This window comes from Vipera ursinii (assembly GCF_947247035.1).
Source record: "Vipera ursinii genome assembly, chromosome: 12".
Lineage (NCBI taxonomy): Eukaryota > Metazoa > Chordata > Lepidosauria > Squamata > Viperidae > Vipera > Vipera ursinii.
This window is the reverse complement of record NC_139525.1, coordinates 11,608,996-11,753,174: the sequence shown is the minus strand read 5'-3', so window position 1 is coordinate 11,753,174 and position 144,179 is coordinate 11,608,996. Positions and strand designations below refer to the sequence as shown.

The following is a 144,179-nucleotide window of genomic DNA, read 5'->3' as shown; positions in this document are numbered from 1 at the left end:
AGGACTAGAACTCCCAGTGTCCTTGTAATTGGCCCAAGTCACCTGGTTAGCTTTCATGCCTAAGGTGGGACTGTCCCTTCTGTGTCCCACCCCCCCAAAAAAAATTTTTGGAAGGTACTGGACATTTGTCTAAAAGAAGAAAACATGACTCAAGAAACAGTCTTATGAGTAAATATGGAGTAAGTTTCAAACTGCTTTGTAAGATTCCCTGGCTGGGTTCACATTGTTAGGAGGAAGATGTCTGACTTTCAGCATTGGAAAATATACCCCTGAGCATGAACAAAGAGATTAAAAATCAGTTCTACCGGTCTGGAATGCAAGATATGCCAACACCCTTAGGTTCCAGTGCTGTGTGAAAAGATTTAGTGAAGATATTACAATAAATTATAATTCAACTATAACATGCAATCAACAAACATGGCTTCCAGGCAGATTTGACGTTTGGATAGCACTTGCAATGATCGATCCCATCTGAGACGCAGATGTAATTCCTCCCAGGGTATTTTGCTTCCTGAGATGTAGCCACAAATCTGCCCAAATCCAAGTACCACAATGCCGAAACTTTTATCAACTGTCTTTGGCACCCAAAGCAATAAATCCTTATAATGCCTCTCCTTCATTATGGAAGCATATGAAATTAAATAACTGGCAACTGGTTTCTCCAAAATTGCTCAACCCCACCAGATGTGTCATTCTTAGTAAGATCACCTGTCTGAAACCATGTAGTAAGAATAAAGACCTTTGAATTGGTTTGTTTTCATATTCCTATTGCAGTCTTTGGAGCCATTGCTGTGGGTGAAATGTTGATGTACTGTAGAGCAGGGGTCTCGAAACATGGCAAACTTTAAAGTTTGTGGACTTCAACTCCCAGAATTCCTCAACCGGCCATACTGGCTGGGGAATTCTGGGAGTTAAAGTGCACACGTCTTAAAGTTGCCAAGGTTGGACACCCCTAGTGTGGAGGATCAATCACAGGGGTCTTCAAACTTGGGCCCTTTTGTGACTTGTGGACTTCAACTCCCAGAATTCTCCAACCAGTATGGGTTTGAAGACCCCTGATCTGTCATATTGCTCCTTATAGAAATCTGAGATTACACTCCTGGGTAGTCTGATATATTAGAACAGGCGCTGAAGCTAGAAGGGTTTGCGGTCATTCATTAGCAAGAATCGTAGGATTCAGGGAGCATTCAGTGTGATAACCCATCACTGGTATTTCTCCTTCCCTCGCTTTCCCCTTCCATTCCTTCTCCACGTCCATCAATACGCATCCATTGTCCATTCTCTTTCCTCCACCTTCAGGCAGTGTTTCTCAAGGTTTGCAACTTTAAGAAGCCCACACTTCAAGTCCCAGAATTCCCCAGCCACAATTCTATGCTGGCTAAGGAATTCTGGGAGTTGAAGCCCAACTTTTTAAAGTTTTCCAACTGTGAGAAACACGGCTTTAAGGGGCAGTTCTGCAGAGTGAAGCAAAGCTGGGGCTCCATCAAGCACTGACCCTTCTCCAGAGGTCCCAATACGAATTGGAGAAACGTTTTGACTAATCAGGATGAGGACAAAATTGCTTTCTAACAAAATGTGGACCAGACTGACCATGCAACTCAAGACTGGCACTCAGTAACCAACCCTGATAGCAAAAACCACAAGCAGATCATGTGAAGGGATTGGGTGTTTGCTGGAACCCTTTCCTTGAGTCTCGGGGACCGGTCATCCCTGCCTCCTCGCCCTTCAGAGAGTCTTCTTAAAACCAGGAATGCTTAAGACGAGCATATTTTGCAGGGGCAGGTCATTCTGCCCACCCATTTCTTGTTCTCAAGAGCAGCGGGCAGTTTTGTTATGACTCCGAATCTACCTCTCACATGTGGAAGAAGGAGTTGGAGAGCCACAGGAAACAACTGACGACTACAAGTGAGGCAGTTTGCTGAACCTGCTCCTTATTTTGCCCCCCCCCAACTAGTGGAAAACTGCTCTGCCAAAAATTAACCCCATTTCTACAAGTGTTTGGGGAGACAACAAAGGCAGGCGACTTTCTCTTTTTCCATTTCTCATCACAGCAACCCTATGAGGCTGGCCAGGCTGAGAAGTCTTTGGCTTATACAGGCACTTCTCAACTTAACAACTGTTCCATTTAGTGACTGTTCAAATTTATAACAGCAGTGAAAAAAGCGACTTATGGCCATTTTTCACACTTAAGACCGTTGCAGCTCTGCCATGGTCCCGTGATCAAAATTCGAATAATTGGCTACTGACTCATATTTATGACGGTCTCAGCATCCCGGGGCCATGTGATCCCCTTCTGTGACTTTCTGACCAGCCAAGACAATGGGAAACCCAGATGCACTTAACAACTGTGTTACTAACTTAACAGCTGCAGTGATTCACTTAATAACTGTGGCAAGAAAGGTTGTAAAATGGGGCAAACTCGCTTAACAAATGTCTCGCTTAACAACAAAAGTTGTGAGCCCAATTGTGGTTTTAAGTCAAGGATTATACAGTATGTATTTCTTGCTATATTTCTTCTCTTTCTCTCTCTTTATGTCTCTCTCTCTATGCCCTCCCCCTGCTCTCTCTTTCTTTCTCTCTCTCTATGCCCTCCCCCCTTCTCTCTCTCTCTCTTTCTCTCTCTTTACGTCTATCTCTCTATGCCCTGCCCCCCCTTCTCTCTCTCTCTCTCTTTCTCTCTCTTTCAGGAAATGATAGAATGACTGTGCAGGAATTTTTAAGCAGGCAGCTGGAAGCATCGTTAATAAAACAGATTAAGATACAGAATGCACTTGTTGAGCAGGGAAGAAAAAAAAATTGGGTAATCATTTCACCTTAGAGAGAATTCTTGAAATCGATCAGGCTCTGTGATTATGGCCAAACATTTTCTTTTAATCTTTCATAATTTTGTTCTTTTGATGAGTTTTGATGAGGAAAACATAAATCTGGGGGGGGAGGAAGACTGACGCCCTCTATACAGAAACTGCCCAGATATCTGCTGAGTGAGGGTGAAGAAGATTACTTTGCGTGTCACATTATGATAAACCAGGATTTTCTTAACACGTGCACCATTGAATAAGCCACAGTTCACTGACTTCTTTTATCATGCGAACCCATCATGGTATGACTTCCTTGCTTCTTCCAGCTTCTGTTATTTCCAAAATCTTCATCAGCACCATGACCATCCATTCAGGAGAAAAAAATCAGCAACTCTACCACACCTGGTGGGAACCAGATTAAAGAGGTTCATTCTTGACATGAGTTTCAATCCATGGCCTATCGTAGCTATTATTTCCCCCGTTATTTTTCTGACAAGAAAGGTACCTTTTGTGGAACAATTCGTCATTCATTTAATGACTGCAAGATTCCTTTCACAACTGCAGTGATTCACTTAATATCCGAAGCAAAAACTTCAGACACTTGGCAAATGACTCGTGTGTTCCCCTTTTGCGACCTTCTGACAAGCAAAGCCAACAGAGAAGCCAGATTGACTGAAGAACTAACTTTAACAACTGCAGTGATTCACTTAACAACTGTGGCAAGAAAAGTTGTAACATGGGACCAAGTTCATTTAACTGTCTCACTTAAGCAACAGAATTTTGGGGCGCAGTTGTGATCGTAAGTCGAGAACTGCCTGTACAGCTATGTCCACCTACAGCCCTTGCCTTCGTCAACAAAGCCTTCTGTACAGAACCCCCTTAGGCACAAAATCAGGCAGAACAATGGAAATTTTGATTCCACTTGTGGTCGTAAGCCATCTTACGACTTTCTCTCCTCTCCAAAGGACACTGCAACCGTCGTAAATATGAGTTGCCAAGGGTTTGAATTTTTTTGCAATGGATGTTATGCGAATCACTGCAGTTGTTGAACGAATCGCGCAGTCATTAAAAGAAAGACTAATTGTTGCACAAAAAGAACATCCTTTGTAAAAAAAAATATATAGAAATAATACCGTAGCAATGAACTGAAGCTCATGTGAAGAATATTAAACCTCTTTAATCTGGTTCCAACCAGGTGTGGTACAGTTGCTGATCTTTTAGAAGAAGAAGAAGAAGAAGAAGAAGAAGAAGAAGAAGAAGAAGAAGAAGAAGAAGAAGAAGAAGAAGAAGAAGAAGAAGAAGAAGAAGAAGAAGAAGAAGAAGAAGTAATTCTAGGCGACTGTAGCCTTTGCCTGCAGAAACAGATGCTCTCACTTTACAGTAAGGAGATGGAGATGGAGTCTGTAGATGGATGGATGTTTGTATAGGACAGGCACAAGTTTTCCAAGGTAAGGAGGATGAATAGCGGCATTGTTGCCCCTAGAGAAGAGATGTGCCAGCGGAAATATGTGGGAGTTGCAAGCAAGGAGACCACTGAATCCGCCCCCAGTGACAAGCTGTAGATTCCTTTCGATTCCAACCCAGCAGACTGCTAGGAGAGAACCTCTGAATGCTTCTGGGCAGGAATCTGAAGCTTGTCTGAAGCTTGAATCATTACAACTGGGCTCAGTTTTAATTTCAGAAACGTTTCACTATCCTATTCAGGCAGCTCCTTCCATCAGTACAAGCCGGTTAGGTAGAAAGATTGGAATGTTTCTACCAAGTCCTGCCACACCAACCTCAAGGGATCCTTCCCCAAAATGCATTCGTTGTCATTCTGGGCAGAAAGCTTTGGAGATGAAGGTAAGGGCTGTAGGTGGCCATAGCTGTACAGCTTGTCCTTGTCTTACCACCACAACGGAGCTCAAAGTTTCTGTTGCTACGGGAGACGGTTAAGTGAGCTGTGCCCCATTTTGCCCCTTTTCTTGCCCCAGTTGGCAAAGTGAATCACTGCAGTTGTTAAGTTAGTCACACGATTCTTAAGTCAACCTGGCTTCCCTGTTGACTTTGCTTGTCAGAAGATCGCAAAAGACACACACACCCCCAGGACACTGCAACCATCACAAATATGAGTCAGTGTCTGAATTTTGATTACGTGACCATCAGGCTGCTGCAATGGCCGTGCCTGTGAAAAATGGGTGGTAAGTCCCTTTTTGCAGGGCTGTTGTAACCAGTCACGAAATAAACTTTTGTAAGTCGAGGGCCACCTGTACGTTACTAACCCATCCTCCTTGTTGGCGGTGTTCCTCCTCTTTAGCCCAAATCTCCCTTTTCAGGGACGAAATGTTTGCCAAAGGTTCACTTCCTTGAGTCTGCTGCTAGACTTGTCTGTCAGCTTCCAAGCATCTCACACACAGTGTGCTTCTTTGTCAATCTTATATAATCTGCCATTACTGAATGAGATCTGCCTGTGAGCAAGACACAATAAAGCTTTCAAGGAAATGTGAGAGAAGTGGGAATGCCAAGCAGCATATAAATGACATTCATTCATAAATTTATCCCTATGATAAATGAAGACAGGGCAACAAGTTGGGATGCTGGAAAATTGCAAGCAATCTCTCTCTTCCTGTTCTTCCTATATCTATCTATCTATCTATCTATCTATCTATCTATCTATCTATCTATCTATCTATCTATCTATCTATCTATCTATCCATGTATGTATGTATGTTACAGCTTTTCAATATCTATGTCACAAATGATGCTGGCATTTTTATTTTAGACACTGGACTTTATTTTAAAGAGAAGTTGCTGATTGCAAATTACAGGTAGTCCTTGACTTACGGCCACAAAGGAGCACAAAATTTCTGTGGCTCAGCGAGACAATTGTTAAGTTAATTTTGTCCCATTTTGCAACCTTTCTTGCCACAGTTGTTAAGTGAATCACTGCAATTGTTAAGTTAGTTACAAAGAAGTGAAGTGAATCTGGCTTCCCCCAATGACTTTTGCTTGTCAGAAGGTTGCAAGAAGTGATCACATGACACCGGGACACTGCAACCGTCATAAATATGAATCAGTTGCCAGGGTCTGATTTCTGATCACTTGACCCTGGGGATGCTGAGACGGTCGTAAGTGTGAAAAATGGTCATTTTTTCCAGTGCCGTTCTAACTTCAAACATTCGCTAAATAGCATGAACTGTTGTAAATCAAGGATTGCATGTACTTAAATCTATTACACGTGCAACCAGCATTCATACACTTCACTTGGTGAAGTGTTAGATACACAGAAAACCAGTTTGTGTGGTGGTTAAGGCGTCCAGCTAGAAACCAGGAGATTGTGAGTTCTAGTCCTGCCTTAGGCAAATGGCCAGCTGGGCGACCTTCGACCTGTCACACTCATTCAGCCCTAGGAAGAAGGAAATGCAAAACTTTTCTGAAAAACCTTGGCAAGAAAACTACAGAGACTTGTCCGGCCAGTCACCAGGAATCAACCTGACTTGACGGTTCAGACACAAACTCCACCCTTTCCTATAAAGGTTCAATATGATGTATGCATTTTCTGGATTAACACAATATACATGAAGAATGCTAGCATGATGGAGCAATGGTCTGACTTTCTATAGGGCAAGGGTCGATGATTTCTAGGGTTTGTATAGCTTTCAAAAAATTAATAATAATAAAATAGAATAGAATAGAATTAGAGTAGAGTAGAATAGAATAGAATAGAATAGGATAGGATAGGATAGGATAGGATAGGATAGGATAGGATAGGATAGGATAGGATAGGATAGGATAGGATAGGAATGTGGAAGGGACCTTGGAGGTCTTCTAGTCCAGCCCCCTGCTCAAGCAGGAGAACTATACCATCTCAGACAAGCAGCCGCCTAACCTCTTTTTAAAAACCTCCAGTGATGTTGTGCCCACGATTTCTGGTGGCAAGCTGTTCCACTGGTTAATTGTCCCCACTGTTAGGAAGTTTCTCCTTAATTCCAGGTTGCTTCTCTCTTTGGTTAGCTAAGACATCCTTATTATAACTCATTTCCTTGCTGATGATTTGTAGGATATTGTAGCATCATTTCACCACCATCAGACTGATAGAACAGTGTTCAGGATAGGCTTCACAGTATATTGCCTCAGCTCTACAATGCCTGGCAGATGCTATCAAGACCCCATTAAGTCACCAGTGAGAAAGGACACTTTGAAAAATTTATTCCATTGGATACTCCCCCCAGCTCCTCACTAGCAGCAATCCATAGCAGACAACAGCAGAGATAGACATGAAAAAAATTACCCATCAGCAACAGTGGCATTCCTTCAGTTGTTGCCATTCATTCTGTTCAACAGAAGACCATTATTATTTCTAAAAAAAAAACCCACTTTCTATCTTTGCTTCTTTTTCATCTCTTCCCTCTTCATCCCTTTTCTCTTTGTCGTCATGACTTTTAAGTCACAAGCCTCCGGAAAAAGACCTGTTTTGTTTTGTTTTTTGCTGGAGAACTCAAGCTTCCTAAACTGATGGAGAATGAAACTGATGGAGTGACAGCCCAAAAACATTTGTAGGGACTTAGAAATCAGGCATTGTGACTAATAAACAGACGTGTTGAAGTTTGGTCCCTGCAGTGGTAGCTTAAAACAGGAATTAAAATGCTCTTCAACGGTACCGGGAGTCCTTGACTTATGACCACAATTGAGCCCAAAATTTATGTTGCTAAGCGAGAATGTGTTAAGTGAACTTTGCCCCATTTCACGGCTCCATTTTCTTGCCACAGTTTTTAAGTGACTCACTGCGGTTGTTAAATTAGTAACATGGTTGTTAAGTGAATCTGGCTTCCCCATTAACTTTGCTGGTCAGAAGGTGGAAACCCTGATCACATGACTGCGATCGTCGTAAATATGAACCCGTTGTCAAGCATCGTGGTCGTGGGGATGGTGCAACGGTCATAAGTGTGAAAAAACGTGGCTACATGCCTTATTGCAGCAGTCCTTAAGTGAATCACTACAGTCCTTAAATGAATGCACAGTGGTTTTCAGAGAAACCAGAAGAAAAGGACAGTTTTCGGTAAAACTCTCCTAAAACTGCAAACAGCCATAAATGAGGCTGTCTTGCTGATTGCCCAAAATTCAGCCCTATTGAGTCACATGACAGCCCATAGAGTCACATGACACATAGACCAGTGGTGGGATTCAAATACGTGAACAACCGGTTCTTTGTTGTGGATGCCACTTCCGGAAGTCCGTTCTGGGCCTGGGCAACAAAAAATTAGCAACCGGTTCTGCCAAAGTGGTGCGAACCGGCTGAATCCCACCACTGACATAGACCAGGTTCAGTCATGTGACCCACCCATTGCAACTTTGAAACTGGGTCATAAGTCCCCTTTTGGGGGGGGCACTCCTAACTTTGAACAGTTACTAAGTGACTTAAGTCATAAGTCAAGGACTCCTTGTATTACTCGGATATCACTGTAAAAGGCTGCATTGCTCAGAGGAAACTAGTAGGTTACCACTTTTTTTTTGTCTGTATTCTTTTCCAAGTTGACAATAGCACACTTCACCTGCTACAAAACCTAGCTATCCATTTTGCTGGGGTGGGGGGTTGGGTTCCTATAAAACCTACTTTTTGTCTGTTGGTTCAAGTAGCACTCACCTGTTTCCAGAAGGGTCTCACCAAACATTATATTTAGTTTTATTCCAAGCAGTACTTGATTGTCAGCTGCGAGAAAGATAGAGCTTGTTTGTGTCCTTAGAACTGGTAAGATAAGTCTGCACAAAAGGATCTTTATCCGTTTCCAGATTACATAGCAGTGAGCTCATAAAAGAAAAAAACATACAGAATTGGCATTTGAAATACCAATAGGTTAGGAACAAGCTGTGATACCGATTTCAGTTTAGAGTGGATACTGTCCTATGTTGCGTGTATTAAGATTAATGCACCGATATTTCCAAAAATTTGAACTTTAGACTGGACAGAGAGGTAGCTAGTCTTACAAATGTTTGGATCAATTCAAGATAGTTAAAGTTTAAGCTATAAGGACTTCCTTGTACTCAGACCCTTGAACTCTATCGTCCTCATCCTGGTACATACATCTCATTAAGCCATGGTTTATTGAATATGTTACAACTGGAATCATTTACACAACATGCAATGCACACCACCACCACTTCTCATGTCATTGGCATCTAGGCAGAAATTAGCAGGGAATTGTCAGGATTCAGGGTGAGAGGTTTCTGTTTTGTTTTTGTTTTTATTCATACCTGGGTATGTTTATTATTAATTTCATGAAACCAGACTGAAGTGAAAGCTGCGCTTTGTAGAAGCAAGCAAGGAAGTGTACGGACGCATTTGAATTTTGGTGTTGGAGAAAAAAACACTTGGACAGCCAAGAAAGCCAAACGCATCATTGAACTCAGAATTCTCACTCAAGGCATAAATAATCAGAATCAAATTATCCTTGTTTGGACACATTATGCAAAAGCCCAACCCTCTGGAGAAGGCTCTAATGCTGGGAAAGGTGGAAGGAAAGAGGAGAGAACAACCAAGGTAGATGGACTTGGCACTGAAGGCATTATTGGAAGATCTGAAGGACCAGGTTAAGGACAGATCGCCACGGAGGAAATCGATCCATGTGGTCTCTAGGAGTCAAAAATGACTTGACGTCACATCATCAATCAATCAAACTGTACGCACCCACAATTAAAAATGGATCCACAGTGGATCTCACATAGAAAAATGCAATATATATGTCTATCTTCTGCATGCAAAAAAACCTTTTCTTTCGTCCTTCTCTTGTATTCTCACTGAGGATAAAGTCAGACCACTACAGTACAGTGTATTTTTTTTTTTAAAAAGAAAGGTCAGTACTGTACCACTGATGCAATGATAAATGTTAAGCTATAACTCTGATCCCCATAGCCAAGCATCAAAGAGAAATGATTGTCATGCCCCAAGAAAGTCAAGTTGCGTAAAAGTCAAGTTGAAACCCCAGTGTACTGCGAGTAGCCTAACAGCAACTTTTGTGCATAATTCTCTGGAAGTAAAGTCCTTTGATCTCAGCCTAGGGGAACTTCTGATTGACTTTGTTTAATCTTCATCTGGTTATTGCGTTAAGCTGTTTTTTCAGCCCATGCAACATGCTGTACCCACAACTAACTAAATGGGCTGGCTTCTCAGAATGCACACAACTAGGGAGGAGGCAATTAATCAAAAGTTAAAAGGTTAATCATAACCAAGCTTTGCACATTGTGTAAATGGAACAATCACAAAGCCTTAAGCAGGGCTTTTTTGTCATAGAACACCCAGAACGGAGTTCCGGCACCTTTTTTGGATGGAACCTTGTAGGGTAGGCAAGGCGGGTTGTATGATGTGTGTGAGTTCCGGCACCTTTTTTTTTTACATAAAAAGCATTGGCCTTAAGTGACTGGGTTAAGCCTATTGGGTGAGCAAAACCATTCCATTTCAATTCCAGGCAACAATCTCCATGCAAAATTTAGTTTTGGTTTCACTATAGCAACAATATTGCAAGGAAGCCTCCAATCCTATATATACTGCTCAAAAAAAATAAAGGGAACAGTTAAACAACACAATGTACTATATTTAATAGTAGGATGTCTTATCTTGTGTTCCCTTTATTTTTTTGAGCAGTATATATTTAGCAAATTTAGTTGCTGTGTGATTATGGTCTCCATCCTTGTTCTTTATTTATCTTGCCACTTGTTCATATTGTAATTTTGTTTTGTCTGTCAGATTACAAAGCACAAAGTTGCCTGGAAGTTGAACGGCACCTAAAAACTGAATAAACAAACAAATAAATACATTCTCTAGCTTCCTCTATGAAGAACTATTCAAGAATTCAACAGGTGTATTGCTATTTAATCAGCTGCTAGTAATGCTGGCACACCAGCACATGATACTGTCAGGGCTATCCTATAGAATAACACCAACCTAACCCGAATTTTTTTGTGTGAGTGTGGTATCTTTGCTTTCTGATGAAACTATTCTCCTATTAATTAAAACACTTGAAGCCAGGATAAGAAGTGGAAGCTTATCAAAGGGAGATCTAACCTAAAATTAAGAAGAAATTTCCTGACAAAGAGAAAAACCAACCAGTGGAATGATTTGCCTACAGAAGTGGTGGGTCTTCCATCACTGGAGATTTTCAGGAAGAAACTGGACAGCCACTTGTCTGGAATGGCAAAGGACCGTGGTGGCGAACCTATGGCACAGGTGCCACAGGTGGCACTCAGAGCCCTCTCTGTGGGCACTTGCCCCATCACCCCAGTCCTAGGCCTTCAGCTGGGTTTTATAAAACCTTTTCGCTTTAGGCCTCCACTGCCGTGTGCAAAAAAAAAGTTCAATAAATCAATCAATTTCAACTTCTTGTAAAAAAAAAAAAATCTCGCAAAGTTGGAATTGATTGAACATTTTAGTCCCGCCCAGTCTGCCGTTACCATTGCAGCCACACCCACCCAATGGGCCACGCCCACCCAATTGGCCACACCCACCCAATGGGCCACATCCACCCGGCATCTGATGATACATAAGTGGGTTTTGGGTTGCAGTTTGGGCACTCCGTCTCTAAAAGGTTCGCCATCACTGGTCTAGGGTTTCCTACTGGAGGAGGTTGGACTAGAAGACCTCCAAGGTCCCTTCCAACTCTGTCATTCTGTATTCCAAAAGATAAAATCCAGAATTGTACTTCTTGATGTTTCAGAAGGAGGTGCCGTGTGCTGATCGTGTCCACTGTTATGGGACAGAAACCTGATCAAGTTCCCCATATTCAGGTAGTCTGAAATCTCCCAAAGAATAATTAAACCACCCCTTCTGACTTTATATTTCAGGGAAACTTAGAAATAAGGAGAAGTTTCCTAACAGAACAATTAATCAGCGGAATGGCTTGCCTCCAGAAGTTGTGCCTGCTCCAACACTGGAGGTTTTTAAGAAGAAATTGGACGATCATCCATCTGAAATCGTGAGCAGGGGGTTGGACTAGAAGACCTCCAAGGTCCCTTCCAACTCTATTATTCTGTTAAGTTCAGTTCCACATTTCGCAATCAGGGTGACCTGGCCTACAATAATTGTTCTCAACTAGCTTCCTGGAGTTGTGACGATCAAAAAGGAACGGGACTCCAAGGAAGAATATGGTCTTGTTGGCTTGAGCCCTGATTGGCATAAATGTGATCAATGAAATATTTTATTCTGTTATTTTTCTCCAAGCAGCATCTCCTCAGGATCTCAAGCACAGATAATCCTTGCTTTTTTTTTTTTAGGATGGAAGGCCAGGATCAAATTCCAGGCTTGATTTCACATTTTTTGTGGGTGCGATTCATGAGCTCTGTCTCACAACATCAAATGGCGTTCGGAATACTGTAAGTAGCCCATAAGCCCTTCAATAAAAAACATTTCTTCATGCTTTCATTTGTGGGACCTTTGAATTTTTCTCACCGGAGGATCCCCCGTTTTTCAAAAGCTGCCAAAGAGGGTCATTCATCAGGATGAGATAAATCCTGGAAAAACAGAGAAGAAAAGGGGAGGAGGGGAATGAGAAGAATGTCAAAAGGGGCCTTGTGTCATGATAGCTTTCAACACATTTTCTTTGTCCCTGGCTTCAAGTAAAAGGTTAGACTGTGGATATTTTAAAGCTTTTTTTCCTGTTGGGGAAAAAATGCTAATAATTCATGTGCTTGTTTGGAGGAGCTGTTATAAAAATGAATGCTGCTCTGTTGTGTATTAAGAACATGAAAATTGGAGGATGAACTTTCTTATCAATAATGGATTCTAGTCTAGTCTAGTCCAGTCCAGTCCAGTCCAGTTCAGTCTATTTATAGTCCTCAAGTTACAGTTGCAATAGGAGGAGGAGGAGGAGGAGGAGGAGGAGGAGGAGGAGGAGAAGAAGGAGAAGGAGAAGAAGAAGAAGAAGAAGAAGAAGAAGAAGAAGAAGAAGAAGAAGAAGAAGAAGAAGAAGAAGAAGAAGAAGAAGAAGAAGAAGAAGAAGAAGAAGAAGAAGACTGGAAATTGTGCAATCAGGCACCTAATGGCATCAACACTGAGAATGCATTCATTTTCTCTCTCCCCCCCTTCCCCCCCCCTCTCACACACACACCCGCAATCTGTTCCCAGGCAAAATCAGCCCTTCCAGGAGTTCTTAAAAAGAGTTCGTTTCCCTTGTTCATGTTCATCATGCGTAGGAGGATATGCTCTCGATCCGATTTATGATGATGATGATGGTGATGAAACTAAATCTGCTTTGCTACACCACATCAGAAAGTCCATTCTGAGCAGGGAGAGGATTTACTCCGATTTGACTCGGTTACATTGTGGAGTGGACGGAAGTGGCTTTCTGCCTGCCTCCCCCCTCCCTCTCCCCCCCCCATTGGCTGGTGTGGCTTCAGAAGAATCTGATATTTTAAAAGGGCACCAAATTCACAAGCCAGAAAAAAACAGCAGCAAGAAGTGGTAAATGATGTGTTCAAAAGATAAGGCTGAAATTTTTATGATGCTTATTTTCCAAGATTTAAAAAGTCAAGACCTGCCTGGAAATGCACGGCATATATATATATATTTTAAAAAAAAAACAATCCAAAGAAAAGAAAATGAAAATGTAACTCTAAATGGGAACATCAAAAGGGAACCTATCAGATAGTATTTTGTCAAGGGGACTTCTCAAACGTAGTTCTGATCTTGTGGGAGCATTTACTGTGAGATTAAAAATCAGGAGACTTGCAGCCAAGTTAAGTTTAGTGTTTCAACTTTGCCTCCTCCAAGCTGCTCAACTACAACTCCCGCCATCCTTGCGTCTTGGCCATGTTGTCTAGAACCATGGGAATCGCAATTGAAGAATAACTGGAACATTTAGTGTTATGTACGGGGATGAATGAACACAAGCAGCGGCTCACGGACACCAGCAGGTGGCACTGTACTGTGACAGGATTGGCTGGCTAGCACTTGGCGGGAAAACCAGATAAAGGGATTGGCCATGAGCGTACCTGGCCAGGTATATAAGGGGCACAGGTAACCCCTATTGTTCTGTTCAGTACTTCTTCCACTAATAAAGAGCTGCCATGCTGAATCCTTTGTCCATCGTATTGCCATGCAGTTGAGAGTACCCACTACACAATATTTAGTTTAAAAGATGATTTTGGACTCCCATTTTTATTCTCTCCTCCCCCCCTCCCATTTTAAGTTACCACAGATTTAGGGAAAACTACGTTCTGAAGGAAGAGGTTAAGGGAACCAAGTGATTAAAGCCTAAGAAGAGAAGATTTGGTTGATCTGTTATGGAACCCCTCGCATACCTTTTTGGGGTGCCTTCAAGTCAGGCTTAGACAAGCCCCCGCAATTTTCTTGGGAAAATTTCAGAAGTGGTTTGTCACTGACTTCTTCCTAGGGATGAGACAGGGGGATTGGCCCAGGGTTACCCAGCCGTTTCTGTTGAGTGTCTAAACTGGAACTAGAACTCACGGTCGCCAGGTTTCCTAGCCTAATTTTATTTTATTTTATTTTTTATTTTAATTCCATTTCTATCCCGCCCTTCTCCGAAGACTCAGGGCGGCTTACAAGCTTAGCAGTAGCCTTCATTTCTATGTATATACCTGCTTACTAGGGCTTTCACACACACCCCCAAGCGGCATTATTACAAAGTCAGCTTAATTGCCCCCAACAATCTGGGTCCTCATTTTACCTACCTCGGAAGGATGGAAGGCTGAGTCAACCTTGAGCCTGGTGGGACTCGAACCTGCACTAATTGCAGGCAGCTGGTGTTACTTAAGGAGGCATTAGCCCACTGCTCCACCAAGGCTAACTGAATTGACTCTCCCCTGGAATATTGGAAGACCATAATAACGTTTTTTTTTTCCTCCCAGAATGTAATGCCAGAGAAATGGGGGTTTTTTAAAAAAAGGATTCAGTACAGAATTTAATTGCAGATTGCATATTTTAAATCAGTTTGCAAAACCGATTCATTCTGTGCATGCTCTCGTGCCTGCTAAGATTCAAAACTGATCTCAATTATAAGGCGGGCGGGCAGGCAGGCAAGCGAGCAGAGTATGGCGACATGTTAAGCAATACTTGGTAAGTAAAAGCATTTTGACAATGAAACTAATAATTTAGGGTAATTGTGAACTCCTCCATGTCTGCTGCCTCCAAGCAGTTGGATTTGGAGTGTCCTTTTCAAAAAAATAAAAATAAAAAATAAGGGATATGTAAAAATATACTGGCTTTTCTCCCATCGGATCTCTTATTTGGTGAAGGTGAAATCTCACCGCTGTTAACCTTCAATGTATGAAATCTGACTGTCCCAGGGACCTCAAGTACCTGTGTGAAAACATCTGGCGAGACACCGATGAAAAACAGCAGCTATTTTTAACCCTCAGATCTTGAAGTAAGAAAACAAAAGCAACATTTTTGAGGGCAAAGCTGAGATTCAATTTAATTCCAGCCACAGTTATCTGGGGGAAAACAAACCGAATTCTTTTCATCTACGTTGCTGCATTTCTTTAGGAATTGGAAGCTGCCTTCCAACATTTTGGTAATTGCAGAATGGAAGGAAGCCTAATGGCTTGGTGGCTGCAGGTTATTTTTCCCCTACACAAGAGCCAAGCTGGCTGAGAAGAAAGAGAGTTATAATGCAAGGATATTTAAAGCCCATTACATGGAGAACACATCTTGGGATAGATGCTTGAAGAGCATTCCCAGTTAGAAGAATTAACATATAAGAAATGATGATGATAATGATGATGATGATGTTGGAAGGGACCTTGGAGGTCATCTAGTCCAACCCCTTGCCCAGGCAGAAAACCCTATAGCATTTCAGACAAATGGCTGTCCAGTCTCTTCTTAAAAACTTCCAGTGTTGGAGCATTTGCAGCTTCTGGAGGCAGATTGTTCCACTGGTTAATTGTTCTGACTGTCAGGAAATTCCTCCTTAGTTCTAGGTTGCTTCTCTCCTTGATTAGTTTCCATCCGTTGCTTCTTCAGCTGCTTTGGAGAATAGCTTGACTCCTTCTTCTTTGGGGCAGCCCCTGAGATATTGGAACACAGCTCTCATGTCACCTCCTCGCCCTTCTCTTCATTAGACTAGACCAGGGGTCTTCAAACTTGGCCCTTTTATGACTTGTGGACTTCAACTTCCAGAATTCCTCAGCTAGGCACGCTGGCTGAGGAATTCTGGGAGTTGAAGTCCACAAGTCATAAAAGGGCCAAGTTTGAAGACCCATGGACTAGACGTACCCAATTCTACCCCAATATGCCAAACGGGTCCTGAACAGTATCAACGGTATCAAAGGAGAAATATCCTGACTTGCCTTTTCTGGATCTGGATACAACATTAGGATAAATTCTGTATCCAATTTGAGAAGAGATGTCATTTCAGAAGAGACCCCGAGAGTGTTGGAGAGTCAGTTTGGTGCAGTGGCTAAGGCACCAAACTTAGAAGCAGACCAGAAACCACGAGGCTGACAGTCCTAGTCCCACCTTAGACATGAAGCCACCTTAGGCCTGCTACTTTCTCTCAGCCCTAGGAAGGAGCCAATGGCAAGTCACCTCCGAAATCTTTCCAAGGAAACTGCAGGGACTTGTTCAGATAGTCACCAGAAGTCAACACTGACTTGAAGACACACACACACACACACACACACACACACACACTAATGTTGACTCCTATTGGCCACATAAATAGACTTTTTCCAGAATGATTTGCTCCAACTTGGACCTTCAGATGTAGGAGACAACCAAGCTGAAGTGTAAGAGTAGGGTTAAATGTGTCATCAGTTTGGTATCTCTAAGCACCAGCCCCCACACCCCTTTGAAGTCCATTAACTCTTATCTGGTGCTGATTCATCTTGGCTCTTAGTAGCTCAGATTTTTGTGTATGGCTAGCATGAAATAAACCTGTAATATTTTTGAACACTATCCTGGTTCCTGACTTATTGCATCCGACACAAGGTCTTCTACTACTGCTGTAATCTGAGCCATCCACCTTGCAGCTATCATTCCTTTCTCTTTCTTTTTTTTTTCTTTCTCAGAATTATAGATTTCTCAAGAAGGTTAGGTCTCCACCTAACGTGTCCAAAATCATTTGTATTTTAAGTGACTACTCTGAACTGAGATATTCAAAGGTCCTTTTTTTTTGTTTCTTAGCTATCCATGTATTCTCAGGAGTCTCCTCCAACATTAAAAATTCTAAAGCTTCAATAGTCTTTCTATCCTGTTTCTTCAGTGTCCAACCTTCGCTTCCATAGAGTGTTGACTGCTATACTGTAGTGCCTTAAAAAACAGTATTATAAATGCCCCAGGCTTATATTAGAGTCTTTATGTGGTTCTTTCTCTGCAAATATGGGTGGGGGGACAAAATTCTGTAGCTGCAGTGAAGAAAGTTACAACTATTAGGACTTAGAGAGCTCATCTATAACCATGGTCTTGCTCTACTTCTTTACTCCTGCCTCATTTGAGGCAAGGTGAGGCAAGGCGAGAAGAGAAGAGAAGAGAAGAGAAGAGAAGAGAAGAGAAGAGAAGAGAAGAGAAGAGAAGAGAAGAGAAGGGAAGGGAAGGGAAGGGAAGGGAAGGGAAGGGAAGGGAAGGGAAGGGAAGGGAAGGGAAGAGAGGAGAGGAGAGGAGAGGAGAGGAGAGGAGAGGAGAGGAGAGGAGAGGAGAGGAGAGGAGAGGAGAAGGGAAGGGAAGAGAGGAGAGGAGAGGAGAAGGGAAGGGAAGAGAAGAGAAGAGAAGAGAAGAGAAGAGAAGAGAAGAGAAGAGAAGAGAAGAGAAGAGAAGAGAAGAGAAAGGAGAGGAGAGGAGAGGAGAGGAGAGGAGAGGAGAGGAGAGAAGAGAAGAGAAGAGAAGAGAAGAGAAGAGAAGAGAAGAGAAGAGAAGAGAAGAGAAGAGAAGAGAAGAGAAGAGAAGAGAAGAGAAGAGAAGAGCTTTATTTGGTCAATCCAAAAAGCATTTTGACCAAAGACATTTTTTTTATGGAACCAACCACTGTTGCAACAAAAGCCAGGGATGCCAACTTTTAAAAATAAAAATCAAAGCTATTCTCCAAGAAGCAGAAATATTTTGCAAGGGGAAGTTGAGTTTGCAGCTCCAAAAAGTTGTTCAAGATGGTATGCTTATTTCCCAGGTGTTACTTTCAGAAACTCAGCCTGAAACCAACTCAGGAGCAAGATGCAGAAAGTTTCTAAGGAAAGATGAAGTAGGGGGGTGGGGGTTGGGAGAACAAATTCTTAAATGAAAAAAATCTAGATCTATCTTATTTATATACACAAATGCAATGCTTTCCATCTCTTTAACAATTTGGGGAGGCTTGTCAAGTGCAGTAAAAATAATAATCAATATCCATTAAAAATATGAGTCACTACAAAGAATGAGCAAATATTACATTAATATAAAAACCTAATAAAAAAATAATAATTTAGGCTGTGCGGGTTTTTGCCTGTAGGGCCTGGATCATAAAACCAGGTGGTGATGATCTGCAGTAGCATTTTAAAAATCAGAATAATTTAAAATACCTGGTGGATGTTCCATTATAGTGAAATAAAACCTGCATAACTGAAGATATAGTCCAACTGATGCTAAACAAAATGTGTCTGTACGTGACACTAGTTGACATTTGAAGGAGGAAACGGAGATAAAAATCTTGTCTGCTTTCAGAAGATAGATGATTAAAATGACACAAGCATTCCTCTCGAAATTAGAACAAGAATGATCACACTGCAGAGATAAAACACTGGTATTAAAATGCTGATGTAGGAGAAGAAATGGCAGAATTGGGGGGCGGAGTCAAAAGAGAAATCAGCCTGGAGTCTCCAGATAGTCACAAGCGGTCTAAGTCCAGCCCCCTTAGAATTCCATTAGCCCTTATCTAGAACCAAAATAATGCTAAACTATTGAGTAGTTGAGTAGATTCCTGTGCATAGGCATGAGCAATGAATCAGTTTACCATAATTGGAACTTCAGCTGTGGTCCTGACAGCCTTGAAAAATAAATATATTTTGAGACTCCCCTCCTCAAAATATGGGCCAATGGCAATTTATTTCATAAATGGTCAGACTATGAAATTAAGCTTCTTATTATTACAGAAAAAAATTGCTTGGCAGGCAAATTGTACAATCAGTAAAACTATAGTTTTGATGGATTTAGTATCCTATGCTGATTTAATCTGCATTGGGGCAGAGAATGCCACAAGGGCCTCACTCTACTTTCCTAATAGTAAAAATTCAAGAATTGTATAAATCACAATATATACCATAAACCCTTCACTCTTCTTTTTTCTCTTTCTCTCTCTCTCTCTCATCTCTCATCTATCTCTCCTCTCTCTTTCTCCTCTCTTTCTCCTCTATCTATCTATCTATCTATCTATCTATCTATCTATCTATCTATCTATCTATCATTGAGCCATGGTGGCGCAATGATTAGAATGCAGTACTGCAGGCTAATTCTGCTGACTTTTGACTGCCAGCAGTTCGGCAGTTCGATTCTCACCTGCTCAAGGTTAACTCAGCCTTCCATCCTTCCGGTAAAATGAGGACACAGATTGCTGGGGGCAAGAGGCTGACTCTGTAAACTGCTTAGAGAGGGGTGTAAAGCATTGTGAAGGCATATAGAAGTCTAAGTGCTATTGTTACATCTATCTATCTATCTATCTATCTATCTATCTATCTATCTATCTATCTATCTATCTATCTATCTATCTATCTATCTCTACCAGTATCATCTATCACCTCCCTCAATCTTCTCCCTGAATTAATTGCTTCATTCTGCCAAAGGTAAATCCAGCCTTTAGAAAATCATATAATCTCTTAAAATACAGCACTGTCCAGTGCAAGGGGAATGCCACGTAGTAAATTACAAGTTGTTCAACTTGCAAAGCAGTGCCCTCTAGCTTCATGATGGAGTAGTGGACCCCTATTTTGAGGGGAATTGACAAAGCAACTAAGAAGATCCGTAGGTTGGATGTCCTTTCTCCACTTCTAAGCACTATTTACAAATAAGCACTATTTTCATGAAATAACTAAGTCCCGGGCGAGTATGGGGGAACAAAATGTGGTGATATGGGTCTTTTGTTCATTCTGGATTAGGTGCCTTAACCAATGTAGAAAGCTGTGGTCATTTTTTATTCCTGAGCACCTACTAACTGTGGGCAATGTGCAGGCAATCTTCAGAACTGGACATCTGCATGCATACTAAATTTATGAAGGATGCATGGATAGTTTTAAAGTGGGAAGAAGGAAGAAGATGGATCGAAAGAGATTGAAAGGCCATCTTTGTAAATTAGTGTTGGGTGGGAAAATTCCATCACACTTTTTTCCACCAGCCTTCCTTTAAGTGGTTGACAGAGAATTGATTTTGTAGATATATCCCAGAGAAGAAGAGAATTTAAATCAAATTCTGTTAGTAGAGTGTAGAGTGGTCCAATGATGACCAGGTGGGCAAATTAAATGCTTGCCTTTCATTGTACAATCTTCCCTCCAGCAGTTTGAAGAACTTCAGATTTCCATTCTGTCCCAAGGGAAGACATAGAGAGAGAATTTCTGTCAAGGATCTTTTCTGTTGGAAGATCCACAATGTCCTTTGGAATTGGTGCAGACAGCAGAGTGGCAGAAAAAAAAAAACACCTTACGTTTGTGATCAGTGGTGGGATTCAAAGAGGTGAACAACCGGTTCTCTGTGTGGATGCCGCTTCCGGAAGTTCATTCTGGGCCCAGGCAACAAAAAATTAGCTACTGGTTCTGCTGAAGTGGTGCGAACCAGCTGAATCCTACCACTGTTTGTGATCCTTATAATAATACTGTACGTCTCTAAGAGTCCTGGATGCCAAGTAGTGTTCTAAATGCTTTCTCCTTGCTTTCTACTTTTCAATATTATTTCCTATCATTCACTAAAGAACATTTTAATTCCTATCGAGAGTCACTACTGGATGGCCTCAATAAATCTCCCATTCTCAAAATATTTCAGTGCAGGTTCGCATCCCACCAGGCTCAAGGTTGACTCAGCCTTCCATCCTTCCGAGGTAGGTAAAATGAGGACCCAGATTGTTGGGGGCAATTAAGCTGACTTTGTAATAATGCCGCTTGGGGTGTGTGTGAAAGCCCTAATAAGCAGGCATATACATAGAATGAAGGCTACTGCTAAGCTTGTAAGCCGCCCTGAGTCTTCGGAGAAGGGCGGGATATAAATGGAATTAAAATAAAATAAAATAAATAAAAATAATCTGTTCAACAGATCCAATTCCTAGTTAGGAGCGCAGTGGAAGTTTCTCCAGATGTTTTTTTTTCTTCTTCCTACTTCCTACTTCAGTCTTAATCAGTGTGGTAATGACAAATTGTCCAAGCTGTATGCCAGAAAATCAGGAGGTTATTAGGTCACCTGTCATAAATTTTGTTATATCTTAATGAAAATATGTCCTAATCCAATTAACATTTTGCAACCACAAGAGGAAGCAAGACTGGATGAAACAGGGATGGCAGCAGGTTAATGGTATATTTTGTGAGCGGAAGATTTCTGTTTTAAAATTATTTTAGGCATGTGCTCTGGGGTGGTATCTAACTAGGTGGGTTGAAGTGGTGCAAATTGGTAATCTCTCTCTCTGTCTCTTTCTCTCCATCTCTCCCCCTCTGTCAGTGTCCTCTTCCTGGGCTTATTCTGGTGCTGACTATGTGGGCACATTCCCACTGTGCATCCCACGATCTCTTCTTTCAACAAACATCCTCATAATGGGAGACCATCACTGTACTGCTTGGAATAATTGACCTTTTATTAGGTCGCAAAAAGGCTTCCATTCTCTGTGTGAGTTAGTTCTCACAGAGCCAGTAAAAATGAAGGAGGAGGAGGAGGAGGAGGAGGAGGAGGAGGAGGAGGAGGAGGAGGAGGAGGAAAGCCAGCCAAAAATCTTTACTTACGGATTCCCAACTTTCTTTTATAATACTTCTCCGAAGTTCTTGAATATCTTATGAGCTTTCTTACTGATTCATCCCTGCTTGTCGTAGGAAATAAGATGGTGTGGACTTCCATGAGGAGAGAATAAGTTAGTCCTCTCTCGCTTGGAGTAGGGGAAAGTGAGAGGAGAGGGACAAACAGAGGAACTGTCATTGGTACAGCTTGTGGCTGAATTTTGATTCAGCCATGGATGTGTTACATTTTAAACCATTACCACCTCTATTTTAATAATAGCAGTTAATCTGTGGTTGGGAGCCTATGAAAGTGATCTGGGGGATTTCAGATTACCAAGTTCTGTTTAAAAAAGTACGAATGTTAATTTTCATCTTTTTCCCCTCTCTGTTTTGAGCTTTTATTACATTACAGGAACCTATCTCTACGAGGGCCTATCACATGACCTACTGGTCATGTTTATTCTATGTGTCTTCTCCAACGTAATGGCGTTCTCAAGAAAGAATGCAAAAAACAGATGGATGGTAGAGTTTATCATGGTCACACATTAGCCAAGTGCATTTCAGTCCTCTAATTTATTTGTCCTTTGAAGAGAGAACTTTCAATTGAGGGAGGTTTTCTTAAGATGACAGCCGCAAGAGGCCATAATATAAATATTAAAAAAATATCTTGTGAGAATGTCTCTGTAAGTCACCATCGCTGTTTGTCATGGATGCTTGTTCTCACATTGTTTATTCAGTAGTTCAGATGTTGCTGTGGGATAACTGATTGGAATTAAAAAAAACACCATAGCATTCATATACAGAAAATAAAGCCAAAAGGAGATATGGGAAAATGTCACGTATTTTCAGAATCTCTTTTCTTATTCATTTGATAACCTTTGCCGAGCACTCTGTCCTGGCTCCTTAGATTGTTTGTATCTAGAATGCCAAGGCATCAATGGTGGAGAAAATTGGTGTGAAAAGTGTATCACAATCATCAAACATGTTCTGGGAATACTGATTTGGGTCAAGTTTCTTGTCCCTGTTTCCCACACTCAAGCTTCCAACAGTGTGGTTGTGTTCGTATGCTTATCTTATCCCAGAATGTGGCAAATGTAGCCGCTGAATTAATTGTCAATAATAATTAATTAAAAATTAATATGAATATAACAGAATAACAGAGCTGGAAGGGATTTTGGAGGTCCTCTAGTCCAACCACTTGCTCAAGAAGCAGACCCTATACCAGGGATCTTCAAACTTGGCCCTTTTATGACTTGTGGACTTCAACTCCCAGAATTCCTCAGCCAGGCACGCTGGCTGAGGAATTTTGGGAGTTGAAGTCCACAAGTCATAAAAGGGCCAAGTTTGAAGACCCCTCCCCTATACCATTTCAGACAAAAGGTTGTCCAATCTCTTCTCATAAACCTCACTGCTTCTGGAGTCAAGTTGTTCCACTGATTAATTGTTCTAACTGTTATGAAATTTCCCCTTAATTCTAGGTTGCTTCTCTCCTTGATTAGTTCCCATCCATGGCAGAGATATTCACTTGGTTAGTTTGGGGGGGGACCTATTTTGTTGTGCAAACTTAGCTCTTGTAGACAATATTGCCCAACCCCCCCAAAAATGAATTATTTCAACAATTATGTGGAGTGTGTTGTGTGAGCCCAGAAAATATTACACGACTCAAGAAAAGAGGGCATAGGCCTGTAGCATCCTCAACTTACAATTGTTCATTTACTGATCGTTTGAAGTTGCAACAGCCCTGAAAAGAAGGACTTACAACTGTTTTTCAAACTTAGCGACTGTTGCAGCATCCCCATGGTCATGCGATCCAAATTCAGATGCTTGGCAACTGGTTTGCATTTATGACGGCTGCAGTGTCACGCGATCCCCTTTGGTGGCCTTCTGACAAGCCAAGTCAATGGGGAAGCCAGATGCACTTGACAACTCACTTAAAAAGTGCAAAGATTCACTTAACAACTGGGGCAGGAAAGGTTGTAAAATGGGGCAAAAATTCACTTCATAACTGTCTTGCTTAGCAATGGAAACTTTAAGCTCAGTTGTCGTTGCAAGTCGAGGACTTCCTGTACTTGTCATCTGAATAGTGAATGCCATGAATGCTGTATCATATCCTATAATCCAGGAGTTCCCAACCAGGGGTGCGAGACAATATTCCAGGGGGCGCGAAAACTTGGCTTACAAAATTATAGTGTATGTGCATAGTTTGTTGCCGTTATTTCAAACTTTTGTAAGGGGTGCGAGAATATATCAGAAGCGTTCTAGGGGTGCAGGGTATAAAAAAGGTTGGGAACCACTCCTATTATCCCCTCAGTCTACTCCCCTGCATAAAGGACGAGCTGCAGTGAGCAATACAACCGCAGTAGAAAGATGGACACCAAGCTTCTCCTTCAATAGCTATGACAGCCGTGCTTTTTTTGTAAGAAAAAAGGTGCCGGAACTCGCATTTTGTTAATCTTTTATTTACCTTTCGCACGTAGGCAATCACTGTACACACACCCACACACGTCAGTTGTGTAATGAAACGTAACGGTCGTCGCCTGTAGGAAGCACTCAGCGCACGACCACATGACCAATCACAAGCCGAGCAGGGACACGAGCTGAGCAGCTGAATGAAGTACATGTGCGTTGGATTCGACACACAAGCAGCCTGCATGCACTGTTTTAGTGATTTTGCCACCGATCTGCTACGCTCGAGAGGGAGATTCAAGTCCATCTGGAGCAAACATCAAATTTTCAAAAATTACTTTTAAAACTTGGAAAATCTGTCAAAAAAGGTGCCGGAACTCCGTTCCAGTGAGATCTATGACAAAAAGAGCACTCGCTGTGAGAATTCACCAACTTCTAAGTATGGTGTTCAACTTTTATTCATTTAGGAGATAAAGCAAAAAGAGATGAGGCTCCTGATAACTGCATTTTTGAATATTTCTTTTGGTAGAATTATAGAAGCAGATTGTCACCACCTCCTAAGATTTTGTTAAATTTCCCTGGAATGCATAGGCAAAACCATACGCCATCCGTGTATTATCTTGGCCCAACATTACTTAATTTCTGAGATCAGTTTTGATCAGCTAAATGCTGCCACCTGCAGAAGCATTTAATTTCTAAGGTCTTCCTAATCTTTAATCCAAATCTTCTTCCACTCGCTTTTATCCTGACCTCTGAGACCAACAGAAAGCAAATCTGCACCAGAAATCTGCTCCACTTCAGATATTATATCTCTTTCCAATTTTTTTCCTTATCTGGATTTTTCAACTGTTGTTCTTTATAAAATGTCAACTTCCAAACAAGGCAGGGGGAGCTAATCAATGCAACATGGGGCTGTATTTTTCCCTGCTAATCTAGAGTTGATGTATTCTTTATCGTTGCAGTAATCTGGCGAGGATAGCTATGCATATACTGTAAAGATGAAAGACTGTCCTCCACAGACATCTTGACACGATAGCACCCAACCAATATCTAAGGGGCTGCCATGAAGAAAAGAGCATCAACCTATTCTCCAAAGCAAGGGGTTGGACTAGAAGGCCTTCAAGATCCCATCCAACTCTGTTATTCTGAACAGAAGTACATTTCTCATGCCAACTTTTCACCTGGTGCAAAACACTGCTGCTAAGAGTGATTTGGAAAGATTCGAAAGACATGGATAAAGTTTAAGTGCCTGTATCTTCCACATCATCTTTGAAGGTCATTAAATGGATGACTTACACAGCCAGGTTCTCCAACTTGCTGCTCTTTGGATACAGTAACACCCAGTTACTTTCCTTGGCACTCATCATAGCCAATGGCTGTGCTGGATGGGGAAGATGGACAAGGATATCCAGCACATGTGAACAACTCGGCAATCTGTGTCTATCACAATGGCGTATTATGGGTCTCCAGACACACTGTCAGCTCTAGGCAGCATTCAATAGTGGGCAGCAATTCTACAACAAAATGCATTTTTAAATTTTTTTTTAATGCAACTCAATTTCATAACATGGCAAGAACAATAAAAAAACAAAAGCCCCACACATAGCATCATCAACATATTTATAATTTGCATTCATTTTATGGAGGGAGGGAGGGAAGAAGTGGAAGGAAGGAAGGAAGGAAGGAAGGAAGGAAGGAAGGAAGGAAGGAAGGAAGAAAGGAAGGAAGGAAGGAAGGAAGGAAGGAAGGAAATGCTACATATATTCAGCCAGTGCCATAACAAAAAAATTGGTACCGCACATAAGTGCTTACATATTACATTCAACCAAGTACATTGTGCTTATAATGAAACATTGTTTGCAACCACATGGACATTTAGGAAAAGAGAATCCCTTTGGTACAAAACATGTGACACAGCCCTTCTATTGGTCTGATCTACTAATTTTCTTAGAAGGAAGGATTGCAAGGAGCTGAGCATGGGTTAGATCTCCACAGAGCATCACAGAACGATGACTTAGCTTGTACAACTAGCAGAGCACTGGATACAAGGGTTGACTTTTTATTAGCTTCCGTGCAACTACAAAACCCATGCTCTTTGAAGATTCCGTCCACATTCTCCTCTCTCCTGCTACCTCTCTCTTGTTCGCAGAAGCTCTGCCCATTCCCACCACGGCAAATGTTTGCATTTCCCACTAGCAGGGCAATTAATAATGTCTTGAAAGTTTGCCCAAAGGCCGCCTTGCCCAGAGATTCCAAGGCTGTTGACATTAGTTCCTCAGCAGGCTACATTTTCCAATGCTGAGCCACTGTCCCCTTTGAAGGAATGTGTTGTGTGCTTTCCCACTGCTCAGATTTATTTCGGCCTGTGTTTATCTCTCCCCCCCCTTTCCTTCCCCCTGAGCCACAGTTCTTGGGATCTTGAAAAGAGGTCGATCCAGCTGCTGAAAAACCAGAAACCTCGATTGTGGGAAGCCATGGGGGTTACGGCTTTGTTTAGCTGACATGATTGGATTTTGGATGAGGGCGAAAAAAGAAAAGGCTGGCTATTTTTTAATTTTCACCCACTGCGTCCCCGCCTCTACTCTCCAAGCTACTCTACTCTCCAAGCTCTTCTCTGCCACCCTGTCAAAAACAGTTGCAGAATATCATGACCCCAAAGCTCATTTTGTCACCAAGTTGGCTGCAGGCTTACACTTGTGTGACCAGGATATTAAATCATATCCAGTTCCCAGAAGGACATCCCAGCGTTGACTGAATCACCATGGCAACTTGCCAACACACACAAACACACACGGTACAATAGAACAGTTTTGTAATTTTGCATATGGGATTTCATCGCCTCACGGGAGCCCCTAACTCTTTGGGATGGTAATGTAAAAAGGTTGAGCTTACGTTACATTTACTTGAGTTGAATTAGCCAGATCTCTCCCAGAATTAGGGTTTTGCTTGGGATGACATAAAGTCCTGCTGGCCATCCGAGTCGCTAAAACGGTTGACCATAGAATTAACTAATCCTTACATCTACCAAGATGTCCTAGACTAGAGAAACATAGGGCCTCTCTAGACACTCTTTATCTATGGGCATTTTGCTTTCACACCTCTCCTTCCCAACCTAAAATAAATATATATGTGGGATGGGATGGAAGTGGATAAGAAATGGGATGTACGCCCGTTATACCATTTCTCCAATATACAGAGCTATTTCTGCACGAAAGAAAAGATGCCCACTCATCTTTACCGTCCCTTTATTTGACTACAGTTATTGTTGCTGTAGATCATGGCCCATGTTAGCTAGATGTGGCTCTCCAATACAAGTAAATCCTCGACTTACGGCAACAAATGAGCCCAAAATTTCCGTTGCTAAGCAAGACAGTTACTAAGTGAGTTTCCCCCCATTTTATAATCTTTCTTCCCATAGCTGTTAAGTGAATCACTGCAATTGTTAGATTAGTAACCTGATGGTTAATTGCATCCGGCTTCCCCATGAACTTGGCTTGTCAGAAGGTCACAAAAGGGGATGACAAGACCCCAGGATGCTGCCACCGTCACAAATAGGAATCAATAAATATGCCAAAAAACACCTCTCCCATCTCCTAGAAATAGATTTGCTCTTCCCTCCTGTTTAATCCTTAAAACTGGAATTAGATTGTCCTCCAAACTTTAACATTCATTTACTATGACGTAGTTTAAGAAAATACAGTTTCGTCTTTTCTCCTCCTCCTGAAAGTTGAACAACAGTTTTCTTTCCATTTTTTTACCTGAAGACTAGGGTAAAAGCCAATATTTCATAACAGATTCTACTTATTTCTCCAAAATCTCTCGGTCCCACACTGTCAGTATTTTTAGCTCTCTGCCATAATTGCCTCTTCCTTTAATAGCAGATTGCGCCTCCCGGTTTAAAATAAGAAGCTCAATTTCCTTCTCCATGTCAAAAAAAGAGAGAAAAGCTTGCTTTTAGGACGAAGAGAAAACTGGCCCGTGATCCAAAAAGGATGTCCTCAAGCTGACTCAGCCCAGTGTTCCCCATTCAACATTTCTAGGCCAAAGAAAGAAAAACTCACTTTCTTATAACTGTCAAGCCTTGGTTTGACCTTAGTTTTCCCCAAATCAGTATTCTCCCTGACACACATTACACTGGAAATGACTAAAAACTCTAACCAGCACAAAGGATTCCAGAAGTTAAAAAGGCCAATTCATCAGGAGATCCCCGAGTTAGGAAAATATGGCTCTCCCCCCCATATAGTTCATCTTAGCAATCCATGCATGCTTGACCAAGGAACAATTAGGTACTACTGGAGTTGAGAATATCACAACAAGGGTAGGCAGCCATAAGATCACATTAGAAATCAATTCAGTTCTGTTCAGACTCAAGCTGGAAGGGACCTTGGAGGTCTTCTAGTCCAACCCCCTACTCGAGCAGGAGAGTCTATACCATTTCAGACAAGTGGCTGTCCAGGCTCTTCTTAAAAGCCTCCAGTGATGGAGCACCCACGACTTCTGAAGGCAAGTTGTTCCACTGGTTGATTGTTTTCATCATGAGAAAGTTTCTCCTTAGTTCCAGGTTGCTTCTCTCCTTGATGAGTTTCCATCCATTGTTTCTTGTCCTGCTTTCAAGTGCTTTGGAAAATAAGTTGCCCCCGCCTCTTCTTTGGGGCAGCCCCTCTAATGCTGGAATACTGCTATCATATCACCCGTAGTCCTTCTTTTTTTCTAGACTAGCCATACCCAAATCCTGTAACCGTTCTTCGTATGTTTTAGTCTCCAGGCCTTTAATCATCTTAGTTGCACTCTTTCCAAAGTCTCAACATCTTTTTCGTAATGTGGTGACCAAAACTACATGCGGTATTCCAGGTGTGGCCTTACTAAAGATTTATAAAGTGGTACTAACACAACCAATATATATTCAACTTGCTCTTCCATGTTTGGGCAGAAAGACTGAAGAGGTTTGTTTCTTGTAAGCTTGGGATGCAGAAAGGTCTCAAAGAAGAACAAGCAAAGCGCTATTATGAAATCAACTTTTTACAAATAAGATGTGAACGTGTCCAACACACTTCCTTCCTCCTCTTTTCCCCACAATAACAACTGTGAGGTGAGTTGGGGAGAGAGAGAGGGGGACTAACCCAAAGTCACCCAGCTGAGCTTATGCCTAAGGCGGGACTAGAATTCACCATCTCCTGGTGATTGGCCCAAAGTCACTCAGCCGACTTTCATGCCTAAGGCGGGATTAGAATTCACCATCTCCTGGTGATTGGCCCAAAGTTACCCAGATGGCTTTCATGGCTTAGACAGGACTTGAACTCATGATCTCCCACTTTCTAGCTTAGTGCCCTAACCTCTAGATCATACTGGCATCAGCTTCAAATCTACCTGGAATTTCTTTAGTTCCTTCTCTTGCCCTATTCCCCTGCTTATCACTGCCTTTTCCTGAGCAAATGGGCACAGTTCCAAACAAAGCATTGGATTGACTACATCATCGTTTTTATGTCTTATGATATTTTTAAAGTTTTATTCAGGTCCCAGAGGCAACATGTGGAAATAACAGACGAAGCAAGGAAATCTGGCTGTTGCCAAGTGAATGTCTATATACACACTTGCTTCTCTGGGCACCATGTTGAGAAACTAGGTAAACCATCGACACAATAATTGGCATCTCAGATTGGCATCTGAGAAGTTGGTATAATTGCAAGCGCATTGCCCATGCCGGCTCATATTTTCAGTTTTACAAGGTGCTAGACCTACAGTCTTCCTGTCACTTCCAAAATGCATGTTTCTGCCAAGGGACAGATGAAGAAGCCCTTTTACTAATCCTTATGTTCCACAGCGTTTCCATTCACCACTTCCTCTATCTTTGAGGACATCTTCCGGTTATGAGAACTGGAAATAGAGCCTTTTTGGAAAGTGGAAAGTCTCCTACGAAAGTTCCCTCCAGAAAAGTAATAGAGAAGTGGGTTGAAGCAACAGTTGAAGGCTGCAAGGGAGTAGGTGATGACCACAGATTTCTGCATGTAGAGACTCTTCTCACAGGAAGTGTTATCTTTCATAAAGTGGAGGTGGACAGTGCGCTGGACATGATACGGGGTGAAACTCACGAGGAAGACGATGGTCACAATGATGATCATCCAGATGGCTTTTCTACGAATTCCTTCTTTCTTATGCATGGGATTCTTCAGGAGCTTGTTTAGGATCATGGCGTAGCAGATGGTGATGGTGATGAAAGGAAAGATGAAACCAACGAACAATGAAATGTAGTGGAGAACCATCACCTTCCTCACATCCTTGTTCCTTGGTGGCTCAAAGCATTTGGTTACATTTTCATTATATAACTGAGCACTTTTCTGCAAAAATGGGGTGGTGGTCAGGGTTACAAAGAACCAAATGCTAACACATACAATGATGGCTCTCTTCCGGGAGATAAATTGGATATTCCAAATCGGGAAAACAATGGCGATGCAACGGAAGAAACTCATCGCCGTCATGAACAGGATGCTACAGTACAAGTTGACATACATGGAATAGGAGCTGATCCGGCACAAAAAGTCACCAAAGAACCAGTTGCCTTTATAGAGGTAATAGACCACTCGCAGGGGCAGAGTACATACAAAGAGAAGATCTGCAATGGCAAGGTTGAACATGTATATCTGGAACGGTGTCTTCTCCTGGTAGGTCCTGATGAGGACACATAACACAAAGCCATTTCCCATAAATCCCAGGATAGTGATTATGGAGTATGCCACGGGATACACCTGACTCCGAAACTCATCAATGGTGGCATTGCATGACATGTTTTTCATTGTGTTTGCAGGAGAAGTCATGAGATCATACTCAACTCCTAGAGGACAAAAAGGGGGGAAAGAAGATATGAGGCACTCAGAATGAGATTCAAATGTAAAGATGCTACCAACCAAGAAGCTCAAAATACAGTTTTCTTCTTAAATCATTGTGGGAGAAGGACTGATAGAACTACGGAGCAGGATGAAAAGAGGGATCCTTTTGTAGCCACAAACGAATTAGGTCCAACCCCATTTGGGTGCCATTGACCCTTATTTAATTCCAAGCAGGTGCCGTTAGTTGAGAAGAGTTAGCAATAAATCAGTTTAATTGAACCTTCATGGTGGCACGGTGGTCAGAATGCGATATGGCAGGCTAACCCACCGCTCACTGCCAGGAGTTCGATCCTCACCGGCTCGAGATTTACTCAGCCTTTCATCCTTCTGAGGTTGGTAAAATGAGGAGCCAGATTGTTGGGGCCAATATGCTGATTCTGTAAACCACTTAGAGAGGGCTGTAAAGCACTATGAAATGGTATATTAGTCTAAGTGCTATTGCTATATTGTTATTCATACGTGGATCTGGTCTTTCATGGACAATCATGTAGGAAAAAAAGTGTTGTGCCAAGAATTTCTTATTCAGTTTAATGGAGAAGAATTGGTACTTGATATTACGTTCAAAGTTTGAAGATCTTTCTCTCCTAATGCGCAAAAAAAAAAAAATCTGCTGCAAACTCTACATGGCATCAGGAAGGGCATCCACCCAGTAAACACTCAGCTCCATCCAGTCACCCCAACTCTACATGGAATAGGAACTAGAGGGTTGAAAAAAGGGAGGTTTTTTATGTTCCAAGTAGGCAAAAAAAAATCAATGAAGCTCTTGTGATATGTGTTCTTGACATAACCTTAGTGCCAAGGTCAGGGGTCTTCAAACTTGGCCCTTTTATGCCTTGTGGACTTCAACTCCCAGAATTCCTCAGCCAGGCACGCTGGCTGAGGAATTCTGAGAGTTGAAGTCCACAAGGCATAAAAGGGCCATGTTTGAAGACCCCTAGACAAAGTGGTTGATGGATGAATGAATGCAATTGTCTGACTTTCTCTGGTAGTCTGCAGCCTCCCTGGCTCATCATACAACAATCCCGATGAAAATGATCAAGGCAGCCAAGGAAGATGGAGAGTACAGGTAATTCTTGAATTGCAACCAGTTGCTTAGCAACCATTGGAAGTTACAATCTGCTTGGGAAAAATGTGAATTATGACCCAGTTCTGAAATTCTGATGGTTGCCCTTACATTTGCGGTTATAGGTCCCACTTCAGGAGCTTGACAACTTGGCTATGTTTACAGCAGCTTGCTGTGTTCCCAGAGTCACATAAATGTGTTTTATGATGGTTTTAGTTACATGTGGTTTTGAGCAAGACTGTGCCATACCATAGCAAACAGTGGGTTTGCTTAATGACCGTGGCATTCGTTTAACGTCCACGTCATTCACTCAGCAACTGCCACCAAACAGATCATAAAAATCTGGTCAGTCACATGACTGACCCAATTTACAACCATTATAATGTTTGACCACAATGGGCAGGCTCAGTTATGGTTTTATGTTGAGGACTGTCTGTAAAAAGGAAAAAATTAGTACCTTCACAGCCATCACTTGTCCATTAGCGCAGGGGTCCCCAACCCCCGGTCCGTGAACCAGTACCGGGCCAGGGCATGCCAGCAACCAGTCTGCACAAACAAAAATTTCTCTCCACGGAACCGGTCCCTGGTGACCGAAAAGTTGGGGACCTCTGCATTAGTGTGTATGAAATGAGTTCAGAACATCACCCAAAGACAATCTAAAGAAGTTCTAAAGACTATGAAGAGTTCTCTTCTAGGCTGCTTGTCAAGACAGAAGAGGAATAGCACGCATAAAAGTCTTAGCACCTTGTCCTGATTTGCGTATCTGGCAAAGAAATGAATTCAACTGTTTAGTTAGAAGTTCCCTTCGGTATCACTTCCTGCCTTACATTCTGCAGCACTGTGTCTAGTGAGACTTTTATTTATTTCCATGGAAGACAATATAATAAGATAACCAGAAGGGGGCAATCCTGGTTAAAAAGGATTAGGCTACGTGGCTAAGTAAAAGAACTCACTATGTTCTCAGTCTGGCCACAAGTGAAAAAAAAGGCAACTGGTGCAATAATAAATGGGGGGGGGGGAAATGAGAGAATTGTCCTACGGAAAAAATGGTGTGATGTGCTGGACTGGAAAGGTGTACTCTGATTAGTTAAAACCTCATGTTTGCTGTTTGGAATTAGCCTCCGTGGAATTGAAAAGACCTTATCCGGGGTACCCCTGGAATCTAAAAAGTGACGGTTAGATGCCCTGAAACACTATTGACTGATGGAAAGTTAGTTGAAAAGCCCAAGTTTTGTAGCAAGAAAATCCAGCCTCCCTTTCCTTGACATCCCCAACTAAAGGCAAAAAAGAAAAAAGAAAAAAGAAAGATTTATGTTAAAACCCAGGAGGCAGTGTAGACAATGCCGCACTGGATGAGCCAATGTTCACCACTTTCCTTCCCTCCTAAACGTGAAAGTCATAATCATAACATCTTTATTTCTTTCAAAGATAATTGGATTAAACTGTAGCTGCAGAAGAAACTGAAAACATAATGCCCCATTAGAAATAAAAGAAAAGCATTCTTCACTTTGGGAAACCTCAAAGTGTACATCCTAAATTGCTATATTACTGAGCAAGAAATCAAATCGCTTAATGAATGAGTCTCCAAACCATTTCAAGTAGCTGTATTATGCAGAAAAATTAGGAATATCAACCCTACACTTCTACATCCTCATTGCAAATCATTCATCCCAGTTAAGTGGATCTACTATTTCAGAATCCCTCAAATCCTATTACTAATTGCCAATTCATGACCCTAAACTCCATAAATTTATTAAAATTATTAAAACTCTCACTGTCGTGACCTTTAACTGGACAAAAGTGCATCATAGGGCAACACTTTTTGAATGAAACTACCTCAAATGGGCTAATGTGTCCAAACTCTGGGATCTACGACTCCAGAAAGCAAGAAGCTTGGCAAAGTTTTGCTTCAGTGCTATTGGCCGCTGCTGCAGTCATGTGATCTTCCTTTTAATGTTCCATGACAGTTTCCAAGCCAGTCTCACAATCCCTTGCTCCCTCTCTTACCCAGCAGCAGCCACTTACTTGCCTGAAGTGAAGGGAAGGGAAGGAAGATTTCTGATGCTCCTGGCCAGGATCCCCAAAGGAATCTCAATGGGGAAGCCAGCAGGAAATCAGAAGTCTCTCTTGCTCCCACAGCTTTTTTGCCCGCCGGTGGTCATTCTGTTTCTCTGTTTAAGTAAGGAAATATCTTGGACATGATTACCCAATAGGGCACGGATTGTCTCATCTCTTGAGCTAGCCATGGACAGATAAACCATGAATCACATATAGATGGCAAGGCTATAGCCTTTTGAAGAGGGGGCCACCGTTCAACATTTGTGGACATACAGCCCCTGGCAGAGGTTTTATTACCCCAACTGTGCAAAGTGCACTGATGATGTTGCCTAGTGAGGGAATGAAACGTCCGCAAGAAAACCACCAAGTTCAGAGAGCACCAAGGACCCCTCATTTCAACCCTGATGTACAAATATAGCTTTTTACTGGAGCCCTTTGTGTACTCTTTCCAAGCCAAACAATTGTTTAAGTTCTACTCACATCCTTTTGTAGATTTCCACTTCCAGAACTGAGATGAGATCGTCCAGGAAGATGTGGCAGAGCTGAGAAGTGGACCAAAGGCCTCTAGCCCTGTTGAAGAAAGCAGTCATCCAGATAGGGAAAAATACTCTGCAAAATGTAGGCTTCCTATACCTAATGCAGTACACACACACACACACACACACACACACACAGAGAGAGAGAGAGAGAGAGAGAGAGAGAGAGAGAGAGAGAGAGAGAGAGAGAGAGAGAGAGAGAGAGAGATTGAGAAGGCAATAAATCTTTTTCAGTAAGTTGGAGTCCGGGAAAGTGTTGTTTTTTTTCTAGAATTACCGCTTTGAGATGTAGTTAAGGAATAAGTGCTCCTAATCACATTTTTCTAAGTGCTTCCTGGAAGATTACCAAATTAAATTGCCAAAATTGATTCAAGCACAAACATCACACCCTTCATGTTGAAAAAAAAGCATTTCTGCAATACAGCAACAGAAAATCTTTTAAGCTTCTATGCATATGCAGTGATGGTTGATGGATCAGGGGCTGCACATGCATTCAAATACCCAACAGGTATGCACACAACCACACCAGACTCCACACATACCTGCAAGGCTATACACAAACTCAAGAGGCAAAAACATCCCAGGGAGATGTTATTACCAGCGATTTAGGCTTGAAATGCTATACTTTTGTTGCAGTTTCCAGGAGGAAACAATCATTTCATTTGGAACTGCTTAGGTGGACAGTTGTTCCCAGTGTACTTTGAGTGGCCATTTTCTAATTGCTATTATTATTATTATTATTATTATTATTATTATTATTATTATTATTATTATTATTATTATTATTATTTTCACTTGCATCCTGCTTTTATTAATACTAATTGGTTAACAACAGTTTGCATGCCTTTGGGGGGAAGAATAGATGGTCAGTACCATAACCCTTATTTTATTTTATATTACATTATATTTTATATTATTTATTATTTTATTTATTGTTTTATTTTATTTTGTTATTTTATGTATCAAAGGTATTTTATTTTATTTGTCAAAGGTATCAACTTACGACCCAGTTTTTTAATGGCCAATCAGAATCACATGGGCTTCAGAAAGGCTGTTTTCTATTTATCCGTAAAATTACTTCCAGCTATCATAAAATCTAGGGCTGCCAGTCCTCCATACACACACACACTTCCATCACACAACTACATTTTTGAGCACTTGGCAACAACTCACAGTTTACAACTGGTTGCAGCATCCCAGGCTCACATGACCACAATTTGCAACCATTTTTTGCCCGCTTCTAGCAAAAAGAGACCACCCAGGAGAAAAGGTTCGGGACTTACGACTCTACGATTCAGTGGACGACTACTGTAAAAAAAAAAAGTCATTGGTTCCAGCCACATGGGTGTCTTAATTTACGACCATCATGACTTAACAACTAAAATTCCGGTCCCAATTGTGTATGGTAAGTCAAGGAGCACCTACCTAGCTGCCTATTTGCATGCAAAATTCTCTCTCCCTTCCTTGCCATCCTATTAAAGAGGAAGTTGCAAAATGAAATAAAAGAACACCTTGACAGCATCTTCTCTTGCCGCACAATCACACTTCTAGAGCTTTTGGGTTGCTGTTGTTGGGGTTTGTTTTTTTTTTTTGGCAGGCAAAGAGGATGTCCGGACTAATTCTAAGCTAAAATGTGTCAGCCCATTTCCTCAATGTTTCTACCCCTGAGGATTCAGGGGTTAAAAATCTTTGAGGAAGTGGCATAACATATTTTAGCTTAGAATTCACTCGGACAAGATTCAAGAGCCAACTTTCCTTCCTTCATCAGAATTATTTATTTATCATTATTTTTCTGCACTTGATGCGGAAAAGAAGTTGCTTCCCCCTTGAACCCCCCCAACCCCCAACCCATCTCTCCATTTTTTTTGCTTCCCCCCCCATTCTTTTTGCTACCTAATTGGGGGGGGGGAGGGAGTTAGGGAGGCTACAGACTAAGAGAGAGGCTAAAAGAAAAAAAAATCCTTGAACCTATCTCTGAGTCACTCAGATGGGGCAGGTGTGTGTTTGTGTGTTTGTGTAGGTTCGTGTAATTTCTGTAGAAAAGCAATGTAGGGGGGGGGGAAAGATTCAACATAGTGAAAATCAGAAGCCAGCTCCTATCCAGGGATCACAGTAGCAAAGCCATCTGTGACAGGATGCTTAAAAAAAGGCTTCTGGCTTAAATGTTGATGTCTTAAATGGTAGTTGCTCAGCAGATCCACTAGCTCAATAGAATACTGCTTTCTTGACATCTTTGTGAGACCCAGTGCTTTTTTTGTAAAAAAAAAAAAAAGGTGCCGGAACGCACACACATCATACAACCCGCCTCGCCTACCCTATAAGATTCCATCCAAAAAAAGTGCTGGAACTCCGTTCTGGGCGTTCTATGACAAAAAAAGCCCTGGTGAGACCATTAAAGAAACTGGAGGAGGGGTGGATAAAGGGAAAGTATTCTGAACTGAGTACGTCCTGACTTGCAAACCCTATTTAGGTTTAAAGTCCCTTGTTTGCACTGATTGTGCAAGCTTCTTCCAATTTAAGCCATGCTGAATCATAAACTTCCCTTTTAACGTTGACCGGCAAGTCGTCTGGATCCAAGGCTGAAGGTTTTAGAGTTCATCTACAAAACCTACAACAGAACTGGCGAAACTCTGGAGAACTTAACACTGCTGATAGTACAGCTATAAAAAAAAAGAATCTGACTTCATATTTGGCCTGACTTTAGTTTCAGACTGGTCGAAGCAGTTTTATAAGAAACCTCCCCAAGGGTAGCTGACTTTTCTAAAGAACACATTATCGCATAGTTTACTTCTGCTTGTCAAGTGCAGTTCTTTCGTTATTACTAGCTGGCATTTGATTTTCCTGCTCATTCTAATTTAAGCAATATGTTGCCATGGTATACTTTAAAACAAGGCATCAGGAATTCTTCTTCAGCGAGAGTTTTCATACCAACGGCTCAACTTCAGATGGTCTCTGAACTTGCTGGGATTAATTTGATGATGATGGTGAAGGCTCCGTTCTGAAGGACTGACCCAAGAAGTCTACTTGAATAATTGTGCGGTCACCACGGAGGCATCTAAAGTCGTCTTGTTGTTCCTTGAAAGAAAGAACAAAAAACACAATGAAAAAAGAGGAAAATAATTATATTTCAAAAATCTATATTGTGTGTGTGTGTTTTGTGTGTGTGTATGTGTAAAACTCTGATCATGGATAGATAGAAAAGGAGATGTATGGTTAACTACGACACTCAGAGAATCATAGGGCTGGATGGGATGTGGGAGGTCTTCTAGCCCTTGCCCAAGACAGCGGTCCTGGGCAAATGGATATCCAATCTTTTCTTGAAAATCTCCAGTGATGGAGCATCCAAAACTCAAGGAGGCAAGCTTTTCCATTCATTAATTGCTTTCCCTTAGTAACACATCACTCTTAAGGTCAAAACTGTATCACCAAAAACACAGACAAAAAAGAGTACTGGATTGTTAAAACAGTAGCTATTAATTTACAGGTATCGGAACATGTGAAAAACAATTATTGGGATTTTGAAAGGAAACATTTATCCAGCTGAGGCTGAGAAGTGTATGACCAGATAAAGGGTGTGCTCTTTATCACGCTACCTTTTCACGGCCCTTGATCTTTTAGACAGTTTGAAGTCTGGATAGGCCTTTGCACCAAGGACATCTTCAAAAGGAAGACAGTCTCATGCAAAATTGCCCTTTATTGATATTCTTGGAATACAGTTATTGGGGAAATAAATGGATTCCCACTGTGAAATTGTCAACAGCTGAAGTTCTTTTAACTCCATCCTTTTCATCACAATACATCTTGTTAAAGAAGATTTTGTGCTTGGAAAGAATTATAATTGTTTGAAAGCTGCTGCTAAAGAGCCTGACCCCACTTTGCATGTTGCAAAGTGACTCACCCAGTTTTGCAGAGTGTACTTCGCAGTGTGACAGAGGGTCAGTATTACTACATCCATGGAGAATAATCAGATGGAGACCATTCCATTAAACTGATAGTTGATGACATTTTTAAATTTAATTTAATTTAAATTCTATTAAATCAAATTTAAGCTTTGGTCTTCCTCAAACCACTTCTTCATCCAGAATCTACATAGATACATATATACACACATGCATACATACATACGTGTAGTTCTCAACTTACAAAACCACAATTGAGCCCATGCCACTAAGCAAGAGAGTCAAGGGAATTTTGTCTCATTTTATGACCTTTCTTGCTACAGTTCTTAAGCAAATCATTGCATTTGTTAAGTTAGTAATACTGTTGTTAAGTGAATCAGACTTCAACATTGACTTTGCCTCTCATAAGTTTGGAAAAGCCACTGCAGCCGTCATAAATACACACCAGTTGCCAAGTGGCCAAATTTTGATGACGTGACCATGGGGATGCTGCAACAGTCACGTGTGTGAAAACAGTCATAAGTCATTTTTTTAAAGTGCTGTCATTAACTTCAAACAGTCCCTAAACAAATGGTTGTAATTCAAGGATTATCTGTACACACACACATACATACATTTTAATGCAGCAAAGTTTTGGATTATGAGCTTGGATTTCAGTGTAGTTTTTGCACATTTCCTGGTTTCAATTAGATCACAGACTAATCTGATTGGTTCAAAAGAGCTTTCCAGCTCCTAATTGGCTTCTTGGGATGTTGCTGATTATAGCCTAGAAACACAGCAGGGGCTTTGCTAGAAGATGTTTGGGACATGTCCTTCTGACCAGCTGAAACAACAGTGAAAACCCGGAATAGCATCTTGCAGGAACAATGTCGCCAATGTCGCCTTCCCAGTTACATTAAAAAAACACACAATTGTTTTATGGAAAGTTTAAGACGGATCCAGAAATGCTTCATGCTCGCTTTATTTGCTTAGTTTTTTAAATCTACCTGGCTTCTCAGAAATTTATCTAAACGGTACATCTGTTGGCTACGTGCATTACTATCTGCTGTTTAATTTCCCGATAACTTGATTTTGATCTCTGTTGTAAGCAACTCCGGCAGTTATTTGAATAAGAAATCCAGAAATGAGTAAAGTTTAAAAAAAAAAAACCACCAGTGCTTGATGTGAAAACAGTATGGCAATCTTAAAAAAAAAGTTAGAAACCAAACCGTTGGGAAAAAAAAGAAATAAACATAGAATAAAATTTGAAAGGGTAGACTGGGAAAATATCTATGTGACCAGAATGAATTTCATGTTGGATTCCAAATTTTCTATTACTTAGAAGAGACTCCGTTAAAATTAAAGAATAAGCTTAGGATGTATTGTATTCCTACATGCATTTAACTGGAAATCAACATTAATGCACTCAATGGGGTTCACTTCCTATGAATACAAAAAAAAACTTTTATAATAGAATAAATACAGGTAGTCCTCACTTAACGATGGTAATTGAGATTGGTAATTCTGTTGCTAAGAGACACAGGCCTAAGGCAGAATGATTTATGACATCAGCTCCTGTAATCCCAGTTGCCTTTGTTAGGTGAATCCAGCACAGCCACAGCATCCTATAATTATGTTATTGCCATTTGTGACTTCCTGCTGGCTTCCCCATTGCGAGCACTGAAGGTATGTGATAATGAATGTGAATGGTCATCACATGAATGCGGGATGCTGTGTCCGTCGTAATTGGAATTTGGTTGCCAAGCACCTGAAACATGACCGTATGTCCATGGGGATGCTGCAACGGCCACAACTTTGAAGGACGGAACATACAGACCCATTGTAACTTTGAATGGTCAGTGAACAATAGGTTGTTAAGTGAGGACTACCGTACCTGTGTACAATTAAAATAGCGGAGAAAGAAATCTGGTTGATTAAATTTTCAGCCATATCTTATACCCTCTCCTGCACAGTAAAAATGGAAGATTCTTTGCCCAGTGAAGGAAAATAGAGATGAATTTTGGAGCACTAAAGTGACCACTAAAATAAAACGAACAAACAAAAAACAATGTGACATCTGTGTAGCTGATCAACTGAGAATAAATACTGTATGAAGATATTCATGTTTTCCCCACATCTGTTCAAAATATGCCCAGTGCATGATACCCATGGCCAAACGGTAGGGATCCGACAGAGATATAGACAGGAGTATCTTATATTGGAAATGTTATTCTCCTGCTTGATTATAATTTTGCTTTAACCATGTTACGATTTATGGGGCACTTGCTGTGGGAGTTTGGAAGTCTTTTCTCACATCAGAATCTAATCTTGAAGCAAGTTTTAAAACAAGAACAGAAAGAAAAAATATTTTCAGCAAATACATCATAGAGATCAGCAAAGTTTAGCAGCTAAGTAGATCTATCCTATCAGGAGGACATGCCCCAAAATGTGCTCTCTATGCATTTATTTGCCTGGGAAGAAAGACAAAAGGGAATAACCTGTGATTAGCTATTTTATAGATAGATAAAAACAGACAGATGCAAAGTAAGTAACTATACTCCACTATACTCTACTGCAGACATGTCAAACACAAGGCCCGGGGGCCGGATCTGGCCCGCGAAGTGGTTTCATGTGGCCCGCGAAGCCATCCTGGAAACAGTGAGGGAATGGCCCCCACTGCCTTGGCCCTGGCCTAGAGACCCTCCTTCTGCCAGAGACCCTCAGATCTGTCCCACTCCTGCCCAGGCCCCCATAGGTACCCTTGATGTGAACGATGTAGAGCTGGCCACGCCCACCCAGGTGTTGTCCTCCCTGAACTGTTGAAGCCACGCAATGTTTTCATAAGTGTCAGAATGTAGAGATTACCGGTACATTCCTTATTATGAACCATTGTATTTAACTCAGTTGTGAAATATAATAGGCTTGAATGGCGGTCTGTTTGTAAGAACGAGTTATTTGTAAGTCAGACATTCTTAACCTGGAGACTGCCTGTACACTTATAAGATTGCCCATTTGAAACATATTCTCTGAATTGTTTAGAATTCTGACTATTGCATATGTCTCAAAGGTGCTTTTTCAAGAGGCAACTGGATTTTCTTGCTTCTCTTTGAAGACATTTCTCTTCTCATTTAAGAAGCTTCTTCAACTGAAAAAGCTTCTTGGATGAGAAGCGAAATGTCTTCAAGAAAAAACCAAGAAAGTCCAGTTGCCTCTTGAAAAAGCACCTTTGGGACAACGATAACCTGGGTGACTGAGAATCTTCATAGACCAGGGGTGTCAAACTCAATTTCATTGAGGGCCGCATCAGCATTGCGGTTGCCCTCAGGGGGCTGGGTGGGTGTGGCCTGGGTGGGCGTGGCCTACTGGGTGGGCGTGGCTAGAGTGCATATGGCCTACTGGGTGGGCATGGCCAGCTCTACATCGTTCGCATCAAGGGTGCCTATGGGGTCCTGGGCAGGAGTGGGACAGATCTGGGGGTCTCTGGCAGAAGGAGGGTCTCTGGACCAGGGCCAAGGCAGTGGGGGCCGTTCCCTCACTGTTTCCAGGATGGCTTCGCGGGCCACATGAAACCACTTCGCCTTGTGTTTGACATGTCTGCCATAGACATTTGACTATCTCAAATACAATTAACTTTTAATAACTTCAGTAGGGGATGTAGAATGCTTTTATTTTCCTTCTCTCCCCCACTTTTTTTTTATACAGACATATAGTTAAAATTAAATTTTGACAGCATGATTTCAAAATCAAAGAAAGTAACCTTTAGATGGAAAGACAAGAAAAGTCTCTTAAGTTTAGTACCATGAAGCACCATGACAAAGAATCAGATTTGATGCCGGTTAATTATCTACTACAGAGTTAAAGTTATAAGTGTTAACACTGATAAGTTATAAGTGTTAACATTTACAAGTGTTTTGAAGTTGTAAAAACACTCCTTATCCAATGTGAACTCTTGAACACATTTTTATTGTATTTTATATTATTGAGCAATGCTGCTTTAGAAAAGCTTAACTCTAAAAGATTGCTGAGAAATAGTCCAGATATATACCATATAAGAACCTGTATATATGAACAATTTTATTAAGATGACCTATGACCATAGTAAAGATTAATTTGACAGATGATCAATGCCTGTTTTATGTGTATTTGTGTGTGTATTATTCAGTGTATTTTTGGCAAGGGGTGAAACCATGCCACCCTTTCAGAATTACTATTTGCAGATATGAGTAGCGATAAAGTCCACTTGAAAAAATGACTAAGAGACTTTTGGGGGGAAAAAGTTGGCAAGTGCCCAGAGACTAATGCTGAGGAGATTTGCAGGGAAATAACACCGTTGAGCAACTGGAAATATTTTTTAGCAGAACCTTAGACTAAAGCCACTCATGGTTCAATCTGTGAAGGGTCACTTCCAGCGTGTGCAACTGGGACAGAGGCGGCACACGGCTCTTGAGTTCTAGAGGCTGTTTTCTAGAAAGTAGCAACTAAAATCTGCCAAAATTATCTTACTTCTAAATCTAATTGAAATTAGGTATACGGGTAGTCCTTGATTTACATTCACAATTAAGCCCAGAATTTCTGTTGCTAAGTGAGACATTTCAGTCAATTTTGCCTCGCTTTATGACCTTGCTCACACGATTGCTAAGCGAATCTGGCTTTGCTTGTCAGAAGGTCGCAAAAGGGGATCGCCTAAGCCACAGGACACTGCAACGGTTACAAATATGAGTCAGTTTGTCTAAATTTTGATCATGTGACCATGGGGACGCTGCAATGGTCACAAGTGTGAAAAACGATCATAATAAGGCAGTCTTTTCAGTGCTGTTGTAACTTCAAACAGACATTAAGTGAACTGTTGTAAGGACTACCTGCAGTTTAAAGGATTTTGCTCTAGTCCTATATTGGCTGGCTTTCTCCTGCCACATTCAAAAGGAAAATGTGGTAACAACTTTTGCAATTTCTTTAGAAGGTGCACCCACAACTTTGGAAGATTTTATAGTTTGTGGTCTCGATATCTCCTCGGGTGATGTAAATAAGAGTTTACAGAATGGGTGTGTTCCGGCAACCTACTTAAACTGGTTACTGAACTGACCTATTTTCTGGTTGCCCACATAGCATCATTAAGCTAATCAGATTTCTAGTTTCACAGCACATCTCAAGCAATAGAACAATCAGCCTAGCTGGCTACGCTGAGTAAAATAAGCCAATCGGATTGGAAACTGACCTGATTAAGGTTAAATCAAGCCAGGCTTGTTAAGCAAACTAAATCATTAGGTTTGTAACTGATCTGGTTAAGCACGTTATTGGAACCCAGTAAATGGGTTAGCCAGAAGCGTGAACTAGTTTGCAATTTCTCAGGGATGAGCAGTTAGTGGTTATCCAGATGTTCATCCAACTGTTGTCCTCAGTTTTAACCCAGGGGTCAAAAGAGGTAATTGATGAGACCTGCCACTTTGGAAAGACACAGGTTGTCTTTTTAAACATCCCCCCTAAAAGCAACTGTTTTACCATTGAAGAAAACGTCCTAAAATGGAGATGAGAAGAGATTATAAAAAGCCAAACCAAACATCGAATTCAGGGTTATCTATACTGTGACATTAACTCAGAGGCCCTCTGTCTATGAAAAAAGATTACTGCTGACTCTGATCTTGCTATATGGAAAATGTAAACTGGTAGGTTTTTTTAAATTGAAGATTATAATTTTGGGCAAGTCATCTGTCAATATGGAGTCTTGGATGCTGTCTGAGCTTGGCTATTTTCTAGTAGACAGGAGGAGGAGGAGGAGGAGGAGGAGGAGGAGGAGGAGGAGGAGGAGGAGGAGGAGGAGGAGAACTGTGGGATCCTTGGTGTTCTCTGAGCTTTGTTGTTTGCTTTGTTGCTCAAAGGAAGTGGGATTTGCTCGCTGCTTATATATAAGACATCTGAAATGTTTGCAAGAAAACCCAGTTCAGAGAGCACCAAGGACTTTACCGTTCAGTCCTGAACTACAAATATTCTCCTCTATTAAGTCATCTGTCGGGTAGATGGAGCAGCAGACGTCAACAGGAATAGCTTTCCTTCTACGCATCTTCTCCTTTTCTTGATTACATCGTCACTGTTATTCCTATTCATGATAGGAATTTCATTCCTCTTCTTTCCCCCTTCCCCTTCGGTCCGCTGTCTTTTTAGATCTCTCAACCTAGAGATTCCCTTCCATTTATTCATTTGAAAAAGTGTTCTCCCGCTCCCCGTTTAGTTGGCCGATAAAGGACAAAAGAAATATGTTCTTAGAGTCCGAACAGATAAACTATTTGCAGCTAAGAGTCACGTCTGACAAGCCAAACACGAAGCAGACAGAATGGCTTCTGGCCCAGTGTCTTAGCATGAAAAGGCTTTGTCCACTGGAACAAATGGAAAAAGTTGTTTTCAAGAAAGGAGATTTATTTTTTGTAGCTCAGGGTTGAAATGAGGGGTCCTTGGTGCTCCCTCAGCTTGGTCGTTTTCCTGTAGATGTTTAGAACTAGAGAACAAGCTAGGTAACATTGACTAGGACTGATGATGTCAACTAGTTTGGGTAATGAAACACCTGCAAGAAAATGACCAAGTTTAAAGAGGATCTTGGACCTCTCAAAGTTGTTTTCTTCTCACTTCTTCAGTTAAATATTAAAAATATAAGACACTAATATGAGAACAAAGAAGCTAAGAGTAAGTTAAAACAGTGGCGGACTGTAGCAAGGATTACAAATGACAATTGTGAAACTATGTAAAAAAATGGCAATCCTACTGGAACATGAAGGCAGCACAAACTGGTAGATTTACAAAAAACGGGCAGCCAGATTGAGAATAAGGAAGGTAGCAAACTGATCGAAGTTACTGTAGTTAATATTTGTAATATTATAGAATAATATTTTGTACTAACAGGTTCATTAGTTAATCAATGGATATTGATACATATGAAAATGAGATTTTTTATTTATTTTTCTTTTTTTGGCTTGCATTTTTAGTTTGTTTGCTTGACATTGTCTCTTTTGTGTATTTTTTAAAGTTTAAATACTACTTTGATGCTTGGATATGCATACAATTAACAAACAAATCAAGAATCAGTATTGTTAAAAATGATAATTGAAGCTGGTAATTGAAGATGGGCTTCAAGGAAAAACAGAGTCAATCACAACATACAAAAAAAAGAGAGACACAACTGTAGACTAAATAAAGCTATGAAAGGATAACAATACAACTTACATAATATACAGTCAAACCGTGAACAAGGTAAGCCCATCCGTTATTTAAAGATGAAAAGATACAGGTAGAAGAAGTGTGCAATTCTAAACACAGTGAAGAGAAAAGAGTTCTGTAAATAGTTATAAAAAATTAAATTGGGTTGGGTTGGGAATTTGTTATGATAAACTTCTGTGCCAAAGACTCATTAGTCAGGCACATTGACAAGTAAATAGACACTCCCTCTTAATTTCCTTGTTGTTCTTCAACAACAAGGAATCACCAACGGTTGTTCAGGAGAATCACCAACGGTTGTTTTCCCCACCAGCAGGTGACACTTATAGGTAGGGAAAACTAAGTTGTGGAAATCCTCCAATTGCTTTTCATAATTTGTTTGATTTTACGTGTAAGGCAAGAAGAGTTGTGGGTGCTCCATTCCTGGAGGTTTGCAAGACAAGATTGGATAACCATTTGTCTAGAGTGGTATAAGGACTCTGTCTTGGGCAGAGGATTGGACTAGAACAGGGGTCTTCAAACTTGGCCCTTTTATGACTTGTGGACTTTAACTCCCAGAATTCCTCAACCAGCGTGGCTGGCTGAGGAATTCTGGGAGTTGAAGTTCACAAGTCATAAAAGGGCCAAGTTTGAAGAGCCCTGGATTAGAAGACCTTCCAGCCCTTTGATTCTATGATTCTAAAACAGGTACACATGCTCTGGTCCCTAAGCTCAACTTTAGACTCTTCCTGTATAATGCTTTCTCACTTCCTCATGTATTCTCAGGAGCTGTGATGTCAACTGGAAAGCCTTGCCTAAGGCAAGATCAGGGATGAATGCAGAAGAGATCACATTGATTTTTAAAGTCACAAAATGTTGCAATAGCTGGATTAAGCAATTGCTGGATTAGAGCTGGATTGCATCAAAGAAATGCTAAGAAATCTATTTGGGCAACTATCTAACCTTTTTACAGGATGTTTCATTAAGGTTTATTAATGAATTATTTTATTAAATTCCTTAACTTATTAATGCATAAATAAAAGAATTAATAAAACCACTAGTTTTGCTTTTTTTTCTTCTTCAGTGTGAACTGTCGTTCAGTTCTCTATTTTTGCACAAAGCTTTCTTCACCATCTCTCTGCAGAGGTATTTTTGTGGAAAACACACACCCATGTATATACAGTACCCACACCCACAATTTCCCTGAAATATTTCAGGATGTTATTTTTACTGAAATGTAGTTTGCTATGCAGGTTTTGACTGGAGAATTGCATCATATCATTTAGAGGAATGCAAATGTTGAATGATGGCCCACTTTCATAAATCAGCCTATGCACGGATTTGTGCAGACAAAATTTACTCAGTTGCTATTAAAATGTGAGAATGCCTAATAAAAGATGAACACATGTGCACCAGTGTTTTCCATTTTTCCCTTTCAATTTTCCATCTAAAGAAGAAAAAAAAGCTGAAAATAACATGGATTTCTAACTTTGGCACAACGTATGGCTTTCTGAAGCTTTTGGAAATCAAAAAACACTTTCAAAGTATCGTGGTATCACCCAATCAGTTTGGGGCAATTTGTAGTCTTGAGAAGTCCTGGAATTGGACCAAATTGGTCTGGTCTGAGACTTAGCCAAACTACATGCCAAAATCTAAGACAAATGTCTCTCCTCTCCAGTATGTTATAAGAAAGTAGGGTCTACCATTTTGGTTCTTACCAATACAAATAAATCTGATTTCAAATTTTTATTGCGTCCTGCTAGATTAGTTAAATGTAAAGACTCTGTCCAATAATCTTCAAGGCTGGGTTGGGAATTAATCAAACTTAGACCTTCCGGGTTGAAACCAAACATGTTTCCATTGGACCGTAGTGGCTTTCAAACAGGAGCGTGCAGCTGTGTTTGTCTGTTATACCAGAAAAAAAGGATAACTTATTGCTGAAGGGGTCTTATTTCTCCATTGATCCAGATTAGGTCTATGTGCAAAAAAGCAAGTCCTCTGTGCTTCCCCTCTAATGTTCAGATGAAAATCCTAACAGGTCTCTCAGCGGCAAACCCACTGAGGCACCATCTATTCCCACCTTGATGTCCAGTTGTTTCAGAATCTCATCCTACTTTTCTGCCTCCCTATCAGCTTTCAGAGCAAGGGTGTCCAGCCTTGGCAACTTTAAGACTTGTGGACTTCAGCTCCCAGAATGGAGTTGGTTGGAGTATTCCGGGAGCTGAAATCCACAAGTCTTAAAGCTGCCAATGTTGGACAACCCTGCCTTAGAGAATAGCTTTAGAACTCCAGACTGAGTTCCAGAAATATTTATTTTACAATGCACCTTCTAACACCTTCAATTATTTGACCTTCCTCTTCACACCCAGTAAGTCAACAAATATTTCTAGAAAGAGTGAATGGATCCACATGGGCAGAATGTCAAAGGACCCAAGCTGCGTTTAATATAGGCAAACAGGTAAGTCTGTAAGTTAAAGGTAGGCAAAAACAAACTAACCAACCAGGTAACAAGTTTTTGTCTTGTGTATCCATGGGGATATACAAAGGGAGAGTTGATCAGCTTCCAAGATCCCCCTCAGATACGAAGGGGGAAAGCACTATCATTGAGTCAGCTTGGTAAACAAACATTTTGGCATCCCTTCTCTTTCCACTCAACATGGCCACAGATTAACGTCATGTCAAATAGGATAAGTATGAGATTCATAATATTAATCAGATTGAGTTGAATCAAGCCATAAGGCACCGATAATGGGGTGATATGACTGATTCATAACTTGTGTATTTGAAGACAGAGGAATATCTCTTTCTCATGCAGTAAAGGAATAGTGGCATAGCAGTCATAAAAACGGTTGTGCAAGCATCCTCATCCTATGCAAAGCAGTTTTCAGGCATTCACGTGCTCCAAAGTGCCTCCAGGCGCTTAAATTGTTCTGGAGATTCTCCAGATGAAGAGTCAAAGATACAAACAAGCACCTCTCTTCCTAATAATAAGATGTCAGTACCCGATTCTAAAAACGCTTGCTCTTTTTTTGCAGGGAGGATAATGCACCAATGAGAGCACTAACAGAGAAATTCAACTGATAACATAACACCTTGCCTCTGCTAAGATCCCCAATTTTCTCTGCTTGTCTACTTCATTCACTGCATCACTTGATGGTCATCTCAACCACCACTGGGCAGAGGAATGGACCAAATAGAACCGATTCTACTTTGCAAGGAAAAATGTCAGTGAGGAAACATAACCCACCCAGCACATTCTCTCCCCACACACACTCCAAAAAGAGGTGTATTCAATAAAGCCAGTGGTGGGATTCAAATATGTGAACAACCAGTTCTCTGTGTGGATGCCGCTTCCGGAAGTCCATTCTGGGCTTGGGCAACCAAAAATTAGCAAGTGGTGCAAACCGGCTGAAATCCCACCACTGAATAAAGCTTATCTTTTATGGCATTCAAAAGCCCTGAAGACTTCTTTTTTGGGGGTGGGGGTTAGGGTTAGTTGGACACATGGAATTTTCGTTCCCGCAAAACGACTTACTTGCAACGTCTCTGGACAGTTGTCCCTTGAAGTTTCTTGACCCCTCCAAGCTACGCAGGTGATCTTCCACGTGCACACACAAAGTGATATCGCGGGGAAAATGACTTCAGTTCCAGGAAGGTGGAGGGGGAAAAAAAACCCTAAAAAGAATGGAATCTGATAAGAAAGAAATCAGCAGAATTAGCTGGGCATCAAAAACAAGTTGCTATTTCCTTAGTCCCAGCAAGAGAGAAAGTTCCGTACAGAATCAACCAGCAGATGCAGTTAGCTCCGTTTAAAAAGAAAAACCACAGAAGCCCCTCCTTATTCCCTTGGAAAGGGAGGGGCTATGTCCTTTCAAGAAAGATAGCTTATTCCATGTAGTAAGTAGTAAGAGTGGATTGCTTCATTCAGCCATACTTTCTCCTTTTATGTTTCTACATGTTTCGGGTAAGTGCAGAGTGCCTGAGTGCCTTCACATAACATGCCTGTCTTCACTTGTTGGCTGCCTAATTGTATTAAGGCTGTTGTTGTTTGCATTTGGAAGTCTGGCAAGAAAGAAGACAAGGTTTTTCTGAGTCTTAAGGGAGATGCTCGATTCACGTAGTAGTGTGGTGTAGTGGTTAAAGAGCTGAACCAAGGAACGAGGACACCCAAGGTCTATCTAGCCTCCCCCTGGAAACTCCGGGGTGACTTTTGTGCCAGTCCCTCCCTCTCAGCCCAAACTATCGCACAAGGTTGTAGACAAAAATAGGAGAAGGAAGTTCTGCGTGTGCAGCTTTGAATTCCTGAACAAAACAAAACAAAAGCAAAATATAAATCTCACAGAGAATGTCCAGGAGTAAAAAATATATATGCTTAGCTGCTTAATGACTCCACGTGAGTTTTGTGCATCCTGGCAACTGGATTGATTCAGCGAAAGACGGTTCAAGTTAAAGATAGATTCGTTTGTTGCATGAATCCAGCCGGAAAATGGTGATTATTTACAGGCAAAAACTCAGAAACCCTTCAAATTCTTTCACACATAAAAAAAGAAATCTGATGCATCAGATCCTAACCTTCCTGATGGGTATTTTCAGGGAAGGTAAGCGATGTCATGCGTGTCGCGACATCATTATGTGAAATGATGTAAAATGTGTGGTTTTGCATTTATAATGCATTCAAAAACCATCCTTATGACAACAGTGATGCATCAAATGCTTGTATCCATCGTTCTTCGTTCTCCTCCCTTCTCCTAGAATTCCTTCAGAAGGCGAAAGAACAAAGAGGAGCTGCGTGAAGGGATATAAAAGGGGAGTCTCTCTATAAGACCCCTGGCTTAGAAGTCCCTAAGTCCTAATTTCATCAATAAGCGATATAATGTGTAGATTCAGACAGAAAATCTAATGTATAATTGGGTCTTGTTGGACTTTCTAGTGTCTTGCCCACTCATTAAAAACGCTCTGATCTGAAATGAGCCTTCTCTTTGCATAGCAGTATTAACAATCTTCCAATACTTGAGGGGCTGCCACAAAGAAGAATTCTATTCTCCAAGGCGCTTTGAAGGCAGGACCAGAAGCAACGGATGGAAACTCATCAAGGAGAGACGCATCCTAGAACTAAGGAGAGATTTCCTGAGAGTGAGAACAATTAATCAGTGGAATGACTTGCCTCCAGAAGCTGTGAGCGCTCCAACACTAGAGGTTTTTAAGAAGAGACTGGACAATAACTTGGTAGAGGGTTTCCTGTTTGAGCAGGGGGTTGGACTAGAAGACCTCCGAGGTCCCTTCCAGCTCGATTATTGTTATATTGCCAGGCCATCATGAGGCCTCTACAAATCCAAGACAACGAACGAGACAGGTTATGCCGCTCAAATTGTGCTATATATAATCTTAGAGGAAACCTGAGTTGATTGTTTTGAAGCATTTCCTTCACAGCTGAAGGGTGGGGCAGCTTCTCATTCGTGGAAACTGCTATTTTATCTTTCCCCCCCCCCCACCCTCCTTTCTCTTTTCAAAACATCAGGCATCACGGCACTTTGGTTTTCTTTCTTTTTCAAAGAATGCCTGCCTTGTTTTCCCCTGTTCTAACATGACAACGGAAAAAGTGAGAAGGGGATCCGGCTGCAGCCCAATTTTGGCACTGACCCTTCTTAGCAAGCTGTAGAGCCGAAGTCCTCTCCAAGAAGTAGACAAAGCCAGAAGTTTTGCAAGTGGGTTGGACATTCTTTCTTTTCTTTTCTTTTCTTTTCTTTTCTTTTCTTTTCTTTTCTTTTCTTTTCTTTTCTTTTCTTTTCTTTTCTTTTCTTTCTTTTCTTTTCTTTTCTTTCTTTTCTTTTTCTTTCTTTCTTTCTTTTCTTTCTTTCTTTCTTTCTTTCTTTCTTTCCTTCTTTCCTTCTTTCTTTCCTTCTTGGGTTCTTCTCCTTCTTCTTATCTGACTCATCCTCAACATCAAAGGATTATTCCCTGAGATATCTGTTTTATTACTCTTGTGAGTACCGATCCAAGAATAATGTTATAAACCTGTCTGAAATCTCACACCATTGGGCCATCTCATAAAATGTCAGTTGCACACTTCAGAGAGTTCTGTTAATTCCTGAAATTATTTGTCTGTTTATTTACTTCATCACTTTATCCCCGATTGCCTGAGTGGATTCCAAGCAACTTCCAATAAACCCTCCAAAGAAAATAAACATCAGAGCCAAAAGCCGAAACAAAATTAAAATAAAACTTTAATCTATCAATTAAAAATTAACTACATCAGCCATGAAACATAGGCCAAAAGGCAGATGTGGGAAAAGACAGATTTTTGCAGTTTAAAAAAAAAAAGCTAAGAAGTTTGATATAGGCTGCTAGATCTCAGGGGGCAAACAACTTTACAATACACAATAGAACTCTAACTAAATCCAATCAGGAATGGCTCCCTTACCTAAGACATATTCCACAGCAAGGCGAGCTAACGAGTTTAGATTGTGGATTTTGAAGAAAAGAGGGAAGTTGGTCACAGAACAAATGACTCAAATAAATGTAAGCAATAAAGCTTAAAGCCCAATATGAATACCTAGGTAGTAGCTTCTTAGGAGAAAACTAGCAATAGAAAGAAGAAGAGTGTGCCAATGAACACTTCTTTCTCACTGTGTATTTTTTCATTGTACTATTATCTTCCTTGTTTCTTGCTTCTCTTTTTTGATCTTTTATATTAGTACAATGTTTAGGCAATAATGAAGCTAAAATTAACCCATTTCACACAACTGAAGCAGCTGCAGAAAAGGTCTACTGCCTGGATCTTGAGGAAGCAGGGATCCGACACCTCCCGGTCCTGGTTTAATTCCAAAAGACGGGCAGACCCTATATGGAGAAGACAGTCTGGAAGGAAATCTGGGTCAAAGCCATGTAAGATTTCCTAAATAATAGCTAGCACTTTGAATTCTGCTGGGAAATACATAGCCAGCTAATGCAGTACCCAGAATGCACTGCAAAACTGTAGTAACTGTTGTGTCTTACCCATTAACAACCTAGAGGTTGCATTCTGCACTAAATGAAGTTTTCGAATCATTATTAAAGGCAGCTTCGAGAACATAGTGCAGTAGCCTAACCTCCACAATGAAGGAGCGGACTGAAAAAATGATGGAATTGGCAGAGATGGCAAAGCTGACTACATGAATTAGGGACAAGAATGTAAATAGTTTTGCAGTTATTTGGAAACTGTTTCTGGACTTTTTCCATGAAAGAGGGGGGAAAAATGAAACTTTGGGTTTTCATAATTAAGCGGTTTATTGTTATAGAAATGGCCGGCATTGTTGACTAGTGGCATGGCTAAAAAGTTGATATTTTAACTTTACAATGAATTTGTATATATGCAAAAAGTCACTTTTTGTTTCTTTCTCATTTCTTCTTCCCCTTCCCTCATTTATTCCCCCTGTTCCCTTTTCTTTCCCGTTTGTCCATTATTTTTATCTCTATTTGTATTTTATATTTTAAAAAATATTTAAATGCACGCACAAGCACGCACTGCAATGTAGGCCAGACTGAAAACTAGGGGAACAACACTGAGCGAAAACTCTTTTTCAAACATCTTTAGAAGATGTTAACGTTGTCACCTGAACCCTAGTGAAACTTGACAGTGTCATGAAATTTGGATCCACAGATTATTTCATCTGGGGGTCCTGTGTGTAATGTATTGGGCCTGTTTTACTTGAACTGTTTCCAAGTGTCTTTGAATGCTGCTTGAGATTGCTTAATCAGGGAGTCTGTGTAACGGTCGCAGGCTGCCCAGACATGCAGTCTCCAGGACGACCATTGGTTGGCTCTAGGGCAGGAATAGGTTCCTTCAAACCTATTGATCGCCACCTAGTGGCCAGCAGTATAAGTAGCTGCGTAGAAGCCTTGGTTACTAGTTCGGTTCCTGTTATTCAATAAAGAAATGTTCCTGTTTGAACTCTCTCGTCTCGCCTCCTGCTTGCAAGCAACCCAGTACACAACACTGTGGATGCCAGCTGATCCCCCATTGTTGTTTGGAGCCCATTGGTACAGTTTTGCTGGTCCTGATACATCTGGGTATTAACCTCCAAACAGGTGGAGTTTGGGGAAAACTGCGATGGAAGCTAAATCTCAGCTGGGCTCCAGAACACATCTGCAAAACAAGGTTTGTGCACGAAGATGAAGGTTCACAGTCAGTCTCTCAATTTACCAGTGCTGTGTTCTGAGCTGACTCTAATACGGGAAGGATAACAACTCTCAAGTTTATCTTACAAGGAAAAGAATAGAGTTGCTTCACAGAGAGATGCACGGAAAGTAAGCAATAAATAAATAATAGAGTAAAACTGTAGGACTTGCAGGGGGGGAAAAAGCAGCCTTCGTTTTAATGGGGAAAGATATAGAAATGCATTAGGTGTGATTCTTGATACAAGAACTGGAATGCTATAAATAGAATCTCCCCCCCCCCAGATTGTTAAGGATGATACAGTATCACATTCTAAAAACCAGCTTTTCTCAGCCATGCTAAGACTTTCCTCAGAAGAAACACCCTATTAATAGTTTTCCTTTTGCTTATGTCCAATTTTCTGTTTTTAACATAGAGAATTTTCTTCCCCCCTTGCTCCTGTGAAACTGATTTACTGTCAGGACTGAATCACGGCGATATGAGTCAACACTGACTTGAAGGCACAAATATCTCCATCAACATATGCAAAGATTACCAATTTGGATAGTACTATTGTAGACCCCAGGAAACATGGCTCAGTAGTCAAAGATGCTGAGCTTATCAGCTAGAAAGCTGACAGTCCTGGTTTGAGACCTGAGCACCATGCAATAGGGTGAGGTCCTGTTCTTCGCTCCAGCTCCTGCCCGCCTAGCAGTTTGAAAGCATGCAAATGCGAGTAGATTAATAGGTACCACTTTGGTGGGAAAGTAACAGCATTCCGTGTGCCTTTGGCATATTGCCATGCTGGCCACATGACCATGGAAGCGTCTTCAGACAACGCTGGCTCCCTCGGTCAAGAAACGGAGATGAGTACCATGCCCTAAATCAGACAGGGAACCTTTATTGTAGACCACAACTTAGGAAGAACACGGGGACAACCAAAGGCATCAAAACCAATGATAGCTGCTCTTGAACGGAGGGCAGTTGGGAACATTCAACTGTGAGGATTGATGTGGGAGTTGCACCTTGAAGACATACTGTGAGGAGAGGAAGTCAAGGGATTCCCTAGAAAGAGCAGCCACTGGAAAGAAATTTCCAGCCTATTCATTATACAGATGCGCAAGAGTCCTTTTCAACTACAATTTCAATTCTAAGCTAAGGAAGACATGGGCCGGTCACTTCTAAAGCTTTGCACTTTCCAGTTCAGCCAGTGGACAAGCCAACCCACCTAATTAAAAAAGGAAAGGAAACAAGGTTCCAGAAGTCCAGGTTCCTTTGTCTCTTGCAGTTAAAAGAGACCGAAACTGACAAAGAGATGGACGACCAGATGGATGGTCACCCGAGAAACTGGCAGAACTCATCGAACTAAGAACTAAGGAGAAATGTCCTGACAGTGAGAACAATCAACCAGTCAAATGGCTTGTCTCCGGGTGTTGTCGGTGTAACACCACTAGAGGTTTTCAAGAAGAGGTTGGACATCCATTTGTCTGGAATGGTATAGGGCAGGGGTCTTCAAACTTGGCCCTTTCATGACTTGTGGACTTCAACTCCCAGAATTCCTCAGCCAGCGTGCCTGGCTGAGGAATTCTGGGAGTTGAAGTCCACAAGTCATAAAAGAGCCAAGTTTGAAGACCCCTGGTATAGGGTTTCCTGCTGGAGCAGAGGGTTGGACTACAAGACCTCCAAGCTCCCTTTCAACTGTCATGATGATGATGACGTAATTATATAGCACGGAGCATATCATTTCAGGCCCACTTCTTCATTGTATATCAATGCCTCCTACAGTGCCTACAGACCCAATGTCTGCAGGTGGAATATGAGGGAACACATCTTAAACCTTCTTTGGGCAGACTCATGTGTTCAAGAAGACTAAGGTACAACTGGAGTGATACAGACATGTGCTTGAGAATAGACTACTGGGCTGTCCTTACACCAGGGCAAGGAATTTGTGTGGATTTTCCCCAGATACTTTTGGGACAACCAACTTGTCTCAAGCCCAATTTGGCTCACAGGATTATTGTTGTGTGGAAAATGGAGCTGGAAGAGGAGGTTTTATGTATACGATATTTTGCTCCTGTAGGATAGGCAGGGAAGATATTGGAATAAGAATAAATATAACTTTATTCATTTCACGAGAGGTAGGTAAGTCTGTCCTGTTTAGGAAACTAAACTAGGCACAGCTCAAATTCCTGTGGCACCTTAAAAGCTAATCCATTTATTATATGTTATGCTGGATCACCTGGAGAGAGTTGAAAATGTCTCTAGAACGCTTCCATGGATCAGGGGTCCCCATATTTTTGCTACATCTTCTCTTGTCTGTTTTTCACACCTTTCCCCAAAAGTAATATGTTTATGTCATGAAAATTCAGTGGATCCAGGGGTTTGTTTTTTTAAAAAAATTCTTTAAATGTTTTGCTTAATTCCAAAATTGTTAAGGACATGGAATACTGATGGGGGCAAAAATAGTCATTCAGGAAAAAGTGGAAACGTGAGAAAATTAGGTTTTACAACTATCCATGCCAGTTTTCTAGGTGATGGTACTTATGTTTGGCATCAACCCTAAGAGATCGCCCTAAGTTAGATATGACAGCATAAGGAAAAACTTTAATAGGCTAAAAATATTTTTTTTCAATACACAATTTTGGCTTTTTATTTCTGTTTACTTTAACGGCATCTAGATGTCATACGACATCTGAAAGGGATGCTTGAGAAATTTAGCATTCTCTCAACTGATGATCTTAATTAATCCCTTAACTTTTATTTCGGTGAATTTGTTGCTATGCTTTTATGGTGAATCACCCTGAAAGTTGCTGCAGAAGTATGCCAATTAATATGCAGTGAAAACTATATCTCTGGAATGCCACAAAAGACTAATTAACTGCATCTGCTACATTAAAATATTTACTCAGACAACTCATCTTTATGTTTTGCAAAGAGAGTTCCCTCCCTCCCACAAAGTGGCTACACAGAGACCTGAAATTTAGGCAACTTGAAAGCATTTGGAAAATGTAAACTTAAAAAATTCTAAATGGAACAAATCGTCTCAGAGCATCAAACACAAACGTCTTTAGTCCTAGACTACTAATAGAGTCTAGGAGTTGCCTATTGGGGAGATGGGTGTCATATAAAAGTATTTAATAAATAAAATTAGGCAGAAAGGGCATCTGGTTAGACATAAAAAGGTAGTCAGTTATTACTGGAAAATAATGGCTTACGTATGATGAAAGAAGCTGAAAACAACGATGACATTCCATTCATCCACTCATTAATCAATCCACTCATTCACTCACCCATCCATCCATCCATCCATCCATCCATCTATTCACCCATCGATCTATTCACCCATCTACCCATCCACCCATCCATAGATCCATCATCCACCCACCCACCCACCCACCCACTCACCCATCCATCCATCCATCCATCCATCTATTCACCCATCCATCTATTCACCCATCTACCCATCCACCCATCCATAGATCCATCATCCACCCACCCACCCACTCACCCATCCATCCATCCATCCATCCATCCGCCCACCCACCCATTTTGATTTTCATCTTGATAGGGTTATAAGACTAATCCATTATCCATCCAGACAGAAATCATTTGTAATGCTCTTTGTGGGAATTTCTTGCCTTACATGCCAAGTTAACCTGTTTAGCTTTGCTGTGATTATATTTCCCAGTTTAGGGACAAGTTGTCAGAAGAAGATGTTGTTCTCCTTTCAAAGGCAGAAGGACTTGGGAAGACCACAGATGGAACACAATCCTTCCATGGGCATTTGCCAGAGTATGGGAGATCTTGGAATCAGGGGGAGAATAAGACTCCCACTGCATTCAGACATTCAGCTAGGAGATTGGAAAAGCAATTATACTACCATTTGCACATTGCTGTCTCCATTTTTTGATAAGCAGAAGCCCACCCAGATGGTATGAAGCAATGAACTCCTTTCCAAAGTAATCTTAACTGAGCTTTCACCTCATGAAATTATTCTTAACTCATCCAGTGCAAGATAAGTGGACAGTCTTTACATTTTTGGAACTAAGAAATGCAAGTATCTCTTTCGTGATTGAGAACCTAGTTTGGATGCCTCAAAGAAAACTATTTTGTGTTTCTTGGCCTTGAGACGACAAAGTGAAATCTTGGAATATTTTTTTTTAATCCTGAAAATCAGCTTTACAGGAAACCTCTCAACTGCTAAACCTATGCCACCCGCAATAAATGAGCAAATGCCAAATGTTTGGAGAGGAAAGAATGGAAGCAATATCAAGATACATGCTTTGGAAAAAATATTTTTTTTAAAAAAAAAATCTGTTGCTGTTCCTTATTGGAAAAGTCAGGAAGTTTAGCAGGAAATTTCAGCCCCTCTGGAGTCTCATCAGCCTCGTTTGTTCTCCAGAATGCTTTTCCTCTTCTGTGTCCTCTTGGTGATTGTTCTCACAAAGACTTTTCTTTCCCCTTTTGGTACAGACTGTTTTCATTCTTGATTGTATGGCTGTTCGTCATGGGACAGAGCACGGCTCACCTTAACCTGACAGCTGAACTTATCTCTTCGGAAGGGATCTGAACTTGCTTTTGATTCTTTTCCTTCCTCTGCTTCGGGAGCCCTGGTTTACCACTACTGCTCAGCGGTTAAAGATGTTGAGTTGTCCGCTGGAAAGCTGACGGGCCTGGTATGAGACCTGAGTGCCACGCAATGGGGAGAGCTCCCGTTCCTTACCCCAGCTCCTGCCACCTAGCAGTTCAAAAGTGTGCAAAGGCAAGTAGATTAATAGGTACCACTCTGGTTGGGAAGGTAACAGCGTTCCTGTGAGGCTCCAGGGAAACCAGGAGATTCAGGCAGTTCAAATGAGTATAAAGATTTATTGCAAGCTTAAGTTCTTTACAAGAATCTGACCAACTGGCCGTTAAGGGGAAATGAGCAGGAGATAAGAGATGCATTCAAGGTGGGCTGGATTTAGATCTCTTGCAGGTGCTCAGGGACTCATGACTTATGATGCATTTGACCCCTCCCTCAAACTCAGCATGGTTATCTCCTACAGTGCCATGTGCCTCAGCATATGACCACAGAAATGTCTTCAGACAACACTGGCTCCCTCAGCTAAGAAACAGAGATGAATGCCACTCATGAAACATCTGCAAGAAAACAACCAAGTTCAGAGAGCAGCAAGGACCCTACAGTCTTCCTCCTCCTCCTCCTATTGCTGTATTTTCTTTTATCTATTTTACCCTGGGATTAAATCCTGTATTTTCTTTTGGTTTTTCATTTTGATTTGGTCATAAGACGTAAGCAATTATCTATCCATCCATCCATCCATCCATCCATCCATCCATCCATCCATCTCCTTTTAAAAACTTCCAGAGATGAAGAACGCATGTTAAGGAAGCTGTTCTACTATTGTCACAGTCTCATCGACAAGAAGCTTTTGCTTATGGGCTCTGGAAGACTCCATGGCTTCACCTTCTGTTGAGGAAAGCTTCTGTTGAAGCTTTTCCTTCTGCTGAAACAAGTGCTTATGACCCACCCCAGTCGCAAAGGATCCTGGGCAGTGTGCAAGGAGGAAACTCAAATCAATTTAGCTAAGGAAAAGCATAATAACAAAAGCTAAGTCCCAAGATGAAAATAAAATCCAACCCAAAGCTCAACCACTCATTTGGGGCCAAAAGCTCACTGCAATAATGATAATTTCACTACTTACAGAATCTCAATTAGGTGGAAGCCACAAATACTGTTCTCTGGAGGAGAGTGTTCTGCAAAGCACCCATGGGGCTGATTTTTCTCCCAAAACACACTGCTGCTGCTGCTGCTCGCTCTCTTGGCTGCATGCTTCATTTCTGGGGTGTCACTACAACTGAATTAAGGAAGAGAGGGGACTGATCCCATGATAGGTACATAGGCCAATCTACCAAACAGCAGTATCTGGAAAGGAAGAACCAAACTTCTCACAGCCAGTATGACAATTGCACTTGAGCAACTTATTTCCTAGTATAAGCAGTGAGACATCAATGTATGTGAATATATTAGCACATAGGTAAAGGTAAAGGTTCCCCCGCACATGCGTGCTAGTCGTTTCCAACTCTAGGGGCCGGTGCTCATCTCCGTTTCAAAGCCGAAGAGTCAGCACTTGTCTGAGGACGTCTCCGTGGTCATGTGGCTGGCATGACTAGATGCCAAAGGAGCACGGAATGCTGTTACCTTCCCACCATAGGGATCCCTATTTTTCTATTTGCATTTTTACGTGCTTTCGAACTGCTAGGTTGGCAGAAGCTGAGACAAGTAACAGGCGCTCACTCTGTTACGCGGCACTCGGGATTCGACCCGCCAAACTGCCGACCTTCTGATCGACAAGCTCAGCGTCCTAACCCACTGAGCCACCGCATCCCTCTATATTAGCGCATATTTATCAGCTAGTACAGCACAATGATGAAAAGATTGCTAACGTCTATTTTAAGATAATCCCACCAAGACATTCCCAGAGAAGGTCACTGATATGTCATCCAGATGAGCTATGCATCCCATTTTCCAAAAGACCTTTCATACCTAGGCTCATAAGAAAAAAGAGGAAAAAACAGGAAAAGAAAAAGAAAGAGGAAGAGGAAGAAGAGGAGGAGGAGGAGGAGGAGAAAGAGGAGGAAGAAAGGACACTTTGAAGCTGGCCATCAGCAAAGAAACTATTAGTCCATGGGAAATCAATCAAATTATAGTTTTCCTCACTAGAATTTATATCTAGTTAAATTACAGTATCATTACATAAACGTCACATAAATCACTCCTTTTATAGGAATGGGAGAGATGCATTCCTAGTCACAATCATTAGAGTCTAAAAGTATCTTTCCATGGTAGTTAATCTAGCTTCTTTGATCTTTCCAAAGAGAGACAATCTTAATTAACATTTAACCTTTTTTTTTATTTCCATCCCCTTCTCCTCCTTTCTCTTCTCCCCAGCATCTCCAAATTCAGCCTTAGCTTCACATGCACGTGCAATTTCTGTGGGAACACAATTTGCTTATGACGCTATTTAGGTCATGTTGACCAAAGGGTCATCCCTCTAAAAAAGTTACATGCAAAATTTCCAATCACTGCATCGGAAGCAGCCAGCTGCAAAGCCTATTACACAAGTATTTTGCATCATAACCAATGTTACTGTTCCCAGCCTTCCAAGTTACCACAATTTTCCCAAATGGAGTTGCTATGGCCCTTTTATTCTAGAAGTAGTAGTAGTAGTAGTAGAAGTAGTAAAAAAAACTATTACAGTAAATAAACCGGTGACATCACCATCAGAAACTAGAAAACATAGCATGATTTGAAGAGAGACGGATAAGGATTTCTCCCCTATAAATTTGCTTCTTTGTTCAACACTAAGCACATTTAGCTTTATGAATAAGATAAACCAAGTATCAAGAGTTTAAATTGCTATGCATTAAAAACTCTTCACTCAACAAATCATGTTCTTCTATCATCACCATTTCATTTCTCTGCTTTTCATCATTTTTTCCCCCAGCGCTTTGGACCAGTCAATACTTTTGAGTTCTGCAGCCTTCTCTCTATAAAATATACGTATCATGGTTCCGACAGATGAAACTCTTCAAAGAACTTTGAGGCATTGTTTACCTTAAAGAATCTTTATTCCAGTAGCATAACTTTGGCACTTACATAGTCAAAGCCAAAATCTGAATTCCACTCCACTAAGCACATAGTATCAAAGAACAATTCCCTTTTCATACACACACACACACACACACACACACACACACAAATATATATATATATATATATATATATATATATATATATATATATATATATATATATATATGTATGTATGTATGTATGTATGTATATGGCACTGAGCTATACATTTTTATATATAAATTCATAAATATATATAATTTTTTTATAGGATTAGGAATAGGGTGGGGGTTGGGGTTGGGGTTAGGATTTTTTAAAATAACATTCTTAATATTTAGCAAATATTTAGGTAATAGGTACTTGGCTTTTGTTTGCATTTCCAACACTTGTTTGAAGTATTTTTAAAGATTTTCGCTAATCTCACTGATGTTAAATGCCATCTGTAAAACATTTTGTATACGTTTTCTTTATGTGCCACTGCTTTCATTAATTTAGCATTTCTCTCCCATAACCTTTGCCTGTTTTCTAATTGTAGCTCAGTGCCTTTTCTAAACCCATCAAATGTAGTGTACAGGATTTACAGGATCATAGACAGGTAGGGTTGGAAGGGACCACGTGTGTCACTTAGTCCATCTTTATGACACTTGTGGGAAACCACTTGTGGGAAACCACCAGGGCTCTGTTCTGGGCCCAGTGCTCTTCAACATCTTCATCAACGATTTGGATGAGGGGATAGATGGGGAACTCATCAAATTTGCAGATGACACCAAGCTGGCAGGAATAGCCAATACTCCAGAAGATAGGCTTAAGATACAGGAGGATCTGGACAGACCCGAACACTGGGCGCTATCTAACAAAATGAAATTCAATTGTGAAAAAAGTAAGGTTCTGCATTTAGGCAGGAAAAATCAAATGCACAGGTATAGTATAGGTGGTACCTTGCTCGATAGTAGTAACTGCGAGAGGGATCTCGGAGTCCTAGTGGACAATCACTTAAATAGGAGCCAGCAGTGTGCTGCAGCTGCCAAAAAAGCCAACACAGTGCTAGGCTGCATTAACAGAGGAATAGAATCAAAATCACGTGAAGTACTAATACCACTTTACAATGCCTTGGTAAGGCCACACCTGGAATACTGCATCCAGTTTTGGTCACCACGATGTAAAAAAGATGTCGAGACTCTAGAAAGAGTACAGAGAAGAGCAACAAAGATGATTGGGGGACTGGAGGCTAAAATATATAGGGAACGGTTGCTGGAATTGGGTATGTGTAGTTTAATGAAGAGAAGGGTGAGGGGTGACATGATAGCAGTGTTCCAATATCTCAGGGGCTGCCACAAAGAAGAGGGAGTCAAGCTATTCTCCAAAGCACCTGAAAGCAGGACAAGAAGCAATGGATGGAAACTAGTCAAGGAGAGAAGCAACCTAGAACTAAGGAGAAACTTCCTGACAGTTAGAACAACTAACCAGTGGAACAACCTGCCTCCAGAAGTGGTGAATGCTCCAACACTGGAAGTTTTTAAGAAGAGACCGGACAGCCATTTGTCTGAAATGGTATAGGGTTTCCTGCCTTAGCAGGGGGTTAGACTAGATGACCTCCAAGGTCCCTTCCAACTTATTATTATTATTATTATTATTATTATTATTATTATTATTATTATTATTATTATTATTATTATTATTATTATTATTAAAACAAACCCCAGTGCAACCTAGTGCTGCATTGTCCTACATAGAATGGTGTGCAAAAAGGAAGGATATGTCCAAGAAGCAGTGTAGAAATAATTTCGAATCAGAGGTTAGGAAACTGAAAAAGCAAGATATTTGTATACAGCCAGAAATGGAAAAGAACCAAGACACTACCTTTTTCTAACTTGACCAGTGACTGTTTTGAAGAGAATATTTATAGCTCATGATTGGACTGTGGGCTCCTTGTTGCTCTCTGAGCTTGGTTGTTTTCTTGCAGACATTTCATTATCAAGCTAGGTAACATCTTCAGGGCTAGAAGGAAGTGGGGTTTGCTCTCTGGTTTTATATACTGTATATATATAGAAGATAAACAGTTCTAATCAGTGGTGGGATTCAGATATGTGAACAACCGGTTCTCTGTCTGGATGCCGTTTCCGGAAAGTCCATTCTGGGCCTGGGCATCAAAAAATTAGCTACCGGTTCTGCCGAACTGGTGCAAACTGGCTGAATCCCATCACTGGTTCCAACAGCCCCTTATATATAAGCAGAGTGCAAAGGCCACTTCCTTCTAGCCCTGATGAGGTTACCTAGTTTGTGTAATGAAATATCTGCGGGAAAATAACCAAACTCAGAAAGCATCAAGAACTTCACAGTTCTTCGACCCTGGGCTACAGATATTTTTTTGTTGGAACCACATGTAAATCTCTTGGCAATTTTCAATAGAGGGAGAAAATAGATAACGGGAAGCTTCCCAGTCACATTAATTAAGTTTATGTCGTGAAATCCCTGAGAAACCTCTCTTTCGGGAGGAATCTCAGTTCCAAAGAACTGATCTCCAGTACCTTGAAAAGGGAATAGGGGGAATCTCCCCTTAGATTCCTTGACCCAAAGTGAGATCTGTTAAAACAATACAAAGAAATAGTCAGAACTACAAATTTGGAAAAAGGGTAAGTTGATTTTCTTAGATTGCAACTGATTATAGAGAAGCAAAAGACGGGCTTGGAGATGGTGAGAACATTTCTCTGCTTTCATTGGAAGACGAGATTCAAGGACAGTCATGAAACTTGGCACTCATTCCTTGGGATCTTCACCAAATCACAATACAACACCACAGAACTGGAGCCCTTCTTCTCCCTTCTGCCTAATTTGAGGGCATCATGCTTCAAAACGATTGCCACAAAGAAGTCATAAGATCAGGTTTATGGCCATGATAACATACAGCCATAAGAGTAGGCTTCATTACAGTTGTATGTTGAGGACTGCCCGTTTATGAAGCCTGGGGAAATGAAGAGAATCAGGCAGTTCAAATGAATATAAAGATTTATTGCAAGCTTAAGCTCTCTACAAGAATCTGAAATTGGAGGTAGATAAGAATTACAGGAATTCAAGATGGGCTGGTCTTAGATCTCCTGTGGGCACGCAGGGACTCATAACTAATGATGCCTTTGACCCCTCCCTCGGGCTCAGCCTGGTCATCTCCTACAATAAAGTCTATTTGGCTCTTCAATCATTGAAACTGCTAGATGTTAACTCAATGAGATTGTAAATCAAAAGGAAAAAGTTTCCAATGGAAGGTAACAGTGGCTGGATTCATTTACGTTTTCCAGAAGATTCAAGGAAGGGATGTTTCAAGCTCCTAAACTACATGACACTAATTTAAGAATAAGATGAAATTTGGAATAATCCCAAGTGAAATCATGTTATGATTGGCAGTAATGATCCAAGTCAAGGGGATATATAATATATTTTTTAAAAAAATGATCCTGGTCAAGTTAAATTTCTTTTGCTGCATATTTCTCCATTTTTCATACAAGCGAGATTGCACATACATCTTGTTAGCTCAACAAATTGAACTAATTAAATGAGATATATGGGGTCACTAAGCAATTTCTTCTTATTATATCCTAACAAACTATCAGCACATCTGTGATACAATTTGAGGTTTTGCATGCCCAGTGATCCCATTTCAGGTGGTTTACAAGTAATGGGCATTCTGGTGCCAGGAAACCTAAAGTCCAAGACATTTACCAATTTGGGAGATTATATTTTGAAGGTTGAGTAGAAATATCTGCTACTTTGGAGTGTCTAAATAAATCAGGTCAATGACAAAAAGAAAAACAAATCATTGGATAATACAGCAACACTTTCCAGTGTCATGAACATAATTGTTTGATGAAAGAAAATTACAAACTCGAACTTCTGCATTAAAAAGTGGGGTGTTTTCCACCCCAAATGAAGTTCCTCTCCAATTTTAGGTACCCAGGGCAATTCCTCCACTGTCTGCTTGAATGTCCATGAGAGTCTGTTGCTTGCTACATGTACCCCATCCTTATCATACATGTATGTGATTTTCTGCAGATCTACTTTTACCAAGAAAGAACAGTTCTCCTCTCTCTCTCTCTCTCTCTCTCTCTCTCTATATATATATATATATATATATATATATATATATATATATATATATATATATATAGTCTTCAAACTTGGTCCTTTTATGACTTGTGGACTTCAACTCCCAAAATTCCTCAGCCAGCATGCCTAAGGAATTCTGGGAGTTGAAGTCCACAAGTCATAAAAGGGCCAAGTTTGAAGACCCCTGCTCTATTTATATATATTTCTCATAATAAGGCCAAACATATTTGCCAACATAATACATTCACAGAGAGAGAAAATGCAAAATAACAGGAAGGCTCTCCTTGATATTATTAGGTAACATCAATAATTTTTTTTAAAAAAACACCTCACCAGATAACCAAAATCTATGCCAATTTAACTTCCTATTACCTGCACGTGAGATCTGTGCGCAGGAAAAACAGAGATTTCCAAAGTTTTCTGACTATCCTTTCAGAATAGAGTAAAAAGGGACTAAATAGTGGTTAATAGAGAGAACTATGCAAAGTAGTGGGTAGGTAGATAATAACGAGGAAGAGGAGGGGGGAGAGGAAAAGCAGGAGGACGACAAAGATTGGAAAACAAGTAGAAATATAAAACATATTCCTTCCTGAATGAAATATACATGTCCCGGGATAATGTTGCAATTGCAGTGTTGCACATTGCAATGAACAAGGGCATACATTCAATTTTGCAGCTACGAAGATTGTTGGATGAGCAGGCACAAAAACAGCCAAGGAATGATTGAAGCCTGGGAAATAGGCCAGTGGTGGGATTCAAATATGTGAACAACCGGTTCTCTGTGTGGATGCTGCTTCCGGAAGTCCATTCTGGGCCTGGGCAACAAAAAATTAGCTACCGGTTCTGCTTTAGTGGTGCAAACCAGCTGAATCCCACCACTGAAATAGGCCCCTTTATCGATCAACAGGAATGCTGATTTACCACCAGCTGATCAAGTACTTAGGAGCCAAGGGCTTGGTAGCATAATGAAACAACAGCCAATTGCCAGCCACCAACACATCAATCAACCAATAGGAAGGTACCACATAAATACGACTCATAGAATAGTCCAAAACATATATTCCAGTAGAAATTTCCTGAAGATGGGCTCCCGTTTGAGTCCGAAAGCTCAGAAGAATATATCTCTGATCCCAGTGACTGACCCAGGTTGGATCTGGCATATTCCTTCCTCCTTCAAGGCCCACATTTGAATAACCACAGGTTCTTCTCCCTTCTCAATTAAAACTTCTTAATTACACAGTTAAATTATTGAAAGCCTTAGGCTTTCCAGAAATCCAGAAGTAAAGCCGGATAATGCACTTGGTAGATAATAACATCAGGGCTAAGCTTAACAACAGGCAGCAAATAGAATTGCCTATAAAGAAATATTGAAGTCCCACATCTGGGAAGAGACAGTAAGTTAGAATGGAACTAATAAAAGCCGGTATTGCTAATGAATGAATAGCCACTGTTTCTGGCAGTTTGATAGAAAAATACTATGAACTTTATGAAACAAAAGAGGGGAGTGGATGAAGACAGATTTTCAGAGTCTAATCTGGGAAATGGAAGGTAAGGGAGATGAGGGAGGAGGGGTGGATATCAAAAAATCAAAATGGCAATTGCAATGTGCAACGGAAGACCCACCCTTTCTAAAGCATGCCTGGGAATAGGAATAGGAATAGGAATAGGAATAGGAATAGGAATAGGAATATTCTTTATTGGCCAAGTGTGATTGGACACACAAGGAATTTGTCTCCAGTGCATAAGCTTTCAGTGTTCATACAAACAATAAAGTGATAAATCATAGCTCATAAGTCATAAGATACAATCAAACAACGCGTGAGAAATCATCAGATACCAATAGGAGAAGGTAGTAGGAAAGAGGACAAGATGAGAAAGATGAGAAAGAGAAGAAGGATAATAGCAATGCAACCCTACTGCATGAGTAAATATCTTTAGGCCTAAGACCGTGCTGTGGGAATTGAGTGTTTAACAGAGGGATGGCACAAGGAGAAATAAAACTGTCTTTGTGTCTAGCTGTTTCGGCATACAATGTCCTGTAGTGGCATCCTGAGGAGGCAGGCATTTGCACAGTCTTAGCTACTGTCTTGGGGTTTTTCTGACCCCTTTCCTTCCATTGAACCTCTTGGGCAATTGTGTAGCTAATGTTTGGCTGCTGCACAATTGCCTAAGACATCTCTGAAGGGTGTTGGTGTCCATGAAATGGAGGTAATTTGCTCGGAGCCATGTTATGTATACACAGCTCCAATCCACAGTGATGCTCCAGGATTGTAAACAGTTTTACAGCCTTTCGCAGCTCTTAGTAGAAGTGAAGGAACAAATGTATTTGTGCAAACTCTGTTTTTCTCCTGAGGCAAACTCTTCCCGTCCCCGACCCTTTGTTATGAGCATTGATAATCTCGAACCTTCGCTTGTTGACTGATTTCTGTTTTCAGTTAACGTGTGTACACTATCGTATTTTGGACCAAAAAGAGAAGGACAAAAGAAGACCCAGTATAATGGTGAAAATACTGGATTGATGACATGGAGAAGCAGTCTTCTGATATCTAAGGGGCTGCCACAAAGAAGGGGGGGGGGGGTTCCAACCAATTCTCCAAAACACCTGAAAGTAGAACAAGAAACTATAGATGGAAACCAATCAAGAAGAGAACCAACCTAGAAATAAGGAATAATTTCCTGACAATTAGAACAATCAGTCAGTGCAATGACTTGCCTACGGAGGTTGTGGGTGCTCCAACACTGGAGGTTTTTAAGATAACGATTTATCTGAAATGGTCTAGGGCAGACATGTCAAACACAAGGCCCAGGGGCCAGATTCGGCCTGCAAAGTGGTTTCATGTGGCCCACAAAGCCATCCTAGAAACAGGGAGGGAACGGCCCCCACTGCCTTGGCCCTGGCCCAGAGACCCTCCTTCTGCCAGAGATCCCCAGATCTGTCCCACTCCTGCCCAGGCCCCCATAGGCACCCTTGATGTGAACGATGTAGATCTGGCCACGCCCACCCAGTAGGCCATACGCACTCTAGCCACGCCCACACAGTAGGCCACGCCCACCCTGACCATACCCACCTGGCCCCCTGAGGGCAACCGCAATGCTGATGTGGCCCTCAATGAAATTGAGTTTGACACCCCTGGTCTAGGGCTTCATGCTTGAGCAGGTGTTTAGACTTCCAAATCCCTTCCAATTCTGTTATTTTGTTATTCTGAAGGAAATTCCAGGACTGAGCTTATGGACAAGAAGTGGGAAATAAATCTAATGAATGAATATATCATAAATAAATCTTTAGGTGGTATCTAACCCTATGCCCCTCAAAAACAAGATGTAGTTGCTCATCACAACAAGCACATTCTGTGATGCTTATTCATTGCGCTGGAGCTGCGAATGGGAGTTTACTTCCAATCATACTACAACTAGCCATTTCTTCCTCCTTGTGATGGGACATAGGCTGAGTTCCAAATGAACTTTTAATTCTAAACAGCCTATTCAGGATTACTAGTTCTCACGTAAGAATTCCTTCGACTAAAGCTAGCCAGAGATATAGCCTCAGCAATGATCTGCCATCTCTAGATTCAATTTATAGTTTTACAGATTGTTCAGTCTGACATAGGTCACTGTTACTGTTGACACAAGAACATTCCCAGGTTGCAAAATGTTAAACATCTGAGGCAATACTAACCATCTGCTTCTTGCAGATAATGTTTGAAATGTAATCAACTGGAAATAAATATTTTCCCATAACAGAAAAGTAGATTTTGTTGGTCAGGCTAAAAAACACTGACTTCTTACTTGGTTTGTTTTTAATTTCCTATTCTGAATAGGATGGCATTGCAAATCTCCTTGAATTGAGTGGAACACCCAATTAAACCTCTATTGAGTGGCAATCCTTGTCTTCCTACACAATTAGTTCGCTCAGAAGACCCAACTATTTAGTTACCGTAAGTCTTCTGCACAATCGTTTAGTATTATGCAACTGTTGGTGCTTTTAAAAAAAAACTCTGTTTTTTTTCCTTTAAGACATTTCGCTTCTCATACAAGAAGCTTCTTCAGTTCTTCAGTGAAATGCCTTCAAGAAATAACAAAGTCCAGTTGCCTTTTGAAAAAGCATCTTGGGGACAACCCTGACATGGAGGACTAAGAAGCTCCATAGATATTTCTAACAACAATTAAGCTTCCAAGTGACTAAAACTGAAATACCTTTATGCCCATTAGATTTTTTTATGAGTAATTCTAAATTGGTAGCGTTTCATTTTTTTTTTAAAAAAAAAAACCAAACCTGTTTTTTTTAAAAAACTTTTTGTATAGCTGCCTAGAGTTATTTGTTCAGATGAGTGGCCATATAAATTTTCTAGTAAGCGTGGCTGAACCTTTTAAAACCACTTCAGAGCTTCAAGACCTTATTGCCTCTTAGATCCCTTGTTATTTTTGTGGGAATGAAAGATGCTGGATCTGATCTATAAATGCTGGCCAAAGATGGCAATGAAGACTGATTTTTTTCCCATGCTGAATTGCCTCTGTCTCTTTTCTACTAAGAATAACTTTTGGCAAAGACGTAGCAAGTTGGTTGAGATTGGGGGCCCTTTTTAAAAAAATCACAACAAAGACCTGATTCCATACTCATGTCTTCTAGAAGCGTTTGTCCAATAGATCCAGAATGCCATACAAGTTACAAAATTCTGGGGTCCTAACCCATCTGGATATTACAGAGTTGAGAAAAAAAATCTGCATTATGTAGAGAGGGTCAATCAATTCTCCAAAGCACCTGACGGCAGGACAAGAAATGATGGATGGAAACTAATCAGGGAGAAAACCAATCTAGAACTAAGGAGAAATTTCCTGGCAGTCAGAACAGTCAACTTGCCTCCAGAAGCTATGGGTGCTCCAACAATGGAGATTTTTAAGGAGGGATTAGGCAACTACTTGTCTGAAATGATATAGGGCAGGGGTAGGCAACCTTGGCTCTTTTATAACTCGTGAACTTCAACTCCCACAATTCCTGAGCCAGCCATGCTGAGGGGAAAGGGAGAGTTTCCAAGCTGAGCCATGCTGGCTCAGGAATTCTGGGAGTTGAAGTCCACGAGTCATAAAAGAGCCAAGGTTGCCTACCCGATATAGGGTTTCCTGCTTCAGCAGAGGGTTGGACTAGAAGACCTCCCAGGTCCCTTCCAATTCTGTTATTCTATTTTTCTGCTCAGGCTTCCCTCACCAACCAGATACCTCAAGATGTGAGGGGTTTGCTGGTGTCATAAACTGACACCATAAATAAGATCAACGATGAACTATACAGAATGTGTAAAGCTAATATTAAACACCCAAAATTGCTTGTGAGGACATCCTGGGCTATTGGCGTGTCTTTTGGAATGTCTTATCTTGTTTTGCAGAGAAACTGGGAGGCATCCTTGCCATGGGGGGGGAGGGGGTCTTTAACCGATGTGGCCAACATTAACCAATATTTATGGCCACCAGAAAGCAATCCTTCACAGCAGAACCCTTGCTTGATTTCTTTCTTTTAAGGACGACTCACATCTACCGTGGTTTGTCCAACTTCCAAAGTGTATAAGGAAATAACAGAAACACATGATAAGTCGTTAAAGCTCTAATCCTGTTTAGTTTGGCAGCAAGCAGAGTCAAACTTTAAACGAGAGAACACCCTTCAACGGGAAACCGTGCTTGGGTAAGTGGAATCCATAAATGCCTTCCAGAGAACATATATCATTGGAGCCTTGTGCAGATTTTTTTCGGCACCTTAAAAAAGGGAATGATGGTGACAACCTGTTACTAAGACAAGGTAACACAGTCATGGTTTCCTGCAGTGTGTCTTGGAATTTTGGCAGCTTTTCTTGGGCTTACAACCAAAAAGGGAAAGGATAAAATTATATCTGTTAGATCCAGGAAATGCAAGTTTTGATGGGATAAGAGCCATCACCAACATCTTGAGGGATGTGTGGGTGGAGCCAGGATGACAGTGGGTGTGCCCAAAGCAGGAATGGGGTAAGGATCTTACTTTTAACAAACCAAATTAGCTATCGTTAAACAGGTTCTGTTGAGTTTGAGCCAGCTGCACAGGTTGTCTTTTGCTTTCTTAAATGCCCAGAATACAGGTAGAATCCGCAGAATCCAAGGATTCCGTCACTTCCCAGATAACTCAGTTGGCATCAAACTCCAAGCAAATTCAGACCTTTTCATCTGCGAAGTGTTTTTTGCTAACAATTCACTGCAGCCCATTGATTACTCTTCCAAGCCCATCCTTCTCTAAAAGGGGTTGTGTTACTTTCCAGATGGCACATGGCAAATATAATCATTGCTTTACTAAATTTATAACTACTATAACCCACAGTCTCTTGGAGATGTATGGCAATCAATGATATAATAAAACCACTGTAAAAAAAATAAACAAGACACCCATAACATAAATTTAAAAAGTAAATAAATTCAGGAACAGGAATAATAAACTGATGGCACCATTTCATCCTCCCTGAAACAATTCACTTTTTAACAACTTATAAAAAGCCAACAATAGGGAATCTATGCAATTTTTAGTGGGAGGCTGTTCCACGGCATAGAGTCCTTTATGTTAATAGAATAACAGAGTTGGAAAGGAATTTGGAGGTCTTCTAGCCCACCCCCGTCCTGTTCAAGCAGGAAACCCTATACCAATCAGAACAAATTATTGTCCAACCTCTTCTTAAAAACCTCCAATGTTGGAGCACCAACAACTTCTGGAGGCAAGCTGTTCCATTGACTGATTGTTCTCACTTTCAGGAAATTTCTCCTTAGTTCCAGATTGCTTCTCTCCTTGATTAATTTCCATCCTTCGCTTCTTGTCCTGTGTTCAAGGTACTTTGGAAAATAGGTTGAGCCCCTCTTCTTTGTGGTAGCCCCTGAGATATTGGAACACCGCTATCATGCCACCCCTAGTCCTTTTCATTAAACTCAACATAATTCCAATTCCAGCAACCGTTCCTTATATGTTTTAGCCTCCAGTCCCCTGATCATCTTTGTTGCTCTTCTCTGCACTCTTTCCAGATTTTCAACATCTTGTTCCATTATCTTTCACGTTGACATCAGAGAAGATTACCCAGCAGAAGGTCTTCTGGATGAACTAGTATGAAATATACCATTCATATCACATTTGTCCCTGGATAATCCCTACAAATACCTACACATTTCTATCATTCATAGCAAATATGGCATTTTTACTATTGTTTGTTTGCACCATGTTGGAGCAGGTAGAAGTTGACACCTCTGAGTATTAGAGATTGATCTCCAATCTGCTAAACAATGTTGGCATTTGAATCACACCTCTGTTTCTGCCAAGTCTTAAGAAAGCTGAGATTCCTCAGACAATCACATTTCCAGGGAGAATCACATCCATATAAGGAGACAACAAGGTCAGATAAACAATGAAGGAAGCAGAGTCTATTCCAGATGGCAGAAATCCAATGTCATTATATCACTTTTATTACATCCTGGGATCTTTTAAAATAACTCATTGGGACCTAAAATGAAAGGATGGAGCTCAAATTCTCTGGTTCAGGGTATCAGCCACCAAGCCATGCCTTTCCCCCAAACAACTCCATTATCTCTTCTTGTTGATTTTTCTATTGCACTCACCTCCAAAGACCAAGCTGTTATTTCCTGCACATGGAGCATGCTTAGGTAGCAATGCCCTATTTTGCGTGTTTCATGCGCATGAAATAACAGCTTAGTCGATGTCTGTGGAGATTCTCAGTCCTCCAGGACAGGTCACAGTTGTCCCAAAGGTGCTTTTTCAAAAGGCAACTGGACTTTGCTTTTCCTTGAAGACGTTTTTGCTTCTAATTCAAGAAGCTTCAATTCTGGAAGCGAAGAAGCTTCTTGGGTGAGAAGCAAAATGTCTTCAAGGAAAAGCGAAGTCCAGTTGCCTTTTGAAAAAGCACTTTTGGGTTGACAGCTTGGTCTTTCAATAATTCCCACAAGTTGTTAAAGATGTACAGAAATCTACTTGTTTACCAAGCTATAGTATATAGTTTTATAATCTTAGGTATTGAGGGGTGCTTGGTGCTCTCTGAGCTTGGTGGTTTTCTTACAGATGTTTTATTAACCAAACAAGAGAATATCATCTGATGAGGTTCCCTAATCTGGTAATGAAATGTCTGCAAGAAAACCACCAAGCTCAGAGAGCACCAAGGAGCCCACAGCTGTCCTCCTCCTCCCCTGCAGAGCCCTCTCCCTTGTAGCACTGATGACGTTACCAGCTGGGTCATGAAATGTCTGCAAGAAAACCACCAAGCTCAGAGAGCACCAAGGACCCCACATTTCAACCCTGAGCTACAAATATTCTCTTCTATCGGTTTAAGGTATAGTTGTCTTTCAGTCAGTTACAGTCAGAGCAACATATAAGCCTAGTTTTGACTGATTTATTTATTTTTATTTATATTTATTTTTATTTATTTTTATTTTAATTCCATTTATATCCCGCCCTTCTCCGAAGACTCAGGGCGGCTTACAAGCTTAGCAGTAGCCTTCATTCTATGTATATGCCTGCTTATTAGGGCTTTCACACACACACACCCAAGCGGCATTGTTACAAAGTCAGCTTAATTGCCCCCAACAATCTGGGTCCTCATTTTACCTACCTCGGAAGGATGGAAGGCTGAGTCAACCTTGAGCCTGGTGAGACGCGAACCTGCACTAATGGCAGGCAGCTGGTGTTACTTAAGGAGGCATTAGCCCACTGCTCCACTAAGGCTCTATGTGCAATTAAGACCTTTTTGACCCCTAGTGAACCCCATAGATAGATGCTCTCTATCACGATCAGTCCTTAATCTGGTCTTTCAGGCCCATTGCAACTGAGTCCATCCCCCTTGGTTCTGGTCTTTCTCTTCTTCTTCTCCTTCCTTCCTTCTTTCCCCGCATTACACTCTTCTCCCAAGAGTTGGGTCTTCACATACTGTGTCCAAATATAAGCTCAGGAAATAAATTAAAATAAGTAAGAGGATAAAGGAGAGGAAAAGCTGGTTTGCCTTTCCTTTCCATCTCTAGGATTAGTGCAGACCTAGGTCAGAGGAAAAAAGGCAAATGAATTTCAGGAACATAAGCAGGTTGGTCAAGACTCATGTAAAACCTAGATCCAATACTGGTACTAACAAGTGCATCACATTGATTGATTAGCATGCAATGTTTACTTATTTATTATTGGCTTGCTTTATGCTGATGGTATGATTTTATTATCATATTATTATTTAAGAAGAGACTGGCCAGCCATTTGTCTGAAATGGTATAGGGTTTCCTGCCTGAGCAGGGGGTTGGACTAGATGACCTCCAAGGTACCTTCCAAATTATTATTACGGTATTATTATACTCACAAGTAGGATTACGTAGGCTATTAAGAAGATTCAGCTCTTATTGCCAGGATAACTCCCTAATCATTAGCAAATCTAAATCGAAAATAATGGTGTTTGGAAGAAACCATCAGAGACATAAGTGGCAATTAGATGGTGAACCAATTGAGCAGGTTAATTAATACCTTTGTATATTTGGGAGTAACTTTTTCCAAGACTGGATCTTGGGCCTGCCATCATCAACGGAATACATTTAGAGCAAAAGCCCATTTGAATTTATTGCTCAAACTAAAGAACCATAGTTACCCAGGGTCCCTATCTCCATTACTCAAGGTTTATAAGGCTAAGGTTACCACAATGCTCTTGTATGGAGCAGAAATTTGGGGTCTTTACTCAACCACAGTCCTAGAACAAACACAGTCCCAGCATTTGAGATGTATTTTGGGTGTTGATCCAAGAACATCTGCTGCAGCAGTTAGAGCTGAATTGGGAATTCATACAATTCAGGCATTATCTAAAATTAGAGCTTATAACTACTGGTGCACAGTTAATGAAATGGAGACTGATAGACTCCCCAAATTATGCCTACTAGAGCAAATAAAACTACAATCACAAGTCTCCTGGACCACCAAACTAACAAATTTTGTAAGAAGCTGTGGCCTTCCCGTCTCTTGCGTAACAGGAGAACAATCTAAAAAAAGAGTTGCCCAAAGAATTAAGGATATAGAAGCACAAACTGATATAGCTATCCTTAGTAAGGTGGGTAACTTGAAATGGCTGAGTAAATACAAACGTACTTTTCAAGTGGACAGTTATTTGAAGTTACAACTCCCAAAACATCTTAGGGAGATATTTACGAGAGCGGGATTCGAACAGCTTGATACAATGGTCAGATATGGGAGATTTCATGCTATACCGTACAATGAGCATCTCTGCATTTGCGGAGCGGCAGAGGTAGAGGACCTGGCTCACATCCTATTTGACTGTTGTCTGTATAAGAGGGTGAGAGACAGGTATCTTGGTCTATATACCAAACAAATGACCCATTGGGATCCCCATATCAAAATAACTTACCTTATGTCTGGCCAGAACTTGAAAATAACATTTAACGTGGCACAGTACTTAAACAAAATGATCCGATCCGGTTGAGATCTGCATATGTGGGACTGACTGGGGAAGATTACAAGGGCGACTCTGAAATATAATGATATTATATTTTATCTATATCTTAAATTATTGTACATTATTACAATTTCATTTTAGATTGTATTTTATTCCTATTTCATCTTAAATTGTATTTTATTTTAATTCCATTTTAAATTGTATTTTATCAAATTCCATTTTAAATTGTATTTTATCAAATTCCATTTTAAATTGTATTTTATCAAATTCCATTTTAAATTGTATTTTATCAAATTCCATTTTAAATTGTATTTTATCAAATTCCATTTTAAATTGTATTTTATCAAATTCCATTTTAAATTGCCTTTATCAAATTTTAGTAACAATTTGTTGCTGGAACTTTGCACTTTGATATGGCCCAAGGGCTAATCAATAAAGTTGTTGTTGTTATTATTGAGAGATGCTGATGAGTGATTTTGAGGCAAGCGTAAAATTGTTTCCGTTCAGAGCTAGCCTGGAACTTTCCCATTTTTTTAAAAAAAAAAGTTTAATAAAACCTTGTACATACATTGTAGGACTAAACTGGTGATAAATTAACTGACAAAGAAAAGATCCTCAGAATCTCATTTGGAGGCATCTGGAAATGTCTCATTTTATCCGGTCCTCATATAACCTCATCTGAAAGGACAATATCATTTTCTTCTTGGCATTTTGATTCTCTTAATAAATGTAAGTTTTCAGAATTTCATTTAAGGTGGGGTTTTGGAATAGTTCTGTATTTTTTCCAGCAACCACATATTGATGCCATTCAATACCAGAATATAAAATAATGCAAATGCAATATATAATTTTAAACCATAGCATTACACGGGGAACGTTCTTCGAAATACATTTTTTTCTTTGCTTAAGAATCTTACAGTAATTGAGGAGCAATAATTAATTGATTATAATTATTGTTAGTCATAGTAATTGGGGAGGCTAATTTTCTTCTTCCTGAGTTTCAAGGTCTTGGGATTTGCAAAAAAATAAATAAATCTAACTATGCATAAGTTGTCCAATAGTACTACAGCTGGCCCATTGTAAATTGTTTCAAATTCAGACAGTCCATTTTTTTCTAAGTCCTCCTGATAAAGTACCTAATATCCCCAAAACAGTTGGCCACACTCTCAACGTCTTCCAAATTTTTGCAATCTCCATGTTCAAATCTTGGTATTTTGTCATTTTTTTTCTTATCCATTATCTTTTACATTAATATCTATTAGATCAGAGGTCCCCAACCTTTTGGGCATCAGGGACCAGTTCCGTGGCGAAAGATTTTTCCGAGGACTGGAGAATGTGTGGTTTTATGTGCTGCCTGCATCCCACAGTTGGGGCTTTCCTTGTCTGTGCGGACCAGTTGCTGGCATGCTATGGCCCAGTACCGGTCCACGGACCGGGGGTTGGGGACCCCTGTATAAGATGGCTGCATCAATAAACCAAACATTAGTTCCAATGCGAGAAAAATATCCTGCTTCAGACTCATCGTGTGTCTCTATGACTCTTGAATGGTGCAGACCACTCAACCCATAGTCCTCCAATGCTCTTTTTATAGAGATATTTGGGGGGGGGAATTATCTTCCCAATAATCAATAGGTATCATGGACGTTCCGACACTGCTTAGCCCCAGTGGCTGCTTAAGGATGAACAAACTTTGATGACAGAGCAGGTGGTTAGATTCTGTGCAAGCAGTACTGGGGATTTGTGGGAACCAGATGATCCATCATGGCCATTTTACACAATTAATGTAGCAAATCCTTTTGCATGATTGCTCTTACATTTTAGTTTTTAACGACTACGGGCCTCACAGTTCAAGGATTTATTGATTAGCCCATGAGCTATATCAAGGTGCAGAATGCCACGTTATACTAAAATGCAGCAAGAACCATTTAAAATGCAATTTGTTAAAATAAAGTTTAAAACAAAAGTGAAACAAAATACAATTTAAAATGAAATTGTAAAAATCAAATACACACACACACACACACACACACATTCAGATGCTTGGCAACTGACTTGTACTTATGACTGTTGGTGTGTCCCAGGGTCATGTGATTCCCCTTTTGTGACCTTCTGACAAGCAAAGTCAATGGGGAAGCCAGATTCACTTAACAACCGTGTGATTAATTTGACAACTGCAATGATTCACATAACCAACCTGGCAAGATAAGCCACAAAATGGGGCAAAACTCACTTACCAAATTTCTCACTTAGCAGCCTAAATTTGGGGCTCCGTTGTAGTCAGAAGGACTCCCTGTATTTTGCTTAGGTGCAACTGATGGATTGGATGCCAAATTGTGATTTTTGATATAGATTTTATTTGCTATTTATTATTTTGTTCTAGAATTTCCAACTGGATAACTCTCAAGTTTTTTTAACTTGCTCTGGTCTTTGACTGTGATAAACATTGACTTGACGTGAGTCATTATATGAAGACCCAGCTCTAATGCTGGGAAGAAGAGAAGAGAAGAGAAGAGAAGAGAAGAGAAGAGAAGAGAAGAGAAGAGAAGAGAAGAGAAGAGAAGAGAAGAGAAGAGAAGAGAAGATGGTCAGCAGCAAGTGGGTAGACTCAATTAGATTAGAGATGTTTCTGTTTCCCTTTTTAAAGGGATTTTCTGAAGTCTCCGCAATGTTCTGGTGTTGTTCAACTTTCCGGCAGGATGTTTCAATGCGCACCCAGGGAATTTGTAATTTCATTTCAAGTTCCTAGTCTGGAGGACTACACTTAAATTCCATGTATGGGAATAGCTTTTCTTTCTAAGATTTTTTTCAATGCCGTTTACAGGTCATTAGACTACTAATCCAAATTTTTCTCCTGTAGAGTTTGTTTTTCTTGTCTTTTGTCTTCCATGGAAAATATAATTTGTCAAACCAGTACAAAGGCACATAGGACATTATTCTTTGGCATGAGTTTTCTGGTTGGCTAGCCAAAGTAACCATGGTCCATCTGAGTCCCAACAACTGTTTTTATAGTCTGTTAAATTATTAGTACTGCCATAAATTGATGATTCTAAATGCATTTCCACGATTTAGGTTAGACTTTAGGGCAGAGTCTTCAAGCTTGGCCCTTTTATGACTTGTGGATTTCAACTCAGTGTGCCTGGCTGAGGAATTCTGGGAGTTGAAGTCCACAAGTCATAAAAGGGCCAAGTTTGAAGACCCCTGCTTTAGGGATTTCCTTAACTACTTGAAATACTGTATTCTGTACTTATTTTTTTCTTTATTTCATTGTGTGTCCCATATTTCCAATATATTTCCCATATTTCCAGTACTAGAGGTTTGCTTGCTGATTAATTTCTCAGTTGAATATTTTCTGTGAATTAATTTTCCCCTTTCTTTAATCCAATTATCCTAAGTGCATCACAACATCACTATGAAATAACCGAACAGGATGTATTAATGATTCCAATTCAGCTTTTGATTAGGTGTATAAATTTAGGCTCTTTGAATTAAAAAGATGGGATGGGTGTTTTTTATTTACCTTCCCTTATAAAATGATAAGCGTGTGTTTTTTTTAAAAAAATTCTTTAGCATCCTCGCCTGTGGAATTATCACCAATCTGCACAACGCAGCTGATAGCAAAACAGCTTGAAAGATTTCATTTGTTCATACTTTTTATGATCCATCTAGGCAGGAGGGAATTCATAGGTCGTCTTATTATTCATCCAAGCATACAGAGATTCACATTCTTTTGTTTTGGATTTTTTAGGTTTTATCAACAAATATTGGTCTTAAATTTGCTGAGGTTGAGAAACAATATGATAAATTATCACCAGCATAGCTCTCAAACATCACTGGACACATAATCTTCTTCTTCTTCTTCTTCTTCTTCTTCTTCTTCTTCTTCTTCTTCTTCTTCTTCTTCTTCTTCTTCTTCTTCTTCTTCTTCCTCCTCCTCCTCCTCCTCCTCCTCCTCCTCCTCCTCCTCCTCCTCCTCGAAACTTTTAGCAAAATCCAAAGACATAACTCAGTAGAAGTAAAAGGAAAAGCTGAATAAGAATTGTTGAAAAAAATGCAGTGAAAATGTTTGATATGGCAAATGGTGCAGAAAAGTTGTGTATATTTGTAGATAAGTATTTCTGGACATGAGTATTTTCCATGACCAGTCAAAATAGAAATTATGACCCCAGAAAGTTTGGCTCAGCCTTCTCTGTTTGGCTTTGGTTTTGTTCTTCAAGGAATTGAGGGAAAACAAAATTAAAAATGTGCAATAAAGAGCTGGTTGCTTAGACTAACCATCCTCTTAAATAATTATATAATAAGCAGACTGTCTGCATTATTGTACTTATTAGGTTTGAAAATGTCATTCCCCCCCGATTATAGCAGAATTATGAACCACACTTGAGCAGCAATTGGGCCCTGCAACTTTTTATAAAGTCAACAGCCTTAAGTAGTCAACTGATCCCCGGTTACAGTAAAATTATACTTTTTTGTATTTTGCAATACAGTTTAACTCCTACTCCTCCTCCTTCCCCCCTACCCTTGATTACACATTTAAGGCAAACTTGTACCAAGTGTGTATAGTAAAGAAATCAGGCACACAAATGTAGCACGCAGGGAAATTGTTGCCAAAAATGATTTCACTTTGGCAGCATTGCATGATAAATATAAGGAAAAATAGGGGAAGAAAATGCATACAATCCTTTTGTACAGTATTTAAAAAATAACCCTCTCCAATACAGAGATGGGACAAATGGAACTTGACTGAATAGATCAGGAATATAAGTGGATCAAAAATTAATCTATTTACTCTAGATCTGATGAGACGAATGGGCAATTATTTCAGGCCTGAGGGATGTTAACCATTTAGGGCTTCCAGAACAACAAGGAAGCAGATGGGTTTGGGGTGGAACACAGCCAAATTATTCAAATCTTTTGAATAACACAGGCATCATTTCCCTATTTTAACTTCTTAGCGTATAAAAGAAAGCAAATGTCAAAAAAAATCTAATAATTATACTGCCAGTGCTGGATTTCAGTGGCACGTTGCAGGAGGGGGAAGTTCCAGAAGCTATAAAAAGGCACCAGATATGGTCTGGGTCATTCAGAGTTTGAAGCATCCTGATCAGAAAACGCTTCCTTTGCTGCATGTATTCATTTCAAGGAAAATATCCTTGCAAATTCCCTGTTATTCTGGAGCATAGGAAAAAGTGACAAAGTGATGAGAAATCTCATTGCCACTCTGTAAGCCAGACAAAAATAAATAATACATAAATAGTTATTGCCCACTCTTTTCTGGAATATCCTGAAAATTGCTAGATAGTCTAAGACATAAAACTACACTAACTGTTGGTTTAACTCCTGATTCGCACACAACTACAATACAATCTCCCTCTGTGTCCTTTACCCAAACTCTGAAATTGCAAACAACAACAAGCCTGCCCAGACAGAATCTTGAGCAAAATAAGAGAATAAAATAATAATATCGAAACAACAACAACAACATCTGCCTACCCCAAGTCCTTGGGAAGGACTTGACAGGTGGATAAAAATGTCAAACCGACTCTGAACAACTGGCTGATTGTGTGACAAACCATAATAATGAAAGTCGGTTGGGTGATGGGGGCCAGTTTGCAATATCTTGCAACATTAGCAAGAAATGCCATTACAAGAAGTGATGGGACCACAAGACAAAGTAACAGTAAACGAGGAAGCTAAAGATTTCGAACAGGATTCAAGCACTTGCCACGTAACATCCTAGGCTTAAAAATGGTTGATCAGAAAGACACAAAGAAGTCTGGATAGTGGATTTGAGAGCACCTAGAGCAGAGGTCTTCAAACCTGGCCCTTTTATGACTTGTGGACTTCAACTGTCAGAATTCCTCAGCCAGGCACGCATGAAGAGAAAGAGAAAGAACTAAAGGAAATCACAAAATACAAATCTGCAAATCTTCTATCTGCAAACAGAGTTGAATGCCTGGGGCAAAAGAAAGCAAAGTACTACCAACGGTTTTACAGTCCAGGTGTTTTGCAATCCCCAAACATCTGGAGCCTCACTTGAACCCCATCAGCGCTTGACTTCATCCCTAGCAGTCCATTGCAAAAGGCAGCTTTACCCGGAACAGCTCACAACTTGCCACAATATCTCGAACACCCATCAAACAGCCACACCTGCCTATCCCAGGTGGTTAAAAATGTCAAATCCAGTCTAAACAACTAAGCATACTGTGTGTCCCACCATAACAATGAAAGCCAGTTGAATGATCAGGGTGATTTGAGGAGCAATAAAGGAAAGCGGCTTTGACATAACTTCCTTGGTTTGGAGAGCCTGGCATCCATTGACCATCCCTTATTGGTCCTCTTTATCCTCCTACAACAATAAAGTTCCCTCTCTCAGAATACGTTTCCTTTCCTCTTTACAAATGCTGCAAGGGTTCTTTATACATTTTTAGGTGGTCCTCAAATGATGATCACGGCTGAGCCCAATGTTTCAGTTGCTAAGTGAAAGCTTTATTGAGTTTGGCCCCACTTACTTGCCGTTGTCAAGTTAGTCACACAGCTGGCACCCCCATTGACTTTGCTTGTCAGAAGGTCGCAAAAGCGGATCCCGCGGGACACGGCGACCGTCATAAATGTGAGTCAGTTGCCAAGCATCCAGATTTTGATCACACGATGAGGGGGGATGCTGAAACGGTCGTAAGTGCAAAAAACTAAACACAAGTCCCTTTTTTTCAATCCTGTTGTAACTTTGAACTGTCACCAAATGAATTGTTATAATTCGAGGACTGCCTGTATTCAGTGGTGGGATTCAGCCGGTTCGCACCACTTTGGCAGAACCGGTAGCTGATTTTTTGGTTGCCCAGGCCCAGAACAGACTTCCGGAAGTGGCATCCACAACAGAGAACTGGTTGTTCCCGTATTTGAATCCCACCACTGCCTGTATTATAATTTAATAAACATTATTTGAATCAGTGGAACACAGATTCTCCCAGTTCCACAATATCTCAGTTTACAAACTGGGGCTCACTGCCAGTTTCCACGATCATTTTATGGACAACATTCCTTTCAGCGACTTGTAGGTATTTTTCCCAATATTTATACTTTTTTTGGATGAGAATAAATAATTCCCAACAACTGTATCAGATGTTTTTCTCATTAGTTATATTTTTAACTTCTGTAGAAATAAAGACAAAATCTCCTTTGGGCCTTGTATGATATCGTTGTTATTTCTGAAGAACTCTTGGCCATCTACAACATGAAGACAACAATGATTGTGTTGGCTTTATTGGCAGCTGCAGCACATGGCTGGCCTCATATTTAGGTGACTGTCCACTAGGATTCCACGATCCCTTAACTCTTGATCCTTTAAAAGGATATCTTTTTCTCCTGAAATTAGCTCCTTTCAGATTGTTCTTTCCTTTAGGTATGCATTATAAGAGAGTTCCACTTGCAGTTTGACTTCATTTGTTTAAAGGCTGTGCAGCATCCTGTTTTGCATGCTGATGTCCTTCTAATGCTTTAGACTTCAATCGTGGCAAAGAATTTTTTTTAATTGAAAAGTTTTTCAATACATTTTATCTTTAACAAAACAACAATTTTAAGGTCCTGAAGTTATTTCCCTTTATACGCTGACCCAGGCCTTTACTGTTCCTGGGGGAACAATAAATCTGAAAGTCAAAAATCCTCCCCCCTCTTATGATACCTCTGTTATTTCCAAAGTATGTATATTTCCCACTAACTATATTTTCAGCTTCTGCAGAAACCAAAGTTAAAATCTCCTCTGCCTCTTGTGATATTTCTGTAATTTCTGGAGAACTCATAACAAGCCTTTCTTACACGGTTACCTTACATGGTTACTATTTCTACTTGGCATCACCAAGGGTGAGAAGGCTGTAGCCTCGACCTAGATTAGAGATACCTGATCATTGCAAAAAGAAGGGATATTTTTTCTTATGGCTCTAGATACATCTTTGGAGATATTTGAAAAATCAAAAGAAAATACAAAACACCGATGTAGTTTTTGGGTAAAACCAGCCAGTATAAACCAGCGTTTCCCAACCTTAGGAACTTGAAGATGCGTGGACTTCAACTCCCAGAATTCCCCAGCCAGCTGGCTGGGGAATTCTGGGAGTTGAAGTCCACGTATCTTCAAGTTCCTAAGGTTGGGAAACACTGGTATAAACAACTTTCCAGATTTATTCTGGACAGGAATTGCCAATCCAGCAACTGCCAGATGGGTTAGACTATATCAGCATGTACTTCTTTGGGAGGGCAGGAACTGATTAATTGTTCTCACTGACAGGAAATTTCTCCTTGGTTCCAGGTCGGAACAGTGACACGGTTGTTAAGTGACTCTGGCTTCCCCATTGACTTTGCTTGTCAGAAGGTCACAAAAGGGGATCGATCGCGTGACCGCAAGCGTCATAAATATGAGCCAGTTGCCACTCTCAGGAATTTTCTCCTGAATTCCTAGTTGGATCTCTCTTTGATAAGCTGCCACTCATTGCTTCTTGTCCTGCCCTCAGGCTCAGGGGCTTTTGACAATAGGTCTCCCCTTCTTCTCTCTGACAGCCCCTCCAGTACTGGAGAACTGACATCTTATCACCCCTCCTCTTTTCTTCCATTAAAGTAGGCATATCTAGGTCCTTCAGTCGTCCATCACAGACCCAATAGTCATTTCCAGATTGGAAACACATGTTAAGACTTGGCAAATGCTACCAAATAAGGTATATTTTGTCTGAAATGGTATAAGGTTTCCTGCCTGAGCAGGGGATTGGACTAGAAGACCTCTAAGGTCCCTTCCAACTATTCTATTCTATTCTATTCTATTCTATTCTATTCTATTCTATTCTATTCTATTCTACTCTACTCTACTCTACTCTACTCTACTCTACTCTACTCTACTCTACTCTACTCTACTCTATTCTATTCCGTAATTCTATTCTATTCTATTCCATTCCATTCCATTTCATTTCCTGTTTCTGTTATTCTATTCTATTCTATTCTATTCTATTCTATTCTATTCTATTCTATTCTATTCTATTCTATTCTATTCTATTCTATTCTATTCTATTCCATATTCCATATTCCATATTCTATTCATTTTTGATGTGTGCTGTTGTGCCCACAGTAAAAAAATGACAACAAAGGTTATCTTATCTTATCTTATCTTATCTTATCTTATCTTCTCATCTCATCTCATCTTATCTTATCTTACCTTATCTTATCTTGTTAATGAATTTTATGGCATTTAATTTCAATGGAAGATTTTGAGGACTGGGCACAGCTTTGTGCAACGTAGCTCTCCACACCTGGTTTTGTGAGACTCCTGAACCCCATTGCTGAAATTTAGTACAGGTGGTCCTCAACTTACAGCCGTAAGTGGGCCCCAAATTTCTGTTACTATGTGAATTTTGTACCCATTTTACGACTTTTCTTGCCACGCCGGTTAAGTGAATCCCTGCAGTTGTTAAGCTAGTAAAACAGTGAAGTACATCTGGCTTCCTCATTTGAATTTGCTTGTCAAAAGGTCAAAAAAGGGGATCCCAGGACGTGGTCACCATCATAGATATGAACAGCTGCCAACTGTCCGAGTTTTAATCCCATGACCCTGGGGATGCTGCAGTGGGAATGCAGTGGGAGAAACGGTCCTGAGCAGCCTTTTTTTTCAGTGCCGTTGTAACTTTGAACGATCCCTAAATGAGCTGTCGTAAATCGAGGACTACCCAGAATTCATAATTATTATTGATTCAATTCGCACTTACGGACTGGGCTGGGACGCAGTATCACAGAAGCTGAATAAGGTAAGATCAGAGAGCAGGTGGAACTCACATTTCAGATCTTGCAAGGCAAACTTCTGTGAGAGGAGCAGAAAGAGGGCAGAATTCCTTTTTTTTCTGTCAAGATTTCTTTAAAAAAAAACAATAAAATGACACCTGTCATCTAAAAGAATTGCAAAACGCTGATGAAGTCACCCAACTGTATTTTGTAAATTACGTTTTCATGCTAGCTTTCTGTGTGGCCAGGTCTGTGAGTCTGTCTTGCACAGACCTGCAACCCTACCCTCCTGTAATTTTTTTTGTGTGTGTATGTGTGTGTGTGTGTGGGGGGGGGGTTTCCCCTGAATCTGAAAACCTGAAATGCAAATTTGGACACAATGAAATTTCCGTTTGTGTCACTCAAAGATGCCAAACTAGATAAGCTTTAAAATGTAAAGTAAGGGAGATAGTTTGGTCTAGTGGTTAAGGCGTCAGCTAAGAAACCAGGAAATGATGTGGGTGTCTAATCTCCCCTTTGGGATGAAAGATGGCTGGGAGACTTGGGCCAGTCACCAGGAGGCTGTGAGTTCTAGTTCTGTCTTAGATGTGAAAGCTGAATGGTTGACTTTGGGCCAATCACCAGGAGGCTGTGAGTCCTAGTCCCGCCTTAGGCACGAAAGTCGATTGGATGACTTTGGGAAAGTTATTCTCTCTCAGCCCAATGCAACTGACAGGGTTATTACTGTGGGAAAATAAGAGGGGGAAGGAGTATCAGATATGTTTGCTGCCTCGAGTTGTTTGTAAAAATAACAAAGGTAGAATAAAAATCTCCTTGTGATCCTGGAGAGGTGGAAACTGCATTGTTCTTCTCCATTGATCCTTTTGCAGAGACGCTCATAACAGATTTATCCTCTTTCTGATCAGCAGATATCCTGATCTTTAAGAGTTGGCCGCTGCCCAGATGTTGCTACTAGAATGAACAGCCTTTTATCACAGTATATGGGGCTAGATTTTGCCCAGAAACCTTTAAGATCTACTGGAGGCCCAGTTCCTGCTTATTCTATGCAATCCCAGATATCATCAGTTTGGGGATAATTTTGCAGATTATCGCGCTTTGCCTATATTTTAGACGCTCACATATTTATAATTTCAGATGTTATCTATTTTGTATAATTTTTGATACTATTTTAAAACTTAGGCATTGATTGCTTCACGCGCGGATTCTAGTCAGGCTGTTTTACGAATGCCTCTTAATTTTGTTGTTGTCTCTTAAGGTGAAAATAAACCTTTGATTTTAGGCCTCGATGACTAGAATGACTTTGTTGTTACATAAACTGCTGTGGATATTCGCTTGGAACATCTAGAAATATAAAGCAAAAGGTTGAGGAGCTTCTAGAAAACTTACTTTTTAAGGTGGGGCAGGGGGAAGAGTATTATGCCAGCTAGATCTACAGAAAACACAAGAGGGAGCCATATATCTTTCAGGGAATAAAAATGTGTCAAAGCGCTCGTTTTAAATCAGTCAGAAAAGATTTCCCAGCACTATTTTTCAAAGCAAAGGTAAGAGGGGTGTGTGTGTGGGGGGGGGACTAAAAATGGAGTGATGATGCAAAGTATTACTGTCACACCATTCCACTTCCTTACCTGGAAGCTCCCTAGCTCTGTGTTTGCACAGACATGTCCAAAGCACTCGTAATTGTGCAGATAAACCAGCATCTGTGCCAAAGTCTGATGGCTCGGCAAAATTTTTTGCAAATTGAAATGGACATGAATTTTGTTTCTGTTTCGTAGATTATATTCGGCTAATAGTTGGAAGAAGAAGCAAAGGGATGTGATTTGGCAAAAGACACTCAGCTTACTGTTCGCCCTTCAACCAGGACTGGGAGTCTGAGATAAATAGGGATATCAAATAAAACCAATCCAGAAAGTTGCAACGTGAAGGATCAGCTCAGTGTTTCAGAGAGACATCAATGACTGTTTATTTATTTTTATTTATTTTATTTTAATCCCATTTATATCCTGCCCTTCTCCGAAGACTCAGGTCGGCTTACAATTTAACCACAAATCAATGTGCTTAGCAGTAGCCTTCATTCTATGTATATGCCTGCTTATTAGGGCTTTCACACACATCCCAAGCGGCATTATTACAAAGTCAGCTTATTGCCCCCAACAATCTGGGTCCTCATTTTACCTACCTCGGAAGGATGGAAGGCTGAGTCAACCTTGAGCCTGGTGGGACTCGAACCTGCACTAATTGCAGGCAGCTGGTGTTACTTAAGGAGGCATTAGCCCACTGCTCCAACAAGACTGTTGATAGACCAGCAGAAAACCGAACCCTTTACGTAATTTCTGTGGTTCCATTGGTTGGAAGAAGAAACCTGAAACCCACAGAAGCGGCCCTCTTCCCTCCTTCCCACTAAAAATAAAAATCTTAAGATTCCTCCTTTCCGAAAGAACTGCAAAAGAAAATCTAAGTTCACTGAAAATTAGACTGAAAAAGGAGCAGTCTGCTTCGTATTGGAAGAGAACCTCTAGGAAAATGAAGGAGAAATTTTTAGCACAGTATTAATCTAGCTAGCATCTAGCTGACATCACCCTGTCAACAAAAGTGCGTATAGTCAAGGCTATGGTCTTCCCAGTTGCAATGTATGGCAGTGAAAGTTGGACCATAAGAAAGGCTGAGCGCCAAAGAATTGAGGCCTTTGAACTCTGGTGCTGGAGAAGACTCCTGCGAGTCCCTTGGACTGCAAGGCGATCAAACCGGTCAGTCCTAGAGGAGATCAACCCTGACTGCTCTTTAGAAGGCCAGATCCTGAAGCTAAAACTCAAATACTTTGGCCACCTAAGGAGAAGGAAGGACTCACTGGAGAAGAGCCTAATGCTGGGAAAGATCGAGGGCAAGAGAAGAAGGGGACGACAGAGAATGAGGTGGCTGGATGGAGTCACTGAAGCAGTAGGTGTGAGCTTAAATGGACTCCAGAAGATGGTAGAGGACAGGAAGGCCTGGAGAAAGGTTGTCCATAGGGTCCCGATGGGTCGGACACGACTTCGCAGCTAACAACAACAACAACAAAAAACCAGAAACTAGAAGCTCAAATCACAAGACTATTTTTTCTCATCTACTTTGGCCACGTCATGCGTGGAAATTCGTTGGAGAAGGCAGCGATGCTAGGAAAGGTTAGTGGAACAAGAAGATCAAATAAGGGCAAATAAAGAGCATGCTGGCTTGGTAATATCAAATCTGATACAAAAATGAACATCCAACCACTGAAAGAAAATGTGGGCAGCATGGAGAACACATGCCAAGAACTGGACATGACTGAATGGTTAAAGTAACAACAATCTAACCGCTAAGTAAACTCTCTGTTTAGAATAGAATAGAGCTGGAAGGGGCCTTGGAGGTCTTCTAGTCCAGCCCCCTGCTCAAGCAGGAGAACCTATGCCATCCACGAAGAAACTTCTACAATTTTGTAAGCCGCAGAGGACTCCTAGGCCAATATGCTGTTTTCCCCAAATGCAGGGCAGAGTGAGTGTTACACAGAGATACAGTATGTGTCACTTTGCCTGAAAAATGGATGGAAGACGCTTCAATCCTGCAACCTGATTACATTGCAAATGAGTACTACGGTGCAGCTGCTCAAAGGATCCAACCTATAGCCTTGAAATGTTTCCCCCCCCCCTTGGTAAAAGGAAACTTATATATATACACGTGAAAATGATTCCAGAAAAATGCAGTCTCAGGAAGCATGAAAAAGGCTTGTTTTCTGGGTTCAGTGCGCCATCTAGTGGCCTTGTTAGCTAGTGTGGTGTTGTTAGCTGCGAAGTTGTGTCCAACCCATTGCGACCCCGGACAAGGTTCCTCCAGGCTTTCCTGTCCTCTACCATCTTCTGGAGTTCATTTAAGCTCACGCCTACTGCTTCAGTGACTCCATCCAGCCACCTCAATCTCTGTCATCCCCTTCTTCTTCTCTTGCCCTCAACCTTTCCCAGCATTAGGCTCTTCTCCAGGGAGTCCTTCCTTCTCATTAGGTGGCCAAAGTATTTGAGTTTTAGCTTCAGGATCTGGCCTTCTAAAGAGCAGTCAGGGTTGATCTCCTCTAGGACTGACCGGTTTGATCGCCTTGCAGTCCAAGGGACTCGCAGGAGTCTTCTCCAGCACCATAGTTCAAAGGCCTCAATTCTTTGGCGCTCAGCCTTTTTTATGGTCCAGCTTTCACTGCCATACATTGCAACTGGGTATTTCACCATGACTGTTGCGTATTCAAACATAGGGTGGCAAGAAAGGCGTGACTACCAGCCGTGCAAGACATTAAACTCAGCTGTTGAATTAATCCATTGGGGGTGTGCTTTCACAACATGTTTAACTGCAGAGTAATCAAGCAAGCTGTGTTCGTGCTGGGTGAGCTGCTTGTTCTGCAGCCTTAAGTTGAACAAAAGGACTAGGGGTGATATGATAGCAGTATTCCAGTATTAGAGGGGCTGCCCCAAAGAAGAGGCGGGGGCAACTTATTCTCCAAAGCCCCAGAAGGCAAGACAAGAAACAATGGATGGAAACTAATCAAGGAGAGAAGCAACCTGGAACTAAGGAGAAACTTTCTCATGATGAAAACAATCAACCAGTTGAACGCCTTGCCTTCAGAAGTTGTGGGTGCCCCATCACTGGAGGTTTTTAAGAAGAGCCTGGACAGCCACTTGTCTGAAATGGTAAAGGATCTCCTGCTTGAGCAGGGGGCTGGACTAGAAGACCTCTAAGGTCCCTTCCAACTCTGTTATTCTGTTAAGTTTTTTTTTAAAGCGATCTAATATAGTGTCCATTTTATCTGTCTGTCCTCTTTTGACTTCTGATCCTCACCTACTATTGCTTTCTTCGGCAAAGCTCTTTCAGTCGAATGGCCTCACTGGGAAATCTCACTTCATGGGACTCCGGGGTGGAAGAAAGAAAGGGCTATCACACGTATCATGACATCATTTGTACAAATGACGCAAATGACACAAGTTGCGTCATGAGGTTATGATGTCATAATACCCACGGTGTCACCATAAGTAGTGATAGATGCCTTTCTCCTCCCGCAAATATCCCGGTGCAGTTCCAGGTTGAATGTTTCGAGAAATGGATCAGGGGTCTTAGTGGGTTTGATAAATTAAATAAATAAAATAATGGACAGTCTTCCCCATTCAATACACCTAGGCTTTTCGACCAGTGGGGTGATGTTCCACCAGCATAAATATTCTATCTAACAGTGGTTTCATTACATGTATTAGAGACGAGCAAAGCTAGCAAAATAATATCAACTGGGGTTCTCAACCTGAAATATCAGCCTTCCTGTACTGTCTCTGAATTTATTTTGAAAAGTCTGCATGGAAATGGGCGCTCATTTTTCTGTGCCTTCTCTGCCTGTGGGCATGTGTTTGCATATGGTTTGGTTAACGAACGTATTTTTCCAGTTTTGTACCATTTTTATATGCACCCTGTTCTAACATATGAATATTTTTGTACATTTTATGAAGTTGCAAACAAGTTGGGCCTATAATTAGATAAGACAAGATACTGTAGATGAAATGGCCAAAGACACTGATCTCCGGGACAATAGTTATTTTAAAAACTGAGCTTTCATCAAACCGCTGTCGACCTTGTCAAAGTGTGAGCTAGTATCTGGAGGCGCTCGTTCTTATCGTCATTTGGATGTTAATGACCTAGTCATCGAGCGCATCACAGATCTGCCCGCCTCTCGCTCTCCCATAGTTAATTGTACCAATCCCGGTTCCACCGTGCTAGCCGGCATCCGCTTTAGTCTTGTCACTTTTGCTCCTACTGCCCGCCCCGCCTGCCAGTCATGTCCATCCTGCGGCGTGGCATAGCCGGGTGGAACAGTAAGAGGACTGATCCAGCAATGATGCTGGATGAATTTTTCCAAATTTGGAAAATTTGAGTTACTCACATTTGCATGAAAATCCAAACCAACCACTTTCCAATTCCTACGCTAACAATCGCTTCATGAAATTCCTAGCCACCGTGTCTAATGGTGAGAGGTACTAGGTCATTCAAAAATTGTCTATCCTTATACTATACGAAGCTAGCTTTCTCTACTGCTTAAGCGTTTTTATCTTCAGTACAGTAGGATTTGAAGATGACCTTATCCCTTATTCTCCTGTCTGCACACAAGTAAGTTAGGGCATCCTTTAATCATCTGAAAGCACCAAACTGAGGAGGTTATTTGAAAATCAGCTGGACAAAACTTGAAAGCCCCCTTAGAAAAAAGAAGAGGAGGAGGAGGAACCATGGAGCGAGTAATATTTGCGATACCTCTGGGTGGATGCAAGCAATGGGGGGAGATGAAAAACAGATGCTGGAGGCAGCTGTAAGAAAGCAAACATTCGTTGAGCAAAAAAGGGGGAGATTAAAAGAATGCCACAGGCTTCCCATTTCCACCACACCGTTTAAGGTGTTCCCTTCATGTCAAATTTATGGGCAAGGCCCGACACATCCTCTGGCATGTTAAGGAAAGCCAAGTAAAATAATGAGTCAAGCGATTTAGGAATTCTGCACACGCAGGTAGCCTGCAAAATAGCAATTGGAGGTAGTCCCTGACTTACGATCACAATTGAGCCTGACGTTTCTGTTGCTAAGCAAGTGAGTTGGGCCCTACTTTATGAACTTAAGGAATTCTGGGAGTTGAAGTCCACAAAGTTGCCAAGACTGGGGACCCCTGCCCTAGGCCATTCCAGACAAGTGGCTGTCCCAGTCTGTCTCTTCTTAAAAGCCTCCAGTGATGGAGCATCCACCACTTTTACTGGTGGATTGTTCTCTGTCAGGAGGTTTCTCCTTAATTTCAACGTTCTTCTCTCTCCTTGGTTAGTTTCCACCCATTGTTCCTTGTCTTACCTTTCAGGTGCTTTGGAGAACATGTTGGCCCTTTGTTCTTTGGGGCAGTCCCCCAAATACTGGAACACTGCTATCATGTCACCCCATCACCCTTCTTTTCCTTAAACTAGACATACCCAAATCCTGCAACCATTCTTCATTTCTTTTAGCCTTCCAGTCCCCTAAACTTTTTCGTTGCCCCCTTCTCCGCACATTCTGTTCCTTTCGGAATTTAATGTAAGCATGAAAAATCCACAGGGTATGTAGATTGTGGAAGATTACACAGCAAAAAGTAAATTACACAAATAGGAATTGCAAGGGTGATTCCTTTCTGAGTGGAAGAAATGCAAAGTCCTCTGCATCACAGCCAAGACGGTTTTACCAGAATGTGGTTCTCGTTTGAAAAAAACATTTTTTTTAAATGATGACAACTTTTCTTTATCATACTGAAATGGTGTAATTAATAGATAAAAGCCTTCAGCATGTCCCATAATGTGCCCACAAAGAATCTGACTGCAGCTTTGGTGGCAGAGCTCATTAAAATGCAGAAGGATCCATCGCTATCTTGACAGGCCATCTGAATTCGTTAAAAATGTTCATAGCATTCTTTGTTTGTTAGCAATGCACGCCTCTATAGGTTGGAGATGAATCATCGCAAGTACCGGGATGCGGTCTTGAATTCATAAATATGTAGCTCGTTTGCCATGAGGAGTCCACCAGTTGCTAATATAACTCATTCTTCAATTCTTAGAAAATGAATTGAACCTTCTTTTCAGAAAAGGAAATGAGAGCTTCTTTTTTCGATTTTGACTAATCCTGGTGTCAGCTTCATGCGAGGTTGACTTTCCATGACTTCCTTGTTACATATCTATCACTGGGCAATGGTCTGGCTTGAACAACACACCAAGCTTAAACAATGGTGTGGTTGGATTGATTCTGAAGTACTGCATGAGTACTTCAACCAGGTTGATTATTGAACATCTAGAACAGGGGTGTCAAACTCAATTTCATTGAGGGCCGCATCAGCATTGCGGTTGCCCTCAGGGGGCCGGGTGGGTGTGGCCAGGGTGGGCGTGGCCTACTGGGTGGGCGTGGCTAGAGTGCGTATGGCCTACTGGCTGGGCATGGCCAGCTCTACATCGTTCGCATCAAGGGTGCCTATGGGGGCCTGGGCAGGAGTGGGACAGATCTGAGGGTCTCTGGCAGAAGGAAGGTCTCTGGGCCAGGGCCAAGGCAGTGGGGGCCGTTCCCTCACTGTTTCCAGGATGGCTTCGCGGGCCGCATGAAACCACTTCGCGGGCCAGATCCGGCCCCCGGGCCTTGTGTTTGACATGTCTGATCTAGAACGTTTCTTACCCAGAGTTTTTGAAGGAGGGAAGGAGAGAGAGAGAGAGAGAGAGAGAGAGAGAGAGAGGGAGAGAGAGAGAGAGAGAGAGAGAGAGAGAGAGAGAGAGGGAGAGAGAGAGAGAGAGAGAGAGAGAGAGAGAGAGAGAGAGAGAGAGAGAGATGCAAGTTGCTTGTAGGAGTGTAGAATGTAGAAAGACCTCTAGATCAGTCAGGTGGCACCTATGAAAGGAAAGAAAAAGCTCACCCCAGATGGTCAGATGCAGAAGAGGAGAATTGAAGGAAGCTCCCAAAAGCTCAGAGGGATGAGGTCTTTAACCTTCAATCTCCAAACCACCAGTCAACCTTGTGCTAGGGAATCTGTGTGCTGTGACTCTAATTATATTATTACAGACTAGGTTCCAGGGAGAGCAGAAAAAGCTTCCATTCAGAAACTCTTGGCCTGAAGCTGAAACATGACAGAGGCTTGCAATCAGAGATGGAATGAATAAGCCAGTGAGCTCCACAGTTGTTGCTTTGACTTTGCTAAGCTGAACGGCAAAAAATAACCCAAAGTGACATCACTGGTGTTGGTGAACTCATTCCTTCCTCACTGCTTCCACGTTCTTCAACAGAGAAGTTTTGTGATTTCGGTGGGGTTCTGCTCGGCTCAATTTAGCCTTTCCCGGGTTGCGTGGAACTTTTCAGCAGCTCAGTAAACATCTTGTGGGCTTCCTTTGGACCGTCAGCCTCGGGTTTTTAAGAATAAAAGAGATGAGACTCCACTCAGTGCCTACAGGGGCAGATTTGTGTTTCCTGCAGGCCTATCAAGGAACATTTCACAATGTTCATTTTTCCTCCAGGCGATGAGAGCTCTCTTCCCTGCAAATATTAGCATAGCAACCTCTGAGGTAGGTTGAGAGACCTTTGATTAGCTTCACCTACTAGCACTAGGCTACAGTTGGATTTTCTATGGTTTATTTAATAAGCTGTAGTTGGATCATTTGTGCAGCACACTGAACCAGGATGCGACACGCTAACTAAACCCTCTGATGTCGTTGCTGCTTCCGTTGGGTGGCCAAGATTCACGGAGGCTCCCTGGATCTATTTTGCATCTTAGAAAATTGTAAAGCAAGTAGAACTCTGAGTAGCTAAAAACTAGAGGGTTTTGGGGAGCACAAACTGAAGATGTCACGAAGAGGTAAAGGTTTCCCTTAGTCTCAGGACTGTCTAGACTTCTCTTTGACATAAATGGGGGGGGGATACGTTGCAATTTGCGAGGAGAGGAGCCGATCAAGAAATTCCCCCCAAAAGTTTTAGACTGAAACACAAAATAACGTAACACCAGACACTATTCATGTACCATTGTTGTATAAGCAACAAGGTGAAATCACAAATTACAGTCAGTTACATGTTTAGCCTGGATGGGGCATTTTTATCCACCTACTGAGCCCTTAACCAAGGACCTGGGGATAGGCACATTTTATGAGAATTCATTGAGACCCAGTGACAAAAAAAATTACAATATGATCAATGACAGACAGCAAGTGTGACAAACTGCCATTCCAAATTACAACCAAACAAGAACGTAGCAAAAGCTGATGAGCAGAAACCATGTCAAGAAACCAACGTAGCTACGCAACCTATTCTCCAGAATGAAAAATAACATCCCAAAGGATGTCAACAACTGAAAACCTGTCTGTTCTCCTAGATCAGGGGTCTTCAAACTTGGCCCTTTTATGACTTCTGGACTTCAACTCCCAGAATTCCTGAGCCAGGCACACTGGCTGAGGAATTCTGGGAGTTGAAGTCCAGAAGTCATAAAAGGGCCAAGATTGAAGACCCCTGTCCCAGATCTTGGGATAGGGTCGATGGGACTTCTCTAGTGTGATATTCTTAAGGTTTTGATGTGTGGTCTAGATTGCTACCTTATAATTTCGTGATTTGTTTGGGTCCAAGTTATTGTATTTTATTATTTCTTTGTTGTTCTTTAGTCTCTGAGCCTCCCAGAATCAATTGAAGTAGAATAGCATGCAAGCCAAACCCAAACCCAAACCCAAACCAATCAAGTCGGCTTGGACTTTTTCACACTAGACACAGCTTTTCTGAGTAGCGTTTGCCTTTGAGAAGAATGTCTGAAAACCCACAAATGCAAAACAAAGTATATAACAAGTACAGTTAAAAATTGCAATTGGACCGGTGAGAGGTCATATAGGCAACCATAGTAATAATAGCTGGAAGGGACCTTGGGGGTTTTCTAGTCCAGCCCCCCGCTTAAGCACGAGAAGTGACAAGTGACTGTCTAGCCCAGGGGTAGGCAACCTTGGCTCTTTTATGACTTGTGGACTTCAACTCCCAGAATTCCTGAGCCAGCTCAGGAATTCTGGGAGTTGAAGTCCACAAGTCATAAGAGAGCCAAGGTTGCCTACCCCTGGCTCTAGCCTCTAGTCCTTAGCCCCAGAATAAAACTGAGTCATGGTGTTTGACTTCACAACTAAAAATACAGCTTAAGGTCTACTAATGAAATTAAGATATACCAATGATATTCTAGCATACAATATTCCCAATCAGGAATCCAAGAGCCATGAGCTCTTTCATAATGCTATTCCTGACGCTCTAGGCTGTAGTTGGACTGGAACCATGGCTTATGGAATTAAATCAATTTTCTCATGACTTTAGTCATAACCAAATAGGATAGCTAGCACACCACCATAAGTAAAAAAAAAAGCAGTTGGCTAAATTATAGTTCCATGTTTGATGCAAACTCAGCAATAACATATAGAGATGTGATAAGCCAGCCAAAATTCAGGAAGAATGAAAGGACTGTCTGTCTTCAGCCCAACTTCTCCCAAAAAAACCCTTTACCATCATTTTTATTTACAAACTTTAAAACAAGGATTATTCCAAACACTAAATCTTTCCAAGGCATAGGAAGCAACTTTAAACAGCCAATTAAATCTGGCTGCCTTAAATCCAGGAAATACAATAGGATTCCAACCATAATTAGAATAAAATACCTGCCAAGGTTTGAGGAAATCCAAATAGTTCCTCTGTAGTTATCTCCAAATTGCACCCATTCTATCCTGTTCTTAATGGCTTCCTTTCCATTCAAAACTCCCCAATAGGAACTTTTAAGGAAGAGAGACAAATTATTTGTGGGATCACCTGTATCTAATGATCTCTAGCCATCTGAACATGCTCCAGATCCCAATGCATAACAGAGTCCAAGAGAGGTATCTTCTGTGTTGTTTTGCCTATCTTATGGAATAGCAATCTTCCTGAGATTCATATCTGATCCAGATCTGATCCTACCTTTCTTTCATAAGACTTCGAAGAATTGATTTTTTTTTCCTCTGCCCCTGCACCAGGTCCAAAGGATTTGTGAACTTATCCACCATGATTGACTCTATTGTTAAACTGCCTTTGAAAGAATGATTCATGTTCTGTTATATTTTATTGTTGTTTCTGTTTCAATGTGTTCTTATTTTAATTGGGTGCTGCCTTAAGTTGTTCTTGAGAATACATCTGTTGACCGAATAAATAAAAATTCTATTCTCCCCCCTCCAAATTAATAGGTAAATCCAATGATATTGAAAATCTGAAAAATTAAAGCCCCCAAGTTCATAAAGGAGTCAGATCATGGAAAGAAAGCTCTTTCGGTTTTGAATATTCCATAATAAAATTAATCATTAATTTGTCAATGTCCAAAGTATCCATGTGGAATTAACACTAAGATCCTTGAAATACATGCTAAACATGAAATTATATTTATTTGACCATGTTTATTCTATGCCACTGACACTGATATTTTCAATTTTCTATTTAGATCATTGTTAGTTGGAGAGAGCTCAGAAAGAAGATTCTTTTCCAAAAAAAGGAGACTATTTGGAACAGGGTTGAAATGAGAGATTGTTTCCTTGCAGACATTCCATGACCCAACTAGGTAACATAACCAGTGCATAACACTAGCCCTGATGATGTTACCTAGTTTGGTAATGAAACGCCTGCAAGAAAACAACCAAACTCAGAGAGCACCAAGGAGCCCACAGTCCTCCTCCTCCTCCTCCTCCTCCTCCTCCTCCTCCTCCTCCTCCTCCTCCTCCTCTCTGCAAACCTCATTCCCTTCTAGCCCTGATGATGTTACCTAGTTTGGTAATGAAATGCCTGCAAGAAAATAACCAAAGCTCAGAGAACACCAAGGATCCCTCAGATTCTTTCCCTCATTTCAGAAGACATATCCGTGCCTTCTACATCTTAGCAGGACATGACCACATTTTTAGTTTCAATATCATTACATTCTGGGCTTTGTCAGGATGTAGTTATAAAAGTGCTTATAAGAAACTCTTCATCTGGAAATTTCAGTATTTTCATCTTTGCTTATTGACTTCCCTCCAAAAATGAAAGCATTATGGGAGAACTGAATTGGTTCCCAGAATGGGACAATAGCTGAGTAAATTTGTACCGCTTTGTAAATAAATACAGCAAACAACAGCTGTAGAGGAGGAATGAAAACTCTGGGTTGCAAGAAAATTTCCATTTGCTTTAGGGGTGAAAAAAAATTGGTTTCTCTTCTTTCTTTTTCTGGTTAAAGCATCTTGTAACTTTGTGCTGCGTTTAGTAGTCATCTAGTTTTTTTTAATAGCCTCAATATGATAGCCCTGAACTTTGGTAAAAGTTGTTCTGCAACACTCCCCCACTATGGTGTTTGTGTGTGTGTGTGTTTGTGTTTGTGTGTGTGTGTGACAGAGAGAGACAGAGAGAGACAGAGACGGAGAGGGACAGAGAGAGATGGTAACACACAAGATGTATTTGTACAAAAGCCTAACCACACCTTTGACCTGCTCTTTAAGTAGGCGGCGATAGTCTAGTGCGCTGCCTGGCTGAGGAATTCTGGGAGTTGAAGTCCACAAGTCATAAAAGGGCCACGTTTGAAGACCCCTGGTCTAGTGGGATCTCCAAACTCTGCTCCAGATCTGTCTGGCCAGCGCAACCTCTTCAAAACCCGAAGATTGGAAAAACCCCGAATCTGGGGAGATCTAAACGCAGAACCATCTGAGGTTGCTTTCTGATATTAAGGTTGCACTAACAGAGAGATGGAATCAAGATCACATGAAGTATGAATACCACTTGATAAAGCCTTCGTAAGACCACATTCGGAACACTGCGTCCAGTTTTGGTGAACACATAAATAAAAAAGACGTAGAGACTCTGGAAAGAGTGCAGAGAAGAGCAGAGAAGATAATTAGGGGGCTGGAGGCTAAAACATACGAAGAACGGTTGCAGGAATTGGGTTTGTCTGTTCTAGTGGGGGAAAAAAGGACTAGAGATGACATGACAACAGCGTTCCAATATTTGTGGGGCTGCCACAAAGAAGAGGGGATCAATCTATTTTCCAAAGCACCAGAAGGCAGGACAAGAAGCAATGGGTGGAAACTAATCAAGGAGAGAAGCAACCTAGAAATAAAGAGAAATTTCTTAACAGTGACACCAATTAATCAGAGAAATGACTTGCCTTCAGAAGTTGTGGGTGCTCCAACACTGGAGGTTTTTAAGAAGAGATTGGACAACTGTTTGTCTGAAATGATACGGTGTTTCCTGTTTGAGCAGGGGGTTGGACTAGAAGATCTCCAAGGTCCCTTCCAATTCTGTTATTCTGTTCTAAAATTGAGCCTAAGCTTATTTTTTCATATCCAGCCCCCCCCCCAGCAAAAAAACCCCTCCAGAAATAATAATCTTGACAGCATTCAAGATTACTTGCTTAACCAGAGATTGAGAGATAGATTTCCAATTCATGTGAGTTTCTCTTTCTTCCCTTTCTTCTACCAGACCACCTGTGGGCACTGTTGAGTTTTAAGCTGGGAAAACTGGTCTCACCCAGACCCCAAACTCTAATTTTCAACATTTCATGAGGAAAGCACACACACACTTTTTATAGCCTTCAAGGCAAGAGAAGACTGACATTTTCCCAATGCAAATCTGCTTTCCATAAAATCTCTTGTTGTGTTTTTGCTATATTTAGAGCTAAAATGCAAATAGATTTAAAAAAAACCACAACCCTGCCTATTCAATTGTTTTACTTAGTAGAGCAGGACTTGTTCATTTTTTCCCTACTGCATTTTTTCTCCCCAACGTGGAAATGTTAGTAACTGATTACATTTCCGCCATCTGAGAACGTATGGACGCTTTCCATACATCTTCCCTTCATTTACATAACTATGTAGCATACATTGCCTGATATTTTTAATGCAATCACCCTGTTTCTATTCTCTGGCACAATTTTTAGTGCAGAAACACAAATAAGCTCACAGCAAGCTTGTAAAAGAAAATTACTAGCCTTGGCACGCACCCTTCAGGATCATACTTCCCTTTCCGATACATTTCTGTAGGAAATCAGGGAAAAGCAGTGAGCATTATTTAATCAGAGCACTTGTCTGAGGGGACTATTCACTTTGTATCACACTACAAACGCTTGCATCACACTAAATAAAGCCTCTTTCAAGCAAAACTTCTGGCATCTTCATAAAAACTTTCCTTGATGCCATTACGTGGTGTACCCTTCCTTCCTTCCTTCCTTCCTTCCTTCCTTCCTTCCTGTTTCTTTTCCTTTCCCTTCCCTTCCTTTCCTTCCTCCCTCCCTCCCTCTGTCCCTTCCTCCCTCCCTCCCTTCCCCTCTCTCTCTCTCTCTCTCTCTCTTTCTTTCCTTTCTTTCCCTTTGCAATCTAGCCAACAGTCCTAAAGTATATTTCCTTTTATAACCTGACTCTTGTGGTGGAGGGGGGGGAGAAGGAAGGGGGAGTGGGGATAAGGCAGAAGGTTTGGGCTTTACACTCAGAAGAGATCTTTCATTGCAAGGCATTTTCTCATGAAGAGATTCACTCTCGGCAAGGTAATTGGCAAAGCTGTTCCAAGGCCAAATGACGGCCATTGATAAACACCCGAGCCAGCCCGTTTCACCTTTTACAAATGCTGTTTCCACGCAAGTTCCTTCTCTGTCAGTGGCTGGCATGTTCCTGGCTCCCTCTTTTAAAATCCTGTGATGCACTGTCATTTGTGAAATGTCCTACGCTGTTAGTTTTTCTCTTCTCAAACGAGGGACTGTTGACATTGAGTCAACACACAGATGACCCTGAACTGACCCTCAGTTCTTAATGCAGTAACTTCCATTTGGAATGACCAGTCAAAATAAATTCTGTTCAGGAAGAAACCTCCATTTATGTTACTCTGAATTTATACCAGGGCTAAAAGGAATACTCCTGATAATCCTAATAAAGGAGAATATTTGTATCTCAGGGTTGAAAGGAGGGGTGCTTGGAACTCACTGAGCTTGGTCGTTTTCTTGCAGACATTTCATTCCCAAACTAGCTAAGCACTGATGGTGTCACCTACAGTACTTGGGTAATGAAATGTTTGCGAGAAAACAACCAAGCTCTGAGAGCACTAAGGACCCCTGATAATTCTCTTGTCCAAAAAAGTGAAACAATAGTTTTGTACTACTGTGGACCAGATTGACTGAGAAGAAAGGAAGATGGGGCACATCAGCCTGAATGAGCTCTTCTTCAGGAGCATTGTAGATAAAAATTTTACACTTGGAAAAATCACATCTTGCTTTGGGGTAGTCAACAGAGAGACAGTGATCAGGACAGATAAACTATTTCAATAGAGGAGGAGGAGGAGGAGGAGGAGGAGGAGGAGGAGGAGGAGGAGGAGGAAGAAGAAGGAGGAGGAGGAGAAGAGGAAGAGGAGGAGGAGGAGGAGGAGAAAAGGAAGGAGAGGAGGAGGAGGAGGAGGAGGAGAAGGAGAAGAAGAAGAAGAAGGAGAAGAAGAAGAAGGAGAAGAAGAAGAAGAAGAAGAAGAAGAAGAAGAAGAAGAAGAAGAAGAAGAAGAAGAAGAAGAAGAAGAAGGAAGAAGAAGAAGAAGAAGAAGAAGAAGAAGAAGAAGAAGAAGAAGGAAGAAGAAGAAGAAGAAGAAGAAGAAGAAGAAGAAGAAGAAGAAGAAGAAGAAGAAGAAGAAGAAGAAGAAGAAGAAGAAGAAGCAGCTCATGGATGCCTGACTTTTCCTGCGAGGTAGTATGTTTTTCATTTAGAAAACTTCAAGTTTGTTGGAACAGCCCAATGGTTCTTTTCCTCTCTCCCTCCTTCCAAAATATGAGTAGAAGCAGTTGGTGGGGTAGACCTCTCTCTGAAACTCTAAGAAATCAAAAATACTGAGCTAGATAGCCAAACCATCTGATCTGCTTTGAGTTAACTCCTGATATTTCTTTGGATAGCAAACCTGAATAAGAGACAGGATCATTTTAAAAAAAGGGTGCAGTTTCCATAATGTTCTGCTAGATCCATCCCCCGAATTAGTAGCTTGGCTCGCCTGGGGCAAAATTCTTTCTTTTTAGAGTGGGCCAGTCTAAATCTCAGAAATAAATTTTCAACAAGTGTTCCATTTGGCTAAAGCCAGGGTCTTTAGTATACAAGGTCAACAATCCCTGGCTATTCCATCCTACAGCTGCATGCTCTCTCTCTCACTCCACCCAACCCCCTCAAAAAAAAACACCCACCTGATCTAGCCTTGCACGTTTCCCATGGATCGTTTCCGTGAGTGAGATTGCAACACAAAGATCACTTTTATTCAGGATGATCCAGTAGCAGTGTGACAATCTGACAGCCAATTTTCCTCTTTGGCTGATCATTTAACCTTTCGTGTGAAGCTCTTGCCAACAAACGATCATGGCAATATTTTATTGCAGAAAAGATTTGGCATTCCTGAGTGTAGAGTTTATGGAAACTTCTTGTTTGGAGTCATAAATGGCCCCAATATCTTCCAGCTGTTCCACGTTTGACATGTCCAAACTGCCTAGTGCTGAGAACAGTCAGAAATGATCATAGAAGAACAGTAAAACCTTTGTGGAAAGTTTGCCAATCAGGAAAGCCCAACGTGACATTGTGCTTGTGTGTCTTCCTCCCAAATAAGGCAGAGAGTACTGGTACAGACAGGATCAGGGCCATTGCCACCTATTGAACCTTATTAGGACACAACCCACTCAACGGCCAGGAAGACCAAGATGTGTGTGATGGAATGCAGTAAGGAAGTTGATTCTCAGGAAGGAGAGGCTGCATTCCAGAGGAGCAAGAGGCAACTCAGCCCAGATATTACGTGTGAGAGAAAGAGGGTGAAGACAGCCCCTTCCTAACAGACCCCAGAATATACTGTAAATGCAGAGAGTAAAATGCTCCACTTGGCAAGACTGATGTCAGGTCCAAACTCTATCCCGAATTAAGGGATTACAGGGTCAGAGAAAGGGAGATGTCGGGTCCAAAACCAAGAATGACACAAGGTGATTCCTCCAAGCTGAGTTCTTTATTTTTTGCACACCTCTCTTACATTTAAATAATTAATGCACTTATATGTTCCTTCTCTCTCTCAGATTACATCATAATTTCCTTCTTTTGATAATCTACCCTGATGATCAGATCTGTAAATCACTTTTTTTTAGTAAATAAATTTATTTAGTAATAAATAAATAAAAGTCCGTAAGGAATTTCCAATCATGAGCATCTAACGTGTGCTCCAATGCTAGGGTTTTATGGGCAGAATTTTAGATCCCTCAGGAGAGCATTTGGTAAGAACCATATGGTAAGCCTGGTAGTAGAGGCAATAGTTTGTGCCTGGGAAATATAATGAGCTGACCTGGGTGCAAAGCCAAGAATCCAAATATATTGAAGGAAAAGCATGAAGACCCCTTTTGACGGTGGTTGATCGCTATGGGTGCCATGATATTCTTGCCATGACCCATTAAGTACAGTATGAAAGCAATTATCAGTTGGAATAACACAGAGTTAACTCCTCCCGGCTGGGAAGCAGAATGACAGGTTAAACAAGGAAATAATTTCTTAATTACCGGAGAGGAAACATCAACATTGGAAGGCAGCGGCTGGAAAACTGATGCCCAGGAAAACAAATAAAACTGCGAGTGCTGAGTGTTAATGTTCACAGCGGAGGTTACTTATTCTGGCAGGCATAAGTGCAAGCCTTACCACTTGCAATTCTTTTAGCCCGCCTTAAGTGAAACCATGTGTCACTTGCAAAGAGGGAGAAGTCTAGGCAGCAAACAAGCTGGCTTGGAGGCAAGATGAGAAAGTAAGTTCAAGAGAAAAGAGAGATGGAGGAGAGAATAGTTTATCGCCCCTCTGCTCTAAATGTCCTTCTCCGAGCTGTACTCAGCCCAGGTTTTATCCATGGGTTATACAGGTAGTTCTCAACATACAACAGATCATTTAGTGACCAATCAAAGTTCCAGCAGCACTGGGGAAAAAGTGACTTACGGCCGTTTTTCACACTTATGACCACAGCAGCAGCCCCCAGGGGCATGCGATCACAATTCAGACGCATGGCAACTGACTCGTATTTATGACCGTTGCTGTGTCCCAGGGTCATGGGATCCCCTTTTGTGACCTTTGACAAGCAAAGTCAATGGAGAAACCAGATCCACTGAACAAGCATCGTACTAACTGAAGAACTGCAGGGAGTCACTTAACAGCTGTGGCAAGACAGGTCATAAAATAATTCACCTAAAACTGATCAACATAAATTTGGAGCTCGGCTGTTGTCCTAAATGGAGACTATCTACATTTTGCAAATATGTACTCACTTCTACCACATGGGCTAAAATGAAGTAAATGGAAGAAACCTAGCCATTTTCTTAATATGTTGCGTGAACTAGATGATCATTAGCATGCTACGTGAACATACTGTAACACCTGTGTTCTTAATCCCATTGTCGTCCCCTTAATCCTCATTTAGGGTTTACCAAGTATAATAAACCCAGCTATGGATACCAATAAACTGAAATTAAGAATTAGGATGAACTGCTTGATTCAGAAGAGAGAAGCAACAACAGATAAGAGGATGGAATTTAGCAGAACAGTTGGGCCAGTTCCTTATGTGTTCCATCCCATTTCAATATTAGTCTCTAATTTCAAAACAAAATTTAAACACAAGAGACCATTGACTTACTACTTCTTACCCCTTTTGCAAGCTACATTTAGCGTTGTTAATCTTGAAAGGAAAAAACATGAAGGATACGAATGAAGCTATTCAAAATAGGCCTTCCTTCCTTCCTTCCTTCCTTCCTTCCTTCCTTCCTTCCTTCCTTCCTTCCTTCCTTCTTTCTTTCTTTCTTTCTTTCTTTCTTTCTTTCTTTCTTTCTTTCTTTCTTTCTTTCTCTCTCTCTCTCTCTCTCTCTCTCTCTCTCTCTCTCTCTCTCTCTCTCTCTCTCTCTCTCTCTCTCTCTCTCTCACACACACACACACACACACACAAACACACACAACTTCTAGATCAGAGGTCCCCAATCTTTTGGGCAACAGGGACCGGTTCCGTGGAGAGAGGTTTTTCTGTGGACCAGAGGGGGCGTGGTTTTGTGTGCTGCCTGCATCCCGTGGATGGGGCTTTGCTTGATTGTGCGGCCCGTTTTTTAGCATGCCGTGGACTAGTGTCAGTCCACGGACCGGGGGTTGGGGAATCCTGTTCTAGATGTATTTTCTCAAAGTACATATATCTAAATTGTTTATCCTAAAAACAATGGTCTACAGGTAGGTTTTGCTTAACTACCTTAGCAGGTCCACAAGGACTCTTGGCCTAGAAGACACAATGTCCCATCTCTGTGACATGCCTTCAAATAGTAATTGCAGAGGAGCAAGAATGATAGAAGAGCCTCTTGTCTAATAGCACCCAGAGGACTCTAGTTGGTCATTGCAGAATTAAAATGGGTTAAGATGGGTTTTCCTGATCCCACAACATTGTTCTTATGTTCTTAAGGAATGAGTGATGGAAAAGGCTTTTGCCAGGTAGAACCACTTGGCATCACTTACATTCTACAAAACATCCAAGCAAACACACCTGACGAAAGAAAGAGCTTGAGTTTCTACATCTTTTTTGCTGTCTTCTAGAACAGCGTTTCCCAACCTTAGGAACTTGAAGATGCGTGGACTTCAACTCCCAGAATTCCCCAGCCAGGGAATTCTGGGAGTTGAAGTCCACGCATCTTCAAGTTCCTAAGGTTGGGAAACGCTGTTCTAGAAATCATCCATCGTTTGATGCCCAGAACTGACCCCCCCAGATGGATGCTCCCTCTAATTCCACATGTAATGGAAATTGGGCTACTAATACACCTGGAGAACCCCAAATTACTGGAGGTTGGAATGGAGCCGATTGCGTTAAAAGGAGAAATACTTTGACCTGGAGAAATATTCTTTTTTTGAGGAAAAGCAACGTTTGGGCTATTGTTGTGCACATGTTCTTGGAACGAAAATTCAGCCAAATGAAACAAACAAGTTTGAAGGAAAGGGAGGGAAAGAAATGTACCGTGCTGGATACACCAGGGACATCAGTAATTTGAAAGCTAAGTGAGAAACCATTTTTTTGTTTGGAATGCTTATCTAAAACTAGATCGATGGGCAGGAGGTCAAGAGCAGTTGGTCTCCCTTGTTGCTTATTGTGATCCTAGGGCAGAGACACTGGAGGAAAGGGTAGGAAGATAGCCTGGGGTGGTAAGGAAAGACTGAAAACTACAACACATAAATGCAATCTTTAAATTAAAGGTAAAGGTAAAGGTTCCCCCGCACATGCGTGCTAGTCGTTTCCGACTCTAGGGGCTGGTGCTCATCTCCGTTTCAAAGCCGAAGAGCCAGCACTTGTCCGAGGACATCTCCGTGGTCATGTGGCCGGCATGACTGGACGCCAAAGGCACATGGAACGCTGTTACCTTCCCACCGGAGTGGTCCCTATTTTTCTACTTGCATTTTTACGTGCTTTCAAACTGCTAGGTTGGCAGAAGCTGGGACGAGTAACAGGCGCTCACTCTGTTACGCGGCACTCGGGATTCGACCCGCCAAACTGCCGACCTTCAGATCGACAAGCAGAGCACTAAATTTTAGTATTAAACTAGTTAGAATTGGGCACTGGAGTAGAATTCAACATGGAACAAGTCTTGGGGAGGTCCCATCTAGTTATTACTATAATTTCTTCATAATTGTCCTCATGTCTTGTGACAATTTCTCTGTGTTTTATCCTTTCCTTACGTAAGGATGGTAGTAAACAAGCAAAGTCTTTATTTTTTTCTCTAATGAACACCTAGTTATAAAATGGGCATTTTTATTTTCTCTACTGTGTCAACCATTATTTATTTTCCATCAAGGTCCACCAAATGCTATGGAAGAACCATAATTTCATTCCCTGGACATCTTCTTATTCCTAAGGGCCATCATTCTAGTTATTCTGACTTTTGATAGAGTCACTGCAATGCCATCAAATAGGCAAAGTTATACAATAAAGTGGACCCAAACTTCCAAATGTTCCTTTTATTCTGATCTATGATTGCGGTGGCTCAGTGGGTTAGGACGCTGAGCTTGTCGATCAGAAGGTCAGCAGTTTGGCGGGTCGAATCCCGAGTGCCGCGTAACAGAGTGAGCGCCTGTTACTCGTCCCAGCTTCTGCCAACCTAGCAGTTCAAAAGCACATAAAAATGCAAGTAGTAAAATAGGGACCACTACAGTGGGAAGGTAACAGCGTTCCGTGCACCTTTAGCGTTTACTCATGCCGGCCACATGACCATCCTTGGATAAGCGCTGGCTCTTCGGCTTTGAAACGGAGATGAGCACCGGCCCCTAGAGTTGGAAACGACTAGCACGCATGTGCGGGGGAACCTTTAACTTTACCTTTATGATTGCTAAGTATTTCTAGAAGACCTTGCTGAGGGACAGGCTCCAAAGGCTTTGGAAAAGCCACAGAGACGTTTGCCTTAACTGCTGATTCTTCTGTCCATATGGCAAAAGAGGAGGGCTGAATCACACCCACAACTGAAGGACAAAAAAAAAGGAAAAAGGAAAAAAATAGATCCTTTCATTTAAGAATTGCAATGACTGTAGCTGTGTAGATCATCAAAGGGACTCTTTCCTTTGTTGATTCGATTGAAGAGTTTCATTGAAGCTATGCTGCAAAACAGCTTCCTGCTCTATTTACTGGTTCAGAGTGATCGTGACATTCCTGCATGCACACTGAAGTTGTCAATTGAGGTGGATTGGCCCTGGGTCAATGCTATTTCATGATGGACTGAGTTGACTAAGAACTATTCATCGCCATGAGACAAAGCTACTCAAGAAGGCAGATGATGACCAACTACAGCTATTTAGAAGAAGAAAAATAACTAGAGGAATTACGTTTCTTCTTATTCCTCTTCCCGTTATTTTCACTGAAAAACTCATGATACTTGTGGGAGACTAAGTAGATGTTACCATTGTCATGCCGGTGTGTCTTTTCATTGGGTGAATGACTTTTGCATGTCCTTAGATAACTGTCAGATTGAGAATTCTTTCTTTATCAGTCTAATGAAGGCCACAACAGCTTTCTGCTAGAATTATAGGAAATTTCCCAATTCTGTTGGAATGGCAGCCAGCCTACTGAATAAATTCCCACCTCGCTCCAAGTAGTGAGAAAGGGATCAAGAGAAATTCCAAGGAAATAAATTTAATGGATGGAGTTTTCACAGCCCGGGTCTCAAACAGTGAACAACCCCAAAACTGGAAAGACATTTTTTTAATGGGTATACCACACACTAGTTATGAAATATTTTTAACAAAGAAAAAGAAATGAGTGGAGCTGGCCAAGGTTGCCTAGCATAAATTGCCCCTTAGAGGTTTCCCCACCTCAGCCAGTGGGTCAACACACATTCTGAACAACAAGGGTTGTGGGTCAGATCAGCTGGGTGCGACAGGGAGGGTATAATGGAGGGCAAGGTTCAATTTAGTTTGGAGGCTCCTCTGCCTGTTTGTGGGAATGGTGTCAAGAGAGGCTGGGCAACCAGCTGCCTATTCATCACGGAAAAACAATCCAAGAACCAAAGAACGGTTGAGGGATTGAGAAAAAAGACTTGTCAAAAGCTGCAGCTTAATTCCTTACAAACATTTTTGTTCCAGAAAACATTCAACAGGATCAAACAACCATTTCAGAAGAGCTTTTGACGTGTTTTTTTTCCTCCCCAAATGGATTACAATGCAGCCTCCTCCAGGAGAGGTTTTTAATTAAAACCACTGCTGTGAAAGCCATAACCACCCAAAACATTTATTGCTTTAGCAAATTTGGCATCTGCTAGCAAAAATATTATAGCATGTCTTAAAACCGCAAGTACTAGCGGCACAGAACATGGTTCTGGAACGGTTTGTAAGTTGAATGTAAGTCAACAACATAACATTGCTAGAGACATTACTAATCTAGGTTGCGTTAACAAATGTAAGATTCTTAAATCAGGGGGAATAATTTAGTTTATTCTGCATTGGTCAGGCCAATCTTCAAGGACAGGGGTCTGGGAACCATTTTTGAGCTTAAGACAGAACCAGAAGAAGAATCGGACAACTGGAATTGAATAGGACAGGGGTGTCAAACTCAATTTCATTGAGGGCCGCATCAGCATTGCAGTTGCCCTCAAGGGGCCAGGTGGATATGGCATGGGTGGGCGTGGCCTACTGGGTGGGCGTGGCTAGAGTGCGTATGGCCTACTGGGTGGGCATGGCCAGCTCTACATCATTCGCATCAAGGGTGCCTATGGGGGCCTGGGCAGGAGTGGGACAGATCTGAGGGTCTCTGGCAGAAGGAGGGTCTCTGGGCCAGGGCCAAGACAGTGGGGGCCGTTCCCTCACTGTTTCCAGGATGGCTTCGCGGGCCGCATGAAACCACTTCGCGGGCCGGATCTGGCCCCCGGGCCTTGTGTTTGACATTTATTTTTATTTTTATTATTTTAATTCCATTTATATCCCGCCCTTCTCCGAAGACTCAGGGCGGCTTACAAGCTTAGCAGTAGCCTTCATTCTATGTATATGCCTGCTTATTAGGGCTTTCACACACACCCCCAGCGGCATTATTACAAAATCAGCTTATTGCCCCCAACAATCTGGGTCCACATTTTACCTACCTCGGAAGGATGGAAGGCTGAGTCAACCTTGAGCGTGGTGGGATGCGAACCTGCACTAATTGCAGGCAGCTGGTGTTACTTAAGGAGGCATTAGCCCACTGCTCCACCATGTCTGGAATAGGACCTCCAGTCTAGATTCAATGCTATGATCCTCCCACCAGTTTCATGAAATTATCACCACAGGCATGACATGCTTGAGCCAGTTCCACATCATCTCTGAATGTGGAGATTCTATTAAAGACAAGGATCAAACAATGGAATGGAGTGGAGTGGAGTGGAGTGGAGTGGAGTGGAGTGGAGTGGAGTGGAGTGGAGTGGAGTGGAGTAGAGTAGAGTAGAGTAGAGTAGAGTAGAGTAGAGTAGAGTAGAGTAGAGTAGGATGGGATGGGATGGGATGGGATGGGATGGGATGGGATGGGATGGGATGGGATGGGATGGGATGGGATGGGATAGGATAGGATAGGATAGGATAGGATAGGATAGGATAGGATAGAATAAGGAAGAGAACAGAACAAGGGATAGGGTAGGGTAGGGTAGGGTAGGGTAGGGTAGGGTAGAACAGGACAGGACAGGACAGGACAGAACAGGATGGAATAGAATAGAATAGAATAGAATAAGGAATTAATATGAATTAATATCTTAGCTTCTCTGTCTTCCTACATTCATGTTCCTTATTTTCCAAATTCTTTCTCTCCAGCTTATGAACATCTGGTAATCTCTGATCAAGTGACTCAGCCACCCCTCCCCTATAAAACAATTTCCTACCTTGAGAATTCTATATTTGCTTAAATTACTATCATTAAGCCAGCAACTTCCCATGATAATTTGAACGGCCTTGTTTGGCAGCTGCAACATTGTGCAGCTGTCCTGCTAAACTTGCCTTCCGCTATATTCTGACAAAGAAATTAATAAATCATCCGTAATATGTTTAACTTGAAATCTATTTCTGCATCTGAAGGAACACTAATACTGAAAGAGGATTTTGGATTTTGATAAATTCTTCTGAATTCGTTATTTGGCCTCAATTTATTCCATCAAAGACATAGTAAGTTTACCAAAGGAAGAAAAAGGACATGAAAGGCATTCAAAAACATGGCTTATGCTACCATTTGTTTAATAAAGAGTTTTTTTGCATAAACCTGATTAAAATGTGATACTACTATAAACCATGGTTTATAAAATATCTACCTTTTTTGTTGGTATGTAACAGGTTAAACCTGTGTGACTGTGATACAAGAATAACTATAACACATTACAATAAATGAATACATTCATTTGGTATTGTATTTTTTTAGAACTATTTAAACATTTGTCGCTTGTACTATTAAATCTAGTTTTTAAAAATACCTTTTATTGAAAAATTTTACAATACTAAAATGCAAACTAAAGTTTGAAATTAAAAAAGAGAAGAGAACAAATACAAAATGCAAATAAAAATATCAGAAAAAAAGAGAAAGGGTAGAAAAAAGGAATATTTTAAAAAAATGACGCCTGATCTTCCTTGCAACAGGTATAAACAAATTAATATTTTCCCACTCCCCAGCAATTAAATATATAATTCCCTTCTCCTCATAAACCCCCATCCTATTATCCAATCACATTTCCAAAAATCATTGTCATTTCTGTCCAAATATTAGCAAAAAGTCCAAAAGGGTTTCCAGAATTTTTGAAAAGATAGTTCTTATTTTAACCCTGATCAAATACATTGACTTTATATACATATCTCAAAGATCCCTTCAGGGGTCTACAAACGTTCCTTTACAGATCCAGTAATAAGTCCTTGTCCAGGTTATTTTTCATCAAATCAAATCTTTTTTTTAATCATATGACTGTGGAGGTTTTGTTTTTGTTTTGCATAAGATTGGTCCTAGTTCTGCAAGCTAATGACACCCTTCAATCCTTGATTTCGTGGTTGCTAACCCTGTATTGTTTTATTTTGAGAAAATACAATACCGTCCACAGAACTTTGTTATTGCATAATATTAGATCAGATTAATTATATCCAGACCCTGATATGAATCACCCTGTTGGGACTCTGACCTTGTTCTACCTGAGGTTATTTTACAAAATATCTGTTCAGTAGAATGACTGGTGAACCTGCAGATAACTGCGTATCTTTCAAAATGGAGAAATAAAATTGCCTTGCGGATTTCCCATACTGTATCCCTATAGAAGATCATAAAATCCTGAAATCCATCTGTTTTAAAAGACGTTGCCGAACAGGTATAAAGTAGCTTTCCAACAATCATTTCTCAGTTACAAAATCTCTTTTGTGTTTATAATAACCACTTGCAATGAAGCAGGAAGTAAACCTAGGGGGCTTATCAGAAACAATTAGTGATCCACTCCGGAAAGTCTTCTGGGTGTACAATTAAATTTATTGACAGAGCAAAGTTCACGTTACAGTATTGTAAATTGTAAGTTAAGGTTTCTAGAGTCTACCTGCAAAACACTGTGATGGAGGACAGCGGGATTTTGAGCAACTGTTCGGCTTCCTTTTATTGGACAAATCTGGGTCGTATTGCCATTCATGGATTTCCAATTACTTCCTGAAACACATGGTTAATTATTTTGTCCAGACATTGCTTAAATTAATTCTGTTTAATTGTTCCTGGGGGGACTTGCTTAAGTTCTAAAAAGTTCCCTGGCACTGAAGAGGTCCTTAATTTCCTGCTTTCCACAGAAATATGTATGGAAACATGGAAGATTTATAACACAAATACAACTCAGAGATTGCACTCACTGCCATCTTTATTCCAGGCATTAGGACTGCTCATATTTCCTTCCTCTGATATGCTGTATTAAGGGGGATTATAATTCAATTTCTCTAATTATGTAATTATGTTCTTTCTACTTTAGCATCAAAGTACGGTACTTGCTGTTCTTTTTAACCCCACAACATCCTTTACAAACCAAGTGACAAAATGGAAACTATAAGCCTTGTAGGATGTTGACACCAAAGTGTTAAAACCACAAATATCTTGAGATACCAAGAAAAGCATGGTGATTTTTTAATGAAAGTTTAAATGTTCCAATTACATTGATTATTTATAACCACATCATAGAATCATAGACTGCTATATTAAATGATGTATAAATTGGATAATTCACCTTTCCTTCATGGAGTTATGGGAAGCTTGCATATGTAATCTCAGGCCGTGTAGTTTACACGGAGCCAAATTGAAATGAAACTTTAAAATATTTGCCAATTTTTCTTGAGCAAGAGCCATCATATGTAAACAATTCCACAAAACATAGGATTATAGACAGATGATTGGCCACCTAATGAGAAGGAAGGACTCACTGGAGAAGAGCCGAATGCTGGGAAAGATCGAGGGCAATAGAAGAAGGGGACGACAGAGAATGAGGTGGCTGGATGGAGTCACTGAAGCAGGAGGTGTGAGCCTAAATGGACTCCAGAAGATGGTAGAGGACAGGAAGGCCTGGAGGAATGTTGTCCATAGGGTCGCGATGGGTCGGACACGACTTCGCAGCTAACAACAACATAGACAGATGTCAGTCTAAATTAATTCAAGTAATGCAAACCTTTCGTGACTGAGCAACTCTAAAGACATGTTGAATGTTGTCTGTCTTAAGGGGCCCATCATTCAGCACTATATAATCAATCACTTTATATTATCTATCCATTTGATTGTATTGATAAATACAGGAATAGTTTACCATTGCTTTCTTCCACGCAGCATGAAATGATACATTTGCTACTGTCTCTGTGACTGTCTACTTCTAGCATCTTCCTATATCATTGCTGCCCTATGCTTGCTTCATTTCCCTGGACAGTTGGGTTGACCCTGCTAGGAAAATATAGTCTGGGCACACCCACCCAACCTTCTTCATACATTCCTCCCAGGAACATCCTTACCCCACCCCAATGAGGCAGCATAGCAGAACTTAAGGGATGGGGTTGGATATATTGCCCTAATTGTTATACAATTCTGTTATCATCACCAACTTCACCTACCCACACATCCATTTGAATTGTGGCACTAGCTTCACGGTGTAAATCAAGCAGTTAATGGAGATTATGCATGTTCCTGTCACCAAATTCTTTACATAACCATCTCTTATGACAGATTTGGTTGAAAGCCAGGGGCTGATTAAGGTCAGCCAGGAGTCAGAAGAAGAAGAGAACGTTTGAAGCTAATTCTCTTCCAATCAAGCCCAAGACCATAACTGTCACCTCACCAGACTTGATCATGAGATTGTGGTCCTCAACTTCTGTCCTGTTCTACTGCACCTTCTACAAAGGGTTCATGGGCTCATTCCAGAACTTCTTTCCTGGTAAAGTATCTGGGAAATTATGATCCTTTTTATGTACAGTTGTTACTCTTGGCAACAGTATAATACTGTCACCTTGTGTGTGGCTAAATTCTGCTATACTACCTGTAAAATTAAGCCGATTTTGGCTGCCCATCAATGAACTCACCTCCAATTGTAATGTAGTATTATGTCTTGTTCTGTTTGTTATATTTATTTAATGCTTTAATTTTTAATTCTGGTCTGTGACTGTAATAAAAGGCTGATTGACTGATGCTCATGAAAGATCACAAGATTTACCTTGAAAAGACAGGAGAGAAGATTTACCCATCTCTGTTTATGCTACATTTCTGATTTTCATAGACTCTCCCCCTCTGCTTCAGGACATTTCCTCACTTACAATAACTGTAACACAAACGTGCTGTGGCCAATTCAAAGATCTACTCTGTCCTCATGACATTGCCTGCATATTGTCCCTGATTCCTCAATGGGGCAGGCTTACATTTCTCTGAGCTATAGCAGTTTTAAAGTAGAATTTTCCCAGGGCATCCTCAAATATATGCTAACTGTGGGATTCTGGGACTTGAAGTTCCCACGTCTTTAAGTTGCTAAGTTTGAAAAGCATTGAAATTGAGGAAGAAGAAGGATCAACAATGGTTACAGCGCAAGTCACACCAGCTTAGTTTTTTGTTGACTCAAGAAAAGCCATACAGTTCTTCAACAGTGGGAGACCACAGACTGCATTCAGACAAGATGCCTTTGCTAGTATCTACGCCAACCTGTTTTCTGGGTTTGGGAGATGCCTGGAGTCTCAAGCTAATGAAAAGGGCTCAGTTCATATGACACATAAACCCACACAAAATTAACCATGATAGGAACTAAATGGTTCTCCTCCTATCTCTTGGGCCACTCGCAGTCGGTGTTGACGGGAGGGCAGAGATCCACCCCGAGGCCTCTCACTTGTGGAGTCCCTCAGGGGTCAGTTCTCTCGCCCCTCCTGTTCAACATCTATATGAAGCCGCTGGGCGAGGTCATTCGTGGTTTCGGGGTGGGGTATCATCAGTATGCTGATGATACCCAACTTTTTCTCTCCACCCCGAACCAACCCAGCGATGCCCTCGCCGTGATGTCCCGTTGCCTGGAGGCGGTCCAGGTCTGGATGGGGAGAAACAGGCTTCGTCTCAATCCTGCCAAGACTGAGTGGCTTTACATATCGGCATCTCGGGCTAACCAAACTATTCCACCTTTAATGATGGGGGGAGAGGTGTTACCCCCCGTTGATAGGGCTCGCAACTTGGGCGTCCTCCTGGACTCACAGCTCAACTTTGAAGATCATATAGGAGCCGTGACCAGGGGAGCTTTTGCCCAGGTTCGCCTGGTGCGCCAGTTGCAACCCTACCTGGACCGAGATGCCCTACGCACAGTCACTCATGCGCTCGTGACCTCCCGGTTAGACTACTGCAACGCTCTTTACATGGGGCTGCCCTTGAGGCTTCAACTGGTGCAGAATGCGGCCGCACGAGTTGTGATGGGGGTTTCCCGATACTCCCATGTAACACCTCTACTCCGTGAGCTGCATTGGCTTCCGATTGCCTTCCGGGTGAGATTCAAGGTGCTGGTAATGACCTATAAAGCCCTAAATGGCTTGGGTCCGGGATATCTGAGGGAACACCTGCTGCCTGCATCAAGCTCCCTTCGTCCAATGCGCTCGCAGAGGGAGGGTCTTCTCAGGGTGCCACCGGTAAGAGATTGCCGGCGGATAACACCCAGGGGGAGGGCCTTTTCTGTGGGTGCGCCTGCCCTCTGGAACCAGCTGCCCGTGGAGCTCAGGACTATTTTTATTTATTTTTATTTATTTTTATTGCATTTATATCCCGCCCTTCTCCGAAGACTCAGGGCAGCTTACAAGCTTAGCAGTAGCCTTCATTCCATGTATATGCCTGCTTATTAGGGCTTTCACACCCCCCCAAGCGGCATTATTACAAAGTCAGCTTAATTGCCCCCAACAATCTGGGTCCTCATTTTACCTACCTCGGAAGGATGGAAGGCTGAGTCAACCTTGAGCCTGGTGGGATGCGAACCTGCAATAATTGCAGGAAGCTGGTGTTACTTAAGGAGGCATTAGCCCACTGCTCCACCAAGGCTCAGACTACCCCTGACCTACGTTCATTCCGCCAGGACCTGAAGACCTGGCTCTTTGAGCTCTCTGACCCAGGCTGAGAATTTTAACTGGGTTTTATTTTCAGGGATAATTTAATCTTTTATTTGTCTTTGAACTTTGTATTTTGTATTGGTATGATTTTAAAATGCCCTGTAAACCGCCCTGAGTCCTTCAGGAAAGGGCGGTATATAAATCTAATAAAATCTAAATCTAAAATCTAAATGCCACTTTCAGGATTTCATTTCACCTGGTTAAGTGTTCTTTGTAGCCAATAAACTGTGTGTATTCCCTTAAAAAAAGTTTGGGAGATTAATAAGATGCATATGGTCTCAAAGTTTAATCTTTTGAGGGATAATTTTAGACACAATTGTCCTGCCTCAATTTAACCACCACCACCCCGCAAACTTTGGAAAACAGAGACAAAGAATCGTGGGCTGTTGTTTTCCTCTTGAAAAGGAATTCCCTGTTATACTGTAATTCTTCCTTAAAAGGAGCATAAAGGCATTCAGGAGGTTAAATCCCTTTTGTAGGAAATATGAGGAATAAGCTTGGCACAAATATGCAGTTGAACTCTCTTTGGGATCTGGCACGTCTTTGGTAAATGAGTTTCCTTCTTTGCAGAGAACAATGGATGCTATTTTAGCGTCTCCTAGATCATGTATGGAGAAGGTGTGTACACAAGCCAAAGTCTGCATCAAAAGCACAACAATCCGCAAACAAACTTTGCAGGAAAAACACCTGCTCCATTTATTCAGCGGGTTAAATGTACTATATTATTATTATGACAGTGCCGGACCTAACACAAGACAGGGTTTAATAACAAAAGCCACTGTACTGCTCAGTGGGATGGACGTTTCAAAATCCATAGAGGCAATACATTTTTGGAGGGAGCCAAGAAAAGTTTTAGTGCTTTGGTGGGCAAATCAGGGTTGTGAATCACATTGGTTTCCCACACTTTGCAGTCTCCTCACATCATCAGGAAAATCTGGCAGTGGAATTGTTGGCTTGTTTTAAAAAGGAAAAAAATGTTGGAAACGGGTGTATGAAGACTTCTGTTTCTTGAAACCTTTCGTTCGAACTCCCCAACCCCCCTTCAATGAAGAAAAAGGCTGAAAATATTAGTCTTGCCTTCTCTAATGACGTCGCAACATGATAAGCACACATCATAAAACGAACAAAAAATAGACTAAAGAGAAGCCACAGGGCGGGGAAAAAGTCAGCTGTGCCTGATTTATACCATGTTGGAAGACACCTTCCTTGCCTTTATTAAGTACGCCTATTTTGTCGTTGTGTAACATTTGCTATTTAGTGCGATATGAATTAGTCCAACACGTATTATAAGTAATGTAAATAGAAGCATCTACATTGAGGAATAAAGAGACTCAAGATGGCTTGCTGGGAGTGGCCAATTTGAAGCCCCTCCCTTTTTTGCATGAGTAAAAAGGGGAGGGGTTTTGATTGTGTAATCTTAGCCACCACTTTGTGGAGCTGAAATCTTCAAATTCAAAGCAGCAGACCCCAATCTTTTGGACACCAGGGACCAGTTCCATGGAAAACTGGGGGTGTGTGCGTGTGGAGTGGTTTCGCACACCACCTAGATCCTGTGCATGAAACTTCTGCGGCCCAATAGGAACCAGTATCGGTCCATGGCCTGGGGACCCCTGATATAAAGCATGCCAGCCTAGCTGGTTTTCCTTCTGTTGTTCCATATGTACACAGTGATTTTGACTCTAACAGCTGGAATGTGCATATTTACAGATGGAGAAGCTTACAAATTATTTGCTTGTTTATTTTTCCCAATAATTTTCCTACAGCTCCTGATACAACTTTTATTCTAATCAGCCCATAGACAAGTTGACTTGCATCTGCAATTGGGACCAGAATTCCTCTCATAGATCGATGCAGTCGTAAAATGAGTCATCCCATGACCAGATTTTATTACTATTTTTGCTGCAATCGTTAACCAAACCATTGTGGTGATCCTGGCTGACCCAGTTGACTTTGCTTATTAGAAGCCAGCTAAGAAATTCACAAATCTTAATCAAGTGGCTGCCAGACGTTGCAACCATTGTAAATGTGAGATGATTGCCAAGCCGTGATTTGCAATTACATGACCATGGGGTGGTATGACAGTCATAACTCCAAAGGCAGGCTATTAAGTTACTTTTTCTGAGGTCATTGTAACTTTGAACCATTGTTAAACTAATGGTCGTGGTCAGTGGTGGGATTCAGCCGGTTCACACCACTTTGGCAAAACGATTAGCTAATTTTTTGTTGCCCAGGCCCAGAATGGACTTCTGGAAGCGGCATCCACACAGAGAACCGGTTTTTCACCTATTTGAATCCCACCACTGGTCATGGTTTGAGAACTATCTGTCCACTTCTTTCTCCACAGCTAAGAACATAGACTTGTATAGACAAGGATCAAAGAATAGAATAGAATAGAATAGAATAGAATAGAATAGAATAGAATAGAATAGAATAGAATAGAATAGAATAGAATAGAATAGAGCTGGAAGGGACCTTGGAGGTCTTCTAGTCCACCCTCCTGCTTAGGCAAAAAACTCTATGCCATTTCAGACAAATGGTTGTCCAATCTCTTCTTAAAAACTTCCAGAATTGGAGCATTCACAGCTTCTGGAGGCAAGTCATTCCACTGGCTAATTGTTCTCACTGTCAGGAAGTTTCTCCTTAGTTCTAGGTTGCTTCTCTTCTTGATTACTCTCCATCCGTTGCTTCTTGTCCTGCCTTCAGATGCTTTGGGGAATAGCTTGGCTTCCTCTTCTTTGTGGCAGCCCCTGAGATTTGGAACTAATTTTATTATTTCCTTTTCTCCCCTCCTTACTTTCTTTGATTTTCTAGTTCCTAACCATCTTTTACCGGCTCCAACAGTGTAATCTATAAACGGGTTCAACAAACCACTGACAATTGTTTCTGCTGTGGAAAAAGTGATCTGGAATTAAACTACAACCCAGCAGTGAAATTAAGCTTGCTAGCTGACTAAACCGACAGTGTTTTCAAGAAGTCCCACCCACCCTGAAGCGAATCCACGGGTCTAGTGTTTATATGGGAATTAAACTATGGGGATCAGGTTGCAAGATATTTTTCAACAAACAAGCAGGAGTTCTTCGTACGCCCTTAGAGACCAAAGGTATCTTTTTCCACAAAAGGCAATTGGATTTTCTTGGTATCTTTGCTTTGAAAAGGTTTTGCTTCTCAGAAGTGAAGAAGCTTCTTGGATGAGAAGCGAAATGTTTTGAAGAAATAAAAGAAAAACCCCTAAGAAAGTCCACTTGCCATTTGGAAAAAGCACCTTTGGGACAAACCATGACCTGGATGATGGAGAATCCATCCATAGACACACTTGGATAGAGTTAGCTTTTTTGAAATTGAATTCTAAAGAGAAAGTAGTAACATGGGTGTTAAAGCGAATCTGGCTTCCACATTGACATTGCTTGTCAAAGAGGAGATCACGTGACCCCGGGACCCTGCAACCGTCATAAATATGAGACAGTTGCCAAGCTGTCGAAATTCTGATCACGTGATCATGGGGATGCTGCAACGGTGTGAAAAGCAATCGTAAGTCACGTTGTTCAGTGCTGTTGTAAATTCAGCTGATCACTGAATGAAAGGTTGTAAGTCAAGGGCTACTTGTGTTACATTCAATAGAATTTGTATTTTTATATCATGCCATTTAAGTTTTCTATACTTCTTAATGAGTGTTCATTTTGCTATTTTTCAATGGATAAAATCCTGCCGATGCCAACAGAAGCATGATTGTCCATTTGGGTTATTTTTTTTTTAAGAAGAGAGGTTCTCCAGCAAGGCAACAGATCTGCTGTTTATTGTAAGCAAAGGAGGATGGAGGGTGGTCAGCCAACCTATCTGCTGTTAGGCTCAGCAGCTGCAAAAATCAACCACTGCTTTTTAAAACCCTCGTAAAAAAACAGCTTAGGGGGAAAAAGGGTCCAGAAGTCAAGGCTAATGCTGGTATCCAGGAATGGGGAGGGGAGTAGCTGAAACACACTTTTAAGAGCCGTGATTCTCAAATGCTAAAGTCCATAGGAGACATGGCCATAAATACTCCACCAACATCTTGGAGTGGCTGGGGTTGGGATTTTCAGCTGTTTGTTTAGAACAGAACAGAACAGAACAGAATAGAATAGAATACAATAGAATTTTTATTGAGAATAGAGGTGGATTTTTAAAGAATAGAATAGAATAGAATAGAATAGAATAGAATAGAATAGAATAGAATAGAATAGAATAGAATAGAATAGAATAGAATAGAATAGAATAGAATAGAATAGAATCTTTATTGAGAACAGAGTTGGATTTTTAAAGAATAGAATAGAATAGAATAGAATAGAATAGAATAGAATAGAATAGAATAGAATAGAATAGAATAGAATAGAATAGAATAGAATCTTTATTGAGAACAGAGTTGGATTTTTAAAGAAACAGAATAGAATAGAATAGAATAGAATAGAATAGAATAGAATAGAATAGAATAGAATAGAATAGAATAGAACAGAATCTTTATTGAGAACAGAGTTGGATTTTTAAAGAATAGAATACAATAGAATAGAATAGAATAGAATAGAATAGAATAGAATAGAATAGAATAGAATAGAATAGAATAGAATCTTTATTGAGAACAGAGTTGGATTTTTAAAGAAACAGAATAGAATAGAATAGAATAGAATAGAATAGAATAGAATAGAATAGAATAGAATAGAATAGAATAGAATAGAATAGAATAGAATAGAACAGAATCTTTATTGAGAACAGAGTTGGATTTTTAAAGAATAGAATACAGTAGAATAGAATAGAATAGAATAGAATAGAATAGAATAGAATAGAATAGAATAGAATAAAATAGAATAGAATAGAATAGAATCTTTATTGAGAACAGAGTTGGATTTTTAAAGAAACAGAATAGAATAGAATAGAATAGAATAGAATAGAATAGAATAGAATAGAATAGAATAGAATAGAATAGAATAGAATAGAACAGAACAGAATCTTTATTGAGAACAGAGTTGGATTTTTAAAGAATAGAATAGAATAGAATAGAATAGAATAGAATAGAATAGAATAGAATAGAATAGAATAGAATAGAATAGAATAGAATGGAATGGAATAGAATAGAATAGAATGGAATGGAATAGAATAGAATAGAATCTTTATTGAGAATAGAGTCAGATTTTTAAATAATAGAATAGAACATAATAGAACACAACAGAACAGAAGAGAGCAGAATAGAATCCTTACCTACACTATCCCTCACAATGGACTTAATAGTGAAATTTCTGGCCCAGCTATCAATCACATTACTTGTCAATTCATTTCTGAATCCAATTCAAGCTCCTGACTTTTCTCTATCGATGATTTGTGAGCAAAGTATCAGAATAACAGACTTGGGAGGGACCTTGGAGGCCTTCTAGTCCAACCTCCTGCTCAAGCAGAAAACTCTTATATCACAGTTGGCAACCCCAATGCAATGGTCTGGACATTGGTGGATGGAGGAAGGCATGTAGGCAAGAAACCTGCACCACTGGCAGACTTTTCATTGAAAGCTGCTTGCAGAAAGGACTCAGCTGAAGTCTAGCTGAGATTGAAATCACTGTAGGGCTGGGGATCCTTGGTCTTTGGACCTAAAGAGAGTGGATTCCTGGTTTGTCCTGGGGAAGGGAAAGCACATAATTCTAAGGAGGGGCTGCTCTTTGACCCACCACTGAGAATGGGAGATCTACAAGTTGAATATAAAGATACCAGGCAAATAGCAAAATCATTACCTTTCTTTTGTCCTAGAAATTGTACATGGACAAGAATGTCCATTCTGAAGCCGTAACTGTCTTTAATCAATCAGGCCAAACTTTATCTTAGTCCTTGACCAACAAAAACACAACCAATAAAATGAACAATAAAACCATCCCCTAACAGGAGAGGAACAAGGAAGATACAGAAGGCAAACTGGTGGGGCTACAGCTCCCTACCAAATGGGCTGACTGACGGATATCTGGGAGTTGAAGTCCACAAGTCTTAAAGTTGCCAAGTTTGAAGACCCCTGATCTAAAAGCAAGGAGTAGCTGGGCCAATATGGTTGTCTCCATAGGGCCAGAGAGTATATGCTCTTGGATTTGTTTTTCCTAACAAGAGACACAATTAACACACTACTCATATCTAGGATTAGTCACTCCTGGCCACAACAACCATCTGGCATCTTTAGGAACAATGCTGGATCCAGAAGGACTTCATCTGTTTCCTTAGAAGGAATGCAACTCTGTGCAGAACACACTGTACATTCAAACCATAATTACTAAGTGTTCCTGCCTTGTCATTGTTTTCAAGCAAGGAACAGTTATAATTTCCTTGGTATCATTTGAAAGAAAAGATAAAAGTTTTGGATGCCAACAGCTTATTGATACCAATCAGCCTTAGAATTTTGGATGTGTTTCCTCACAGACTTCTGGAAGATACTATAAAGAAGTGGGAACTTCTTTAAGCCACTTAAAGTTTCTTTGAATTGGCCTCTATTCCTAGTGAACTCACAAAATAGAGCCATGTATTTTTCTTAGCCACAATACAGAAGTGGATTATTCAGAATTAGCTTGAATTTCCCAGTTTAGCCTCCAAGTGCGGAGGTTTCTGGGTCGTTTTTTCCAGCACTAACCCACATCTGATTATTTTTTTTTCAAACTCAAGTTTTAGGTTGGGCTTTGTGGGATCCCACCTTACTGCTCAGACAATCTGGGGGGGGGAACATAAAACTCGTAATAACAAATAATGCATTACAAAAAAAATTGGAAAATCCCTGCAGTTTGGGACAATCACATTGGCAAAATTCCCAAAGGTGCTTTTTCAGGAGGCAACTGGATTTTCTTGTTTTTCTTCGAAGACGTTTTGCTTCTCATCCAAGAAGAGGTAAAGAAGCTTCTTGGATGAGAAGCAAAAACATCTTCAAAGAAAAACAAGAAAGTCCAGTTGCCTCCTGAAAAAGCACCTTTGGGATAACTATGACTGAGAATCTCCGTCGACATTGCCAAATTTCAGACTAACAGAAGAGCAGAGTTGGAAGGGACCTTGGAGGTCTTCTAATCCCCCCCCCAAAATCAAGCAGGAGACCCTATACAATTTCAAGCAAATGGTTGCCAATCTCTTTTTGAGAACTCCACTGATGAGGCACCTACAAGTTCTGAGGGAAAGTCCTTTCCACTGGTTAATTGTTCTCACTGTCAGGAAATTTCTCCTTAGTTCTAGGTTGTTTCTCTGCTTGAATGGTTTCTGTTCATTGCTTCCTGTCCTGCCTTCAGGTGCTTGTGGCACCTGCCTCTTCCTTGTGGCAGCCCTTTAGATATTGGAATACTGCTATCATGTTGCCTGTAGTCCTTATTTTCATTAGATTAAAAAGGTAAAGGTTCCCCCGCACATGCGTGCTAGTCGTTTCTGACTCTAGGGGCCGGTGCTCATCTCCGTTTCAAAGCCAAAGAGCCAGCGCTTGTCCGAGGACGTGTCTGTGGTCATGTGGCCGGCATGACTAGACGCCAAAGGCGCACGGAACGCTGTTACCTTCCCACTGGAGCGGTCCCTATTTTTCTACTTGCATTTTTACGTACTTTCGAACTGCTAGGTTGGCAGAAGCTGGGACGAGTAACAGGCGCTCACTCTGCTACGTGGCACTCGAGATTCGACCCGCCAAACTGCCGATCTTCTGATCGACGAGCTCAGCGTCCTAACCCAATGAGCCACCGCATCCCTTTTTGTTAGATTAGACACAACCAATTCCTGCAGCCTTTCTTCATGTTTTAGCCTCCAGCCCCCAATCCCTCAGTCCCCTTCAACAATGTGGTGGGAAGCTACATAAAGCATGGGCAACTGTGTTCGCAAGCTACTCAGCCTAGAAGCTGTTCCAATATAAAAATCATTCTTGAACGCATAAGGATCCACAGTCCCGATATAATTCAAGAAATTCTTGATTTACAGTTGTCATCAAAGGCTATAGTGCTTTAAAAAAAACCCATCAGGACTGCAGCTTCAGACTGTATTCTTGGCCCTGGAAACTTCGTGGCTAAGCAAATTTGGTCTCATGATTATTTTTCCCTTATTTTCAAAAGGAATACAACTAACATTTGAAGAACTAATGAGGTCCACAAGTTTCCAATTTTGCCCAACTCAGTGACAAAGGTCCCAGATGAAAGCTACAGAGAGAAGTAGGGAACAATAGAGGGGGAAAAAATCTGCCATTTGTTTGTCCTTTTTTTTTAAAAAAAAGAAAACCATTTATTCCCCCATTACAAAGCAAGGAACGTGCCCCATTGCGGTTGAGCATCATGTTTAATAAATGCAACTGCGCTGGAGACATATTTTTTTTGACCGACACCCTCCTGGTTGCATCAGTAGGACTAAAGATTTCACAAAAGAGGGCCCTGCCAAGGCTGTTTATGCAAAACATCTGAAGTTTCTAAAATAAACCATATGAAACGCAGGATCAATAAAACAAAGGGTTATTGCCACCCAGTGTCGCATCCTGGCAAACTGTGTTTGAACCAAATTCAGCTGCTAGCTGTTTGCTCCATACAAAGAAAACTCCCAAGAGTCAAGAGATACTAATATTTTTCTTATTCTGCAGTGCGGCACAACATTGTCAGAAAAACATGGCTGCGCTGTTGTGATGGGCATAGAGGAATTAAAGGATTATACAACCCCTTGGTGCTCTCTGAGCTTTGTTTTCTTGCAAACGTTTCATTGCCCATTCTAGGTAACGTCGTCAATGATAGCACTGAGGGTCTTACCTAGTTTGGGTAACGAAACTTTGGCAAGACAAAAAGGCTCAGAGAGCACCAAGGACCCCCTCATTTCAACCCTGAGCTACAAATATTCTCCTTTATTGGATTATACAACCTGGTAATTTTTAACACTCAAGTTAAGCACATGGTGAGACTGTAAGCTCAGGCTTGGCATGTCATGTTCTTAGGAATAAGAAGTTTAACAAGACCCTTCCAAGCTGCATTTTGGAAAGGGCGGGGGCTAATTAATCTGCCATGCAGAAAACAGTACTCCCCATCATCAACATCAACCCTCCTGCTTGGATTTGTAAAAGTTGGAAAGAAGCAACCTTGCTTTCTGTCCCACTCTGACCTACGAAGTATCTTGAGTCTCCCTCCTTGAGTTGATGAAGAGAAACACATGACTGAGAGCCAAGACGGAACCAACCAGTACAGCAAAGCAAATGATCTCTTCCTTGTGGATCACCTGTGATATAATCCTATTTTGACCTTGCTCGGTATATAGATACAGTAGATCATACCCCTTTAGCGTGAGCAAGACTAGTCTAACTCTTCACTAATCCGAAAAGGAAATGAGCGCATGAAGGCTAACCCAAACTCAGCAAGGCTTTACTTCTTTACCATGGATTCCACTTCCCACATAGATTCCCCCCAATTCCACAAAGGTTGGAACAGCTGGCAAATGGTGCCAAAGCTAAAGAGAAAGGGTGGGGTGGGTGGGGTGGGGGAATGGTCCTGTGGTTAGGAGACAATTGTCTAGCAAGCTCCTCCTTGGGAAGGCGTGCATTAATCCATGTCTCCCAATGCGTCTGATGTCACCCCATTGGTCCAACGTCCTTCATGAGTCTCTTAAAATGTCATTACTCAACCTAGGTAACATCATCAAGAGCATTATCAGGGTAATGAAACACCTGCAAGAAAACAACTAAACGCAGAAAGCACCAAGGGCCCCACAGTCCTCCTCCTCCTCTTCCTCCTCCTCCCCACAAACCCTACTCCCGTCTAGCACTGATGATGTTACCTAGTTTGGGTAATGAAAGATCTGCAAGAAAACAACTAAGCGCAGAGAACACCAAGGGTCCCACAGTCGTCGTCGTCCTCCTCCTCCTCCTCCCTACAAACCCTCCTCCCTTCTACCGCTGATGATGTTACCTAGTTTGGGAAATGAAACATCTGCAGGAAAATAACCAAGCTCAGAGAGCACCAAGGATCCTACAGCCGTCTTCATCCTCCTCCTTTCCTTCTTCTCCACTCTGCAAATCCCCCTCTCTTCTAGCAATGATGATGTTACCTAGTTAGGTCATGAAACATCTGCAAACAAACAACTAGGGTCAGAGAGCACCAAGGACCCTACAGTTCTCCTCCTCCTCCTCCTCCTCCTCCTCTCCGCAAACCTCCCTCCCTTCTAGCACTGACGATGTTACCTAGTTTGGGTAGTGAAACATCTGCAAGAAAACCAGCAAGCTCAGAGAGCACCAAGGACTCCTCATTTCAACCCTGAGCTACAAATATTCTCCTTTATTAGTGTCTTAACATTCTTCGGCTTGAGGGAACTCTCTCTTTTTTTTTTTGCTCCTCCGGATAATTTTATTAAAGATTCTATTAAAGGGATAAGACTCACGTTACTGTACACTGTACAGAAGTATACACCTCTATTGTACAGAAACAAACCATTCCACGATTTGCTGCCATTTAAGAAGCCGGCCTTACAGGATGGGGAGGTACAGGAAAGAGCAAAGCTATTCCTGTAAAGCAGAATTAGGAAATTACTTGGTGCTGCTGGAGAACAGCGAGGCAGCTGCTTGAGGAAAAGGCACACAAAGGCTGCTGAGGACAAGCAGAAAGGAGAGCTTGTTTGCATGTCTGGAGTCTTTTGCTCCCACACACACACACACAAATACAGTACACACACATACACACACACACACACACACACACACACACACACACACAGCCCTACCTCCTGTAGGTTGTTTACACCTGAAGGGACTGGCGAAAAGGGGTCTAGAGAAGATCCAGCTTTGGATCAGAATGACTTAGTGAGATGCCTGAAGCCACCCAACATGGATTGTTAACCACAGTTTAGCGTGTTGTAGTCTAGTAGGCGAGAGATGACTCTGTACGGAACTGGGCAACCTAAAAATTGCCTGTGGAGCCAGGCAACTCTCCTGCACACCCTCAACACTCCTGAGTTAAGGAGGGACTGACTGTCCTAGGAAAGAAGACGGGGGGGGGGAACACTCCTCACCACCACCCTGAATGCTTAAGGGGGGAGGTCAATTGGCTTTGGGCCATGCCAGCCCCAGACCCGCTTGGTGCTTCTAACCCAGCCCTCAAGAGAAAGGAAGGGTAATTGCTTTGCGGGTTCAGGTGAAAAAATGAAGATCAGGGAAGGAAGCAAGGAAATGTATGTATGTATGTATGTATGTATGTATGTATGTATGTTTCAGTGGACAGAGCAGACTTTCTCAACCTTGGCAACTTTTACATGGGTGGACTTCAACTCCCAGCATTCCCCAACTAGCCCAGCCGGCTGGGGAATTCTGGGAGCTGAAGTCCACCCAACTTAAAAGTTCCCAGGTTGAGTTCCCAAGGGTTGAAAAAGCACTGGGCTAGCCCAGGGGTAGGCAACCTGGTCTCTTTTATGACTCGTGGACTTCAGCTGGTGCAGAGTGCAGCTGCACGAGTTCTTTTGGGGGGTCTCCCGATACTCCCATATTACACCTCTGCTCCGTGAGCTGCACTGGCTTCCAGTTGCCTTCCGGGTGAAATTCAAGGTGCTAGTGATGACATACAAAGCCCTACATGGTGTGGGTCCGGATTACCTACGGGAGCACCTACTGCCAGCGTCAACATCCCTCCGTCCTGTGCGCTCCCACAGAGAGGGCCTCCTCAGGGTGCCACCGTTCAGAGAATGTCGGCTGGTGACCCCCAGGGAGAGAGCATTCTCGGTGGGTGTGCCAATCCTCTGGAACCGCTTACCAGCTGAAATCCAGATGGCCCCCGAGACCTTCGCTCCTTCCGGCGTGATCTAAAAACTTATCTATTCCAACAAGCCGGCCTGGCCTGATGGATTTGGGTTTTAAAATTTTCTCACTTTATTGCTTTATTGTATTCTTACTTTAAAAAGGGACGCGGTGGCTCAGTGGGTTAGGACGCTGAGCTTGTCGATCAGAAGGTCGGCAGTTTGGCGGGTCGAATCCCGAGCGCCGCATAACAGAGTGAGCGCCTGTTACTCGTCCCAGCTTCTGCCAACCTAGCAGTTCGAAAGCATGTCAAAATGCAAGTAGAAAAATAGGGACCACTCCGGTGGGAAGGTAACAGCGTTCCGTGCGCCTTTGGCGTCTAGTCATGCCGGCCACATGACCACGGAGACGTCCTTGGACAAGCGCTGGCTCTTCGGCTTTGAAATGGAGATGAGCACCGGCCCCTAGAGTCGGAAACGACTAGCACGCATGTGCGGGGGAACCTTTACCTTTACCTTTATTCTTACTTTATTACTCTGTACGCTGCCCTGAGTCCTCCGGGAGAAGGGCGGTATATTAAATAAATAAATAAGTAAGTAAGTAAGTAAGTAAATAAATAAATAAATAAATAAATAAATAAGGGAGTTGAAGTCCACGAGTCATAAAAGAGCCCAGGTTGCCTACCCCTGGGCTCGACCGATCCCGAACAGCCGATCGCTCTTCAATCAAGCAACCCGGAGCCCCATCGAGTCCGCAGCGCCCTCCCGTTTCCCTTCCCCGAAGCGATCGATCTGGCCTACTGCGCTTCTCCCCCCACCGGGTCGGTTCCCCGCTCAACGGGCAACTCAACTAAACCTCGGAGTAAACCAGGGGTCTTCCAACTTGGCCCTTTTATGACTTGTGGACTTTTATGACTTGCGGATAGTTTACTCCAGGGGTCTTCCAACTTGGCCCTTTTTTGACTTGTGGACTTCAACTCCCAGAATTCCTCAGCCAGCGTACGCTGGCTGAGGAATTCTGGGAGTTGGAGTCCACAAGTCATAAAAGGGCCAAGTTGGAAGACCCCTGGAGTAAACTATCCGACGGGGGTGGGGGGAGGAAGGAGGAGGAGGAGAGAGAGAGAAAGAGAGAAAGTCGATCCTCCTCCTCCTCCTCGAGCCCTCCCCTCCAACTCAGCCCCGATCGGGGGGCGGGGTCAAGAAGGCAAAACCGAAAGGACTGGCCAGCGGTTCCCCCACCCCCCCACCCCCCCGGATCCTGCGAGACGACCCGCTCGCCATCCAATCCCCGTCGAAGACCCCGTTCCGTTCTTCCCCCCCCCCTCCACCTCCCCTCCTCCGAGCCCGGCTGCAGCCCCCTCGCCTGCCTGCCTCAGTTCCCCGCAAGTCGAGTGGGTGGGTGGGTGGGTGGGTGGGCGGGGGAACTCCTTGCTGCCCCCCCCCGTCCCGGTCGGAACAAAGGAACCGAACTCGGGCTGGTTGCCTCCGGGATGAAGGAGGTCTCCCCTTCCTAGCCGGAGAGGCGAGCTGGGGAGGGGTCGTGGGGGGAACCCGGCGACGGATGGATGGGGGGGGGGCGCTGCCCGGCATGAAACCCTCTTTTTGCAGCCGATCCGGAGCGAGGAGGGGCGGCCGCCAGGGTCCCGCGATCCCGTCTGGAGCGGCTTCCCTTTGTTTGGGTAAGGAAGGCGATCGGGCGATCCGTTGGGAGCTTCTGGAGAAGGGGGCGCGCGGGGGGGAGCCTGGCAGCCGGATTCCCGGGGGAGACGCTTTGGGGGGGAAAAAAAGCCTTGGTGGGGGCTTCCTTGGAGAAGTCCGCTTTCCAACCCACCCCCTCCTCAAAAACAAAAAAAAACCGTGGTGGAGGAGGAGGAGGGTAGCGACTCCTTTGGCCTCTCCTGCTCTTCCCGAGATTTCTCCTAAAAAACCAAAAACCACCCCCCCCAAAAAACTCAGCTGCGCTTTTTCCTAGCCCCGCGGCCCCTTCGATCGACTGCGGGGGGGTCCCCGCGCCCGTCCCGGAATCTGGAAGGGTTAGGGATCGTGATCGGAAAAAAGGGCTCTCGTGTTTGCAAAAGGAAGGCGCATCTGCAAAACAGTTTTTTTTTCCTCTTCATTCCCCCCCCCCCCAAGAAAATACTGTATATTTTGTTCTGAAGCTGGTTAGTTTTAGGAAAACAGAATAGTGGCCATCTCATCTCCTTAAGCGCCCTATTCTTGAAATCCAATTTCAGCCACGATGGATAGTCATCTAAGGCAGCGTTTCCCAACCTTTAGGAACTTGAAGATGCGTGGACTTCAACTCCCAGAATTCCCCAGCCAGCTATGCTGGCTGGGGAATTCTGGGAGTTGAAGTCCACGCATCTTCAAGTTCCTAAGGTTGGGAAACGCTGATCTAAGGCTGCTCCTTTCCTTCCCCCCTCCCTCCTCCTATTTATCACCATGGCAAATCCAAATAATAATGGCAGGATCCCGTTTTTGCAGAAGGCCTTGCACTGGTTAGCCCCTCTCCCCTGCTGAAGCGCCCCCTCCCAAAGTCTTTAAATGCTAAATTTTAAGTTCCTACGGTAGCTTCGTAAGAACAGGGAGGTTTTTCCAGCACAGAAATCGCCCTGTGCAACCTAACGGTTCTGTTTCTCTTTTATAATACTATAACAATGTTTTTTTTTCTTAAAACAAACGAACAAACCCAAACAACTAGAAAAAAGAAACAAAGTTGAGTGAAACTTATTTTTGTTTTCCTTAAGTAGCTTTTTGTGTGTATTCAGGAGACTTTGCTGAGGCAAACTAAACACTTTTTAATTTTTAATTTTTTTAAAAAATTCCATTTATATCCCGCCCTCCTCCAAAGACTCAGGGTGGCAGTAGCCTTCATTCTATGTATATGCCTGCTTGTTAGGGCTTTCACACACACACCCCCAAGCGGCATTATTACAAAGTCAGCTTAATTGCCCCCAACAATCTGGGTCCTCATTTTACCTACCTGGGAAGGATGGAAGGCTGAGTCAACCATGAGCCTGGTGGGACTCGAACCTGCACTCATTGCAGGTTCTTGGCTATTATAAAACTTTTATTATAAAATAAAATTATAAATTATAAAACTATAAAAAATAAAATTATAAATTATAAAACTATTATAAATTCTTGGCTATTATAAAACTTTTATTCATTAAACATGAACCTCAGTCAACTGGACATTCAAATTGACTGGCACTAATGGTTGACACCGGTTGCTGCCAGCATCCTAGGTATCAACCAGGTTTTTATTATTATTATTATTATTATTATTATTATTATTATTATTATTATTATTATTATTATTATTATTATTTTGTTGTTGTTTATGATCTGTGTATAGGTAAAAGCTACTGATCTTCTGCCAGTTTTCAAAAGTCAAATAAAATGAGTGGAGGCTAAAATTGGATGTTTTGAAATCTAATACTGGGCCATAGTCTAGTAGTTCAAACAAGGCACTGTTCATTTCAATCTATTTTCCCACTGAAATATAGAAGATACGCATCGGTCTTAAGGCTTTGGTTTTTTTTTATTCCAGCTGAAGAAAGCTAAATATTTATTAAAGGTTTACTCACAATTAATTCCCATTAATCCATGGGACTTGATTCCTAATCCCTGTGTTTAGGATTACAGCCTTAAATGCTTCAGTTTTGCCAGCTCCTGACCATGCTGATTGATTGACTGATTTGGGGCATTTGTCTTTCAAGAAAATTCTATACATGCAGATGTTTTGAAGAGACCACACTCACTTTCTACTGTTATTGATATTACTATCATTAGCCTTGGACTGCAAGGCGATCAAACTGGTCAGTCCTAGAGGAGACCAACCCTGACTGCTCTTTAGAAGGCCAGATCCTGAAGCTAAAACTCAAATACTTTGGACACCTAATGAGAAGGAAGGACTCACTGGAGAAGAGCCGAATGCTGGGAAAGATTGAGGGCAATAGAAGAAGGGGACGACAGAGAATGAGGTGGCTGGATGGAGTTACTGAAGCAGTAGGTGTGAGCTTAAATGGACTCCAGCAGATGGTAGAGGACAGGAAGGCCTGGAGGAACGTTGTCCATAGGGTCGCGATGGGTCGGACATGACTTCGCAGCTAACAACATCATTAGCCTGCCAAGGGCCAGAGCTGGCAAATCACTAAGGGTCTAACTTCTCTGAAGTTTTAAGGGAGCATCCAACTTACTGGCCATAAAAGTTTGGACAGGGGCTCTGGGATCTGGAATCCAGTGGATTCCTCAGTGTGGTAATGCGTGAAGAAGGACCTAAAGCAACATCCCATGCCTCGGGGTTATAATAAGAGTTGGGACAAAGTAGAATAGTGACTGTTTCCTGGCTAGTAAAAGAGAATTGATGTAGCGTGGGAATCAAGTTAAGGTTGCGTCTGCTAGCAATGTGCCTGATCAAAGGAGAAGCAAGACTTAATAAATTCAGGAATCCTCAACTTCTAACCACAACTGAGCCTGAAATTTCTGTTGTTAAGTGAGACAGTTGTTAATGCCCCATTTTATGACTTTCTTGCCAGAGTTGTTAACGACTGCAGTTGTCAAGTCTCTTCAGTGAATCTGGCTTTCCCCTAGATTTTGCTTGTCAGAGGGAAATCACATGACTCTGGGACACGTCATAATCCAGGAGAGAAGCAACCTAGAACTAAGGAGAGACTTCCTGAGAATCAGAACAATTAACCAGTGAAACAGCTTGCCTCCAGAAACTGTGAATGCTCCAAGACTGGAAGTTTTTAAGAAGAGACTGGACAGCCATTTGTCTGAAATGGTGCAGGGTTTCCTGTCTGAGCAGGGGGTTGGACTAGATGACCTCCAAGGTCCCTATTGTTATTGTAAATAGGAGCCAGTTGCCAAGAATCTGAATTCCGATCCTGTGACCATGGGGATGCTGCAATAGTTAAGTGCTAAAAACAGTCAAAAGTCACTTTTTTCCAGTGCCATTGTAACTTTGAACGGTCACTAAACGAATAGTTGTACATTGAGGACTACCTGTATTGGATTCCATTCAAATTTGGCATAGACCAGGGGTAGGCAACCTGGGCTCTTTTATGACTCGTGGACTTCAACTCCCAGAATTCCTGAGCCAGCATGGCTCCGTTTGGAAACTCTCCCTTTCCCCTCAGCACGGCTGGCTCAGGAATTATGGGAGTTGAAGTCCATGAGTCATAAAGTGGCCTAAGGCCTAGGCCAGGGGTAGGCAGCCTCAGCTCTTTTATGACTCATGGACTTCAACTCCCAGAATTCCTCAGCCAGCATGACTCAGCTTGGAAACCTCTGCCTTTCCCCTCAGCGTGGCTGGCTCAGGAATTCTGGGAGTTGAAGTCCACGAGTCATCAAAGAGCCAAGGTGGCCTACCCCTGGCATAGACCATCCCTCTCTGAAGGAAAGAGTTTGAAAATTGTTTCGCTTGACAACAGAAATGTTGGCCTCCATGTAAGTCGAGGACTGCCTGTATAGCAGAGCCAGGTTTTCTCACGTACACCAAACCATCTGAGAATAATTGCCCTCTTTCAGATTTAAACCAACGCAGATGTTCAGGTGACCATACCCTTTAATACAGGTGGTCCTCAACTTACAGCCACAACGGAGCCCAAAACTAATGTTGTTAAGAGAGAAGTTTGCTAAGTGAGTTTTGCCCCTTTTTATGGCTTTTCTCGCCGCATTTGATAAGCGAATCACTGCGGTTGTTGAATTATTAGCACGGTAACTGTAAATCAGGTAACTGGGGGGGATGGTACAATGGTCCTAAGTGTGAAAAATGGTCATAAGGTGTAGGTTTTTCCAGTGCCGTTGTAACTTCAAACGGTCGCTAAACAAACTTATAAGTCGAGGATTACCTGTAGAAGTTAGGCAAAGAACTTGAATAGGCTTGTGTCATCTCCAGCTTCTGCAGCCAATTCCACATGGCTTGTTCCTGCTGTAAATACAAAATTACTTTTACTTTTATTATTATTATCACTTTTACAATAATAATAATAATAATAATAATAATAATAATAATAATAATAATAATAATAATAATAATAAGAAGAAGAAGAAGAAGAAGAAGAAGAAGAAGAAGAAGAAGAAGAAGAAGAAGAAGAAGAAGAAGAAGAAGAAGAAGAAGTTGGAAGGGACCTTGGAGGTCATCTAATCCAACCCTCTGCTCAGGCAGGAAACCCTACACTATTTCAGACAAATGGCTGTCCAGTCTCTTCTTAAAAACTTCCAGTGTTGGAGCATTTACCAGTGTTGGAGCATTCACAGCTTCTGGAGGCAGGTAGTTCCACTGGTTAATTGTTCTAACTGTCAGGAAGTTTCTCCTTAGTTCTAGGTTGCTTCTCTCCTTGACTAGTTTCCATCCGTTGCTTCTTGTCCTGCCACATGACTTTCTATTTCTTCTAAGGGTAGCAGTGATCACAGCTGTTCATCATATTTAAGAATTTATTGAGTACCATTAAAGTACAGGATACTATCATCCAGGAGCATAGCACCTGCACTTTCCAGATGTTACTGTATTTACAGCTGCCATCATCCTTCAGGTTTAGTCCTAGCTATTGGGGCAGCTGGAAAGATTTGGTTCAGTTTCTAAAGGGACACTCTGAATTTAAATGTTTTGCATGTAGGGATGTGTAAAATCTCTACCTCTTCTAGAAAGTCCTTGTACTTACAACAGATCGTTGAAAACATTAGGAAGAAGTAATTCAGACAATAAAATAACACCCTCGATAAACCTGAGAAGAGGAACCAAAGGCTACGCAGGAATTCATTGTTGTTATTATGCTAAAGTGCTTTGATATCAAAACACAGAATGCCTTAATGTTCCACACTCCTGTGTAACTAAAGGATTTTTGTCTGCCCTTTTAAAAACAAGTTTATTTTATTGGGTCTTATTTCCCAAGAGAGAGCTATAGCTAGTCTTTTAAAAACAAATGCATTTTATTGTTTATGCATTTTATTGTTTATTGAATCCAAAGGAGACCTATGATCCAGAATGCCAGATCTGTTCAGGATCTTACAAGAGCTTGGTAGGCTGAATAACATTTTTTGCTCATTGCAATGATTTCTGCAGGGAGTTAAGCAGGAAGGGAATGAACAGCTCTGAAAATGTTGAAGCTGGCCAAAGGGACTGAAAAAATAAAGAATGCACAAGTATCCTTGACTTATGATCACAATTGAGCCCAACATTTCTGTTGCTAAATGAAACTTTTGTTCAATGAATTTTGCCCCATTTTTACGACCCTTCTTCCAACAGTGTTAAGTAGATCACTGCAGTTGTTAAATTAGTAACACAATTGTTAAAGTGAATCTGGCTTCCCTCTTGAATCTGCTTGTCAGAAGGTCACAAAAGGGGATCACATGACCCCGGGGCACTGCAACCGTCCTAGTTATGGTTGCCAATTCTCTGAATTTTGAACACATGACTTTGGGGATGCATAAGTCACTTTTTTTCAGAGCTGTTGTAACTTCGAACGATCACTAAATGAACGATTGTAAGTCAAGGACCATCTATGTTTGTTTTGACTGCAAAAGCAGAGGTCTCTCTGGAGTTCTACATCGCGGGTCCCCAACCCCAGACAGTGGACCAGTACTGGGCCACGGCCCGTCAGCAGCTGGTCCGCACAAACAAGCGAAGCCCCATCCGCGGGATGCAGGCAGCACCCAAAACCACGCCCCCTCCGGTCCGCGGAAAAACCTCTCTCCACGGAACCGGTCCCTGGTGCCCAAATGGTTGGGGGCCTCTGCTCTACGTCATACAATCAGTTTACCTGCAACTGCTTTTCAAGTGAAAGATTGGAAGCTGTCATGAGTAAGAAAAAAAAAAGGAGAGACGGTTCTTACACAAGTAGCAAAATGCTATATTATTTTGTGAGTATGCTCTTTTCTTTTTGCTAGACTCCACGAAAGGAAGGACATTCACCAGAAGGGGCCAGCTCTCTCACCTTATTTTCCAGCTGGAAAATAAGATTAAGTCTGCCCTCTTAGACAAATTTAAGGACACGGAATTAGTTGTTTTGGGCAGCGTTCAATTTCAGATTGCATGTATTTCGACAAATAACATTCCCAGGCTATTTGTCTGTGGGAGTCGCTTGATCTCCTTACTAGACAGGAAGGTTTCCCTGAGTTCTAAAAAGAAAAAGTCAACAGTGGCCACCACGTTTGGTGCTGGAGTAGAAGAGACAGTGTGTACTTTTTTTGTAAGAGTCCCTGCCCTGTGGGACAGCCTTATTCCTGATCTGGCAGGTACCCAAACCACTAGATCTCCATAAAGAGATGGTTCTTCTCCTCCCAGATGCTGGTTTAGAGTAAAGTGGGAACTTGTGGAGGGTTCCGTTGGGTGTATCCCAAAAGGTGGTTGGTGTTGGCTGTTTTTGGTTTAATAGTTTTCACTGTTTGTTTGTTTTTGCTTGTGCTGTTGTTGTGAACATAGCCCGTGTTCATCTGCAGAGCCAGGAACATTCGGCAAGAGTTAATTACCCCCTTTTTTAAAGTTTCCAATAACTTTTACCTGTGAAATAATCAAGATAAATTTGTTTCTCTAAAGGTAGCAAAATGCTGCTACATTATGTCTCAGGGTCACCCACAAATGGTTGCTTATAGTTCCCGATGTTAGGGGATAGTTTTGTGTTTCTCGTTGTATTGGTGGTATTTTTACAGGTCAATGATTGAAATAAAGTTTTGTCTGTTTTTTGTGAGCTGTCTGGAGTTGTGTTTCTAGATGGGCTGGTAAGGATCCATCGTAAGTCACTTTTTTCAACGCTGTCATAATTTTGAATGGTGGTTAAAGAAATGGTCGTAAGTTGAGGACTAATTGTAGTGGAGTTCAAGTTTCATGACCTGGCTTTTCCATCCTTGTCAGAAAAGCCGAGGAATGAATCTGGGACCATCTCCATGCAGGATCGGATATTTGTTAGGGAGCTGTAGCCTTAAAACCTTAAAACCTTCTTAAAACCTTCTTTTTTGAACAAGCTGGCCTGGTCTGATGGGATGGGGTTGGGTTTTTATAACTAGTTTTAATTTTTAATATGTATTAATTACTACGGGCATAATTGTTTAATCACTTTTTAATTTTTGTATTCTGTTTTTTTATTATGCATCGCCCTGTTCACCGCCCTGAGTCCTTCGGGAGAAGGGCGGTATACAAATTAAATTATTAAATTAAATTAAATTATTAAATTACCCTGCTCTTGAGAAGGCCAGATCCTGAAGCGGAAACTCAAATACTTTGGCCACCTAAGGAGAAGGAAGGACTCACTGGAGAAGAGCCTAACGCTGGGAAAGATTGAGGGCAAAAGAAGAAGGGGACGACAGAGAACGAGGTGGATGGATGGAGTCACAGAAGCAGTAGGCGTGAGCTTAAAGGGACTCCAGAAGATGATAGAGGACAGGAAGGCCTGGAGGAACGTTGTCCATGGGGGTCGCTATTTTATATAGATATATGTCTTAAGTGGGTTTTTTTAAACACCCTGTGTCGACCCAAATATGGGTCTTTTTTCTTCTTTTGCCTGTATCAGCCCCCAAACTAGGGCCGTCCACAGGCGGCAGTCGCAACTGGGACAATCTTTTTGTGCCAAAGTTTGGATTTTGCCAACAAAGAATTAAAGGGAGACTGATATAGCTATTTCAAACTTTTTAGCTCTCACCAGTCAGCCACGCCCTTCTGACAGCCCAGGTTCGAATCTCAGAAGGGTGTGGCTGACTGATGAGAGCAAAAAAGCTTGAAACAGCTATGTCAGTCTCCCTTTAATTCTTTGTTGGCAAAATCATACACACACACATACATGTGTGTGTGTGTGTGTGTGTGTGTGTATACACACACATACACACACACATATTAAATAAATTTGGATTGCTGACAAAGAATTAAAGGGAGACTGATATAGATATATCAGTCTCCCCTTTTAATTCTTTGTCAGCAATCCAAATGTATTTAATACAAACAATTGTCGCAGTTGTGACTGCCGCCTGTGGATGGCCCTAGTTTGGGCTGATACAGGCAAAAGATTTCGCCCATATTTGGGTCGACGAGGTGCTCAAAACACTCAAGATATATACAGATATACGCACACATATACACACACACACACACACACACACACACACACACACACATATATATATATATATATATATATATATACACACACATACATATACACATACATATATATACACATAGACATACATACATACATACATACATACATAATCTTCCTTTGGTCTTCCTTTCCACAGGCAATTGGAAGACAAATCAACTCTTGGAGGCTTCGTGCATGTGCCCATGGCAATCAGAAGTGGCTATCTGATAAGTCTTGGGCAATAATTCCACTTTCATGCTTAAAAAAATAGAGCTGTAGATGCGCAACCAGCAAACCAAAAATATTGCACAAATATGTTTTTTGCCCGAGTTTAAGTACAAAGTCCCTGAAAACCGCCACACTGAACTTATATACAGAGAGCGCGGACGAATTGAGTTCTAAGAGGGTGCCCATTTGTGGTTTACCATCGCCACTGAATTTCTTTGTGAATATTTTCCGTTGCTGGGGCAACAGAGAAAAGGCGACACAGGCCTACAGACAAGGGACAGTTATTGCGCTAGCTCCCTAACAAAAGGAACCCAAAATGAAAGAATAGGCTTTTTGTATGTCTTTAGGTAGCACATATAAAGTAGTTTGTAAACAGAAAGGCAGGACTTGCTAACCAACATTTTTACTTGAACCCCGTCTGGGGTTGACTATATAGAAACCAGAAAATCTTTAGCCCTGTGGATTCAACTCGGAATGCTATATGTAATTAAGGGACATCTTTATTTATTGTGAAACACAATAAACGTGAAGTTGGTTTGGAATGCTCAACCATAAATATTATGATTTAATGAGGTCTGCGCTTATAGCAGTGAGAATAAATTTTGGAAGAAAGATACAGAAGTGACGGAACTGGCAGAAACGGTAAAATGAACGGGTCTCGTTAGAGAAAAGGCGCTGGCAAAACTGAACTTTAAATGGAAGCTTTTGGTGGACTTTTTGCAAGAAACGGGGCAGGGGGGGAAATCAAATTATAACCGAAGGTTTCAGTGATTGATAAAAACTGTTGTCCATTTGAAAAGTGTATATTAATCCTGAATTTAAGCTTTATTTATATCTTTTGTAAAAAAAAAGTTGGAAGTCACTTTTTTATATTTCTGGGTTTTTTCCTGTAGGTTTTGTTTTTCTGATATCCTCTCTCTTCTTTTTATTCTTTCTATCTGTCCCTCTAACTATTTATGTTTGTTAGTTTTTATCTTTCTGTTCTATAAAAAAAACTTTACAAAACACTGGAAGAAAGACACAACAGTTGATTGGGAAGTTAAACTTAGAGAATCTGCAGCAGTGGCAAAACTTATCAATTTAACTAAATTTAAGCAAGAATTGGTCCCAAAATGTAGAAATGTAAATGCCATCAGTTATTGTCTGGCTTTTAAGGAGACATGTATGGCTACAAATATTTTGCATTAGCAAATATTTAAAAAGGGAAATAAAAAATTAATTCTCCTTTTTTCCAGTGTTCTTCTTTTCCTTGTTCAAATATATTTAGATATTTTAATTTGTTAAATTTGTTTCATCTATCTTGTCTACCTGTATATTGATCGACAGAACAATCAACCAAGCAAAATACATTGGAGAATTTAATATTAAGTAATTAGCTTAAGATCAAAACCATTACTGTATAACAATATGTGATGTGAATTTTAGCAGGGTTTTTTTTGGCTGTTTTTAATTTTGGATGAAAACGCAAGTACCGTATTTTGAGACTTGGAATATTGGCATCCTGTAATTGTAATTAATATTGACAGAATTTTTACTTTTCTTTCTCTATTTTCAATACATGGATAGATAGATAGATAGATAGATAGATAGATAGATAGATAGATAGATAGATAGATAGATAGATAGATAGATGGCTTTTTTTCTCATAGAACGCTCAGAACGGAGTTCCGGCACCTTTTTTGGATGGAACCTTGCAGGGTAGGCAAGGCGGGTTGTAGGACACGTGTGAGTTCCGGCACCTTTTTCTTTTACAAAAAAAAGCACTGTCTGTATCTATCTACCTACCTACCTACCTAATCTATCTTATCTGTCTGTCTGTCTATCCATCCATCCATCCATCCATCCATCTATCATGCAAACTAAACTGGCATATTTTTAAAAAGCAATACAATCATCAAAACACCATGAATAAGAGGATCATAGAAGCATAAAAAAAAGAAATAATTAAACAATACACAGGTTTTGAGAGTCACTTATTCTAATACCGCTTTTAAATAAAGTTAAAATGATTCCCGGTATGTCAGATTTAACTGAATACATCTTAGCTGTGGGGTTGGTTTTTTGTTGTTGTTGTTGTTTTGCTTCTTCCTGGGTTTAAATACTACAAACAAACCTTTCATGATTCAAATTCTTTGGGAGAGATTGGGTGCCTTGCATTGTCTTAACATTTGCTCCTCAAATCCCTCCAGATGGCAATTGACGTGGTTCTTTCCCCCCCCTCCCTTCTGCTGCTTTACATACTGGGTCAGATGTTAGAGCCTGTCTTACAACAGGAAACAAGCAGCTGGAATGTCTGTTCTGCTCTTGTGCGCCAGATGTTTGTTTCCCTTCTTCCAGTCACCCAACTATTTGCTAGCAGTTGCCTTCAGATGCTTGAAGCACTTTCCGTCCTTGACATGGGGAGGAAAATTACGTGGGGGTTATCTGCCAACTAGGAGAATAAATTCTGCAATCTTGGTGAGTGGGAGGGTCTGTTTCCCCAGAAGAAGAAGAAAAAAAAAGCTGATTCCTTCAGTTACGATCCAGATGATTATCTAGCAATAGGATAAAAAGATGAGACGTTTTCTTATCCTAATGGAATCCCAAAGGAGCTTTTCAAAAGGCAACTGGACTTCCTCTTGAAAACATTTCGCTTCTCATCCAAGAAGCTTCTTCAGTTCTTCAGATATTCTAAGGGAGATTGCTCAGTCTCAGTTAGGTTCTATAGCAAATAACATTGCAATAAGAAACTTGAGTCCAGAACAGCACTGTGCAAAAGTCTGGACTGATTCTGTTCAAATACTTTTAAAATGTCCATGCACATTTTCTATAGCAAACACGAACTGGCTACAGTCTGGCTGCAATTGAGGGTTTGGCCTACCTTGAGGGTCTGGCTGAGTTCACACTACAAACTAGTTATCTGTTAATAAAACACAGTTGCTCTGTTTACATAACTAGTAAACAAGTACAGTGGGTTAATGCGATGGTTTGATTCACACAGCATGCTTAAGCCCATAGCTGGGTTATTTATACATCAGTTGAACCAACACATTTTAATCAACGACATTTTAAAGTTGGTTTGTTATGTGAACTTAGCTTTCTGTTTATTCATTTATCAAATTTATACACCGCTCATCTCAGAGTCTAAACGACTCTGAGCAGTTTACAAGTAAAAAAAACACCATAAAAACTTACAAAAAAGTAAAGTTTTGTCTAAAAGAAATACTGAGAGTTACTCTTGTAGCAGAAATGAAATGTCAATGAGGGTTTGAATTCCTCCACTACATCAACTCAAGTGTCTGTTCCTTAGAGGCAGGAAGGGATAGGAGAAAAAATGATGTTCATTTAATCTGGACGTTGTAACTGAACATCAGGGAATGCGTTTTCTATGAGGTCCTTGGTGTTCTCTGAACTTGGCTGATTTCTTGCAGATGTTTCATTGCCAAGCCAGGTAATGTCCTCAGTGCTAGGTGAATGTTACCTAGGTTGGTAATGAAACATCTGCAAGAAAACAACCATGTCCAGAAAGCACCAAGGACCCCACAGTTCAACCTTAAGCTACAAATGGTCTCTTCTATCAAAGAGCCTTGGTGGAGCAGTGGGCTAATGCCTCCTTAAGTAACACCAGCTGCCTGCAATTAGTGCAGGTTCGCGTCCCACCAGGCTCAAGGTTGACTCAGCCTTCCATCCTTCCGAGGTAGGTAAAATGAGGACCCAGATTGTTGGGGGCAATTAAGCTGACTTTGTAATAATGCCGCTTGGGGGGGGTGTATGAAAGCCCTAATAAGCAGGCATATACATAGAATGAAGGCTACTGCTAAGCTTGTAAGCCGCCCTGAGTCTTCGGAGAAGGGCGGGATATAAATGGAATTTTAAAAAAATGTGGGTTTTTTTGTTTAGTTGTGTAGGACTAAATAGAGTCTCTGAGGTCTCACCTCTTTCCCAACCTTCTTGTGTTCTTCAGGAGAAAGGCTCACATCATGACTCTGTGGCCGCCAGCTTTCAACCCACAGAAGGTGCTTCTTGAAGCCGTGGGGGATTCCTGAATTACAGTACATGGATGCTACTTAATTTTGCTTCGCCAAGTGCAGTGCTGGAATGGGAAATCACAGCAACAACCATACCTGCGTGATTGACGATTCCTTCAAGTACAACCTCTATGGAGCGGTCTACAGTGTGGTCTTCATCCTTGGCTTAATCACCAACTGTGCCTCGTTGTTTGTCTTCTGGTTCCGCATCAAAATGCGGAGCGAGACAACCATTTTCATGACCAACCTGGCGGTCTCAGACTTGCTTTTTGTGTTCACTCTCCCATTCAAGATCTTCTACAATTTCAACAGGAACTGGCCCTTCGGAGACCCTCTGTGCAAGATCTCAGGAACAGCCTTCTTGACCAACATCTACGGAAGTATGCTGTTCCTCACCTGCATCAGTGTGGACCGCTTCCTGGCGATTGTCTACCCTTTCCGGTCTCGTTTGGTCAGGACAAGACGTAATTCAGCCATTGTGTGCGCAGGAGTATGGGTTTTAGTACTCAGTGGAGGGATCCTGGCATCCCTGTTTTCCACAACTAATACCACCAATGGCATAACAACATGCTTTGAAGGGTTTCCCAAAGACGTGTGGAAGACCTACTTATCCAAGATTACAATATTTATTGAAGTGGTTGGCTTCATCATTCCCCTTCTGCTCAACCTTACATGTTCATCGCTACTTCTGAGGACTCTCAGGAAACCAGCCACCCTCTCCCAGATTGGCACAAACAAAGAAAAAGTGCTCAAGATGATAGTTGTGCATGTCACCATCTTTGTGGTGTGCTTTGTCCCTTACAATTCCATCCTTTTCCTTTATGCCCTTGTACGTTCTCAAGCCGTAGCCAACTGTTCTCTGGAGACATTCGCCAAAACCTTCTACCCCATCACCCTGTGTATTGCCACTCTCAACTGTTGCTTTGATCCTTTCGTCTATTACTTCACTTCAGAATCCTTCCAGAAATCATTCTATGTCATTCCTCATCTCAAAACAGATTCCCTTTTTAAAACCGAAACCCCTCTAACAAAAGTTCCTCTGCCACCAATACAGGAGGAGATGAGTGACCAGACTATTACGAATGGAGGAGACCTGACCTGTGAATCCAATTTTTAACCCTGAAGCTTGTCTGCACTAACAGTAGGATAGGCACTGAACTGCAGAGAACTTGGTATTAACCCAGTAGGTGGGAATTATGTAGAACATATATATGTATGAAAAGTCAAGCAGATGCTCTTCCTTCTGAAAACACATCCTCATGTTTTAACTCCAGTAACGTTGCCTGTATGTACATTTTGGCTTTGGAAGCATCCGAAAAATAAAATATTTCATCTTGTTCCTATTTATTCCCTCCCCTGCTGATTACTGTAAAAAAAAGGTAAAGGTTTCCCCTCTCTAGTTATGACCAACTCGGGGGGGAGGTGTTTCATCTCCATTTCCTAGCTGAGGGAGCCAGCATTGTCTGAAGACTCTTCCATGGTCATGTGGCCGGCATGACTATATGCTGAGGCAGATGGAACGCTGTTGCCTCCCCTCCTAAGTGGTACCTATTTATCTACTTGCGTTTGCATGCTTTTGAACTTTTGCTTTTGAGACAAGAATGGGAGCTCACCCTGTCACACGGTGCTTGGGTCTCAAACAAGCCCAATGACTTAAGTGCCAGGCCAAACCCTCCACTGAAGATGTTACCTAGACTGGTAATGAAACATTTGGAAACCACCCCACAAGGTCAGAGAATGAACCTTCACCCTCATCCTACACCTGAGCTAGAGATATTCGCCACTATTGCTAGGCTTCTGTGTAATTGTTGAGCAATGGCCTTTCCCGGCAAAT

General features: G+C 41.4%; 2 protein-coding genes across 3 annotated transcripts; one reads left to right on the top strand and one right to left on the bottom strand.

Moving 5' to 3' along the window:
• Positions 1-25,591: 25,591 nt before the first annotated feature.
• Positions 25,592-107,776, bottom strand: CYSLTR1 (cysteinyl leukotriene receptor 1). Of its 2 annotated transcripts, XM_083372184.1 has the most exons (5): positions 107,593-107,776; positions 49,196-49,335; positions 37,529-37,675; positions 34,545-34,634; positions 25,592-30,888 (listed from the first exon to the last, which is right to left on the bottom strand). In XM_083372184.1, exon 5 carries the CDS (start codon positions 30,869-30,871, stop codon positions 29,861-29,863), a length of 1,011 nt encoding a protein of 336 aa, XP_083228310.1. In that variant the 5' UTR covers positions 30,872-30,888; positions 34,545-34,634; positions 37,529-37,675; positions 49,196-49,335; positions 107,593-107,776; the 3' UTR covers positions 25,592-29,860. The 2 variants fall into 2 exon arrangements, with proteins under 2 accessions (XP_083228310.1, XP_083228311.1); XM_083372185.1 differs by lacking the exons at positions 49,196-49,335; positions 107,593-107,776 and adding an exon at positions 47,379-47,474.
• A 21,698-nt stretch (positions 107,777-129,474) lies between these two features.
• Positions 129,475-143,904, top strand: LPAR4 (lysophosphatidic acid receptor 4). Its single transcript, XM_083371880.1, has 2 exons — positions 129,475-129,710; positions 142,282-143,904. The coding sequence occupies exon 2, from the start codon at positions 142,416-142,418 to the stop codon at positions 143,460-143,462; it is 1,047 nt and encodes a 348-aa protein (XP_083228006.1). The 5' UTR covers positions 129,475-129,710; positions 142,282-142,415; the 3' UTR covers positions 143,463-143,904.
• Positions 143,905-144,179: the final 275 nt, after the last annotated feature.

Excerpts from the sequence above, each read along its gene's own strand:
- CYSLTR1 (XM_083372184.1), bottom strand. The coding sequence starts at position 30,871 with ATGACTTCTCCTGCAAACACAATGAAAAACATGTCATGCAATGCCACC.
- LPAR4 (XM_083371880.1), top strand. The coding sequence starts at position 142,416 with ATGGGAAATCACAGCAACAACCATACCTGCGTGATTGACGATTCCTTC.